The sequence below is a fragment of the Lissotriton vulgaris genome, chromosome 5, assembly GCF_964263255.1.
Source record: "Lissotriton vulgaris chromosome 5, aLisVul1.2, whole genome shotgun sequence".
Taxonomy (NCBI): Eukaryota; Metazoa; Chordata; class Amphibia; order Caudata; family Salamandridae; genus Lissotriton; species Lissotriton vulgaris.
Window position 1 is genome coordinate 699221033 of NC_141693.1, and position 144179 is coordinate 699365211.

Consider the following 144179-nt stretch of genomic DNA (forward strand, 5'->3'; position numbering starts at 1 on the left):
TGCGCCAATAGTGTAGCACCATCCGCTGCTGTGCTGATCACTTGATTGGCAACAAGCGACCCTTCCGTGATGACCTCCTCAAAGTCCTTTTGATCCTCTTTTGGCAATTTCTCTTTGAAGCAGTACAAAGAGTCCCACAAGGTCCTGTCATAGCGACCTAATAAGGCTGCTGCACTGGAGACCTTTAATGATGAAGTTGCAGAACCGCAAACCTTACATCGCCAAGAGTCCTGGGACCTACTTTCTTTATCGGAGAGTACTGATGAAGACGCAGCCACAGCATGAGTTTTCTTCGCTGCCGCGAATATAACAGAGTCCGCAGGCGGATCTGTCTTCAAGAAGACAGTGTCTGTGGAGGCCGGCTTGTATTTCTTTTGAATTCTAGCCGGTGCGGCCTTGATCGTAGCTGGCGTTAGGAAAATGTCCATCACGGGTTCCAAAAGCCCAGGAACGAGAGGAAGTAATGGATGAGAGGCTGTTCTCTGATGCAGAGTCTCAAAGATCACTGTTGTTGCTACCTGAGGGGTAGACGTCTCGATGTTCAGCTTCTGAGCCTCTCTCTGAAGTACATCATGGTAGGTGTTGATGTCATCTATCGGAGACACTCTAGATAAAGGGCTGTCCGATAGGGTAGGAGAATAATCCCTCTTCGAGGATCGAGAGGAAGAAGACTACGTCAGCGACCTTCTTCTTTTGCAATGAGAACTATGTCTTCGTTCCCGTGATCTGCCAGTTCAATCCTCACGTCTGTGAGAATGCGATCTGGCATATTACTGCATCCGCTGTGTTGCTACTGTATCTTTATTTCAATGACGCTGGGGAAGGAGCCATCTTGGAAACAAGTGCACAGCAGAGGAAGCCTCCCTGTGCTGTGATGGAGACCTATGACTTGGTCTGCTTGAACGCCTTTCTGGAGAGGCAGATGGTGAAGGCCTCGTTGAAGGATGTCTGGAGGAATGAGAGGAAGAATGGTGTGATGCTGATTCTGTTACCAGAACCACCGATTCTTCTCTAGACCTCACTGAAGTAGGCTTCTACATCGGGCGTGCGCCTCTCGACATTGACCTGGACCTCCTTTGCGACGTCGATCTCCGGTCTGTTGGTGAACCCAGTCTTGACAATGCTTCTCTGTTCCTCGACGTCGAATCTAAGTTGGGGGATTAAGTCCCCTTGCATACTGGTGTCCCTGGGAGCCAACTAGCACACCAGAAACCTCCAGTATGCGCCAGGGGGGTGCATTACAGAGAAGTGTAAAAAGGCGCGTGGCCTCATTACACCTCTCAGCAGCGCCTTGAGACCCTCCGGGTGAGTAGCGCGCTATACAAATGCTTTGATTGAATGATTGATTGACCTCTCTGCAACACAGCCCCCTGGTGCGTTTGCAGAGGGGGAACTAATTCCCCTTGCATACTAGAGGTCCCTGGGGGCCAACTAGCCCACCAGGAAACTCCAGTATGCACCAGGGGGCTGCGTTGCACAGAGGTGTAATGAGGCGAAGCCCCTTTTTACACCTCTCTGCAACGCAGCCTCCTGGCGCTTTTTCAGAGGGGGAACTAATTACCCCATCCCCCAGGGCCTGCCTCCAAATCTTTTTTTTTTTTAATTGTGACGGGAAGGGGGCAGCGTGGCCCCCTCCCGAGGCTAATTCCAGCCCCGGCGACCCCCTCCCCCGGGGCATGTGCAACTTCGTTTTTAATTATTTTTTTTTAAAACTGGAGGGGGGCTGCAGCCCCCTCCTATGCCCCGTTTAGGCCCCGGGGACCCCATCCCTTGGGGCCTTACATTTTAAAAAAAAAAAATTTTGAGGGAGGGTGCACCGGGGATCTCATCCCCCAGGGCCTGGCCCTCCTCGTTGTGGGCTTGGGGACCCCCCACGGTCCCTGCCGGCTCCCCTCATCCTGCTGGAGCCAGCATTGCTTTTATGTATGGGGAGCAGCTAACATGCTGCTCCCCGTACAGAAAAGCAATCAGCTTTGATTTGTGAAAGAGAGCAGAAAAATCAAAGCAGTTTGCTGTGGTAGGGCGGGAGCTGGCCCTGGGGGGTGGCAGTCCCCAGGGACATCAAGGGCTCCAGGAGGGGGGGCCACGCGGCCCCCCTCCCAACATCAACAAAGCCCCGGGGATGGTGGTCCGTCACGTACCCCCCTATTTGCATATTAGTGCCCCGGGGAGGTGGCGGTCCCCGGGGCGTGTAGGGGCGGCTTAAGCCCCCCACACAGGTTTTTTTTATTAAAAATAAAGACCCAGGGGTAGTGGTTCCTGGGGCTGCGGGGGGGGCATGAGCCCCCGCATACTTTTGAACAAAGCCCCGGGGGTGGTGGTCCCCGGGGCTGCGGTGAGCCGTGTGTCCTCCCACTACAATAATAACTTTGACCCGGGGGGGTGGCGGTCCCCGGGGCAGTGTGGGGGGGATTGCCCCCCACACTTTTTTAAATATGCCCCCGGGATTTGGTCCCCCCGGGGGCTAATTTAAAAATAATACCACCTTTTTTTTCACAGGCTACGCGTACGTACGTGTGTCCCGCGATTTAAAAAAAATATATATTTTATTTGGGCCTTGGGGGTCCTTGTGGGACCCCCTGAGCATGCCTAGTGGGTCAGGGTGTGTCTACCATGCTCCCTTTGCATGTTTTGCGCGTTTGTTTTCAGCTTTCTTGTGCCTCGGTTCTACAGAGGCACAAGATTGCTGCCAACACTTCCTGGTTTGGAGTGTTGACAGACAGTTGACATCCAATCCGCATGCAGCTCGTGCTCGGGAAGGTACAGAGTACAGTAAGCTTACCGTAACACCTCCAATATATACTTATGATTTTACTTATGATTTTCTGAGGAACTACTGAACGGATTTACACCATTTAACAAAAAAGGCCCATCTGCGAACAGAACTCTACCTTTTTGCCATGTTTGGTGTAATTCCGTTCAGCCGTTCGGGCTGTAGCCCCGGCTAAAGATCCTATGGAAAATTGCATGGAGAAAACACGTTTTGGGACCACCTTTTTTCTCGGCCCCCGCTTCACGAATCACCTCCAAACTTTCAGGGAAGGAGCGGAGCAGGCCATTTTCTTGGAGAGATTCGCGAAGATTCGTCCACCGGCGCCAAAGTTATTCCAAATAGAATATTGCGGATTGCCTATGGAAACTAGGCTTTAACTGTAACTACTCACTGGCGGCCGCCAGTAGGTAATATATGTATATGTGTATATATATATATATATATATATATATATATATATATATATATATATATATATATTCCGTTTCACAAAACGCTTCAAAAAGCGTACAATGCACTCTTTCTCCAGTCTCAAACACCACTTCTTCAGACTAAAAGATCGTATTTCATATTCTTCATATTTTTATTCCAGCATGACAACAGTGCATGGAACCAACCCAACGAGTTTCACCAAACACTCGGCTTGATCACGGGTGAATTATGTTCCTCAAAAACATAGTTAAATAAAGTTTCACATATCACTTCCTGATGTGAACATAAACGCAGGACTATGATTCGCATCGACAAAGGAGCGGCCATATTGGAACAGTGTCCCACTGGTGAAATTGACAGCAGTTCTATCATACACATCTCTGTTGTCGAAAAAGGAGTAACAAACATCTTGTAATTATACCCTTCCAGGTTAAGTGCATCTTAGTGAATACATGTATTAGCAAGTAATGCTTAAAGATGTAAATATCTGTATCTGTGTCTCACTTTGTGTATAATTGGCTGCATGGGTTAGGGAGTAGCTACATGAGTGTGTATATGGGTTGTTAGTTGGTTTTTTGAATATCAGTGTCTGTATGGTTCGATGGGGAGTATTACTTAGCGCATAGATGCATGAATGAGTGAATCACTGTTTGTATGCGTTTTGAAGACAACATGTGTGTAGGACTGTATGGGTGTGTTAGTGAGTGAATGATTGTCTCAATAGTATCTTTATGAGTAACTACATAAGCTTTAATCTAGTATATGTGAGTATTGATGTATATAAGTGATTATATGTGAGAGTGAGAGATTGGAAGAGTTCCTGTATAAATAAGTATGTGTTTCTATAAGTGATTGTTTAAGAGAGTAAATATGTGTACGTTTCTGTAAAAGTAAGTTTAGTGGTGTGTGTACAGCTGTATATGCAAATGATTGGATGTTTGAGTTTATTTGCATGTGCGAGTATGTGTGTAAGTAACTATGGATGAGTGTCGGTGTGTAACAGGATGTTTAGGTGTATGAGTACATATGATGAGTGAGTACATGTATGAGTGACTATATAGAACTGTTGGTGTCTGAGTGGATGTATAGTCGATGTTGGAATTACTGAATAGGTTGTTGTAAGTGGTATTGGTATCTCCATTGTTTTGAAAATTGTAGTTTCTATTTTTGAATGTGTCTATCAAAGGTTATATTCGGGTGAGAGGAAGTCTGCCACTCTTTCACAAGGATGATGTCATCAGTGATGTCATTTGAGATGTCATCAGTGTTGTCATGAGTGATGTCACCGACGATGTCATGAGTGATGTAATATGTGACGTCATCAGCAGTGCATTGTTTTTTTAATGAATTTGCAAGGTTTTTTTAAATGCTAATTCCCAACTATAACGTGTGTGAAACCTGTTTTTTTCAGTGAATTTCAAAGGTTTTTTAAATGCTAATTCCTAACTATAACATGTGTGAAACCTATGGTTTTTTCAGTGAATTTCAAAGGTTTTGTAAATGATAATTATTAAATGTATTCATTATTATATTTCTTTCTTGTTATACTAATTTCTTAAATTTTTAATATAAATATTTATATTTATTTTTTAAATTATATTTCATATTCTTATTGTAAAATAATAACAAAACTAAATTGCAAAATATATTTTTGATTAATTATTTTTTCAATATATTAAAATTGAATTCTATATAATTCCTTTTTCATTGTTTTATTTAGGTAATCGTACAGTACGCGTACGGTAACAGAATTACACCAAATTTGGCAGAGAGGTAGAGTTCAGTTCGCAGATTGTGCTTTTTGTTAAATGGAATAAATCCGTTCAGTACTTTCTGAGAAAACCCCTATAGACTATGCATGTAGTGTTCTATGCACCGGGAATCTTGTCTTTTATATCTTCAATTCCCCAATCTGTATTCTTGCACTTCCAATAAACACTATCACACTTCTGTTTCAGTATTGTACTGACCATACAGCACTATGTGTTTATCTGTACACTGCTCTAAAAGAATCCATTCACCACATTAAAACACTAATCAGCAGATCTACAATAAGTGGTATATCCCCAGAGATATGCCAGTTACTGCGTACTGTGATATGACCTTTTTCTGGCGTAGGGCTTTATAATGTGATGCACCTTCCAGATGTGTCACATTGTAAATACTACACACCATGGCACATCTTTTGTACCAAAAAAGGAGAGAACTCTGGGTAGTTCTGGAGTTTAGGTGGAAAGCAGCTCTTGTAAGAGCACTCAACACCAGCGAAACACCTCAAATGTCTGTTTTTCTATCAGTCTTTAAGCATAGGATTAGCAAAGTGTCATCCATGCCGAGATAGAAAAAGACATAGTCTTTTGCCATTTCTACAGCAAAGTCTTTAAGCATAGGACTAGCACAGTGCTGTCCTTGCCGAGCTGTAAAATGACAAAAGCCATTTATCACTCCAGGCACAGTATTACAGCTTTGAAATGGTAAAATACCAACTCAAGCCAACCTGAAATGAGTAAAAGCACCCCCTGACACAGTGGTGTTGAGAGTGCTCTAACAAGAACTGCTTTCCACCTAAACTCGAGAACTACCCAGAGTTCTCTCGTTCTTTTTTGCATAATTTATACATCTTTTGCACCACCAGTGCATCACAAAAGTGATGCAACAACTGTGTTAAAAGAGGCACAAGGGGGTTGTAAATCCACCCGTAACACATAGAAATTCATCCAGGCATTTTCACCAGCAGTGCAAATTGTAACATATTGTGCATATGTTACATTCAAGTGCTTCTGAGGTACTGCAGTATACTATAGGTAAACTGCTTATAGATGTATGCTGTAGCAGTTCCTTATAGTTCTGCACTGTCACATTCTCCATACACTAGTAATGTATTCATTTATGAACTACACATTCATTCTGAGAAACTTTTATACACTAACATAGAAATGTAGTTCTTTCTTTGACCAGTGAAGGTAGTTCTAAAAATAACTTTTTTTGTTTTTAGTTTTGTGGTTTTTTCTGTGCTTTGTCAACAAGTCTTTTTTTTAACAAAAAAAATGCAATTGGAACCCAAAAAGTGTCCAACAGGAACAAAAAAATGAAAAAAAAGAACTAATGTTGAGGACACCAATGCTCCTGCTTCCTGCGTCTTATCAGGTTGATAGACTGTTCCCCATAACACAAAAGTTTATCGCAATAAATGCATACAATTTTAACTTCACCAAAGTTAGGATCAATTTGTGGGTGTGGACTGCTTGCTGAAAATGCTGCTACAGCAGTTGATGTGCTTGGTGCAGTAGCAGGTGGAATGTCCTGCAACCTCCGTCTTGCAGCTCGAGCAAAGTTGTTGGGGTGCAAGTTCGTCACGTGTCGCACCATATTTGCTGTGCCAAAGGAGTATCTTTTTAGATGGATCACCCCTTGAGTTGGTTGGCAAATTTTACAGGTTACTTTTGGAGCATTAACCCTTTTTGCCCTTCTGGAAAAGTAAAAAAACTTCCAAATTAGAGCTTCTTTCCTCTTCTTTGGAGGTTCTTCAGGAATTAAATCTCCCTCGGAAGAATGGCTGGAAGAGGAGTCCAATGCTGTTATTATGGTGATCTTCCTTCTATTTGACAAGATTCTCAGAGGAGATGCTTCTTCTTTGAAAGTCAAAGTAGAATGATTAAAATGGGACAGAACTTTCAACGGTTGCAATAGGAAGTGTAATGAACCAATCAAATCTCTTCTTTTAAAGTCACCTGGATTAGTGTACGCTTGTGGTGCGCTTACGATACGAGTACGCATGGCGTTCTACCGCAATTTGTGTAATTGATTTTAAAAGTAATATATACGATTGTTAAGTTTTAAAAAACAATTTTCATAATTATCCAAGATGTCTTCCCTTGGTATGTACATTAAATACATAAATATATGTTTTTAAACAACTAGAAACATTGGCGCTTTTCGCGTACAGGACGCCATACATGATGTCACACGGAAGCTTTGATGCAACGCGTAACGTCAAAGCATATTCGTACAGTATGTGCTGATACGCGCTGAATATGATTAGCAGTACACAATATGGTGCGATCACCCGCTCAGTGATAAATTAGAGCACAGGGCGCACTAACGAGAATGATTAGAAGTGGTCACTTATTGGAGATCCAATTCTGGGCCTGCCTTTGCGCACATGCGCGGTGCACGCCTGCCCACCCTCCCCAGATGCCACCACCTAGCTTGCTTGCTATGACTAAGCCTGGAAGCCAATACATTAGCCAATGGGAGGTCCCCCAGGGCCTTCATTCTTGTAGAGCATGAAAATGCAACCGATGACGACCCTGGGCTTGGCTTGGTCAGCCCCCGCGGTTCCCATATAATGCGGGCACGGATCTGAGCCGCTCTCTTTTGCCTGCCTATGCTGCGGTGACAGACAGACTGTTGTCGTCGATTTTACTACAAACTGTTTGCTCGAGCGGAGGACTCGTGACACTCGATGTGGTGTCACTGCTGCTGCCGCCCAGCCAGACCACCATAGGCGCGGAGGCGGCGACGCCCGCGCGCAGTCCACCCCAGGCCCAGCCAAAGTCCCAGCCTTTGAAGACAAGACAAAAGACGACAGAAGCAAAGGTAAGAGAAGCCGTCATATCAGCCTCTGCTGTAAATTGTACCTGCATGATAGTATTTTTTTTACTGCGTCACGTGGCCCTCCCAGCTCTGTTTTGGTTTATTTGTGCTTTATCCTATTTGCTCCTTCCTAATCCTCCCGTGACTTTTACTATTTATTGCTACCTCACGTGGCCTTCCTAGGCCTCTATTCTTATTGATCGTACTTGGATGATCCTATTATTTAGTTCCTTTTGCGTCATGGGGCACTGCTAGGCCTCTCTTTAATAAATTATGCGTGCATGAATTTCTAGGTGGTATTTTTGAAGTGTGTCACGTGCTTTTGTGTGTGGTCTTAGAAATTTTACGTGCTTGATGGTATTTTTTTCTATGTCATGTGGCCCTCCCAGCTCTGTTTTGCTTTATTTTTGTGAGGTATATGCTTTGTGGTTCATAGTATTTGCTGCCTCCTAATTCTCCCATGACTTTTAATATTTATCACTGCCTCACGTGGCCTTCCCAGGCCTCTATTCTTATTGATCGTACTTGTATGATCCTATTTAATTATTTTTGCGTCACGCGGTCCTCCTAGGCCTTTCTTTAATAAATTATGCGTGCATGAATTTCTATGACGTATTATTAAAGTGTCACGTGCTTTCGAGTCTGTTCTAATAAATTTTACATGCTTGATGGGTTTTTTTCTGCGTCACGTGGCCCACCCAGCTGTGTTTTGCTTTACTTTTGTGGGGTACATGCTTTGTTATTTATTGTATTTGTTCCCTCCTAATTCTCCCATGGCTTTTAATAATTATTACTGCCTCACGTGCCCTTTCCAGGCCTTTTTTTCTTTTTGATCGTAAATGGTTAATCGTAATATTTATTTCCTTCTGCGTCACGGGGCCCTCCTAGGCCTTTCTTTAATAAATTATGCGTGCATGAATTTCTGGGTTGTATTTTTGAAGTGTGTCACGTGCTTTCATCTCAGTTCTTATCAATTTTATGTGCTTGATGGTATTTTTTTTTCTGCGTCACGTGGCCCTCCCAGCTCTGTTTTGCTTCATTTTTTTGGGCCACGTGCATTGTGCTTCATCGTATTTGCTCCCTCCTAATACTCGTATGACTTTTAATATTTATCACTGCCTCACGTGGCCTTCCTATGCCTGTATTTTTATGGATCATAATATTTTTTTCCTTTTGCATCACGGGGCCCATGCGTGTACATGAATTTCTATGTCGTATTTTTGAAGGGTGTCACGTGCTTTCGTCTCTGTTCTTTTAAATAAACGTGTTTTATGGTATTTTTTCTGCGTCACGTGACCCTCCCAGATCTGTTTTGCTTTATTTTTTGTGGTGTAGCGTTCTAATCTAGGACCCTGATCGATACTGTGACCTTATGCCCCTATTCGGCTATAAATCCATTTATTCCCTATATTGGCATAACCGTTCAAGTGCAATATTCAGAAACTCGTCTCTGGCCTCACACGAACAGAGCCACATTTCAGAATCGCTTTCTCTGCCACTTCCTTTGCAACCAATTAGTGCAATGACATAGCAGAAGTTACTATCTGAGATTTCTAGATTAACACTCCGAGTTCTTCAACAAGATAAAAACTCAGCGACCTGGAAATACCCGCTTGCTGTGTTTTGATTAGTAATAGAACTCTAATGAGCACTGATAGACGATCACTTACTAGTGACATCTTTATTGACGTCTAATGTCCAAAAACTTACGTCAAACAAGGCACCTTTCAGGTATAAATATTACCAACGTTGCCTTAAGCAAACGCTGATGTTGCTGAAACAGCTGAAGTTGCTGCTGTTTACGCTAATGCCATCGCTGATGCTGCTAGCTGACTCGCTGCTGCTGAAGTAGCTGTCATGCTGATGATACCATAGCTGCTATCGCTACTGCTATCGCTTCTAACTAGCGAACGATGGTGTGGTGAACTTAGGAGCTGAACAGCCGTCCCCTGCAAGAGCCCAGCAGATGCAAGCTGCCCGCGGACGCTGCCCCGCCTCCTCGACGCGCTGAGAAGAGACGCTGTCTTTCTCCTGCAGAGAAATCCAGCTCCGGCGTTTCTAGTCTACCTTTGCGGGTGACTGGGATATTGACCCCCTGAAGGAGATACCAGACCTCCATCATTCTATTCCAGAGATATGGTGTTGACTAAACCCTTAGAGAGAATTCTTGAAGCAAACCTTGGCAAAACCAAGTTAACTTAATGCAACTTACTTACTCCCCTCCCAAGTATTAGGCTTAGGTCAGGTACACTGGGGTAGGCGTAGTTAGAAGCACCAGTTGAGTATTTTAGCCTAATGTATATATGAATGTATATATGTTTTATTCATTTTAAACCATTGTATGGCTAAGAAACCATATCAATGCTTTTACAGTATTATTTCGCAATACTTATCTTACTGTACGTACTTTTTATAATAACAAGTCTTGCAATTGTGGCAATTCATTTCTCTTGTACGAGAAGAAAGACTGTTCAATAAATGTTACCCTTTATTGAAAACGCCCGTCTCCCTATTCTCTACATATTGTGAAAGTAAACAGCACAACCACTGACTGAGTAAAATAACTGTCTATTGTTTCACACGACCCTAGAGATTGACTCTTGATCTGAGGAGCAAAGTTGTCATGTTGCACGGTTGTTGGAAAACTGAATCCCTTCTTGGCTGTGCCAGGGAAGCTAATCACTTCCTATTCAGTCAAGAAAGTTTCCAGTGACCTCTGAGCTAGTTGGTAACAAACCCAATTAAGTTTAGCATAGTCAGTAGAGGCCTGGAAGATCCGCACTTCTACGTCGATACTACTGTTTATGTTATTCCAATGCGCAGGTCCTATTGGGAAAATAGGAACTACACTACATGGTGCCCAACGTTTGGTAAGGCGATAAACTAACGCAAGACGTTAGAGTAACTCAGTCGTGCATATTTCACACAGACCCCTTTCTCCCGTAAATACTCCAATAGACGTCTGGAGTGGGTGAAAGGTTAAAATCCGCCCGAACTCAGTAGAAAGAGATTCCTATGTAAAGCTCTGGTTTATTCAACATTGAAGGATACAGTGTTCCAAAATATTGTGCACCTAATCTTTGTCTCCTTGGAGACCTGCTCTGCAAACCTTGCATTTATACAATGCCAGGAGAAAACGGAACCACTGGGGCCGCAGCAGATGCGACTCAGCAGGGTCCCGACACTACTGAACCGGATGCAATAATCATCCCGGTACACTTAAGAAAATCTATAACTTTAAAACTTGTAAAAAAAGAATTGACACCACAAGGTGGTACAGTAATTTTCGTGATAGAGGCACACGAATATCGGCAGACAGAGGTATTCTATTCATGGATAAACTTTCCAGCGGCAAACGCTAGAACAAAAGAGTTTCACTATTACAAAATAGAGAAACCTCCGGATGAGTACACTCCTTTCGAGGAGACTGAAATCCCACTAAAATTCCAAGAGCACTTGCTCTGGTTTAATGGCGCCCTAAAACATAATGATCATATTACCAGGCTCGGTCCACTAGGTAGACCAGGAGCAACGAGGCCGGTTCTAGCCAGCTACACACCACATCCGGACATTGCAAAAATGTCAAAAGAAGAGCTGTTAGTACAGCTAAAAACACTTATAAAAATACATAGGAAATTAGTCAAATATGTAATGCGGACTGCAACAGTCCAACCAGCTGTTAATGTACCACAGCTGACACCTCATCAGGGGAACACTAATAAAATTACACCACAGAACATACAATCATGTCCTGGTAAAACACCCGTAAAACGGGAACAAATTCCTTTCTGGTTAGCACAGAAAATAACTCGAATAGAGGCAGTATTTCCGGATACTACCCCTATCGAGAAACACAGAATCTTGACCATCTGCCTTCCTATGGGAATCGCACCACACGTGGAGGACTGTGACACTTGGGGTACAGTCTTTGCTTCCATTTACACAAAAACACATCGTGTTCCGTCTATGGCTGTAATACGGGATGTACTAAGACAGATTCAAAATGAATATGGTCCAGAACCTGCTTTAACTCTTGGCATGAAATTACTGAAAGACTTCAAGCAGGTCTCGGCTATATTATTAGCCAATTTAAAGGGAGGAGCAGCATCTGTGGAGATCCGCCAGAAGTTGAAGGAAACAGATATAACAGATCAGCCAATTGAGCTCGCCAAAATCATAGAGAAATGCTATGAAGAATTAGGTAGAGACAGCTTGGGTGGGAAACCAGTAAAGCCCCAACTGCTCGAAAACCCTGAAAAATTATTTATTAAAAATAATTTAAATACTCCTACAAAGAGCTGGGATGGAAATAAACAATCCACTCCCAAGGAAAAAGTTTTCCAGTCCAGAGGAAGGTCTCCTCGACGGAGGGAAAGAACTCCGACTCGAGAACACCAGTCTCCCCAAAGGGAGCCCTCTGAGAAAAGATATAACCTTAGAAATAGGGATCATCTGAAAAAACCTGATAGATATCAAAGTATTGATGCACGTCCCTCTCAATCTTTTTCGCAGAAATCGGAAAGAAGAGGACGGTCAGACCCAGGAGAGCACACCAAGTCCAAAGACAAGGAACCTGCTCAGAGTAAAAAATCTCAATTTCCGAAAAAGAAGGTAGCCACTATTAGAGTAATCAACCATGCCGAGAATACTGAGGACACAGTTGAAAAACGGGGAGTGGGCACAGACAATGTTGGACAGTGCAGCAGAAATCACTATAGCCCGCAAGATCTTGATGAGTCATCAGGAGACAGTGGACACAAATGAATATATTCAGGTTGAAACTGCTGACACCAGACTTAGCGAGCCCCATAAGATACACGAAATAACATTGCGTATTGAGGGTGATAAGACTAGGAAAATAAAGGGTCTATTTTGGGATAAACTCTCAAACGGCTATGATATTCTGTTAGCTGAAAAAGATTGGCCCCCAGAGTTTGTCAGTGAGTGCCCTCGTGGCGAAGAAATGATTATGCCTGCCTTCTCGAATCACATTCCGATTCACAAAAAATATAATTATGCAAGTAAATGGGCAGTAGCCCAGGCACCGGCATTATATAAAAATCATGTAGAATGGGATGAGGACTCACCTCCTCACAAAATCCAATTAAAAAGTGAACCAACTGCCCAAAGGCAGTATCCCATTAAGCAAGAAGCTAAAAAACAAGTCAGGGAGATCTTAGAACAACTTGAATACCAGGGGGTGATTGAAACATGCACCTCTCAAATGAACAATCCTTTGTTTCCTATCTCCAAGCCAGACAATTCATATCGTCTAGTTTTGGACTACAGACACCTTAATGCATGTTGCAAAACTTTTGCAGTACAAAACTCGCATAGTGCAGCCCTAATGAACAACATAGTTAGGAAAAAATACAAAACGACATTAGACATAGCTAATGGTTTCTTTTGTCAAAACATTGCACCAGAAAGCAGGTATTTGACCGCTTTCTCCGTAATGGGGTCTCAGAAAAATTTCTGTCGACTCCCACAGGGGTTCAAGAACAGCCCAGGACTATTCTCAGCTAGAGTAACAGAGTTACTACAAATATATGATGATGAGGCATTATCTTACGTAGATGATATCTATCTCACAGACGACAACTTGGATACTCACTTGAAAAGAGTGAACACCATTATACTTGGGTTCGCAGCAGAGGGTTACAAGTTCAACTTTAAAAAGTCTCGAATTGCCCATCTGACAGTATTATTTTTGGGATACGAATTATCAAGTGAAGGAAAAAGCCTAGCGGACAACTTCTTAGAGAAGTGCGCTGTACTCCAAGTTCCAAAAACGCTGAAGAATTTACAATCCATACTAGGTTTTCTGAATTTCGGAAGAACATACATTCTAAATTACGCAGAGAGGGTTAAAACTCTCTACGAACTAATTAAACCTGATTTTAAACAAATCAATTGGACTCAAAAACACACAGAAATTTTGAGATCACTGCAAACAGACATGTTAGCAAAAACAAAATTAGATACACGTGACAACACACGCGATCTTGTAATCCAAGTCATCCCAGGAGGATGCGGATTCACGTACCTGACCTCTAATGAGGGAAAAAAGGTACCAATTTCAATTAAATCTCACTTGTACACACAAGCAGAAAAAACATTCAGTCACACAGAAAGAACTGTGAAAGCAGCGCAAATTGCATTAGCAAATGAACGAGAACTAGCACACGGCAAAAGGATTAATATCCTCACAGCGGAATCCGCCTTTGAGGCGCTATTCAACCCAGTAAACCTGCCTACAGTGTCACTGGATCCAAATTGGATACAGTATGTAGATTCTCTAGGAGCGGAAAATGTGAAATACTATTTCGCCCCGCAATTCGAAGAACTGAATGATTTAGAATATGAATATCCTCTGCCAATCGAACTTCTGCCTCTCCCACAGTACGCCTGTATAATCTATACAGATAGATTTGTACAGCATTTCAACGTAGAGAGAAAATCCTACGATGCAGCCTGTGCGATTGTTAAAGGTCGTTGGCTGTGCGGTAAATTCAGACCGAAAGTAACAAAAACTGAATCAGTAAAGTACTTTTCGGCTCAGAGAGCTGAAATCAGATGTTTAAAGATGGCGCTTGAAAATGCAGAACGTGAATTCCCCACACTAATCATGTGCGATTCTCGTTTTTGCGTCAACTCTTACAATAATAAACTGCAGAGTTGGATTGAAAACGATTACAAAGATGACACAGGTGCCACAATAAAGCATAAATTGCTCTGGAAACAGGTAGCTCTTTTACAGAAAGAACTACAAAAGACTCACGTGATACACGCACAGTCTTCAACGTGATGGCGTTCATGTTGCAGGGAATTCATTGGCTAACACAGCCACAGCGGAAGCAACTAAACCGGCTTCCGTAGCCACAAAAAAAGCGTACAGAAAAATACATAGACGGGGAAACCATGCTGGCAGTAAAAACGACCGTAAAAGGCGACTGTGCAGCACTACCCGTGAACTATCCACTCAATTATGCATACGTAATCGATGCAAACTCCGTTCCTTTTGCTCGAATCCCTGGAGTGGGGGATAGGGTAATTCCAAACATGAACAGGAGAATATTTTTAATAGCAGGCGCACACATGGGATTGGGACCTAGACACCAAACAATCAGGGCCTCCCTGACTGAATTACAATCAGTATACTGGTGGCCTGGAATGAGTGTACAACACCAAATATATGCAAACAACTGTGAAAACTGCAACAGGGATCGCAGTAGTGAACTATGCTACCGGCTACCAATCAGAAACAGCGTAACGCTGTCTACACCCCATCCTGCGTCCTATTATTCATTAAGGCTAAACACACTTAAAAAATGTGGCCTCCAGCGCTCGGCTGACGCCAGAACGGTTATACGAAAGATCTGCGAGTCTTTATCGGCACATACGCAATTTCCACGTTCCATTCTGACCGGGGTCCTGCTTTCAGCTCTCGAGCTTATAGGGAGGCCATGGCCAGCATGAGAATTGGGTTGCGGTATTCTTGTCCGTCACACCCCGAAGGGAATAGTGTGGTTGAAAGAAAAAACCGGGACATAAAGCGATCTATAACAGCAAAGGTATTAGGTTCGGGTGCTGGGTGGGTCAAACATCTAATAAGTGTCCAAATCAGTCTTAATAACTTGCCAAGAAATTCTCTAAAAGGTTTCAGCCCATACGAACTATTGTTCGGAACTAGAATGAGAGTTCAGGACTTAGATAGTCAAGTATCAGTGGTACAAGATAAAAAAACAGACTTTGACATCAAAGATCGTTTGGCTGTTTTACAGGACTTGAATGAAACAAGAAAATCCTTAAGCAACATAAAGTTAAAGCAACAGCCAGCTACCACTGACGAGGCACCACAAGCAACAGCCCCAGCAAGGCCTGTCTGGATTCCAAAGATTGGGGATCTAGTCAGAGAAAAAATAGCGGTGAAGAAGGAATTTGGGCCTTCTTACAGAAAAGCAGTACCTTTCTTGGCAGTCACCGGAACAAGATCAGTAGTACTACCGTCCCTTGCTGGTAAAAAGGAGAACAGAGTTGTATCAATCGACCTGGTAAAACCACAAGCATGTGGCCTATAATCAACAGTAGGCCCAGTGGACTCCCAAGAAACAACAGAATACCCAAACTTGCAACAATCCAAGAGGTTCAAACTGAAAGACTAATCACATTCGATCAGCCTGCAGTGCACAGAGAAGGACTATGCAATAATGCCATGGAACTCGTGCCTCTTGAGACACAGATTGAAACAGTTTGTCAAGAAACACCAGTCTACAATAATGTGGCATCAGAAAGTGCTACCGAAAGACAGATTGAAAGAACAATCCCAACCATTGAAAGAACTGCCTCTGGTTATTTCATCGACTTTGACAACTTTTCCGAGGATCAAAGCAACCCCAAAGTGATGCCAGAAACAAAAAAAGACTTTTAAGGAAAAAGCAACGGAACTCTCATCAACTGAAGGAAATCTACCTTATTTCCCCTTGGTTAGAGTTCTGGTTCGGTCTAGGTGTATTTTTCCTCCTGCTTTGGCTCATCATGGTACTTTGTTTGGGAAAATTCATTGAGGGAAAATATAGTACAATGGACACAGCAAGTCAGAACATCAACCTAGTCCTCAAACCACACAGATCATCCCACGTGAAGAAAAGAGAACTGTCAACAGTAAATGTCACAACCATTCTAATACCCGGTGGGGTAGTATGGGAGAAAACTGACTATGAGATCTATGGTCCGGTCGAAATCCTGAAGTATCCTCATCAACTGAAGGTTTCTTTAAGTGACTTTGTAAAACATAGTACATTCTCTGATGATTGGGACTTTAACAGTATTAATGACATGATGTCTGATTTAGTAATGTCAGCTAGATTCACAGAACATGATTATTTACAAGGTTCGTCTAGTTATGAACAGTTGTTCTGTTATACACATTATGGCGATCATTATTTGCATAAATCTGCACAGCCTAGAAATGTTTTTAAGTATAATCAATGGGAACATTGTGCTACACCACCTAAAAGCAGTTCTAAAACATTCTTTGAGAAATTCAAGTACTTCTCAGGGTTTAACACCAGTGATGCAGAAACGTTTTATTACAAACTGTTAGATAAAACAGGAATGAAAACAATGCTGACAAACACTAAATTAATATATTCAGAAGCATTTTATGAAAAAATGATTTGGTTTTGATTATTTGAAAAATCACATTGAAACAAAAACCATTTGGGGTACGAAAGATTGGCAGGTACAAGGCCTAGAAGCACTATTCAGAACCTGCATGATACCAGAACAAATGATGTTTTTAAATGACACAATTCACCAAACATCCTGTCTTGGCCTAGCTAAGATCAAAGACCTAAACAAACCGTCTATTCCAAAGCCAATACCTGATAATGCAACGACAGATATTGAGATGGACGTAATAAAATTTTTACATTTTAACAGAACACATCCTGATTGGAAAAAGTGGTTAATCTGGCCTACTGACACAAACAAGTGTCAAGATAGATTCCTGAATAAAACACAGGGGTTAAAAATGACCAGACAAGACCCTAGATACTCCCAGAGACAACATCCAGGGATAGTAACAACATACAGTGTAGGGAAACTCTGCCTCGAATGGCTAGGATCATCCACACTGGCTGAAATTAAGCAACACTTATCTTTACTAAAAGATGATGCTGATTTGCGCGATTTTATTATGGGACCACGCAAACAGCGTCAAAAACGTTTCATAGCGGCCAGCATCTATGCTGCATACAACGAGGCTTGGAAAGTCACACAAATTGAAACAGCAGAGAAAATACGAGAAATTGATCGTATTAATTTGGAAAAATCACTTTCTGTGGTGGACAATGGGTTAATGACTCTGTCCTCCAGAATATATTCGTTGGACAATATTGTATCTTCTGCATTTGACATAATAGACAGAGACTTGCTAATGTTACAGCATGGCCAGTCGCAATTTAATCAACACAACGTCATTATTTTCCATTTTTATCCTTACTGATAAACAAATCAGCTTGGCACAGAAAGGAGCAGACTATACAATCCTGAGCATCGAAAAACTTGAGAGATTACCATTGACAATGTCAGTAAGTCCTGTCATTGAATGGATAATACACGGAATTATCACTATTCCGATAACAACTTTCCGATTTAAAAAGTGCCTTGAATACATACCTACTGGCCAGTATGACGATTGGGTAAAGGATATGTTAAATCAGCATGGAAATTACCATACACACATTCATGCTATAGTGACAGCGACAAAAATGTATTTCTTAGTGGTGAAAACTGTAAACGTTCACGAAGCGGTATACTTTTGTGTCAGGGTATTAATTTACACGGAGCCTGTGAAGGTAATTCTAACAACCTTTCATGCCACCAGTTTGTCACACCTGCAACGCAGATAGAGCCCTTCTTTATGCAACTCGCGAATGGGAGTTACATTCTAAGAACGGATCACAGATGTTATGGCCTTGTGCCAGGGAAAAGTTATCTCGTAAGCGTAACTTCCATGGTCAAATGCTGTATGCAAGCATTGTTCCCGAGCAGGCGTGGAGACATAGAGACTCCCATCTGGCCTAGTCTGAATCTCTATTCTATACAAATTGATACTTTAAGCAAAATGAAGTCTGTGCATTTGCAGACAACAGTGCCCATAACGTCATCAAAAGAGACGTATGATCTCCTAGTTGCAAGGACAGCTACGGAGGTTCATGACCTTTTATCAACAAATTGCCCCGTGCATTTCGTAGAAATGTTGAGCCAACTCCTTAACATGTCTAGTGCCACAGGCATCCCAGGCATATTTAAGACTATTTTTACGGGACTGCTAACACCATTTCAAGCAATTCTGGGAATCGTTCCAAATTTTGTCCACTCTGTTTTTGGCGGCATACCCCTATATTTGGGACTTGTAGCAGGGATTTTATTTTTGACCCTCCTGCTTCGTTATGGCAAGCCACAGCTCAGACATGACTCCTATGGCAATAGAAGAAACAATCCTAGCAGTACGCTACCGGGACAGAATAACTAGAGTCCTTGGATTGGCCAGGCTGAGAGATCTAAACATGACCTGGTTCCTTTCATTCAGACCGATATGGCAAAATTGCATCTTACCTGTACTACGATGTATGCTATGCGAAGATGAGTGCGTGTTGGACACCTGTCTCACTTCCATCAGCAGTACCAATGGATATCGATACTTTGCTAAGTCCGATAACGGCTCACGCATTGTGTTGTCCCCGCGGCTAACAATCCTGATGACGGCATTCGTTGAGACTCCTGTGCTACGACTAGGTGGTAACAGTGGAGCGAGTGACAAAAGCAACATCACCCAGGTACGACCTTCTGTGAGCATTGCTGATCCCGACTTTGATGACAGCAATCATTCTCACACCTGCCAAGTTACAGCACTATCAAATTTGGTCGAACTGTCACCTGATTTTGTAGACCAATTCTTTGAGAGCCTGTCTGATATGATGTTCTCATCCGAACAGAAACAATAACTTTAGAGAAGCATTCCGACACACAGCGTTCCCATGAACTCTGAATTCGGCCTTCAGTTTTGAACAACAAAAACTGCTAAAAGCGTTGGAACTCTCTTTCCCGTTCAGGCATTAATTCTTTTGAATTGAACATTTTTAATATTCACCCTTTTTTTGGCACGAAAAATTCTTTGCTTAAAGTAAAACTATTCATAGAGAACAGAAGCTTCAACTTCTATTTCTAAATACCTCTAGAGACATAATAACTTTACACCAGCCTCTAGCACATTTTATTGCAATGCATTTATATGTGATGAAATTATCTCGCCCTTCTTCTGTTTCAGAGATATTTCATGTGTAATTCTTTTTGCATAATCGTTCATTGATTTCATATGCTATAATTTTTAAATGATTTCTATGCTTCAAAAACGTACAGTACCTAAATTTTCACGTATTACAAATACGCCTATTTCGAATGCATATATGCATTTTAGGGTGGGCAATGTTACACATGCATCTTATTGCTCTAGTTTTAGTAATTTGATGGACATGAATTCGTGGAGTGGGTGTAGCGTTCTAATCTAGGACCCTGATCGATACTGTGACCTTATGCCCCTATTCGGCTAAAATCCATTTATTCCCTATATTGGCATAACCGTTCCAGTGCAATATTCAGAAACTCGTCTCTGGCCTCACACGAACAGAGTCACATTTTAGAATCGCTTTCTCTGCCACTTCCTTTGCAACCAATTAGTGCAATGACATAGCAGAAGTTACTATCTGAGATTCCTAGATTAACACTCCGAGTTCTTCAACAAGATAAAAACTCAGCGACCTGGAAATCCCCGCTTGCTGTGTTTTGATTAGTAATAGAACTCTAATGAGTACTGATAGACGATCACTTCCTAGTGACATCTTTATTGACGTCTTATGTCCAAAAACTTACGTCAAACAAGGCACCTTTCAGGTATAAATATTACCAACGTTGCCTTAAGCAAACGCTGATGTTGCTGAAACAGCTGAAGTTGCTGCTGTTTACACTAATGCCATCGCTGATGCTGCTAGCTGACTCGCTGCTGCTAAAGTAGCTGTCATGCTGATGATACCATAGCTGCTATCGCTGCTAACTAGCGAACGATGGTGTGGTGAACTTAGGAGCTGAACAGCCGTCCCCTGCAAGAGCCCAGCAGATGCAAGCTGCCTGCGGACGCTGCCCTTCCTCCTCCTCCTCGACGCGCTGAGAAGAGACGCTGTCTTTCTCCTGCAGAGAAATCCAGCTCCGGCGTTTCTAGTCTACCCTTGCGGGTGACTGGGATATCGACCCCCTGAAGGAGATACCAGACCTCCATCATTCTATTCCAGAGGTATGGTGTTGACTAAACCCTTAGAGAGAATTCTTGAAGCAAACCTTGGCAAAACCAACTTAACTTAATGCGACTTACTTACTCCCCTCCCAAGTATTAGGCTTAGGTCAGGTACACTGGGGTAGGCGTAGTTAGAAGCACCAGTTGAGTATTTTAGCCTAATGTATATATGAATGTATATATGTTTTATTCATTTTAAACCATTGTATGGCTAAGAAACCATATCAATGCTTTTACAGTAATATTTCGCAATACTTATCTTACTGTACGTACTTTTTATAATAACAAGTCTTGCAATTGTGGCAATTCATTTCTCTTGTACGAGAAGAAAGACTGTTCAATAAATGTTACCCTTTATTGAAAACGCCCGTCTCTCTATTCTCTACATATTGTGAAAGTAAACTGCACAACCACTGACTGAGTAAAATAACTGTCTATTGTTTCACACGACCCTAGAGATTGACTCTTGATCTGAGGAGCAAAGTTGTCATGTTGCACGGTTGTTGGAAAACTGAATCCCTTCTTGGCTGTGCCAGGGAAGCTGATCACTTCCTATTCAGTCAAGAAAGTTTCCAGTGACCTCTGAGCTAGTTGGTAACAAACCCAATTAAGTTTAGCTTAGTCAGTAGAGGCCTGGAAGATCCGCACGTCTACGTCAATACTACTGTTTATGTTATTCCAATGCGCAGGGCCTATTGGGAAAATAGGAACTACACTACAGTGGGGTACATGCTTTCTGCTTTATCGTATTTGCTCCCTGACTTTTAATATATATCACTGCCTCAAGTCGCCTTCCCAGGCCTCTATTCTTATTGATCGTACTTGTATGATTCTAAAATTTAATTCCTTCTGCGTAACGGGGCCCACCTTAGCCTTTCTTTAATAAATCATGCGTACATGAATTTCTGGGTCGTATTTTTGAAGTGTCACGTGCTTTTGTGCCTCTTCTTATTCATTTTACGTGCTTGATAGTATTTTTTTCTGCATCACGTGGCACTCCCAGATATGTTTTGCTTTATTTTTTGTGGGGTACATGCTTTGTGGTTCATTGTATTTGCTCTCTCCTAATTCTCCCATGACTTTTAATATTTATTACTGCCGTACGTGTCCTTTCCAGGCCTCTATTCTTTTTGATCGTATATGGTTAATCGTAATATGTATTTCCTTCTGCATCACGGGGCCCTCCTAGGCCTTTCTTTAATAAATTATGCGTGCATGAATTTATGGGTCGTATTTTTGAAGTGTGTCACGTGCCTTCGTCTGTTCTTATAAATTTTACGTGCTTGATGGTATTTTTTTCTGCGTCACGTGGCCCTCCCAGCTCGGTTTTGCTTTATTTTAGTGCGCCAAGTGCTTTGTGCTTCATCATATTTGCTCCCTCCTAATTCTCCTATGACTTTTAATATTTATTACTGCCTCACGCGACCTTCCTAGGCCTGTATTTTTATTGATCATAATATTTTTTTCCTTTGGCATCACAGGGCCCTCCTAGGCCTTTCTTTAATAAAATGTGCGTTCATGAATTTCTATGTCGTATTTTTGAAGTGTGTCACGTGCTTTTGTCTGTTCTTTTACATTTTACGTGATTGGTGGTATTTTTTTCTGCGTCACGTGGCCCTCCCAGCTCCGTTTTGCTTTATTTTTGTGGGGTACATGCTTTGTGGTTCATCGTATTTGCTCCCTCCTAATTCTCCCATGAATTTGAATATTTATTAGAGCCTCACATGGCCGTCCCAGGCCAGTTTTCTTATATATTGTGCTTTCATGAATATATATGTTGCATTTTTGTGCTATGCCACGTGCTTTGCGTTTTAACGTATGTACTCTCTCCTAATCATCATATTTGCTCCCTTTTAATCCTCCGCGGACTTTTAATATTTCTTGCTTCTTCACGTGACCTATAGTTGTTTTTTTTAATGTGGTCTAGTTGGCCTACGAAAGTATTGCCTCCTCAGACTAGCATAGTTTTAAATTGATGATAATTGCTGGATTTTTAACCTTGGCACTACGGTGTTGTACTGGCCCTTTATTTGGCTTAGGTTCCCTAACCATTTTTCCCTCTATCGTACATCTTTTTATGACATGCTTTCGCCAAAATAGATGTTTTGGACACTTCATGATCAGTCTTTAAGTGCAATTGCTGCCTTTTTTGAAAGTGTAATGGTAATTGTCCATGATTAAAATGTTAGTCTTGATAGTTATGTATACCAGGGCTGCTCATGTAAATGCTACTAGTGGGCCTGCAGCAGTAATTGTGCCATCCACACAAGTAACCCTAAATATAAAAGTCAAGCCTGTCACTGCAGTGCCTGAGCGCCCTTTGTTAAACTTCCATGTTTTCAAACTGCATCCATTTGACAGGCCTTACCAGTGTCTTTGTATGGACTGTACTCTGTATCCCTCGCTTAAACTTTGTGAGCATACTGAGCTGTGAAGACAGGGTGACAGTTCTTTTACTAATTGTATATTCACACACCTTTATAGTCATTTATTTCTTTACTCTTGAATGTGAGAATGTAAAATGTGTTCTTTACATCTATAATGCTTTCTTTTAACGTTTGTTCCCTGTTTATCTTCATTTTCCATAGAGATGGATGCCACTAAGTACCAAGAGCTTTTGGAAAATATAAACCGTAATGTGTTTCCTGATGGTTTCAGTAAATTGCAGATGCATGGATTGCGTAGATTGTCTAAAAAATTCTCTGTTGACTGTAATATAATTTTTTCAGTATTGGCACATAATTTCAAGGTCTAGATTAATGATGTTCTAATGGCTGGTGTAATTCTCTCCTATATAGGTGAAAAGTGAATAGGTCGAAAAACAGTTTGAGATTATGTATTTCTGCACACAACATATTTCACAAACTACATTAATGTAAGAAAGGTATTTCTGATGAACTTTTTGTGTTTGAGAAAGATTTGTGGTAGGTTGTTAAACTAATTTGTTCTTTAAGAAATGTTACTTTTTCAAAACTTTTCAAAATTAATTTGCATGAAGCATGACGAGTGATAATTCACCAGCACCTGTTCCATCTCAAGGACCTGTTCCATCTCCAGGACCTGTTCCATCTTCATCACCTGTTCCATCTTTAGCACCTGTATCAGGTACACTATGTTATCCATCTGCAGCATCTAGTCAATCTATATTTCTGAAAAAAGTTTTGAATGTGTAGCAGAAACCAGTAAAAAGCCATTGGAAGCAATAGTTTAGGGCTTTAAAATATACGACAGTTTTTTTAGTCACTTAAAACAGACCAATGGATAGTTGATCAACTAAGTTTCAACTTCATGTAAATTGTGTATACTATGGCTAATGGCGTATGATGTACATGTTGGTTCCTCTTTAGAAGGTCATGTCCTTTCATATATTTTTACAGGTAATCGATACCTTCCTCTCAAAAATATGTTTCTCATGACCAAATGTATGTATATTTTCATTCCTAATACAGTTACTTATATTTAAGTAATTTCTCATCAGTGTGTAGTGAAATTCTCTGCTCTGAAACCTATGATTGCTTTAACATTCAGGTTCGACTTTTGCTCAACATATACATATGTTAGTATGTTTTCAGTTTGCAGAATGCTACCCAACTCAGCAGCCAGATGCCCAGATTTTTACTAATGTAATATTTCTGGGGAATTATCGACAGAAAATTGCAATGGACCTAAAGGAGTCATCACGTTTGACTTTAACATTTCAATGATAAATAAGATCTCACACTCAAGTGTTGTCCTGAACATTGTATTTTTCTGCATTTTGTTTTTTCATAGAAGATCTTTTATAAAGACATATCATTACTTTTTAACATAGTATAGTAAGATATTGTCATTATAGTTGTGAATTTTCAATAATGTTTGTAGTGAAGCCATTTGAATATGTTTGCAACAGTTGTAACTGTCTCTATTCCAGAATCTGAAAACACCTAGACACATGCATGATATATTGCAAAAGAAGTTTTTAATTGTTAGCATTGCTGTCATAATGTGCTAATGTACATCTTTTTTTACATTTAGAGTCTGTTGAAAAGTATTGTGGTGTCTGCAACCAAGATACTTCATTAATATATGTACAAAAGGTAATGGTAAATACCCCCAATGAGTGTAGATGCTGAAGATCAAAATTAAGTGATATAAGTCCATGGTGTGTTTAGAACACACTAAGTCTCCAGATCACATTTTTCTGATGCAGGGTGTATATTAGTATGACTCGGATAACTGAGGCATTTGCAAGGGTCTTTTCAGAGTTACGTCCGCCATGTGGGAAAGCTGGCTATGCACCCTTACTACTTATGGATTAATTACCACTTTACCACTCAGTGTTCAGAGGTCACTATGTTTACTATGTAAATACATATAACGTTTTCATTTCAAAAAGCTAATGGCCTTTAAATGTAAATGTAGTATACTTGTAAAGCGCACAGCTCCCCATCATCGGGGCATACCGGCGCTATATAACGCTGTGGAACCCTTCCTGGCTCTCCCTGTGAGATGCCCCTCCTGGACACCCCCAAGGTGAAGCCAGGCGTCCCATTGTTCTAGGGGCCGTTGTGGAGATTAAGCAAGCTATTGCCCAGAGTTGCAGCGTGGGACCCCATGATTAGAGTAGGCCCTGAGGCGAGAATTATCAAGTCCGCAGACAATGAGCCCAAGACCCTGCTGCGTCGGGAATTGAACCCTGGTCCCGGGCCAGACCTCTGCATCAGGGTCTGCCGCTCTAACCATTGAGCCACACTTCTCCACTGCAATGTTATTAACAAGTTACTTTTCACTATCTTCCCAACAGGCCTAATGCTTCGAATGCAGCAGATGGGTCCATCTTGAATTTATAAAACCAAATGTAACATCCTGCTTACCTTTTACTGGTTACAAATGTACAAAATATATGTTTTAAAGTAAAAATGTGATCGCATGCAAGATGTCTAATTAGATGTTTTGCATACTCCTGCAATCTAGTATTGTGTTCGGATTATCATAAGAAGTAATGTTGAGACACTTCCTTCAGCTGTCACGATTAGCACAATCCTTTTAGAGTTGGACCAGACTTCCTCTAACATTCCTACTTAATTTTCTTTTTCAAATCGAGCAACTATTTTGTTAAGGTGTTGAAATATAAATTTAAATCTTCCTCCTTTTTGAAGGTCAACAAGCAATATCGCTCCTCCACACATTATTGTTCAATGGTAGTCTAAAAAGTAGTGGAAATTCCACTATCACTAAGGTAGACATCTGACAATAGAATCTATTATATAGTTACACCACTATTTCATGGTCATAATCCAAAAGGTGTGCTTAGAGTCAACAAAAAGAACAATTATGCACATTTTATGCTGGACAGTATTGCTTCTAAACACCCTTTCACTGCTTGCTTTCTTCCATACCTTCAAAAAAGATTTCATGGATTTACATGCATAGTCTTTCAGGTCGGTATATCTCTAATGTAAAACAAGCGTACCTGTTTTTCTTTTCTTTCGTCACTGACATATATAAACTCATCAGTCACTCCTATGGCAAGCTTTTACAATCCTGAATGCTGAATGCTGGGTTTTGTGTGAGAGGATGCCGATGCATAACCATGCTAAGTTTTCTTTAGCTGCATGGGCACATGTAGTGTAATCTGTCCAACACTTTGAAATGCTACCCTCCCACTGTCCTAAAGGCGAATGTAGAATTCAACCGTTCTTCATATAATAGAATTGGACGTCACTAAGTACAAAGTATTTCTGTATTATGGAAGCCCTAATGTGTCCCTTAAAGATTCCAGCGAAGTCCAGACATATACTAACTGAAACACACCAACTATTAGTATCCTGTAAAATATGCAAAACAACTCTTTCAAGGTATGATCAATCCAAAAAATACTCCTTTGGCACAGCAAATATAGTGCAACATGTAAACAATTTGCACCCCAACAACTTTGATTGAGCTGCAACACAGAGATTGCAGTACAACCCACTTGCTGCTGCACCAAGCACATAAATTGCTGCAACAGCATCTTCAGCAAACAGCCCATACTCACTTATTGATCTTGATAAACTTACATTTCTATGCATTTATTGCTATGAACTTTTGTGTTACGTGAAACAGTCTATCAACCTCATCAAAAACAAGAAACAGGAGCATCGCTGTCCTCAACATTAGTTATTAGACATTCATCACGCGTGTTTGTTGTAAGAACTACCCTGTCTGAAGGCAGTGGGAAATGTGCACACTTGCTGCCTTACTTGGCTGGGTTTATCAATTATTCTTGATTTTCATATTCGGATTCAAAGTCAAGCCCCTTTATCGAACATTTTTGTTGTAGCTACTACCCTGTCCGAAGGCAGTGGGAAATTTGCACACTTGTTGCCTTTCTTTGCAGGAGTTATCAACTATTGTTCAATTTCATATTCCTATTCAAAGTGCAGGCCGTTTATCGAGCCTTGTTGTTGTATCAACTACCCCGGCCGAAGGCAGTGGGAAATTTGCACACTTGCTACCTTTCTTGGCTGGGGTTATCAATTATTGTTCAATTTGATATTCTGATTCAAAGTCATGACCCTTTATTGAGCCTTTTTGTTGTAGCTACTACTCCGGCCGAAGCCAATGGGAAATTTGCACACTTGCTACCTTTCTTGGCTGGGGTTATCAATTGTTCAATTTGATATTCTGATTCAAAGTCAAGGCCCTTTATAGAGCCTCTTTGTTGTAACTACTTTCCCGGCTAAAGGCAGTGGGTAATTTGCACACTTGCAACCTTACTTATTTTTTACGTTTTTCATCTTCCACTCAATCAACACATCCTCTACAAGTAAGTAAGCTTCTTTGCCATATTCAGACACTTTTCCAATTCTTATATCTTGTAGAATAGTTCCATAATCAGCATCATTTGCTTGTCGCATATTTGTAATAAGTCCCTTATATTCCAAATATGACCAAATATTAACATTTCCAATTCTACCCAAAGAGTTTCTGGTATCTTCATGCACAAGTGTTTTAAATACTGGTTGTCCTTTTACAGGAGTAACTTTTAGTAGATGTCCAAATCTCGAAGAATCATTTGGGTGAGTCTAGGTCTTGCTGCAACTCGAAATCGAGCACTTAAATTTGTTAAAGAAATTGAATATTTAGCAGAAAAAGAGCCACAAAGTACAGATATTATGAAAACAAATATATTGGAAACTTATTATTGAAATAGAAATCATCATCTGGACAACATTTCATATTCTGATTCAAACTCGTAGCCCTTTATTGAGCCTTTTTGTTGTCGCTTCTACCCCAGCCGAAGGCAGTGGGAAATTTGCACACTTGCTGCCTTTCTTGGCTGGGGTTATCAATTATTCTTCTTGTAATACAAATTCAAACTGCAGGCCCTTTATTGAGCCTTCTTGGTAACTATTACCCGGGAATGGCAGTGGGTAATTTGCGCACTTGCAGCCTTTCTAATTTTTTACATTATTCATCTTCCACTCAATCAACACATCATATACACGTACACACACCTACTTGCTGCCTTTCTTGGCTATGGTTACCCATTATTCTTCTATTTCATATCTGTATTTAAAGTGCAGACCCTTTATCGAGCCTTCTTGTTGTAGCTACTACCCCGGCCGAAGGCAGTAGAAAATTTCCAAACTTGCTGCCTTTCTTGGCTGGGGTTATCAATTCTTCTTGTAATTCAAATTCAAAATGCAGGCCCTTTATTCAGCCTTCTTGGTAGCTACTTCCCGTGAATGGCAGTTTGTTAATTTCTCCAAGAAAATGGCCTGCTCGGCTCCGCTCCTTCCCTTAAAGTTTGGGGGTGATTCATCAAGTGGGGGCCGAACGTCGACCTGACGACGGCGGGGGACTTCTATTCCTCGACGTCGATCATCGCTGAGTTGACGATGGCGGAGGGCTTTTGCTCCTCGAAGCCAATCGTCGTCGGATTAACGACGGCGGAAGATCACGATTCTTCGACGATTCATGGATAAATGACCCACCAGTGGTAGATTTTTCAGCGCCGAGCCATACGCTGAAGTAGAAGGGAGAAGGACCTTGCTTCTGGAAGGAGATCTTGTTCTCTTGGAGCCCTTCTTCACCGGTGACCTGCCTCTGGAAGATTTTTCTGCCAGCCCATAAAGGTGGATCCTTTTACTGTCCTTTAAAGTCCTTCTGGACAGGGTCTGTCAATAAGGGCAAGCCTTAGGGTCATGGTCCTTAGGCAAACAAAGAATACAGACCTCATGAGAGTCTGACCTGGCCTTTTTACCACAAGAAAGGCAGGGATCAAAAAGAGATGGCATTTTGAGAGTAAAAAATGCCCCAAACTGCCCAAAAAAGACAGAATTTTACTTCAATAGATGGAAGACGTCGCAGTAAGTAACGAATTTCCAAAAAAGTGAAGATTATTTCTGACTAAAATCAGAAAAAAGTGGAGCTGTGTAATCAGGATCCTTCCTGAAGGAGCCGGAAAGAACAAACTACCTAACTGTTACTCCTGAGGCATGATGGGAAGCTGCGGGTCATGACTGCCTTAAAGGCACGATGCCAGTTTATCTCTATGTTGCTAGGAGTTAGCATTTCAGCCTTTTTATGCTATGTTTTTGCAATGCAGCCTGGGAGCTGTATATGCTTTCAGTCCTGAGAGTTTGTGATGATTGCTAAGCTTTAAAACAGTATATATATATATATATATATAAGCAGCCCGTCCCGACCTTGTCCGGGAGCAACAGGCTTCTCCGACCCCCGCCAGCCCCGACATTGACCAGCAGCCCAGGCCCCCGCCCGGCCCGTCCGTCGCCTGCCCCGACCCCCGCCTGCCCAGACATGGGTCCCCTTACCTCAGCCACCGCTCCTCCCGCCTGTCCGCTGCTGATATACTGCTTTAAATAGGTCTGTTCTTTTTTGCAGAGGTGTACAGCTGACCAATCCGTTCTACAGAGTGTACATTGGCTGGGAAAGCTTACATCATAGCTAATCTTTTTGGCCTAGAGGTGTGTTAATGATTGCCGTTTCACCATAAAAACATGGGATCATTCTTTTTTCTCCTGCAGCCCGGGCCCCCAGCCAGCCCGACCCCTGCCCAGCCCATCCCCCGACATGGGTCCCCTTACCTCAGCCGCCGCTCCTCCCGCCTGTCCGCTGCACGCACCGTTGCTGGCCTGTCCGCTGCTCCTCACGTCACCGCTCCACCCCTGCGCCATGTCCGCCTCTCCCTTACCTCAACCGCCGCTCTTCCAGCCTGTCCGCTGCTCGCACCGCCGCTGGCCTGTCCGCTGCTCCTCACGTCACCACTCCTCCCCGCGCCATGTCCGCCGCTCCTCGCCGCGCTCCTGGAGGCCGCTCCTCCCCACGCTCCTGACGTGAGCATGCACATCGCCGTCGGCGCTACTTCGGAGGGACTACTTTTTTTTACTGTAAATTATTTAAATAACGTTTTTTTCTAAAAATTTATATAGCCTATAACCATCTACAGACCATGACGATTCCAACGGTGTATCTGGTGTGTGGATTGGCGCTGTGGTTCCCGAGTTCACCCGCCTCAAATGCTGAAAGTTCTTCCTTTATTATAGTAGTATAGATATATATATATATATATATATATATGTACGGAGATGCATATATGTGGGGCACATATAGGATTGTGTTTCAGGGATCCCGCGCATGGGCGGGAAAATTCTAGTTCTTATTACTATTGATGAGGATCCCCTGGAAGAGAAGCTATCAATATCTTTGCAGCTTTACATGGATGAAGGCCTGACGCCTTGCCACAGATGGGCCTGTCGGTGATGTAGAGAGTCCTGAAGGATGAGTGTCTACTAATGGAAGCCACAGCAGTCCTTGGAAATCAATTGACATAGGATCTCAGATTAACCTGTACTAATTTTACCTAGTTCTGGGCTCTTCGCGGTCTTCAGAGTAGAAAGAAATGGCAACTTGGCGCAAGCTTTTTTCATAGTCAAGGTGGCCAAGACAGGATAGGACACAGGAGATGGTGGCCTGATGTTTCTACACGAAACAAATGCAAGTAGTTGCACAATACATTCTGCATGCCGTAGAAGGCATTTCTTGCACCCTGGTTCACTCGGGGGACCAGGATTAGCGTAAGTCCATTAACACATGCAAGTTTCTCACTTTGGTTTAGATCAAGTGTTGTATACTGCGTTCATAGGGTCACAGGATCATAGGCTGTCATGTCTTTCATGCCATATTAAAATCTCTCCGGATTTGATAGAGTGACGTTTAAGGAGATTTCAAGCATTAATTGGTCAATGACTAGGACGGTGAACTGGTGAGGGATCTCTAAAAGCGCCCTTGTTAAGAGTGGTCTGTAGATCAACAGAAACACAAAATGAAAAATGCAATTGGTAGGGATTAGCAGTGGATTAAGAGTGATTAACATGATGCCTTCCTCTACAGTGGTTTGTAATGATTAATTGAAAATGACGGTAAACATAACCCACTTTCCTTCTATACGTTACGTTAAGTAAAATTTGGAAACACACTGTTTAAATATTGGCTTACTTAGCTACAATGCAAAAATGATTATGATGATGGCAAAATAGTTCACATTTATGACTGCCTTATAAATGTATTATCATTAAAGTGTTTAACAGTCTCTCTTCCAAATGGTAAGCAATTAGTTCCTCACAACTTACATAGACAAAAGGCATATTTTATGGTTAGTAATGAGAGCTGCTGTAGACGTTTGACTGAAACACTTACTCAGATTTCACCTAGTGTAAGCTGTCTAGGGCAAGTACCCGATCCCATGGGCACTACTTTCTAAACAGTGTACTGAAGAAAATTACAACAGTTCCCAAAATGTATGTTGTCTGAGTGCCAGCTCTAGCACCTATTACTGATGAAAAACAAAGAGCAAATATGTTTACAATTTTCTTTATACTAGAAGAATGTAGCATGATTTCATTAAAAGGGTGGGTAAAATACTGATCCATGGACAATTGTGGCTATCAAACAACGTGATTCTTTATTGTTCCTTATTTCCCGAATTAGAGCCATAAAAACATTGTGTTTTTTTAGGCCTGGACTAATCGCCAATGACATGCTGGCGAAAGGTGCACTTCACGTCACTGCAAGGCTGGCGTCAAATTCTTTCATGATTGTCCAATAACCACTTTGACAAAAAAAGATTCTAGGAGTTCATTTCACAATAACTGTTCAGAGAATAAGAAGGCAATTAAAAATAGCAAACAGAATCCCCCATAATAAGGTATTTGGCACTGAAGGCATACAGAGGACACTTTTTATTGTAAAAGCAACAACATGAATTAGAAAAGAGATTAATTTGTTGGGAAAGCAGGCTTTTCAGCGTATGCCAATCTCTCTGTTCGTCAAGATTACTCTAGCAGACCTGGAAGCGGACACTCCGCCATACTTTCATCCACTTGAAGCTCTGAGGTATAAAGCAAAGACCAACTTGCTCCCTGCTTTCTGCATCTTTCTGAAAAGTTGATGTGCGGCGGATTTTTGGAAAAATATATTTGTCTTGATCATCCTACTTCCTTTAAACGCCCAACGAGTGAAGGTCGGGATGCATTTACGGATTTCCATCACTTCTTAAGATATCAAAGGTTTGAGCATGGATATGGCTGTTCTAGCTTTTCAGTGGATGCCACTGCTAGACTTCATCAAATAGGTCCATTAACTCGTATATCTTTAAAGCAAGGCCAGCTTGTCATTTACCTGAATTATTCAGGTTAAACACCTTCTTTGCATACAGTTAAGCATAAACACATCACACCACTGTTACAGAATTCTATTTCAAAGCGTACAGAAACTACAGCAGCTTCAAGGCAAAGCATCAATATGCAGCATTCACTAACTCCCAGGTACTCCGAAGCATACTCTAGGGGCTTGCCACTGACTGTTTTCAAAGTTTGGGATTTTTATTGCGGATTCCTTCTGTAATGACAAAACTCAATTTCAATATAAATCACTAATATGAATTGATAAATATAATGATTTGAACAGAAGTATCTCAACCTTTGCCTTCTTTAATATCTTCTGTAAAATGCCTCAAGTTACGAAAAGAAGCTCTAAATAGCAGCGGAGCCAAAAACAGTGAGGTGACACTGGTCCCCAGGTTGGTCCTTTTTTTCCAGTTTGTTGTAAGTGTGAATGTATTACTCACGTGGGAGCTCTGGGAAAATAACATTGTCCGTGTAATTAGACCCAGTACAATGCGGGTGGGCAGAAATCTATAACTCACTAAGAGCATTGCCAAGACAGGTCCCAAATCGTATTGTGTAACTGCCCCATGGAACACAACATGCACAGTGAGGGATTGCACACTGGTCATCAAACACGTGCAGACAGTGTTTTTCCTCTAAGGACAAGGCTAGGAGTGAATTGTTCAAAATGCGTAACTAGTAATGAAACAGGGTAAAAATTGTATAGTACAAACATCCAGCATATACGAAGGCACTTGGAATTGGTGTGCAAAATGGTATGTGCTGTGGTAATCAGATAATTTGATGGACATCTAACAAGGTGGGATATGTATGACCTATTTACTGTTCTGTACATGCTATCCAATTCTGGTCCATGAGTCTAGCCACCATGGTTTTAAAATTAGTGCTAATCCACCTGTCATTAAGTCCTAAATATAGCCAATCGGGTTTTTGCATTTACAGTCATGCAAAAAGAATACACAATCATCCTGTAAATCCCCGCCCCCCAAACAAACCACACACCCATACTGAAAATGTGTGGTTTCAGCAGGTGCACACATACATTGTAGCACAGTCATGCCTACAGAGATATCAGACCAACCAGTGTCCCCACAGGAAGAGACCTGTTACCGCTGACTGAGGTGCGAGACTACATAGATGAAGCCCACTAGTAAAAGGCCCCGCACACCCAACATCATGATGAGGAAGAGAAGAACGATGGACATCACTGGCTCTACCACCTGGTTGCCGAGGTTCCAGCGGGGAAATCCCATGGTGACTAGCTGCTGGTTGATATCCGAGAAAGGGGAGCGCCCCTCAGGCCTCGCGCCACCTGCATGCTGCTGCTGTGGGGGAGGAGGACCGGGGTTCTGGGCAGCATTGAAAAAGCCCTAGGAGTTTAAAAATAAGCAAAGTCATCAATATGAATATCATTTTCAAACATACCCATGCAAATCAAAGAAAAAAGTAAATAGTAATATTTAGTAGTCATTTGAGACTCCGTGAAATACAAAATTGAAATTAGTGGTTGAACGTTCTTGGAGGATGCAAGAACATGCGCAGGTGCACAAAAAAGGTGCAGCTGTATTATGGTAAAGCAACACAGATGTCACCAAAAACGCAGAGGTCATTAAAGAGCAAAAAATAAATAACAGCTAAAAGGTCAAGATTGAAACAGGTTTTAAATACAGCTAAATTACATTAGTAGAATAACAGTTCTTCAAACCACAGGGCCAGAGCAGGCAAGCAACAGAAGTCATCCAAATAGCAAGCAACGGATGCAAGAAGGTTGGTTATTGAGTGCTAAGTGGTTATATTCCATACTCTACGGTTTCTAATGAAAATACACGTTAGGTCCACATTCTGGACTAAACCTCTGGATATTGGTGAAGTACTGTTACTATTTTTCGTTTTGCATAACATATATATTAATCTGCACATTATACAAATATGTAAAGTGGGATTTTCACAAAGTCATCCATAGTCACTGTAGACCTCAGTTCCATCGACTAATGCTAACATGAAAATGTACCATTGGCAGCTGTGTTTTCCATCTCGCTCCCGTTTCAAGAGCTAACCTGCATAGCTTGAGTTAATTACATTATAACACAATGTTTTGGTTTCTGTGAGAATTGTTTATCAATATGTGTTTCACTGAAGCAGAATAATGAAGAGGGCTGTCCACTTGCCCCCTGCCCCACCACCCCACTGATATACTGTGAATTGTTCACTCCTGATTGGTTTCCTCTCCCCGAGAACCGTGGGTAGAGCTGCAACTTGCCGAGAATTGATTTTAATTTGTGAGTGGCTAAGCAAGTTAGATTTAGAAGTCACTTTCCAATCTCTCCAGACTAGTGACTTATCTTTGCTACTGCTCAGAGATGAATTCCTGATCAATTTCATTCTCATTTATCAGTCTGAATCTTTATCGATTCTGCCTTTTAGAGGCTTTATATGCTGACGACGTCTTCTGCTTGACTTCTCTCACAAATTTCCTGATTTACTTTCAGCCCAGCATGTTAGGGAATTTACCTTCAGGGGAAACTGAAATTAGCTTGATTTGCATATGACAACTTTAAAAAGTTTGCCTATGTATTTGCTATTTTGAATTGCTTTGAATTATACGGACCCATGTATTTTTCATGATAAATATTTTATGACTCATTAGAATGATTTGAGTTTATATATTTGCCAATCTGCTAATAAACCTTCATGGTGTGCAAATCTAGCATGCTCGATCACCCTTATGGGGTCGAATGTGCTTCACTGCAAAGGATGTATTGTTGAACTGATGTTAAACCTCAGCCTAGGACTAAAAGGTCCTGTTATATGACCATTAGGGTCATTGTCGACATTGCTAAGTTAGCATGAGCTTTGCTGCCATGATGCTGCTTTTTTGCACGTTACTACATGACTTCATTTTGCAGGACTCTGTTTATGCCTTTTACATGAGAACTGTCTGCTTTTCACGTTCTCTGCTAAGTTCCTGGAGTTTAGTTCGAACACGATGTGTAAGGTCAATAAACAATGCCCCTTGTTATTCTATTGTGGTCAGTCCCTAGCACCTAGACAAAACATGCTAAACACAGCTGTGCTGCTGGAGACATGTACTATGATATTACAGGGATGCATGTTGTTTTACCACACACTTGGAGAGAGCCCTTTCCATGGAGAAGAGCTATGCTGTTTCTATGGTGTAAACCTTACATCTAGGCTTTAAGGTCTGCTGACAAAGCCCAGAGATCTTTTATTTAAGAAACTTCTTCCAGTCAAGGGGAGAGTGGTTAGGCCCGATAGTCCTTTTTCCACTGTTTTTATATAATGACATCCCCCTTCGTACTCTATGGAATTGCAACAATGCTAATTGTTCTGAGTTGATGCATTCTGCTGCTAGTAGTGGCCCGTATACTGTATTATAGAGCACAATAGTTAAAATAAACCTTTCGAACTATTACAGTGACTCTGCCAATTGTTACTTTGGATAAAGTCGAGTGAGCGAGCGAAAGGGTATATCTTGCTACCACGATTCCTTAGAGAGTCAGGAGTGTTTTGTTCTGGGTTTTGTTCTAGGTTGTCTAATCATTTGTAGCTTCGTGATTTTGAAGGAGAACAAATGACTCACTATAGCTCGTCGGTTCTGGGATTTTGGGTACTAAGGTGGTAGGTTGGCACACCCCTATTCAATCAGGTCCTGTTTTCCCGCGCATAGTTCTGTGTAGGTGCAGAATCCCCCCAACATGGTGCTGCCAACGTTTGTTCTGGTTCTTATCTGCAAGATTCGTAAGTAGTGCTTGTGCTTGTCCACAAACCCCTCACTTCTGTGACGGTGTTACCTCCTATTTTGATAGATGATAGGTTTTTCAAGCTTCAATTTGAAACGGTCTATTGTTTTCTTTTAACCCTTTGTTGAGCTGTCACGCATCGGTTGTTATTCTCTCTTATTCATTATGGCAGTTGCCATAACAGCTCATAACCGTTCACCGCTCAGGGCTTATTCACAACAATATGGAGTACTTGATGCGGGTGTTGCGCTTATCTTTGTTGTAGAGGTGTATCAAGCTTTCCGCTTTGTGTTTTATTCTTGGGTCACCTTTCCGGCAGTCAATGGAACAGACAATTTGTTTCACCAGTATACTGCCATAGCGACTCTGCGGAAATATAGACCATATAGTACTCTTGAGGTTCTGTTCTCAGCTTGGCAACACCAAATTTGGTTTAATGGCACCCTTCCTCACCCTATAACGCCGGTCTGTTTATAAATGAAAACAGTAGGAAATGGGTGGCGGGCCGGGACGGATGTCGGGCGGATTGCCATTGCCATGCGGGCAGTGGCGATCCGCCCGAGATCCTAATGACCCTCTTAGTTCCCCGAATTAGCTGAATGTAATACTTGGGGTAAGGTGTTTGCCGCGGTATATTCAAAGTGTTTCGGTACCCCCTCCATGACGGTACTCCCTTCCGTGATAAAACGTGTTCAAGAGGAACATGGAGCCGAGGCGGCTCTGGAATTCTGGTGTTCGAAGTGGTTGCTGATATGATCATTGCTAATGTTAAGGGTGATGCTGTAAGCCTGGAGGCTATAGAAGACGCAGACAAGCAGAGCAAATACTGAAGATTATTGCAAAGGCTTATAAGACCATAGGCCCCAATAGTCTGGCAATTACGTTTTTTCTCAAACGCAGACGCACTCTAAAGTGCAGCAGAAAGCCCGGTCTGATAAAGATGGGTGCCCATTCTTTCCTAAAAAGAACTGGAAAAATAAACAAGCATTTACAATGCAATGGTCTCGGCATTATTAAAGGTAGAGCTATTGGCATTGCTCATGAGATTTATTTATTTTTAAACATAAATAAATGGTTTTGTCATTTACAATGGCAATAGGAGAGCATTAGAGTAGTAGTATTCGCGGACACAGAGCCACACACACAGAAAGCCCCACACACAGAGCCCCACACATGCAGACACACACACACACACACACACAGAGCCCCACAGACACACACACACAGAGCCCCACACACACACGCACACAGCGAGCCACACACAGAGCCCCCCCCACACACGCACAGAGACCCCCCACACACACAGAGCCCCCACACACACACACACAGAGCCCCCCACACACACAGAGCCTCCCCCCCACACACACAGAGCCCCACACACACACAAAGCCCCCCACACACGCACAGAGCCCCCCCACACACGCACAGAGCCCCCCCACACACGCACAGAGCCCCCCACACACAGAGCCCCCCCTACACACACAGAGCCTCCCCCACACACACAGAGCCCCCCCCCACACACACAGAGCCCCACACACACACAGAGCCCCCCCCACACACAGAGCCCCCCCACACACACACACAGAGCCACGCACACACACACACAGACAGACAGAGCCACGCACACACAGACAGAGCCACGCACACACAGACAGAGCCACGCACACACAGACAGAGCCACGCACACAGACAGAGCCACGCACACACAGACAGAGCCACGCACATAGACAGAGCCACGCACACACAGAGAGCCACGCACACACAGAGACAGAGCCACACACACACACAGAGCCACGCACACACAGAGACAGAGCCACGCACACACACAGAGCCTCGCACACACAGACAGAGCCTCGCACACACAGACAGAGCCTCGCGCACACAGACAGAGCCTCGCGCACACAGACAGAGCCTTGCGCACACAGACAGAGCCTTGCGCACACAGACAGAGCCACGCACACACACAGACAGAGCCACGCACACACACAGACAGAGCCACGCACATATACACAGAGCCAAGCACACACACAGACAGAGCCACGCACACACACAGACAGAGCCACGCACACACACAGACAGAGCCACGCAAACACACAGACAGATCCACTGACACACACACACACAGACAGAGCCACACACACAGAGCCACAGAGACAGAGCCACGCACACACACAGAGCCACGCACACACACAGAGATTGCCACGCACACACACAGATTGCCACGCACACACACAGATTGCCACGCACACACACAGATTGCCACGCACACACACAGACAGAGTCACCTACACACAGTAACAGAAAAACCGGGATGACAAGCAGGGAACAGAGGCACAGAAAAACCGGGGGAACAGAGGCACATAAAAACCGGGGGAACAGAGGCACAGAAAAAACGGGGCAGAACAGAAGCAGAGAAAAACCGGGATGACATGCAGGAAACAGGAGTAAGAAGCAGACTAAAGAGCTTCATGGAAGAAGTAAGACAAAGGGAGTGGGCACACCAGGAGTAAGATGCAGACTATAGAGCTCTCTACTAACTGACAGCACAAGGATGATTATTGCATCTTTTCTGTACTTCATCTGTTTTTCAAGTTTGAAAGCCAGCATATTTTTGTATGATCCTATAGTAACTACCAAACCTAAAACAACAAGAGCTTCAGATTAGTCCATGGTATGCATGTAACATCATCCAAGACACTCTGGTCTAAAAAAACCTATACTCAAATGCCACAGAGGCCCGACTACCACCATGTTTAGAAAGCATGCATTCACACATTCACACATACACCCACGCACACACACAGCCGTCCATGCAGTTATGCAGACACACACACACCATGGTTAGAAAACACGCATTCACACAGACACCCATGGACACACACCCAGCCGTCCATGCGTTTATGCAGACTCACGTCATGGTAAGAAAGCATGCATTCACACATGTGCACACACGTACAGCGGCACGCAGGCATGCATGCACTTACACACACACATCCATCCGTTTCTGCATACACACACCATGGTAAGAGAGCATGCATTCACACATGCACCCACACATACAGCGGCACGCACGCACTTACACACACAATTCCATCCGTTTCTACATACACACATACCATAAGCATGCATTCACACAGACACCCATGAACACACACATACTGCGGCACGCACGCATTTACACACACACACACATCCATCCGTTTCTGCATACACACACACTATGGTAAGCATTGCATTCACACATGCACCCAAGCACACACACATACAGCGGAACGCAGGCACGCACTTACACAGACACATCCATCCGTTTATGCATACACACAAACCATGGTAAGCATGCATTCTCACAGACACCCATGAACACACACATACAGCGGCACGCACGCATTTACACACACACACATCCATCCGTTTCTGCATACACACACACTATGGTAAGCATGCATTCACACATGCACCCATGCACACACACATACAGTGGAACGCAGGCACGCACGGACTTACACAGACACATCCATCCATTTCTGCATACACACAAACCATGGTAAGCATGCATTCTCACAGACACCCATGAACACACACATACAGCGGCACGCTGGTAAACACGGCGCAGACATGGCTGCTCCCTCTGACTCACGCTGTGAATAAAAGCCAATGGGAGGTTAGGCAGATCGAGGCGGGGCTTCTGGGCACTTCTGATCTCCTTGTATTTCCTGTAAGTAAATGGCACGCAGGCACGCACACACACACTTACACACACACATCAATTTGTTTCTGCATACACACACACCATGGTAAGCATGCATTCACACAGACACCCATGAACACACACACATACAGCGGCACACACACACTTACACACACACATCCATCCGTTTCTGCATACACACACACCATGGTAAGCATGCATTCACACATGCACCCATGCACACACACATACGCAGGCACGCACGCACTTACACACACACACATCCATCCGTTTCTGCATACACACACACCATGGTAAGCACACATTCAACCAGACACCCATGCACACACATATACAGTGGCACGCTGGTAAACACGGCGCAGACATGGATTCTCCCTCTGACTCACGCTGTGAATGAAAGCCAAGGGGAGGTTTGGCAGCTCCAGGCAGAGCTTCTGGGCACTTCTGATCTCCATGTATTTCCTGTAAGTAAATGGCACCCAGGCACGCACGCACTTACACACACACATACATCCGTTTCTGCATACACACACACACACCATGGTAAGCATGCATTCACACAGACACCGATGCACACACACAAACAGCGGCACGCTGGTAAACAAGGCGCAGACATGGCTGCTCCCTCTGACTCACGCTGTGAATGAAAGCCAAGGGGAGGTTTGGAAGCTCGAGGCGGGGCTTCTGGGCACTTCTGATCTCCGTGTATTTCCTGTAAGTAAATGGCACGCAGGCACACACGCACGCACTTACACACACACATCCATCCTTTTCTGCATACACTCACACCATGGTAAGCATGCATTCACACAAACACCCATGCACACACACATACAGCGGCACGCTGGTAAACACGGCGCAGACATGGCTGCTCCCTCTGACTCACGCTGTGAATGAAAGCCAAGGGGAGGTTTGGCAGCTGAGGAGGGGCTTCTGAGAACTTCTGATCTCTGTGTATTTCCTGTAAGTAAATAAACGCACTCATCCTTCTTAGACAGCAGCCAGCGCCCCAGGCGGGAATCCAGGTGCCTGGCAGCTGTGGTGTGAGGCGAGACACCCGCACCCCCGTGCCCTCTCTAGCAAAGGGTCAGGCTTCACAGCTCTAGCAGCAGGGCTTGTTCCTGCCTGACTGATGCTGTGTGAGATCCAAGTGTCTCTCCATTCTCGCTTGCGCCGGTGGCGAGAACAGGAAGTCCCAGGTGATGAGAAAACGAAAGAGACCCCAGGCGGAGGCACACCGTGAAACGGAGTGCACAGGCACACAGGTACCGTGCAGCGGGTAGGGAGGTAGGAGCCGCTGCCTCAAACCGGGTTTGGACCCTACTATTCCAACAACAATAGTATAGTCTCTACTTATTGGAATCTCACATCTTAGGCCTACCTTTGGAGTAAGTTTTTCGATTCCTCATCACATTCGGGAGTTTCTGGGTGTCACGACTGTCGCATGTTCCCAGTCATGCATAAGAGTTTGCACATGCACAGATGTAGCGGGGGTACCTTTGAACTTCATTGAATACATTGCAGAGGGCCATTCACGCTTGCAACAACTTGTTAACTTGAATTTTTCCTCCATGGATGCAAGGGCCGGACGCGGTCGGGCAGAAATGGCTGCCACAAAGCTCTGAAATTTTCGGAATCGGGGGCGTGTTTTTTGGTGAGTGACGGATGACGTCACAGATAGAAAGAACCTAAAAAACACGCCCCCGAATACGAAAAAGACGGGGCTTAAAAGGAGTGACGCCCCTCTTCTCCAATGGCTGGCCATCATTTACGAGGCCAGCCAATGGAGAAGAGGGGCGGTTTCAAGCCCCCTACACTAAGAAACATAAAATCTCAGCTCTGCCCACTGCTTACGCAGTGCGACGGAGTCCTCGACCTAAAAAGACCTCTGCATGATAAACCAATGCAATGTGCGTTTTCCAGAGACAGGATGTGTCCTAGAAGTTAAAGGGTACATGGCAGAGTTAATATAATGGTTACAGATCCGTGGTGCGTTAAATTATGAGTGTCAATTACATTTACAACCATAGTAGTAGACACATAGCTGGTTCATACAGATATTAAGCTTTCTTAGATCGCTATAGGAATAGTTATATCCAAGGAGCCTCCCTATACCACATCACTTTTGGTTTGTTTTAATTCTTCTTTTTTTTCTTAACAGTATAGCAGACAGTAATAAAAGATACGCATATCTCAAAATGACAAACAGTTGATTACCATACTTTCTGCATATGTGGTATCAGCACCAGTTTATACTGCCTATTTTACACTTGCAAAACCAAAAAAAAACCTGTGTGTGTGTCAAAGTAGTGACAGTTACAGCATGAAATCAAAGTAATGCTAATACACTTGTGACTTTTAATTAAGAAATGCATATTAATTTAAGGTTCAAGTCCACAGGAACAATACAGGAAATATCGGAGTCTAAAAAGGTTTAGGGCGGATTCTAATTCAATAGTTTCCTCCACTTATATACATTTAAGTCTCGTTCAAATGTGCAAAGAATATGAAAACCGGCAAAAGAAATATTCCTGGTTTATGCAGATGTTCCCTTTCCATATCTCTAGCCTACAACCTCAGCCAGTGAATGGTCTATGTATTACAACCATAATTAGAATTTCCGACTTTTGGAGCCTCTTCTCTCACATGGCATTTACAGAATATTTACCTGGGAAGCAGTGTTGTTCCTGTGCTGAGAGTTGCCCCTGACACGGGGGTCATCGTCTTGTACAATTTCGCCATTGGCTAAAATCTGGACCATCGTCCGAGGTGCAATACTTTGCTTCAAAGCTGCAGTAAAACCCAAAGATCAACAAATGTGATAATGGCTCAGAATTTTAATTGAAACATTTGCGCTTTCTTTTTCATTACCCAACAAACACTGGGACCATGAAGGAGGATAATTATTTAGTTCCTTTATGTCATTTGTCTCATATCCTTTTCCATGGTTTTTGCGCTAGGCAATGAGTAGTAGAAATTAAAATAATTAATTCTTAATAGTTACCTATTGGTAACCTAAACATAACTTGATACAGTTGCTTCTGTTGAGGTAAACTGAGTCACTTGAGTATTTTAATCCAGAAGCATGATACTCAGTATCTGCACCTGTATCTTATGCACACTGCCAAATTCACCTAATCGCATACATAGCATGGAATGCATAAAAGGCATATCATTTGACAATAGACATCCTTGGAGAAGGAGGATTTTCTTTCAATAATGAATTTAGTTGGATGTTTAATTATCCTTTTCACTTTCAGTGTATGAGTTTTTATTACTATAGATAAAACCACAACAAGGCGACCAATGATTTTCACTAACTCAAAAAAATATCTTTGTTGCTTATGAAACTCTAATTCTTTTTAAATCTATGTTAAACATCTCTACCTGTTCTATTTCATAATCTTTCAAATAAATGAGTGCCTTGGCCAAAAGTCACAAACTGAATGAAGGAAAAGCAGCATCCTTGAAACCCCAATTGAATATTGATATATCAGATTTTAGTTAAAATCTTTTTTAAGACCTAAATCCAGCCTCTATCATAGTAGCAGGCGGGACCTTTCAGTTCCAGTATTTTCATTATAAGTCAACAATCTATAACAAATATATACAATTAATACCACTGAAGAATAGTGCATTAACAATGCCATACAAATTAAAAAAGGAAAATAGTGGATTTCTTATATATATATATATATTTTTTATCTATGGCTCTTTAGCACAAAAGGTAAATACATTTCAACATTACTTTTGCCCTTCAACCCACTTGTTTATTTAATTAAAGTTTTTTTCCCTTTTCTGCTTATCTGGTCTTCTGCGTTGAATTCCTGCCCAAGGCCTAAATATTTTCCCTCCTTCAAGTTGTAGTAGACAATGAAGACAGATTAGCACAGGCTCATTTTTACTTATTTAATCATAATTTATATAATTTATTAATTTGTGGTAACATACATGGAATTTGGTTCATGGTCTAGTGTAATTTTGTACAAATTCATCAGTTAAATGTGCTTTATAATGCGACAGATTATTCATAAAATACAATTTTCATTATAAACAATGCGTCAGATATTTCTTTTATTCTCTTCCATCAGATAAGCACACATTCTGATATCAAGTGGTTGACTGAGTGAGACATAACTGTCTTCTCTGTAGGACTTGCTGGCCTTTATGGAAAGGATTGAGGCTAGACAATTCCATTATAAATCCATTTAAATCAACTGAAACATAATTTGTTCAGAAAAAAAGGAGAAAACTGTTCTGTTATGTTATCACTATTTGTAAAGCACGACAATTACCCGGAGTTGTCCTGGCGCTGAACCACTAATTCTCTGAGAACATACCCAAAAGACCAGGATTAGAAAGAGAAAAGGCAGGTTTTCAGTCCTCTCCAAAAGGTGAGGTGGTCTGGGGCCTTTCAAAAAACTAGTGGGAAGCTCATTTGAAGCTTTAGCTGCGCATACCATAAAATGTCTCCCACCCCATGTGGATTTTTTTACGAGTGGCACAGTTAGCAGCTTGGCTCCTCCGGAGCGCAGAGTTCTTCCGGGTACATTCCACTGCAATTTCTGTTTCAAGACATCGAGGCCTATTACGTGAAGTGCCTTGAACACAGTACTAAGAGTTTTAAACAGCACTTTATTCTTGACTGGCAGCCAGTGCAGTTTTCTCAGTTCCTTAGAGATGGAGGCGTATTTGGGAGTACCCGTAATCAGCATTGCAGCTGCATTTCATAGCAGTTGCAATTTGTTAGCAAAACGTTCCTGTATATTTAAATACAGGTTACTGCAGTAGTCGAGCCTGGACATAATAGGAGCAGTGACTACGGTCCGCTGATAAGTTGTAGGCAGAAATGGCAGTATTTTCTTAATCATTCTAATAAGAAAGTAAACAGTAGATGCTACTGCATTACTTTGGTCCCCGAAGTTGAGTTTTTCGTCGATAATGACTCCTAGGTTCTTCACCTTCCCAACAGGAGTTTGAAGTGTCCCCATGTCTTCTGGCCACCCCCTTGGAGCCCAGAAGTTAGGATCATTACCGAACAGGATGGCCTCGGTCTTGCCAGAATTCAATTTCAGGCAATTTTGTGACATCCAGCTCCCGATTGCTGCCATGCAATCATGTAACCTAGCCTCATTTCCTGTTGTCTGATCAGGCCGTAAAGCCACCACAATTTGCGTGTCGTCAGCGTACGAAGTCAGGCTGAAGCCAAATGACCAGATCATGGTAGCCAGTGAGGAGACAAACATTAAAAGGAGTAGGGCTGAGGGAGGACCCCTGGAGTACTCCACATGGCAGCGAGAAAGGTTTGGAATTAAAATTACCCAGTGCCACATTTTAGATCTGTCTGACAAAAAAGATCTAAGGAGATCATAAACTTTGACCTGAATACCACAAGCAGACAAACGGTCCATCAGAACATCATGATGAACCGTATAAAAAAAAAAAGGCTGCGGACAGGTCCAGCATAATCAGAGCTGCTTTGCCTCCCCTGTCTACCGCCTCTCTTATCTCTTCCATAGACTTTATCAGGGCGGATTCTGTGCTATGCCCTTCTCTGAACCCCCAATTGAGTTGGGTCCAGAGCCTTGGTTCCAGCTAAAATGGTACTAAGCTGTGAGTTCATGGTTTTCTCAACCAGTTTTGCAGGGAATGGGAGGCGAGATATGGGTCGGAAGATATCTGGCTCCTTTGGGTCAAGGTTGGGCTTTTTCAATAAAGGCAATATCGAGGCTAATTTCTAAGGCCTAGGGAAGTGCCAGGATTCAAACATTGTATTGAACAAAGGGGTGAGTACTAAGGCTGCAGGCACCTGTGCGTGTTTAATTATTGACTCAGAAGAGAACAAGGAGGACCCTACCCACATGGGAACCAGGGCATTAAATGATATCAAAGAACAACAGCTCATGTGGGCTAGTACTGAAAATATATCATTAACTATATAGCTAAATAGCAATTCAAAACGCACGACAAGGGCTATCAGGGATGTCAAAAAAGGTTACACCACCAATTTGAGAGAATACTCAATACTGTTTATAAACCAAATCACAAATCACAAGATTGTACAATTATATACAGCCTGTCACAATCATGTGAACACAAAAAGAGAAAAGGTGCACAGTGTCCCAAGTGTACATGTGAAACCAAAAAAGTTAAATACATAAACAACATATATTAATTACATACACAAAGGTTTCTCATAAAATAACAGGTAGACAGGAAAATGACCAAAATATTGATAGTGAATAAATCGTAGTGTCTATATATGATCCTAGGCACTAATTGTTGGTTCAATTCCTTATGGCGTCGACGGCGTTTCGACCTTTAGGAATATGGGTCTCATCAGGACAGGACAATGGGGGACATCTACAATTAAAGAAGGCGGAGTGGGAGTGAGTATGATGTTTGACATTTATTATATATACACAGAATATCAACAAGGGACTGAGGTACCTGAATGATAGCTTGTTATCTCACCATACGTGATAAAAATTGTAAATGACTTACAGGTAGCCTAGCCGGGTACTGTTGTCATATATAGAGAAAATTAAAAGGTGAACATGAGTTAGAGAACAGGTTTACTCATTACGACACTGGCATTTACTATAGACGGTAGGGGCAGACACAGTACTCACCACTGTAGTGGTCAAGACATTTTCAAGGGCGTGATGCTTTCAATGCGTAGAGGACGAGGACTGTGAAAGGCAAGTTAGAAGGGGTACAATAATAATATGTACATAATGCCGAAGTCGATCTAATGACACGGTCTAGTGAAGTAATTTTACCTTATAAATTCGAAAGGGCGCCTGATAGCGCACGATATGTCCACATCATTGGACTGGCTAAGTAGAGAATTACGGACAGGACGGAGCCTGTTAAAAAAGAAGAAAGCATCACGCCCTTGAAAATTTCTTGACCACTACAGTGGTGAGTACTGTGTCTGCCCCTACCGTCTATAGTAAATGCCAGTGTCGTAATGAGTAAACCTGTTCTCTAACTCATGTTCACCTTTTAATTTTCTCTATATATGACAACAGTACCCGGCTGGGCTACCTGTAAGTCATTTACAAATTTTATCACGTATGGTGAGATAACAAGCTATCATTCAGGTACCTCAGTCCCTTGTTGATATACAGTATATATATAATAAATGTCACACATCATACTCACTCCCACTCCGCATTCTTTAATTGTAGATGTCCCCCATTGTCCTGTCCTGATGAGACCCATATTCCTAAGGGTCTAAACGCAGTTGACGCCATAAGGAATTGAACCAACAATTAGTGCCTAGGATCATATATAGACACTACGATTTATTCACTATCAATATTTTGTTCATTTTCCTTTCTACCTGTTATTTTATGAGAAACCTTTGTGTATGTAATTAATATATGTTGTTTATGTATTCAACTTTTTTGGTTTCACATGTACACTTGGGACACTGTGCACCTTTTCTCTTTTTGTGTTCACATGATTATGTGACAAGCTGTATATAATTGTACAATCTTGTGATTTGTGATTTGGTTTATAAACACTACTGAATATTCTCTCAAATTGGTGGTGTAACCTTTTTTGACATCCCGATAGCCCTTGTTGTGCGTTTTGAATTGCTATTTAGCTATATAGTTAATGATATATTTTCAGTACTAGCCCACATGAGCCGTTGTTCTTTGATATGTTTAATTATTGAGACTGGACAGGGGTCATAAGGGGTGGCTGGTCGGGCGGAGAGGAACAGCTTCTCAGTGTCTGTTGTGGACAGCAGCCCAAATTTATTGAAAACCGTTGAGAGATCAGAAATTGACTGCCTTCCCTCCAGCCGCACCCCTCCTTCCTCCGGATTAGGGTGACTAAAGTTCAAAAAGATTGCTTCTACTTTGTTCAGAAAGAATTTGGCGATATCATCGCAAAGTTCCTGACTTGCCTCAACTTTTGTCATGGTGGGGGAGGCCAGACTTGAGACAGTTTTAAAAAGTTCTTTAGTAGAATTGTTTGCATAATTAATTCGCTCTGTAAAGAAGTTTTTCTTTGCTTCAAATAGGAGTTGTTTGTAAATAGCCAGACTTTGGCTATACTTTTTTTTCTCCTCTTCCATATAATCTTTTCTCCAGCTTCGATCAAGAAGCTTACAAGAATGTTTTTGTCTCCGCAAATCTTCTGAATACCAGGGGGCTGTGGGATGTGTCCTTCTAGGTTGTAGCGTTTTAGCTGGAGCTAGTGTTTTACAGGCTGACTCCAACCAGAATGCATAATGAGTGACTGCCTCTTCTGGATCAGATTATAACTGACCAACAGAGGCCATGAATGCAGCCTTTAAGTCTGTGCTCTTAATTGTGTTCCAGGCTCTGCTTTGAATCTGGATCTTAGGGCCTTTCTCTGCCCTATTATGGTTAGCTAGGAGAATCTCATATTGAACTCCCACATGGTCTGTCCAGGTCAAAGGCAGTGTGCCCGTAAACCGCAGGTTCGGGTGGTTTGAGAAGATTCCATCTAGAGTGATTCCTGCCAAGTGTGTGGGGCTTGTCACCTGCTGAATCAGGTCAGCACTCTTCATCAAGTCTGTGAGGGCCACTAAATTCACTGATGTTTTTTCTCGTTTAAACTAACCAGGTATAATAAAAATGATAGGCGGTGATGAGGTATGCTGGCGGAATTTGCAATATAAAAGTTTAATTAAGGAGGTAAGCATCACAACGGTAGTAGTAATAAAATCATTTAACAAACACAATAGTAAGGTTCAAATTCAGTGTTGAAACTGAAAAAAGCTGGTGAACACTATTTTTGCGGTTGGCAAGCTCTGGCAATCTGTTGCCTCTCGCTCACACTCCCTCCCACTCTCTTCCTCCCTACCATCATTGCTGCACTTAATCTCTCCAGTGCTGTACCCACACCACCACCTCCCTCCCTCTCTGCTTTAGCATTCCTCATGTTGTTTCCCTTACATTGTCATGCATACTTTTAGCATGGCTTCCGTTTAACGAGTACCACACTTTGTTTTTGTTTCTCACCCATCCACAAAGCAAAGAAAGGGTGCAGTACCACAGGCTGTTACTAGGAGTCCCTGTGAAATTATAAACATATCTTTGTTAACAACATAAAGCACTGCACCCACAGGGACACCTAGTAATAACCAGTGCCACTGCACCCTTTCCTTGCTTTGTGCATCTTGTTTTTCTTACTTGCATTTGGCCTTGTGGTTCGGCGATAGTTCGCGCATTTAGAATAAAAATAATAGAATAAAATAAGCGGTTTACAATGCAATTGCTTGAGCATTGCTGAAAGTTTGAGCTATTGGTTTTGCATTACTATTAGCAACGCCAATAACTCGAACTTTCAGCAATGCGCGACCTATTGCATTGCAAATATTTGTTAAAAAATGGTAACAAATAGATTTGATGCGACCTCCCATATGCACATCAGTTCTGGACCAGCTCTAACACAAACAGTCCAGTCCGAACTGGCAAATCAGGTCTCTCCATAAGGGAACGTAAGCAACCCCAGATCGGTTTCAATCTAATTAGCCTCGTCACTGAGGGATATCTTTAATCTTTTTGAACAGTGAATATAGGCTCCCTGTCCGGACACACGTGTCACTAATAAAGTGTGGTCTGATAGAATGTTTTACTCGATGTTTAATTTTTGCACAGACAAAAAACACATAAAAAGTGTTATGGACAGCATTACCATGGGAAGACTTTCATGGTATAAAATTGTTTTGCTGTCTGCTTCTCTATCACCCTGGTCCAATGATCCATTCTGAACCCTGCATCTCTGGTTCAGACTTTCACAGAATGAAGAACCACATGACTGCCTCACTGTGACCTTCCACTTGAACAAGCCCTATACTGATCTTGCTGATGCATCAATACCACATTGTGATCTTGTATATTATGTTCATGTTTTTTCCCTTAAAAATGACAGCAACTCTCTAATGGCCAGATACACAATCTTCTCTCTCTGTATGAGGTAGCGGATAGGAACGTCTACCTCGAGTACGCGCTGTTCAGGTCGCCGAGTTAATTGCTCTCGCAGGCCCTTGTACTCTTCCTGCTCAGAAAAAAAATGATATCACACTCACATACTCAAAGGATGCTTTCAAAGTGGCCCATGATTTTGGGCTCCTCTCGATGCAATGGTTGTTCATGTATGTGTAAACCCAATTAATAATGGTACACATGATATAGGTTTACTTAAAGCACTCTTATCACCTTAATAGATTTTGCTCCGAGTTCTATTCTTAAAACGCTGTTTTGTAGGAGTGTGCCTCAGAGGCAGAGAAACTGGCTTGAATGAAACAATTGCAAGAGACCCCAATTGCGTGTGGAAGAACAGCTCCAGGAGAGCGGGTGCACCAACATTTATCTCCCTAATATCAGTTGAATGTATCACCATGTTGCCCACAACAGCAGAGACGGCATGTTTTGTGGTGCAAAAACCTTGAGGTTTGCTCCATTTTTAAGTCTTGCCCGAGAGACCGCGTGCTGCTGCTTGCAAAAATGTTGTTAGCTTAATGGAGGCTCATCACATTGCTTGTCTTCAACGTCACTCTTATTTCCGTGACTTTGTTTGCTTAACCAATGCTCGTTATATTTCCTCTTTGTGCGTTTGTCCATCCCGTGGCGCATGGCCAAAGTACTACTTTCGGTCCCACTTAGAGTGCTTAGTTACTTGCTCTAGGGCTCGGCTGGCCTAATGTTTTCTTTTGGAGGAAGCACTCCATTATAATGTAACTGTTTGTAGGTCGTCTGTTTCTATCACACTTCATCTCCTGCCTCAAACAGACTTACTTTCACCGAAAGTTTATTTTCAACCTGCGAATGTACACTAAGTTTTTTTCTGAATTTTGTTGTAAGGCAGACATGTCCTAATGTATTGCCATTGTATCCTCCCTCCCTCCCGCCCTCCTTCTTCTGACCTCTCCGTATTTGTGCTATGTTTATCCACTCACAGTCTCCTATCCCCGGTTCCTTTGCCACCTCCACCTTCCCACACTTCTTCCTTCCGTCTGTCCGTGTTGCCTTTGGCCTGCTCTCACTGTTTGACCCTATGGCTTCTGAACCCCTCCATTCCTTCGATCCCCTGTCTCTGGCATTAGATAACTCTCGTTATAACTCCATCCTTCTTATTGCTTCAATCACGCTGCACCATAGTTGAGAACGTTTATTTTTGAAGTGCACGTCACTTCAGGCATAATATTGTTTTGTGCTGCACTCTCTTCTTCCGCCAATGTATGTATTTCAGATATAAAATTATTTTGTGTTACTCTCTCTCCGTCCATTCACGTCAGCTTTCTCCCTCCCATCTTCTGTCCATGTGGTTTTGCACCCCTCGCTCTCTCACCCTCAGTCCCTGTGAGTTTGACCCTTCTGTCAGTTACCATACCGTGCCAAACCATACCATACAATAAGAAACCAAACCATTCCATTCAATGGCAAGCCATACCCATGTCATACTATGTTATGACGGGACGCGCACGGACAGTGTGCGGGCGAAGCCCGGGCCAAGGGCTGGCCGTTCTGCGCCTGTTCCGAGACCAGAGGAGGCCAGGCAGGGCCCTCCCCCTTGGTTCCTTGATTTTCCACGCCAGTAGAATGTATTTTGATCTGCTTCAGTCTGAGTAGGAAGTGTTGAAGTAATGCACCAGCATGCTCTAGAGTAAACTAGGAGGAGGGGTAAGTGTGGCTCTGACATCTCCCGCACCCCTGCACATGACAAAATGATACAGCGGGCTATGACTGCTATTAGTAATGAAATTGATCACACAGAAAGGAGGTTGTCTTTTACTGCAGCAGGAGGGCCGAGTGGTAGCAACAACTCCTTATCCCCTGAATACCCCACTGGTCCTTTGTTTGCCTCCAAAGAACATACTCTTCTGGCCGCTTTCTCCCCTATTAAAGAGGCTCACTCTTTTGACGCGTGTCGGGACTTTTGAGAGCCCACACATCAGGAAGGAGGCCAAACTTCTCAAGCGTTCTTCTAGGTCAAATGGGAACAAAAGGACTTGGCGGCGGGTCCAGTCAACTCTGTGTACAAAGGTGTCTACAGCTATTACAAAGGTGGCTCCTACTAGAGTATCAGTGGAGTATCAAGTGGATAAGGGGTATCTGGGGGTCCATGCAATGATGCTGAAGTGGTTTCGGCCAAGATGATGGATCTTGTAAGGGTGGAAGTGCTTGGTCGCAATAGAACAAGCAATACAGGAGTTTAACAAGAGGTTAAATGCATAACAGGTCAGTCACTGCCCAGCTATGGTAGAAACAATTGCTACAGGGAATCGAGGCACGTTGCCCCCTATCATACTGGGTCCATCGCCTAACCCAATGCGATACTACCTTCTGAGCCATTGTCGGGTTTTCCCCAACAAAGATTTGAGTACCGGGTCAACCATTGCCAATCTTATGCCTTGCGAGGGTACTGCTGCTGGTATCTCCAATGTCCAAAATAATGGGCCATTTTCCAATGCCAACCAAGGGAGAGGCCCTGGAGTAATCAAGAAAGAAGAGGGATCTGAAGTAGAAAAGCAGCCAATAGGACGACTACCCGCCTCTCGCCCTTATGTAATTATTTTGGCTGGGGTGCCCCCCTTGAAGAAAGGACAAAAGGAGACGCATGTGGAGTTACTTAAAAAGACTTAACTGGTTGGGTCGGTACAGAAATTTTCCACCTTAATTGGCTACTAAGATCTTATTGACAAGGAGGGTGTGATGGATAGGGACAGGACCAGTGGACAGATCTGATCATTGTCAACTTTAGCAATCCACATTTGGCAACAAGTTTACTTTTTGGGCATTTGAGCATGTGGCTGGAAGTTAGTAATATTGCATTACTGCCTTTGGTATACTTTTATAAGCTGGTACTCCAAGTTGCCAGGGCTCCCACACAGGTACACACCCAGTTCAATGGAGGCTTGGTTCTCGAATTGTGACAGATTTATGCATTATGGAATCTCCACTTACAACCGGTTCGAGGATCTAGCAGATATAGATTGGCATAACAGGGGAAGGATTGGTCCTTTTCAGAGGATTGTAGGAGACAGAGATAGAAGGAACTGGGGAAGGGCTTCAGGTTCCTTGGGGGGCTCCCACGACACGCAGGACCATTTTGGGGGTATTTAGTTGGAATGCAGCAGGGATTAGATTTCTGCTGGATAATGATCAGGATGTTGATCTATGCAAGTCATGTGGGGTATGGTATCTCCAGGAGCCCTTGGATACTAAGAGGATCTCTTTTATGGATGGTTATACAGTGTTCTGGGTCAATGCAGTAGCTTCCCAACATAGTAGATCAAGGAGAGGCCTTGCGAAATTTGTGAGCTTATGGCTGGGTTGTGAAATGGAGTTAGTTTTTGATTCATGGAATGTACTGGGGGATCCCTAATACTTCCCACATAGGGTTAGAGTTATGGTAATTAACATTTATAATTCTCCCTCGTCCAAAGTTAAGTTGGGAAAAGAGTTAAGAAATGTTGGGGATGTGACCCTTTTAGGATGGACATTTCTTCCTTTTATTATAGTAGCAAGTGACTTTAATATACATCCTTTCTCAAAAGTGGGTCTCAGCAGAGAGCAGACACTCAATTAATGGTGTCTGAACAGGTTACCTTTTCCCATACTCATCAGGGAGATATTTTAAATGATATGTTAGCCGAATTCGATCTCATTTATCTCTTAACCAAAGAAGGCAGGCTCCTTTAACTCAGTCCCCACATTTATGGGTAGAGGTAGTAACTTGAATAATGATTTTATCTTTGTGTCTGCTTGTCTTGGCCGATCCCACATTAGGTTCTTGGTCGTATGGAACGTTATTAGTGATCATAACCCTCTTCTAGCCAATTTCAGATGGAATGGTTTTAAGGAAAAGATGACCCTAATTTATAAACAAACTCTTAACTAAAAATTCTAGTAGACAAATAGGATGCGGTAAAATCATTCCCGGTGACTTTTTGAAGAATTTAGTAAGGTGTAGTTCAGATTTAGTGTGCCTACAAGTTGATTCCCCATAACAAGTTATAGTGGACTTTTTTTCAAATATATGTAAAGAGGTGAAGATTGGCTTTAATAGAAACAGTAAAAAAAATCAGTCAGCTGTGGCCCTAAACGGTTCGACAAGAACTGCACCAAGACACTCAAAGCTCTAAAGTTGTCCCTTCAACAGAAACCAATGTCAAAAGAAGCTGTTAAGGAGGCTAAAAGACTCAAGCCAAGTCAAGTCAAGTCAAGTCAAAGATGCTTTATTCGGTATGTAAAGATACAACCATATAGCAACAGACATAATAAACAAGACAACATACATATGTATCAATTTTTTGGGGCATACTTCCACTAAAATATGTACAAATTGTGTCAAAGTAAGACTCTATAGGCCGGCACATAGTAACAAAATAAGTGCACTTAAAAAGTGAAGCATGAGAAGAGCTTAAAGAGGCCAGTAACGCAACAGATGGCTCAGCTTTTTGGCAAGTTGGCAACCTGCTGCTTTTTAATGAGTTGGCAGCCCCAGATATGGGCCAGACATTCCCAGTCCAGAAATGGATAAATCATTTCTCATTCATTTCTGTACGTCCAGGTGACCTACCTCATACAGAATTTCGGGAATCTGATCCTAAATTATATATATATATTTTTTAATTTCAACAGATTTAATTAGAAGAGTTTTACAAGTACAGTACAGGTAGATTGAAGGTTTTTCAGCCGGTAAATCGCCCAGCCCGGAATGGGTGCCCAGGGATCTCTTAGAATCATGCATTGACCATTGGACCCCAATATTCACTTTGCATCTTAATACTGTGGCACACAGCTTTATTCCAAACTTGTGGAAGCAATCAGTAATTATTCAGGTATTCAAAAAAGGGAATCAAGTGGACCCAACGTACTACTTACCAATTCTCGTTGATAGAGGCAGAAGTGAAAGTGTTGGGCTAGGATTTGCTCACTCGGCTTGTGGACTGGGCTGATTGTAATGAAATACTGTCTGAAATTCAATATTGTTTTAAAGAGGGCTGAGAAACAGTCTAACAAAACTTGAATCTGTACCTTTTAATAACTAAATATACAGTTGTTAAAGAAGAGAGCATACAGCTGGCCTTTATGTACCTCATCACAGCTTTTGACACCGTGGTTAGATCAACACTGTGGGCTGTGCTGATGAACATGGGGGTGGAAGAGTCTGTCGTTGCTTTTTTGCATAACTTGCATTCGAGGTTAGAAGCCTCTGGTAGATACGGTCCTTCAGGTAAATGTACCATGCACATTAAATTAGGGAGAAGGGTCCGGTAGGGCTGTATATGGGCCAGATGCTGTTCATTCTGTAAATAAGACTTTAGAACATTTTTTATTACAAGGTCCTGCTTAGATTTGCCGAAGGTAGGGCACACAGTGGTTTAAATTTGCTGTACACAGACAATTCTGTCCTAATTGCACGTACTGATAACAGATGACTGTTTTTTGGGAGAAATTTTATGATTTTATGAACTCTCTAGGTTTAAAAATCAACTATACCAAATCTTACTCAATGATTTTGGCCCTAAAAACGCAAAATCTCAGCCACATTGTATCAAGGACCATCTCATCGCTAAAGTGATACATTTTGTTACCTTGGCATTCTGATAGACCATGAACTGCTTTGGGGACCCTTGATAAGAACACATGGTCAATCTTATAACCGAGTTTCCCACAGCATTGATGCTCTTGCAAAACGTTTAGGTCATAGTCATTTGAAGTTGGTGTTACAACTTTATAAAGCGAAATGTGTCCCAACAGTGACATACGGAGCAGAGATCTGGGGGGTTTTGTTCCCAGATCCAAATTGCTGAAAATAATTTTTTTAGGACAATATTACGGTTACTCCACAGTGTCCCCTCAGAGATTGCACAGGATGAATTGGGTGTGGGTTTTATAGCAGATTTTATTCGAATCCGCCGTGTACTTTAGTGGTTTTCAGTCTGGATAAAAGGAAATTTCGAGCTGAACAGAAAGATCTTAATGGAGTGCTTGAGCTTAGATTATTTTGTACTTCTACCTTGGCTGCAGTAAAGAAAAAACAATTTGTGCAAACTGGTTAAACCACAATTTTTGTGATCCCGAGTTGATCTCTAAAGCAGATATCACGTGGGCTAAGTGGGCTTGCAGGTACTCAGGCAAGAGAAAGGGCAAGAGTCTCAATGTCTAAATACGTATGAGCGCATTATGCGTTGGTTAAACTATTGAGTAATATGGAAGTATCATTGGATCAAAAGGCTTGAGCCACCCTGCTGCTAATTGTGGAAACAAATTATAATGGAAATAGGATAAAAGTCTTCGATTCTGAACCGGCATATCCAGTGTTAAATACACTGGATATGCCGATTCAGAATCTAAGACTTTTATCCCATTTCCATTTTAAATTGTTTCCACAATTATCAGCAGTCTTCTGATCCTCTGCATTGTTCATTTGATAGGACTACAGCACAAGACATTTGACATATTTCCTATTTTTGTGGCTTAAGTGAGCGAGATTACAAGATAATTATATACGTCCTCTTTTACCTCTCACTTTTAAACAAGCAAGGCCACTTTATTGCATTTGCAATTTTCAGAGAATCCTAATGTATGCTGCTATTTGTCACGGTTTTTATCAGGGCTATTTTATGTTCATTCTTGAATGCAATTGTTTTAATTTTTTATGAAATGGTTTTAAACATGTTTATTTTCTGTTTTATTGTACTTTTGTGATCTGCTACTTTTGTGATTTGCTATGTCAAATAAAGTTACTTTGATGACAGGCCATCTGTTAGAAATTGGGCTGTTGGTAGACTGTGGGTGTAACCCTAAGTCAAACAGCAGCCACAGTCCTAGTTAGCGTAAGTGTCAGGCAACCCTAAATTAATCTTTGCTCACCCTCTGGGAGCTTGGCAGGAAGTGATCATGCTTAAATTAAAGGAAGTGTATAAAAAATGTGTGTAACACTTCAAACAGTAAACAGTGAAAACACCACACAAAAAGATACCACACCGGGTTGAAAAACAGAACCCAATTTAATAAATAAAACAAAACCAAAATGACAAAAATTCAATAAGTAGAACTTGAGATATGAATTTAGGAGGAATAAACTGTAAAATAGCGGTTAGGAGCAATAAGTGCTTATTTGGGATATCGGGTTGTGTCGGACCGGGACAAAGTCAAAAGCTCAGGCCAAACCTGAGGGTTACCATTGCCTCTGTAGTGGCTAGGGCCCTCCTTGTTATTTTTACCAGGGTCATTTTTTTAAAGGAGGTAGTATCAGATGGAGGTACAAAAGCCATGTATGCATACTTAAAACACGTGTGGACTGAATGTGGAGTGACTTAGAAGGTCACTACCCCATACCATCTGCAGACAAATGGGCTTGTTGAAAGGTCTAACAAGACCCTTAAAAGGTACGATTGGTGGACTCCCTGAAAACCTCAGAAGGAGATATGTCTTGCTACCATACCTGCTTTTTGCTAACAGAGAGGTACCACAAAAGGGAGTAGGGTTTTCCCCCTGTTGAACTTTTTTAGTCACATGATAGTTGGGCCATTGTGTCTTGCGAAGGAAGGATGAGAGAGACCGCTGAAAGAGCCTAAGCAGGATATTGTGGATTATGTGATTTGACTTCTTTCAAGGATGGCTGAGTATACGAAACAAAGCAAAAACCTTGAGGCCAGGCAAGAGCTCCAGACGCTCTAGCAGGACCAAAAGGCTGCCATGGTGAAGTTCCAAACAAGGCAGAAGTTATGGGTTTTTGTAGCCTGTGGCTCCTAGGGCCCTCCAGGACAAATGGACTGGGCCCTACCATACACTTGAGAGAAAAGGGGAGCTCGCCTTCCTGGTGGACCTTGGCACATGCAGGAACCCCAAAAAGGGTCATATATGTAAACTGCCTTAATCCCCATCATGACAGGGCTAAAGTAACCATGCTGGTGGTCACAGAGAAGGATCACGAAGCAGAGAGTGAACTTCTTCCAGACCTCCTTTCAGACAATACTAAAGATGGGTCGGTTGAAGGAGTGGTCTTGTCAGACACCCTCACAGCCCAACAGCAGACTGATTGCAAGCAATTCCTAAACCAGTTTGCTGAGCTCGTCTCCTTCACCCCTGGTCAGACTAACTGGTGTACACATGATGTCACTGGTGACAGCCTACCTGTCAAAAATAAAATCTACAGGCAATCTGATCATGTCAAAGATAGCATCAAGGCTGAAGTAAGCAAGAGGCTGGAATTGGGTGTCATTAAACGCTCTGAGAGTCCCAGAGCCAGCACAGTTGTTTTAGTACCAAAACCTCACTCCCATGGTGGAAAGAAAGAAATTAGGCTTTGTGTGGACTACAGGGGCCTCAATGTTGTGATAGAAACTGATGCACATCCAATTCCTAGGGCTGAAGAGCTAATTACCAGGTTAGGGGCAGCCAAATATCGCATTACTTTTGATCTAGCATCAGGTTACTGACAGGTCTGACCCCCGGAGCTACAGAAATATAAGCATTCACAAACCCAGTTGGGCACCATCAGTTTATTCTGATGCCCTTTGGACTAAAGAATGCCCCTACCACCTACCAAAGGCTAATGAACAAAGTCCTTGGTGGGCTTGAATCCTTTAGTGCAGCATATCATGGTAACATTGCTGTCTTTCGCTCCATCTGGCAGGATCAACTGATCCGCTTTGGAGAGTTCCTGAGGATTCTGCAGAGTGCAGGCATCACTATCAAGGGAAGCAGGTGCCAGATAGGGCAAGGCACAGTTGTATACTTGGGCCACCTCGTAGGTGAAAGGCCAAGTTCAACCCCTACAACCCAAGTTCCAGACCATTCTAGACTGGGTAGCTCCAACCACCCAGACTCAAGTAAGGGCATTCCTTGGCCTGACTGGGTAGTACAGGAGGTTTGTGAAGGGATATGGGTCCATTGTGGCCCCTCTCACAGAACTGACCTCCAAGGAGATGCCCAAAAAGGTTAACTGGACTGTGAGCTGTCAAAAGGCTTTAGATACCCTGAAAGAAGCAATGTGCTCAGCACCCATTCTGAAAGCTCCAGATTATACCAAGCAGACCATAGGTTATACTTGCTTGGTTTTCATTTCCTACTTCAAACTGACCACAGGCCTCTCATACGACCCATGCAAATGAAAGGTGAAATCCCCAAACTGTTAAGGTGGTCCTTATCTCTACAGGGAAAGGATTTACAGTGGAATACAGACATGGGACTGACCATGCCAATGCAGATGGCCTTTCCAGGTTCTTCTACTTAGAAGATGAAGAGTCTCTAGGAAAAAGGTTAGCCTCATCCTCTTTTGTTTAGGGAGGGAGGGGACATGTAGGAAAGTGCCTATTTTAACATGGATAGCCCCCACTTTTTGCCTGGTGCATGATGTGATTTCAAATGGAAGTACACTGGACCCTGCTAACCATGTTCATTCTGCCAGATCTCTTTACCAAAACTGTACCATGATTGGCACAACTTCAGCAACCCCTATAAGTCTAAAGTAAATGGTACACCTGCTACCTAAGGCATTGGTACTGAAGAGGGTCCACTTGGGCTAGAGCACAAATTGTGCCGGACTAGTGACCTCTCACCAATATCATGCAAACTGTCATTGCAGGCTGCGTGTCTTGTTGCAGAGAAAGCTTGTGCGCCATCCCACAGACACTACATGAGGTACAGATAAGCCACCCTTACTGCAGGCCTTACTGCCCTAAGGCATAGTGCACTATATTCCATGTATGGACATATCTGCATGAGCAGATATAGACCCTGCAATAGCTAAGTCCATTCTTGGATGTTGTAAGTGGCCAAGGAAGCCATAGAGAGTACATGGTTTGGATACTTGTCATTACAAGTTTCCTAGCTCCATGATGGTTCCACTTTATCTCAAGATGTTTGGTACAAAACATCTTGTCTTAATAAATCCTCACTGATGCCGGTGTTGGATTTATTAATAAATGCACACACGGGACACCTCAGAGTAAGCATGTTGTGTAAGTTAGAAGAAATTAAGAGAATCCACATGAGGTGAGAGAAAGGTACTTTATTCCAGACATCCACTCTCGTAGAATGACAGTTGATTCAACATTCTATTGTGAGCTACAGGTTGGAGATTCCATTAGTAAATAACAGGATGAGAGGGGGTAGGAAGGGACCATAATAAGGGGGAAGGCCAAGATGTAAAACAATTAATAATTAAAGTATTTATATAAGAAGATTACAACGCATGTAAAACGCATGTAAAACTCACGGGCCGCATGAGCACCCACAGAGAATATCTTTTCTGCCCAACCAATATAATGGCATGTAAAAATCATTTTAATAAACATTTGGTAGCTTAATTTTTACAATTTCCAATTACCGTAAAATCTAATGTAATACACACTTTTCTATTCTTTTTTACCCTGCTAAAATAGGGGGTGAGCATTATATTCAAGCTGAAAAAAATTGTATTTTGTGCCAGAAGAGGAGCGGGTGATCGCCGGCGTCTGTGTCACTGAGGGGAGAGGGTGGTGGGGGTACAAGTGAGCTGATGCGAGGAGGAGCGGGAGATTGCCAGAGTTGTCACTGAGGGAAGCAGGAGGAAGGAGCTCAGATGGGTGGGAGCAGGAGCTTGCATGGCTTCCTGAGGGAGGAGCGGGAGCCTGAAATTGAATATCAGAGGAGTTGGGAAAGCGGATGTTTGCCTGCCAATGGGAGCCTGAACTTGAATATCAGAAGAGGCGGGAGAGCGGTAAGAGAAGCTGTGCAATAGGAGCACCTACATGGGACCTACCAGATAAAACAAATTCAAGAAAGTAAGTGGTGGAAACTAAAGAGGGGAGGAGAAAAGAGAGTGGGAGCGATGAATGCATTATACATAATCATTAATAACAAACCACAATGTTCGACAAGGACCGATAACTATAGTCGTGTTGCATCTATGTTGTGACTTTACGCACAGGCGCACCATTTCCCCCCACTAATACTAGCAGCAAATATTTTAGCAGACAATAATAATACATACCACAGCCCAAGTCTTGTACTTGCTTGCTTGGCGCGCCTAACAGAAAATATTTCAATTTCAGTGAACAAGAAAAAAAGGCTTATTTATGTTAATTAACTTGTGCAGTTATTCGGTGTCTGGTATGTTAAAGTTCAAGAAAAAATATAGATTTTTATTAAAAGTGTTATTATTTTGTGTTAATGATTACTCATTTACTTCATCCCTTTGTATTTACTATGTCTTTATCGAAACCAAGGGGTAGTAACACTAAACGAAAAATTGTTGTTGAACATTGAAATTTCTAAGAAAAGTGGGAATTGAAGTATTTTTGCTGTGAAGGAAAAGAGAAATTAATCTGCTTGAAATTTAATAATGCTATTAATGTAATAAAGTTATGTAACAAACGTCACCATGAAAAACATAAATCAAAATATGATAATTACGAAGTTTTAAGGAGACAAGAGAAGTCGAAAGAGCTCAAGTTGAGACTGAAAAAACAACAGTTCATGCTTACTAAAGTATCACAAGAAAGTAAATCAGTGGTGCGTGCAAGCTACGTCTTTTTGGAGTAGATTTGATCAAGAAATGTCCAATTACCCCTTGCATGCTCATGACGGCCCCCGGCCGTCAAGGCGTCACGGTGGGTGTGTGCGGAGAACGGCCGGGGGCCGTCTGAATCCCGCCCACTTTTAAAACCGCCCGCACAGCGCGAAAATGTGCGGCCCATGCAAGGGGTTAAAGCTGCAAAAATTGTTTGTCCTGGAAGTGTGAAGGCTTTTCAAGCAATCTCTTTGTCTTGCAATATAGTTGCGGAAAGAGTTACTCATTTAGCTGGCAATTTAAGTGATTAGATCAAAGCACAATGATCTAGTTTTGAAGCTTTTTCCATGGTCTGTGATGAGAGTATGGACACAGGGAGGGTAGTTGAATTAGCGGTGTTTCTTTGTGCTTGCGACATGGATTTTAACATATTAGAGGAATTATTGGAACTTTTACTGATACGTGGCGCTACTACAGGACAAGATATATTTTCTGTGAACCCAATCTACCTCTATCAACATCTGTAGCTACAGATGGAGCTCCTTCAATGACCGGAAAAACCAACAGTTTAGTGGCATTACTGTGAAAAATGCAAAGTGAAATTTATGACGGATCCAAACTTCATCATACGCATTGCATTAAACATCAAGAAGTATTATGCATGAAGGTAATAAACATGGAAAATGTGTTGACATCTATCAAAACAAGCATTTGCAATGCAAATTGGTCTAGCATTTGTGAGAGATAGAGGTATTGGTGTTGGTGTTGTAAATGAGAATGTGTTTTACCAATGTGTTTTGGATTGGAGTGGATGTATGTGGAGTAGAATTATGTGGATTGGAATGGTTAGTTTGGGAATCGTATGTGGTGGAATTGTCTAGTATGGATTTGTGTAGTGGAATTATGTGTACTTGAATTATGTGGAGTGGGATTGTGGGTTAGAGTAATTATGTGGAATGGCATTTTGTGTGGTGGAATGGTATGTTGTGGAGTTTAATTATGTGGTGTGTTGAATTATGTTTTTTTCAAACAACAGCGGTCCAATATATTCATAAATAAAGAAAACAATAAATATAGACAAAATACGTTCTATATTCTGAGTGACATGTCCAGCCGGACAGAGGTCTTTAAGTTTACTAAATACACAATTCAATTCAGACAGAATACCTTCTACTGATCACCTGTGTGGTACACAAGCCTGTGCCCAACACTAACAGGTCTTAATACAGAAGGTAGGTTTACAGACAGGGAAAGGCTTTTAAGGCAGACAAACGTTTTCTGTGTAATAAATGCAGTTATAAAGAAAAATCAAGGAAACACCATTACATCACATAGCGATCACTTTTTGTATAAGGTGTTACAGAAGTCGACGGCGTTTCGGTCCCCCTGTTAGTTATAGGGACCATCATCAGGACATTAGAATAATGCCTTAACTTTGTTAGCCTCTAATTACCTAAGGGAAAGATAGGAAAAATGAATCACATTTATTTGAAGAAAACTAACACAATTTGAGGAGGGTGACTTTTGGTGAAAGTGAACCAGTATTGTGAAAAAGGCACTCAATAAAAGCGGTCATGACCGTGACAGTGATCGGCGTCGGAATTGCTTGGCTAGACGCTCGAGTTGGTGTGGTGGAGCTCAAGATGAACGTATACAGAGCATACTACCGTGTGTGACTTCCGAATAATGGGTTCCGAAACGGAGAAAGGGGTGAACTAATTATGATTTAAATCATGCTTGCGAAGGGATACGTACGGAGCACGTGGAGGAATTAAAGTCGGAGCATGCCGAGAACGTATACATGCTGATCAGATGCATGAGTAAGTGTCGCTAGACTGGTGGCTGAGCTCAGGACTAACGAACGTATACATGCTTACCAGGTGCCTGGCAGTGAGCCCAGTAGTACAGAGCATACTAACATGTGTGACTTCCGAATAATGGGTTCCGAAACTGAGGAGGGGGTGGACCAATTATGATTCAGATCATGTTTGCGAAGTGATACGCAAGGTGCACGCCGAAGAATTATAGTCGGAGCATGCCGAGATTGGTACGTGCCGAAGAGAGCAGGATTCCATAGAGGAGCTTACCCGGGCAATCGTATTAGGCCGGCAAGAGGGGGTACCAGGAATACAGTACCGCACCCTAAAAAGGGAAATAGGTGGTTAAGAAGAGGGTGGGTTCGGAGCGAATGATTCGGAGTCAAAAAAGCACGAGTGAAATCTTACCAAGGTGGGTTACTATGCGCGTCGCGGTATATAAACCAGTTCCAACGGAGCCAGGATACTGCCTGTTAGAAAATAGCGACCATAAGTATTGTGGGATCAGTATCTAACCAAACCCGAGGGCAGTGGGCTGTTGCAGCACTTACCGGATTAGTCGGAGCTCAGTAGTTGCCTGGCGTGCTCGGCGAAGAGACGTGTGGCGTTAAAAGTACGGTGAAGCTGATTGTGTTATAACTCCGGCACGCCCTTCACCCAAACGAGGGACAAGCACCTTGGGGGCCATGCTGGGAGAGGCAAGGTTTTACCAATGTGAAGAGTGCAGCGCAGGGTGAATGGGGATAGTGACAATAAAATAACATCGAGAAGGTCCAGCGGTGCAAAGGAAAACCCAATTTATGACATTAAAAGTGAAATAGGAGGCAATCAAAAACAGAACATTTAAAAGGGTATAAAATTCAGATAGAACACATCAATTAGGATTTAGATGAGGGCAGTCCACTCCTCTTGGACGTTCAGACCAGAGTTCAGACTGTCCGTTTTCAATATCCAACGCAACTCCTCTCTGTTGAGCATCCGGGTGAGGTCACCACCACTGGGTGGGATGATGACTTGTGAGATCACTGTCCAACGAATGTCATTTTCTGTGTGTCCTTTATTAGCAAAATGTTCCACCAAAGGAGCATTCGATGTTTTACAACGAATCCGGCTTCGATGTTGAGAAATTCGAAGCTTTATTTTCTGCTTGGTCTGGCCCACATAAATTAGGTTGCATGGACAAAGGATGGCATAAATGATATTGCAACTATCACAGTTGGTAAAAGTTCTCAATTCATGTTTAGGATCTTTGTATACAAATTCTTTGGAGTCAATTGAAAAATCACATACCACACATGAACCGCATTTGGAATGACCAATGAGAGGGGGTAGTGACCAAAGATCGTGAAGGGTGGTATTCTTTACACTACTAGTCGGTAAGGCTGCTCCGACTAGATGATTTTTCAGATGTTTATTTTTCTTAAATGCAAAGAGGGGGGATTTCCAATCAAGAGACCCAGAGTTCAATATATGACAATTTCTTTTGATGATCTTTTTAACTCGGTTAGAGACAGTGGAAAAGGTAGTGAAACACACTGTAACATCGGAGGTTTGTTTCTGCTTAGGCTCAAGAAGTGTTTCACGGGAGCAGTACCAGGGCCTTTTCATTGCGTTTTTGATTAGGCGCCTTGGGTAGCCTCTGGTTTTGAGCTTGTTAAGCAATATATTTGCTTCACTGAAGTAGTCCTCTTTTTTAAAACAATTTCTCCCGAGCCTAAGAAATTGAGAGTATGGAAGACTGTCCCTTAAGGCCCTAGGGTGACAGCTATCATAGCTCAGCAGGGTGTTCCTTTCAGTCGGTTTGCGGAAAAGGGACGTATATAGTAAGCCCTCATGGTGTTGAATTGTAAGTTCAAGGAAGGGAATGCTAGTCTTGCTATGGGTCAAGGTGAAAGTGAGGCCGTTACAATTATTATTGAGCCAATGTAGGAGTCCCGGGAAATCCTCAGTAGACCCACCCCAAATGAAGAAAATGTCATCTATATAACGTTTCCATGTGAGCAATCCCTGATGGAATGGATTGCTGTCAGAAAGGATGGTATTGTATTCCAGCCAATCCATGTAGAGGATCGCAAGAGTGGGAGCAAAAATTGCTCCCATAGATGTTCCACGCACCTGCTGGTAGTATTGTGAGTCATACATAAAGAAATTCTGAGTAAGACAGATCTCTAAGAGTTGGACTATAAATAGAGTGGGGACCCTATGTGGACGTGCTCTTGTGTCTAGAATTCTTTCCATAACGAGGAGTGAGTCTCTCTGAGGGATGTTAGTATAAAGAGACTCCACGTCTAATGTGCATAGAGTCTCATTTTCAGGATGGTAGGGATGATTTTCAAAGAATTAATCATATGCATGCTATCTCTGATGTAGCATTTGGTAGCTGGCACAAAGTCCCTCAAAAAGAAGTTGACATAATGGCCCAATGGCTCAAGAACCGATCCACAGCCAGAGACAATGGGCCTTCCAGGAGGATCAACCAATCTCTTGTGGATCTTGGGCAGTGTGTAAATAACCGGGGTTCTGGGGTTAGTGATGTTAAGAAAGTTGTGTTCATGTTTACTTAGGAAACCATTGTCCAATGCTTCTGTGGTTAGTTGTTTCACCATGGTTTGTATGTCTTTGGTGGGGTTGTATGGGAGTTTGCAATAGTGGTCCATATTAGAGACCTGGCGTAAAAGTTCATTTTTATAGTTCCCAATGTCTTATAGTACTATGCCCCCGCCCTTATCCGCTGGTTTGATAATCATATTAGTATTGTTTTTAAGACTGGAAATGGCAGTTTTTTCTTCCAGTGAGATATTGTAAGGTATGAATGAGTGTGTTTTTTCTAGTTCGGATATTTCTTTTAAGATAACCATCTCAAATGTCACAATCTCTTTGGGGATCAGGTTGGCAGAGGGGGAGAAAGTGGAGGGAGGTCTGAATCGGGTAACCACTGGTTTAGGTTCTGAAGGGTTAAGTTCAAAGAAGGCCCTTAATCGCAATTTCCGAAAGAAGCCCATTAACTCCGATTGAAGATTCAGAAAGTCAGGGTAAGTGGTAGGGACAAAGGATAACCCCTTACTTAAGATGGAAGATTCCTGACTTGAAAGAGTGTGGTTGGATATATTGAAGATGGGGATAATATCCAAATTGTTTCCTACCATCGCCGAGCACGCCAGGCAACTACTGAACTCCGACTAATCCGGTAAGTGCTGCAACAGCCCACTGCCCTCGGGTTTGGTTAGATTCTGATCCCACGATACTTATGGTCGCTATTTTCTAACAGGCAGTATCCTGGTGCCGTTGGAACTGGTTTATATGCCGCGACGCGCATAGTAACCCACCTTGGTAAGATTTCACTCGTGTTTTTTTTACTCCGAATCACTCGCTCCGAACCCACCCCCTTCTTAACCACCTATTTCCCTTTTTAGGGCTGCGGTACTCTATTCCTGGTACCCCCTCTTGCCGGCCTAATACGATTGCCCGGGTAAGCTACTCTATGGAATCTTGCTCTCCTCGGCACGTACCAATCTCGGCATGCTCCGACTATAATTCTTCGGCGTGCACCTTGCGTATCACTTCGCAAACATGATCTGAATCATAATTAGTTCACCCCCTCCTCTGTTTCAGAACCCATTATTCGGAAGTCACACACGTTAGTATGCTCTGTACCACTGGGCTCACTGCCAGGCACCTGTTAAGCATGTATACCTTCGTTAGTCTTGAGCTCAGCCACCAGTCTAGCGACACTTACTCATGCATCTGATCAGCATGTATACGTTCTCGGCATGCTCCGACTTTAATTCCTCCGCGTGCACCGTACATATCACTTCGCAAGCATGATTTAAATCATAATTAGTTCACCCCTTTCTCCGTTTCGGAACCCATTATTCGGAAGTCACACACGGTATTATGCTCTGTATACGTTCATCTTGAGCTCCACCACACCAACTCGAGCGTCTAGCCAAGCAATTCCGACGCCGATCACCGTCACGGTCATGACCGCTTTTATTGAGTGCCTTTTTCACAATACTGGTTCACTTTCAACAAAAGTCACCCTCCTCAAATTATGTTAGTTTTCTTCAAATAAATGTGATTCCTTTTTCCTATCTTTCCCTTAGGTAATTAGAGGCTAACAAAGTTAAGGCATTATCTAATGTCCTGATGATGGTCCCTATAACTAACAGGGGGACCGAAACGCCGTCGACTTCTGTAACACCTTATACAAAACGTGATTGCTATGTGATGTAATGGTGTTTCCTTGATTTTTCTTTATAACTGCATTTATTACACAGAAAACGTTTGTCTGCCTTAAAAGCCTTTCCCTGTCTGTAAACCTACCTTCTGTATTAAGACCTGTTAGTGTTGGGCACAGGCTTGTGTACCACACAGGTGATCAGTAGAAGGTATTCTGTCTGAATTGAATTGTGTATTTAGTAAACTTAAAGACCTCTGTCCGGCTGGACATGTCACTCAGAATATAGAACGGATTTTGTCTATATTTATTGTTTTCTTTATTTATGAATGCATGGGACCGCTGTTGTTTGAAAAAGTTAGTTCCCCGAGGTCCCTTGTTGACTTAATTGGGGCCCCTTGTTGTTATAAATATATATGTGTTGAATTATGTGGCATGATGTGGAATTTTGTGTTGTGGATTGGATGTATGTAGTTGTGTTGTTGAGTTGAAATATGTTGTTTGTTGTGGAATTATGTGTTATGGAATGGAAATGTGTAGAGTTAAATTGTGTGGTGTGGAAGTGTGTGGCGCGGAGTGACATTTGTGTTAATACATTTTACAGGGGGCCTGAACAATGCATATTTTGTAGGGGATATTCTTCTAGTAGGAAACATGTTGGAGTTAGTCTCAAACCAATAAGGAGAGAGTTTGAACTCCTCAGCTAGCAGCCAAGAACAGTACCAGATGGTGCTAATGGATGGGAGGGAGAGGAATGAAAAAAAACAGGTGTGAGAAGGAAGGGGCTAGTTGGAAAAGGCCTTCAAATCGCAATGCTATCCTACAGGGGTAAGAAGGGGAAGTGGAGAAAAATTGAAAATGTTTGTCCTAGTTTGGGAGGCCTCACAGTTTTGTGCTTTTTGCAACAGCAGTATTTTAAATCCTTGTCAGTATTATAAATATACCTTTTCCCTAGTTTCTTAGCAGCTGTGGGTGCAACAAAGGGCACATGACTGTGCGAACACAGATATGCCACTTTCGGTTTATGCTGACATCATTGAAGGGAAGCATAGTCATTTTTGTTCAGGATAGAACGACATTTATATCCAACTGCCCAGGGAAGGTCCTGGCAAAAATGTGCTGGTTGACTTAATTCACACGTGATGGAAAGCAGGAAGAATGTTCCTGAACATGGTCTAAAAAAAAAAAAACAATTTGTCACCGAACAAGCTAACTTTCTAATTAGGCTTTTATGTCCAACTTAGAAGCGTGTTAGTAAAGAAAAAACATCTTCTATCCTAATCCTCTGTTTCCATAGAAACACTTTGAGCAGTAGAATGCATTTCGGAGAACTAATGCGGCATGTCTCCTACACGCAGCGAAGAAGGCATAAGTAACTGTACCATTTGCGAGTCTATGTAAGTAAGTAAGTGAGTACGTTGATATTTTAAAGATACATGTAACAAAACCAGTACTCAGGGAAGCAAGCAGAGGCAGGGGTCAGGGAAGCAAGCACAGCCAGGGGGCAGGGAAGCAAGCACAGCCAGGGGGCAGGGAAGCAAGCACAGCCAAGGGGCAGGGAAGCAAGCACAGCCAAGGGGCAGGGAAGCAAGCATAGCCAAGGGGCAGGGAAGCAAGCGCAGCCAAGGGGCAGGGAAGCAAGCACAGCCAAGGGGCAGGGAAGCAAGCATAGCCAAGGGGCAGGGAAGCAAGCACAGCCAGGGGGCAGGGGAGCAAGCACAGCCAGGGGGCAGGGGAGCAAGCACAGCCAGGGGGCAGGGGAGCAAGCACAGCCAGGGGGCAGCTGCCAGCAGAGGTTTGTTTGGCCAGAGATCTCCCGCTCTGGCTCTGTGAAAGGCCTAATATCTGGCAGAAGATCTACTTCTTCATCTCATGGAACTCAAAAGGTTTGTCTTCCATACAGCGAACCTACCCAGACATCCAACTGCATCAATGCTAAGTACTACAACTAAGGCTACCTCATCCGCCCAGAACCTCAAGATTCATAAAAGCTGTCCAACATGTTCTTGCTTTAGATCGTCAATCCGAGCACACAAGTGGATAAACCACAAATGACACCCTATCTATCTCAGAATGATCACTTTGACACACAAGCTCCAGCTGCCAACAACCTGGTCACTGTGTTCAACAATAAACCCTTCTTCATGCCAAAATCACAAGCCTTGAAACAGCATACATGGAAAATCACAAACCTTGTGTCCACAACACTGTCCGTAATTAATGTAAACTGGAGTTGCCAAGCTATTTGGACAGAAGCACATGTCCCGTAGTAGACAATATTACTCAAACAGAAGAATAAGTTTTATAATTGTGTTCCTGATTGACACTTCTGCTAGCCGAACTTGTTATTGGCTTGTCAGGGAAGGTGCACATCATCAAACAGATCAAGATTTGTGGAGTTATGAGAGAGAGAGAGAGAGAGAGAGAGAGAGAGAGAGAGAGAGAGAGAGAGTCAGTCTCTTTAGCTCTCTCTCGGAGTTTTGGTGTGTATGTGTGTGGCTGTTTTTTTTCATATGATTGCTGTTCGAATAATGAGGGTGAGAGGAATGTGAGGGAAACAGTTCGAGAAAAAATGGATGAATCATAGCAGAAATTTAGGACACAAGAAATGTATGGCAACGGAGGACCGACCACATTGTGTGGCAGGATGAACTAAATTACGTGGCATGCCACTGGCAGCATCATGTGTGGCACTTTTCTTTTTTTATAGTAACTTTAAATCTGTGATTAAGAAACAAAGTTTTTGGTTATGATCTGCAAATTAAGCCCTTGGGGGTTAATGCTGTGCTCAATCTGGCCCCTTATTTTTTTTTATGACGCAGGAATGTCCACAACAAAATGTTCCTGTTGTGGTCGGCCAATCAGGCTGACTTTTCCCCTTTAAATTAGACAATTCCGAGCATATCTGGACAAAAAGAATTCTCAAAAACAGCAGAAAAGATTTTCACAAAATCTCAAAAAGCACACTAAGTAAAGGTCTAACATTGTGTCAAATCGGGATCAGCCATTTTTTCTGTACCAGAGTGAAGTTTCCTATTGAAATCAGCATGGGAAATAGCACTTTTTTAATCCCCCTCACCCCGGCTCCCACTTGACTGTTTAGCAGGAAACTTTCCATTAAAGAGCCAGAGGTGGGTGAACTTTTTTTGTGCGCATTTGTGAAAGGGTGGCTAAGTTATTAGAAAAAACAGAAAAAACTCTTCCTATAGAAACTAACCTGACTAATTGCACAGTGGCAACTGCCACTATGTATGTATTTATGAGCAAGCAAGCAGATGTGCAGGGCCCCCCTCTTACTCCCATACACAGCATGGCCTACTACTGGACATAGGCACTAGCGAGCCGACTGGACTATGGAAACACCCTTTACGCAGGTACTACCGCAAAACTCCAGAAGAAACTCCAACGAATCCAAAACGCCTCAGCCAGACTCATATTAGACATCCCACGCAACGAACACATCTCTGGCCACCTTAAAGACCTCCACTGGCTTCCCGTCAATAAGAGAATCACTTTCAGACTGCTTACCCACGCACACAAATCACTCTACGACACCGGTCCAGAAGGCCTCAACTCACGACTGTCCTTCTACACCCCCTCCCGCCAACTACGTTCTTCCAACCAAGCCCTCGCCACTGTACCCCGCATCAACAAGACCACCATGGGAGGCAGATCCTTTTCATACCTAGCTGCTAGAACATGGAACTCACTCCCCGCATACCTTCGCCTTACCCAGAACCACCTAGCATTCAGAAAGCAACTTAAAACTTGGATATTTGACAAGTAATCCCCCCCCTTCCTAAGCGCCTTGAAACCCTCTGGGTATGTAGTGCGCTATACAAATTCTTTGACTTGACTTGACTTGACTATCTTCTCACATCCGGGCTGCAGGTATGCTGTCACTGCAGCACTTCCCTCCTGAGGTTCCGTGACAATTGTAAGTGGTGTTTTTGATTCGAACGAATATGGTCGAGTCTGGTATCTATGAACCGCAAATGACGAGTTTAGTGGGTGTACGCGTTTTCGCTGCGCTAGCCTAAACCGTTTGTTTGTTTCATGGGTTTTTTCATCTGAACCCATGGGTTCCATCTTAGATACGGCATCCATTTTGTTTCTTGCCCTCAAGTAGCCAGCGAACGGACGCTGTCCGCTTCGCAACCCTGGGATTCCCAAACTCTTGCGGAAGACACGTGTTTCTTTGAAGGTGTCTTTATGATGAAGGGGATAACACTAAGGCAGATGGCCCCACTCGAGGCTCATCTTGCCGTGCCGGTCTATTGTCTCAGTTGTGCATTCATTAGGCACGTCCCCTTTGATGCCTGCAACTCGTGTTTTCTGATACCACCCCTTTTATACCCTCTTCGATCTGTTCACTGTCCTCGTCTTCCTCTGCACCGGTTTCTGTCTCTTCCTTGATTCGTTTACTGCCGAACGGAATGTACTAATGGTGGGAAGATGTACTTTTACAGTTGGAAACTACCAAATGCTACTGTAATTATGTTCCGGGCCCTTAATACATGAAAGCGACCCCCTATGACCTTTACGATGGGAACCAGGTTGTAATCCTTTGTGCACCATGCTATCCTATGTCCAAAAACTGTATAAGAAGAGCGACCCACAGATACAATTTAAAGCAGACTCCCCGAACTTGCACATGTTGTACTTCCTGTGACTTCTGTGTTCCCTGCAGTAATAAACCTCGAATCTTTGACGCCGAAGGAAGTGTCCCGTGTCTCTGTCGTTTGTACGCCGGAACAGGTTACCCACGAAGGTTTTAGGTGTTATCCCTGGCACCGCTGGGTCTTAGGAAAACCCAGTCCTTCAGTTGGTGCCCCACGTGGGGCTGCATCAGCGGTACCGGTCCAAAGCCCGACGATCGTGAGGAACTTTGTGTGAAATCTCCGAGGGAAGGTGCACCCCGCTTCATCGATCCTGTTGTCGAAACAAGTGGCCCGACGACTTCTCCTGCGAAGATCCCCGCCTCCTGACGGCTGCGACGGACTGCTGCCCTGACTGTAGACCTGTTTTGGCGCCTGGCGTAGACCTTGGTACAGCGAGACGATTGACGGGCCTTCCTGGTGACGCCATTGATCTTTGAGTTAAGTATTTGTGGGTCGCTCCCAGACTCCTTTGTTGTGGGTGCTTAGTTGTTGCATGATTCCATTGCATTTGTGGTTCTTGGTATTTTGTTCTTCGTTGTGATATTTGACGTCTGCAGTCGCCAAAAGCCGAGGGTTTTTGCTCTTTGCAGGGACATTGTAATCCTATAACCCTTGACGTTTGTGAAACTCGGTTAGCGTGCACGATGCCTGGCCGTAGTACTTTGTTCAGTTGCTTTAGAGGTTGTGGTGCGGATTCCCGACTGGAGGACTAGTGTCCGATACCTCCGGTTGGAACTCCTACTTACAAATTGTACAGTCGACATGGCTTGGGTCCAATTGCATTCAATGAGTGTTGGGTTCGTTACACTAAAAAAGACGGTGTCCTTAGTTGGCCACCTCATGGTAGTTTTGAGGCCCCGATTTTAGATAATCTCGAAGCTAAATTGTTCCAAAGAAAATCAAGACCGGCCATGTTTGATTCCTTTCGGTTGTGGCGTAAAGAAGCCAAGCAGAAAGAAATCAAGCAGCTTAAACGTAATAAGAGAGAAGGGATCGTTACCACGGTAAGAAATGCAGAGCAGTTCCAGCGAGATAAGGAGGAAAAGGAAGTTTTCGATAGATTGCAGCGTATGACTGTGGATAAGTGTTATCCCGTTTTACCGACGGGTACGGATAAGAAGGAGGAAGTAGTAGAGGACCCTTTGTTGTCCTATCTTTTGAAGTCACCACCTCCGTATGCGCAGGATACCGCAGTTCCTGTGGTTCCTCCTGCTCCTGTTCCTGTTCTCCAACTTGTTCCTGCTCCCTTACCTGCTCCCGTCCCCACTGCTCCCCCGTCTATACTTCCTCATACTCCTGTTCCCGCTACCTCTATTGTTTTGGTTACTCCTGCTGTCCCTTCTGTCACTGACACTTCTCTTGTTACCCCGTTGAGTTACTCTTCTACCCCATCTGCTCGACGTCGCGTCCCTTCTGTTGCTGCTAACTTCTTCACTTCTCTTGGACCGATTCTTGAGTCCGCTGGTTCTGATGCTCCCCAAAGACGAAGTCAGCTTCCTGGTGGTAGGGAACGTGACTCGCTATATAATATGGCGATGAGTTGGATTAGATACCCCCTTAGGAACCCTCCACGTGTGATGCTTGATACGTTTTCTCAATTCAATGAACCGACACAGAGGTTCGTGTTTGAGGAAATGTGCACGCTTTTACGTGACCAGATATCAGCTGATGCGACTGACGATGTCCTGGCTGCTCTAACTAATCTTCAGCTTCAGTTTGTGAGCGGAATAATTGTGGGTAGCAATGTTCGACGTGCCGTCGAGCAGTTGCTATCTTTTCGTCCTTCTATAATGCCTCGGGCATTGTTTTTAGAAGACATTGAGGAACCGCCAGCAGCGCCTGGTCAGTATCCCATGCGCGAGGTTCCACCAGTATGGATGCCAGGTAACCCTGGTGGTAATCCTGCAGTCTTGCCGCACTTTCAGAGAGAGTGTGGATACATCTTCCGTGGAAACGGTCAGAAGTTTTGCAGGTGAAGCAATCTTTGCCTGACCCTCTCAAAAATCCTGCAGGGTACTATAAAGAATTGTCGCAGCTAGTGGATGCTACGATAATGAATCTTGCCGATATCGATATGCTATTTGGCAATGTCGTACCGCAACCGGTATGGGCAAAGATTCGTCAGGAAGACCATGCGGCGGAATTAGGCGGTGACTGGGCTGCACTTCTTGCTGCGGATGCCTTGCAAGTTGGCGGGGCTAAGCCCGAACAGATGATTGCTAATCTCCCTCAGAGAATAATAACTCTTATGAAAATGCTTATGCCAGCTATGAAGGTGAATTGGGACAAGTTGTCCGCTTGTAAACAAAAGAAGGATGAGAGTGTCTCTGATTTCTTTACAAGATTTGAGGAGGCATTCATTGATCATAGTGGTCAAGATATGGGTACCGAGGGAGGTCAGAGATTGTTTGTGGACAAGTTTGTGCCGAATTTGTTGCCGGACCTAAGCAATTCAGAGAGTGCGTGGGCCGTTTCCACTTCTGCTCAGATATTGGCTACGGCCCAATAATATGAGAATAGAGAGAAAGAGGAAAATGATCGCGCCGATAAAAAGACGAAAGAGCTCAAAACGAAGGTATTGTTGCAACAAGCGTATCCTCCACGTTCGAATCAGAATGACTCGCAACAGCGGAATCGATCGCAGTCTCAGTCGAATAGGTCGCAATCACGAAATGACTCCTCTTTGCAGAGGTCTACGTTGGGGTACAATCAGTGTGCTTATTGTAGAGGAGAGGGTCATTTGAAATTCGATTGTCCAGTTTTGCGTGACTGAAATAGTGGTAATTCATCTAGAGGAGGTCGTAGTGGTCCTCAACAGGCCTCGCGTGGTAGAGGTCGCGGTGCTCAAAATGATCGTTCTAATAATTCTTCTGATTCTAATAATTGTTTTGATCAGCGCGGATTGTCGCAAGGCAGATCTGCACAGTACAATGTGGACGATTATTACGTCGATCAGGGCACTGACGACGGTAATTACTAGGACGGCCATAGACAAGGAGAGGGAGTAGTATCAGTTCCGGTTGATCAGAGAGGGCCTTACGTCGCAGTTGCCCCCTCGGGCGTCGTTGAGCCTTTTCTGTTGGACACTGGTGCAGCGAAAAGTTCCATTATGCATTCGAAACTCCCTGGCGCACCTTTGTCTGGCTTAACAAATGTTTGCGTTGGATTCTCTGGCGCCCCTGTTAGCAATCCGGTTTCGTGCCCTTTGCCCCTTGCAATTGGGCCTCGTGAGCTGAAAGCTCCTTTGATTTTGACTACTGGTTGTGGTGAAAATCTTTTGGTCCTGGATTTGCTGAAACGTCTGTATGCGACTTTGTATTGTTCTCCTGCGGGAGTGAAGCTTACATTGGGTGAGAAAGTTATCTCTCCTATGTACTTGTCCATCGACAAGCTTCCACCGGAATGGAGTTCTCTTCCTGCATCTTTGTGGGCAACAGGTCCCAATGACGTGGGCCTGCTTGACATCTCCCCTTATGTTGTCCACTTGAAATCTAATGTGCGTTTGCCGCGTATTCCCCAGTATCGTATCTCCCTTGATGGTGAGCGAGCACTGTTAGCGATCATCTACGATTTGATTGAGAAAGATGTTATCGAGGAGACTCGGGGAAACGTGTGCAATAGCCCTGTGTTGCCCATTCTGAAACGCACTGATCCATCAAAGCCTCCTGTTTATCGTTTTGTCATCGATTTACGGGAGGTGAATAAAATTGTGATTCCTCAGTTCCCTGTGGTGCCCGACATAACGGCTCTACTGACTCTGATTCCGGCCTCTGCATCTTGGTTCTCAGTGATCGATCTGAAGAATGCTTTCTTCAGCATTCCGATTGCTGAGGAGAGTAGGGACCTTTCCGGTTTCTCTCTTGGTGGCCGCAGCTTTAGGTTTAAACGCGCTCCTCGGGGCTACTGTGAGAGTCCATCGATATACAGCCAAGCCTTGAAGAGCCAACTTGATGCGTTTGTGTTACCGGCCGGTGCGGCCTTGATCCAAAATGTCGATGACTTATTGGTGGCTGCGGACACTCAGGACATTTGCAAAATTGCTACGGTGTCGTTGTTGCAGCATCTCTGTGACTTACATCACAAGGTGTCACCTTCTAAACTGCAATATTGTTGCCAAGAAGTAACCTATCTAGGTCACTTATTGTCAAAGGAGGGAAGAAGGTTGACCCCAGAGAGAATTGCAGCGATTGCTCGAATGACTGTGCCAACAACTCAGAGAGATGTGCGTGCCTTTTTAGGTATTACGTCATACTGCAGGCAATGGATCCCGAATTTTTCATTGCTAGCGAAACCATTGGTGGCTCTTACGTGCAAGGATGTTCCAACTCCTTTACCATGGACGGAAGAATGTCAGAAAAGTTTTTCTGAATTGCGTGATGCGTTGTGTTCGGCTCCTGTGTTAGGTACCCCTGACTACAGTAAGCCGTTTACACTATACGTTCACGAGAGGGAAGGTTGTGCGTTGAGTGTCTTGACGCAACAATTCGGTGGTAAGCAGCGTCCATGTGCATATTTTTCCTCGACCTTGGACCCAGTAGCTAGAGCATTGCCGAGTTGCTTGAGGGCAACAGCGGCAGCTGCGGTGTCCATCCGACAATCTGCAGGATTGGTCATGGATAATATGCTTACGGTGATGGTTCCGCATGCAGTTGACACTCTCTTGAATCATACGAAAACCCAACACCTGACGAGTGCAAGGTTGTCTGGGTATGAGTTGACGCTTTTGGCAAGTCACATTCAAATAAAACGCTGTAATGTCCTGAACCCGGCGACTTTATTGCCAATCAGTATGGAATCAGACGAAGTAGCACCTCATGACTGCTACTTACGAACTGAGGAGGAAACAAAAGGTCGTGTGGATCTGAAAAATACTCCATTGGAAGACCCCGATGGTACCCTGTATGTGGATGGGTCGTGTTTTAAGTTGCCGAATGGTGATGTGACGACTGCGTATGCTGTGGTGACGTTGAGTACGGTTGTGGAGACTGCGAGACTGAATCAGAATTCTGCGCAGGCGGCAGAGCTGATTGCCTTGACTAGAGCGTGTGTGTTGTCGAAAGGGAAACGGGTGAATGTGTTTACGGACAGCCAGTATGCATTTGGTGTTGCTCACAGCTTCGGACGATTGTGGAGAGAGAGAGGTTTCATGACGTCGCATGGTACGAAGATTCAGCATGAACAGCTTGTGAATGATCTTTTGGATGCACTTACATTGCCCGAGCAGGTGGCGATTATTAAATGTAGTGCACACCGTAAGGTGATGGATGATGTTTGTCGTGGCAATGCGTTCGCTGATGAGATTGCTAAGGAGACTGCCAGGAACCTTAGCACTAGAATGTATGTGACGAGTTCGGTTAGGTGGCCTGCAGAAACTGGTATGTGTGAGGACACTATCGAGAGTGTGAAAGCGATTCAGAAAGAGGCCATTGAGTCTGAAAAGACGAAGTGGAAAGAGAGTATGGGAAAGTTGGATGCGAATGGCTGTTGGATCGATTTGTCGGAGAATAAGAGGTGGATGTTGCCAGATGCGTATGTGCTAGCTGTTGTGACGATGGCACACGGCTTGGCACATATTAGTGCGAAAGGCATCTGCAAGTTGTTGTCTCCTGTATGGAAGAATGATGGTATTACTAAGTGTGCTGAGAGATTGGTTAAGAATTGTATATGTATGATGTACAATCCTGGTAAGGGAACTCCTACACCCCCTGGCCATTTTGCTCCTCCTTCATGTCCCTTTGAGGTGATTCAGCTAGACTTCATCCATATGGAGCGATGCAATAACTTAAAGTACGCTTTAGTTGTGGTTTGCGCATTCTCCCGATGGATCGAAGCCTACCCTCTTAAAGACAACACTGCCCTGTCCACTGCAAAAATCCTGCTGAAGGAATACTTTCCTCAGTATGGAATGCCACGGATTGTATGGTCCGATAACGGAAGTGAGTTTGTGGGGAGTGTGATGAAGAATGTGTGCAAGGGCCTTGGAATTACACAGAAATTTCACAGCGCCAATCATCCCCAGTCAGCAGGTTTGGTTGAAGGGTATAATGGCACCCTTAAATTGAAACTAGCAAAGATTCAGGCTACGACTGGTCTCTCGTGGCCTGACGCTTTGCCCTTAGCTCTTCTGTCGACCAGGGCGACTGTACACTCCCGAGTAGGGCTTAGCCCCTATGAGATTGTGTTCGGCCGCCCTGCCGTTTCAAATGCCCATAGCAACTCGCATCCACCTCGCAGCTTTCTGCGTGCACTGCTAGGTCTGCTGCAATCATAGTCGTTTGAGGCATGGGCAACGTGGACTCAGACCTAGGGCCCCAGTCATTCAGGGGGAACCCAGATAAAGCTAGCTTTGTTCTGCGGGGAGTCTTGCCCTGATGACACTGAATAATTCTAAAACAGATTATTTTAAATGCTGTGGACATGAAAGAGCTGAAATTCAAAATTGTCCCGGACAGGGGCCCATAAAATGACTTTGGCCCAGGGTCCCCGAAATCCTTAAGATGTCCCTGGTTGCAATAATGCGCTACTCTTACATATAGTTAGGCTAGTATTTTCAGAAGTGCGCGCCCCTACCTGGAAGTACGAGGCTGAGTCTACGTCAGCAGACCAGCACGCATTCTGCAAAATTGTGAATGGGCAGATAGGCAGAAGTGCCCGCCTTCCCCACCCTCACACCTCAGCTTGCCTATGCATGCAGGGCCTGCCACTGACGTAAGCCCCACCCAAGTTCAGCTCCGCTTGCAGCTTCAGATATCCCCCTCCAATGCTGTCCGGACCTGCTCCTGGGGGTACCGCTGAGGACATGCACGCACATCCGCTCCAGTCATCGACGCACTGTGCTGGGCGCTCTGCTAAGGGCACGGCCGCTCTCGGACCCTGGGTGTGCAGTCGGCCGGCTACGACGGATGTGCACAGGTCTCACAGCTCGGGGTGACACCGCAGCACGGTTGCTAAAGCTCTCCTAATGCGACCCACCCCCGTATTTTGTTGGACGGTCGGTACACAAGCAGACATCCCCACCGCCTCATTTCTCGCCAAGACAGATGTTGAGGCCCGGGCCGCCCCATCTTATCTCATGCCAAGACAGATGTTGCGGGCTGGGGTTACATAGCCCCCCCCCTCCCTCGGGCTAATTTCTCTCTTCTGCAGTAAAACATACAATGTTTGGAACACTCCTGCAGCTATGCACCCCACACTGACATCCAAACATGTAATGCTCGGTATGCTCCTGCACATGTAGTGCTCAGAATGGTCATGCAGTTATGCACCCTAAACCACCCCCACATCCAAACATGTTGTGCTGGACCGGCTTCTGAAGATGTATCCACAACGTTCGGCCCTACTGCTGCAGATATGCAACCCCCCCCACCCCACACTCACAACATGTAGTGCTCGGTATTGTGCAGCCGCTCTCAACGTGTAATGCACAGAGCTGCTGCAGATACGCCCAATGCTCTAACCTGGAAGACTCTGCCTTGTGCAGGCACTTTGCACCCCACCCCTCAGCTGATACGAGAACATGCAATGATGGGTCTGACAAGATATGCTCCCGGGCAGATTCTACGGATGGGCACTGCCCTGTGCCATATTGAGTTTCTCGAGTGTGCAGGCTGTAAATGTGCACTGACACCTCCCCCCCATCCAGCTGTAGCGTGTGCTGACGGGCCTGCTGTCGCAGACGCCCCCGGTCCCAACCCGCACTGACTCCTGCAAGCATCGCTGAGCCTGCTGCAGAGCGGCCACAGATGTGCACTCTCTCCACTGCCTAGGCTGGCCACCGCACGCACCGCTAGCTATGCTCTGCAGATATGAACCTCCACAGGAATCCTCTAAGTGCACTGCTCAGCCTGCGGCTACAGATGTGCATACACACTACTATCTAGGTCAGCTACCGCAGTCACTTCTTGCACTACCGCAGATGAAACACAACAGACATTCTGTGCGTGCTCAGCTGAGCCTGCGGCCACATATGTGCGTACACACTACTACCTAGGCCAGCAACCGCACGCACTGCGTGTACTAGGATATCGCCGTCCCATATCCTCTACGTGCACAGCTGGGCCCGCGGCCACAGATGTGCAGTCTCTCCACTGCCTAGGCCAGCTTGCACTACCGCAGACATGGACCACACATTCATTCTCTACGTGCACAGCTAAGCCTGCAGCTACACCACAGCCTAGGCCAGTAACCGCACGCACTGCTAGCTATGCTCTGCAGATACAAACCACAGGCCTCCTCTAAGTGCACAGCGTAGCCTGCGGCTACAGATGTGCAGACACTACTACATACGCCAGCTACCGCACGCACTGCTGTACTACCGCAGATTCCCACCACCCCACATGAGCTCTGCGTCTACTGGCTTTGCCTTGTAGATATGAACCGCCACAGACCTATGCTGGAAGCTGGGCCTGCTGCTACAGATGTGCACATTCGCCACTGCCGAGGCCAGCTACTGCACGAACAGCTGGCTATACTTCTGCCGTAATGCACCACCCCACACCCCTTGTACGTGGACAGCTGGGCCTGCTGCGAGAGCGGGACGAATGAGAGCTGCGGGCGGAGGGGGGGGGGAGCGGGACGAAGAAGAGCTGCGGGCTGAGGCGGGGGGAGCGGGACGAAGGAGAGCTGTGGGCGGAGGGAGGGGGGAGCGGGACGAAGGAGAGCTGCGGGCGGAGGGAGGGGGGGAGCGGGACGAAGGAGAGCTGCGGGCTTAGGGAGGGGGGAGCGGGACGAAGGAGAGCTGCGGAGGGAGGTGGGGGAGCAGGACGAAGGAGAGCTGCGGGCGGAGGGAGGGGTGGAGCGGGACGAAGGAGAGCTGCGGGCGGAGGGAGGGTGGAGCGGGACGAAGGAGAGCTGCGGGCGGAGGGAAGGGGGGGCAGAGCAGGACGAAGGAGAGCTGAGGGCAGAGGGAAGGGGGGACGAGCAGAGCAGCTCTGGAAACCACCACCGTCTTTCTCCGAGGCAAAGCAGAAATGACTCGGAGAAAGCATGGTAATTTTCGCATTCGGGGGCATGTGTTTTTAGGTTTGAGTGACGGATGACGTCACAGGTAGAAAGAACCTAAAAATACACGCCCCCGAATCCGAAAGAGACGGGGCTTTATTGGAGTGACTCCATTCTCCTCCAATTGCTGGCCTCCGTTTAGGAAGCCAGCCAATGGAGGCGAATGGAGAATAGAGGCGGGTTCAAAGCCCCTAACTCCAAAACATTAATTCTTCGGGACTCCGCCCCTCACTGCTTCGCAGTGAGAAGCGACAGGTCCCTCGACCTAAAAAGGAATATGCCTGGTACCTGCGTGGCTGCCAGTGAAGCAGGGGGAGGAGCGTGGGTGGGTCCATCGCAAGCTCTGTGAAGAGAAATGTGGGATGGACAACAAAAGCAATAACTAAGTGAAATTGCCTGAGCTGAAACAAGCTGCCAAAGGAGGGACAAATCAGTGAAATAGACCAATGGAAATCCAGCATTTATAAATTCCACGAGAAAGAACCAACGGCAATACGCAGAAAAACATTTTAAGCCTTAGAACGAAGTTCGAAACAAGGTTTGAAGATTTTAAATCGTTGGAAGACCAGCATTCTTTGAATTCCTCAATATAGAATCAGTACTTAATCATATGCAAATGGAGGTGATTGAGATCCAGTGCGATTCAGATGTGAATGCAAAATTTAGTGAAAATACTCAAACATATGCATAAGACATGATTTCCATGTTTGAAAGTACTTATCGGTGCGAGCAGTTATTTACACTTTTGAAAGTAAAGAAATCTCCTGTCAGATCCAGAATTACTGACATTCACCAAGGGTCAGTTTTGAAAGTAATCATGCCAACAAGATTTCACCTCAAGTAGGAAAGATAGTAGCAGACAAGTGTCAGGAAAAAAGATTAATTTTATCATTTTTCTTGTTCTTTTTTTACACTGTACTTTTTTAAATAAACCTAAGTTTCTATGAAAATTGAATGTTTGTTTTTTTGCTACCCACAAAAACGTAAACTTTGTTTATTTGTCTAGTGTTAGCCTTTGAGTTTGACATGCTTGCCTTAGAGGGGCCCCTGAAAACCTACCAAACACTAGTGTAGTCCCTGACTAGTCTTAGCCAGCCTGCCACCACTAGACCAGTTTCTGACCTCATGGGGTGAGAGCCAGGGTTCTCAGAGGTCTATAACAAAGTCTGCTCTGGGCGGGGGCCCTTCACACACTTTCCCCCAGTCAAAATGGCATTCTGGGGCAGGAAGCTTCAAAGGCCACCTTTGCGATGCAACCAAGTTATCTCCTGAAAGTGGAGGAAGCCAACCCCACCTGTCCTACTCCACATTTGGCAGGAGGACAGGTGGGAAAATTAGATTAGGAGGTGTTCCCACATTCAGCTAGCACTACCCCTAAGGTGGGGCAGGTGATGGGAACACTTCTATTACAGTTGCCCCATCTTGAGTTGGCAGTAATGAACCTATCAGGGCTATTTTAGCGCACCTTCCCACAGGAAGTGGTCACTTAGAGTGAGTAGATACCGTAAAGGTAAGTAGCCCATTGGGTATTATCTGTCTCTCCCTGTAACAGCCCCATTTTTACTATTTAAGTTGCAGAACTGGACCCTGAACTTAGATTTGACGGATACAAAGAAGGCTCTGCCAAAGAAAAGCTGCTGACCTGAGAATCGAAGACCTGCTGCAGAATTTTGGCGCAAAACCCTTCCTGCGGATGCTAGCACTCAACCAAGGTTGTGTGCTGTCTTGTCCTGCAAATGTGAGACCTCCAAGAACCCAGGAGCACCTCCAGCCCTTCCCCAATCGCCAGAGAACTCCTTTGGGGTAGGGGGAACTATTCACCTGCAGTCAGCAGGCATCAAACCTGCAGAGTCCGGGTTACAGACTTGCTGCTTCGTGGCAACTCAGATGCAACATCCAAACTTAAAGAGGTACATAACATAACGTGTGTATTTGTAAAGCACACGTTCACCCCAAAGGGGCATATTTGTACTGAATAACATATGTTTATTGTTACTTAACTCAATGGTATTCATTTTATCCACCTTAAAGGATGAGAGGCTGAGTGGACCCGCTGGGATTTGAACCCGAGACCATGAGGTCAAACACAGGCCCAAGGATGCATTAGTTCACTAAGCCACTAGACCCAGCATCCTCAGCTCCGGGGGGTCAGATCTCTCTCCCTACTGAGTTTGGAGACACCAGGACCTGAGAGCTGTGCTGTACCAATACCTGGGGTACCAGAATCTCTGCAACCTACACCAAGACGAAGAGTCCAATCCAGACTCCAACTGCCCAGGAAGCAAGCACCCGTCGAGACCCCAGAGACCCACCTCATTAGTGGCCCAGCTGTTCCGGAATTGTTCCTGCACCCTGCCTGCCCATGATCGCAAAGACATATTGACACAGGCCACCTAGTTGACCTATATGCACTGCACCCAGCCTGGGTACCAAGACCCAGCTCTGCTCCCGAGGCCCTTGCAATCTGCTCCCTTGAGGAGGACGCCTGGACTTACCTTTAAGTCCCATTGTGCAATGTGTTTTCTGGTGGCCCTCTTCTCCGTAGCACCTGCTACCAACGACTTCTGCACCCTGATCCTGACCAAACCCGGGATGCTCCAGACAAACCACTGGCAGAACCGTGAATCTGGCATTGCTACTTACCTAGTTCCAGAAGGTGAATCTCGAGATCCAACTGTACAATTTTATAAGCATTTTCCTATTTTCTCCCATAAACATATATGGTGCGTAATTATGCACAAGAGTGTGTTGTTTTGCTAACTTTGAAAATTAACTTAATAAAAGTACTTACCTTACAACAAAGTTCTTGGTCTGAAAAATATATGAAAATTGATGTTATTTTTACAGTCTTGTATTTATTCTTGAATGTGCGTCTCATTTATTGGTTCTATGAGTACAACAAATGCTTAGCACCACCCTCTGATAAGCCGAACTTTTCGCCCACACCACCACAAATAGAACGTTAGAATCATCCACCTTTTCCTTCGCTTACCAGTCTGGAATCCACTAGACTCTCTGCACAATGTACTTTGTTTTAGTGCACTCCATAGAGAGCCACCTTCCTAGACTATTCAATGGCATACCATACCATACATACCATGAAGGTTCACACCATAGTATAAAATTACAGGCCAAACCAGACCATGCCACACAATGACATGCCATACACTACCAGACCATGCAATGACAGGCCATACTATACCATACGACCGGCAATACCCATTCGGATCATGTGTCACTTTTCAGGGCTCGAAAAATCTAAAAAAATGGTACTAGTCCTGCAGGACTAGTACCTTTAAAAATGTCCTCGACCTAACTGCAACCTACTTGACCTCCGTTTGTGAAAGCGGAGCAAATGTGACAAGATAAGGCATCTTTATTGCTCATTAACTTTGTGAGCAATAAAAAATGCCTTTAAAACTTGTTATCTTGTCACATTTGCTCCGTTTTCACAGACAGAGGACAAAAGTTGGTTTGTTTTCCTACTCGCCAGAAAGGGCGAGTAGGACCTAAAAACAGCTCGACCTTGTTAAATTTAGCTCGACTATGCGAGCAGTCGAGTGGAACTTTCGAGCCCTGCTTACTTGTATTGTTTTAGCTGTTATGCAGATATATCACTTAATTTTGCCCTCTTTCCCTCTGTCCACATTGCCTTTACCTGCTCCCTCCCTCTCACCTACCATCTGTGTGCCTTTGCTACCTCCCTGCCACCCTTCTCTCTGTATACGTTGCATTTGAGCCCTCCCACCCTGTGGCTTTTGACCCCTCTATACCTTTCTCCGTTTTAGTAACTGTTTCAAACATGCTAAACCATAGTAGACAAAGTTTATTAGAAGTGCACATTACTTAAATGTTTCTGACTTTTGTTGCTTTAGTTGTATTGAAGATATGTTTTTTCTTCCCTGCTCTCCCACTTTCCATGCTACCTTTACCCAACATCTCCCCAGCACTTTATGTCCAGTACAATACAGGGATGAAGACATGCTGTGCAGTGTCTGTGTGCGTTATACACATGCGTTGGGGATATGTATGCTTGAGAATTGTACAATGCATGGAAGATTCTGGGTTTTATTTTGAAAGACCCAGAGCTAACTGGAGGAACATGAGGAGGTAGAGGAATTCCGCTTGATGGATTTGTGGATTGCTGCATTTTTGTGACAGCGGGAAGAGACACACTAGAGTAAGATAAAGCCAGACTCTTCAGTATAATTCAAAGGGTGCTTTTTGATTCACAGAAAGGCCACTGGGAAGGAGCCTGGGCACATCTTAGAAAGAAAATGGGGTTGATAAGAGAATCATACAGAGTAGGGCTGAGTCCCTGGTGCAACCTTTTGATACACATATCCCTTGCAAACCTCAAACTTTGACTCAGTGAGGGAAACTTCCAGAATCTGCAGTAATCCACAAAATTCCTACCACCCAGCGTTGCCACAATTCTGCCGAAAAAAACGCTGTGCAACTTGCGTGGCTGGACCTAGAGCCTGCAGAAAGAACAGGTCAAACCAAGGTCAATGGGATCCCTTGCGTGGGGACTTCCATTGACCTTCGTATGATCAGTTCCTGTTGCAACACCCAAAGGAATCAGTCAGTCAGTCAAATTCACTTTATTTGGTTAATTAAAAACATAAAAGTATACTACATAATGCATTGCAAAGTATTTTACAGAAAAATCTAGTTAACATAATCATCACAATTTATCAAAAATACAATTAATTCATTGGTATACAGAATAAAAAGGGGAAGATTTCACACGAGTCCTAACACATGATGAACATAATTAGCAAGACTTCCTTTCTTCTTAATCCTGATAGCCGCAATTAAAAAACTAGCTATTTTAAAATGTTCCCATGTGTTATTTAACATTTGCAAATAAATAAAAGCCTGTTTTGCATGAGTAAAACCTTTGCCTTTTAAAATCGGTATTATAAAACGATTACGGATGTGCAAAAAATATTCACAAAACAACACAAAATGCAGAGAATCCTGAGTAGAGAAATTGTCATAGGCACATACATCTAAGTCCTCCAGCTTTTTCCATCCCTTTGGCTCGGCAAAAAGCAAATGTAGTTGGTTTAATCTAAATCGAACCAATAGGAAACAATGGTGCTGGTTAGACACAATGGTTAAGTATGTCTCAATCGTTAATGATGTACATATCAACTGATGAGCCCGAAGAGACGGTTTGCTTAACTCCTGCTGCTCTCTATCACTGAGATACCTGAACATACATATTTTCAACCCACAATTTATCGGCTTTTGACAATTTCTCCGGGGACTAGTGTTCTTGATTATTTGGCTATTTGCACTTCTGTATGAGTAGAACCTTATCGATCACTTATAACGCATCTTAGACAACGTTTATACTTAGCTAGTTTTCGGTTCAAAACTGTGCACTTTATTAATATTTTCCTAAGCAGGTAACATTTGTTAGAACGTTACCGCCCTGTGAGGACGCTTCTAGGCAAAACACTTGCTTTTTAGCACCATATTCTCCTTTCCCTGTCGCTCATCCTTGGTCCCTATTTTACGACAGACTAAAGTTAGGCAATATAAACTAGCCCTGAAAAGTTTACAGAAATTAGATACCCCAACAATCTGTTTTGTTGTTACAAATTCAATGAAAAAAAAGTCATTGCAATCAGACAAAGATATAAATCTGGCGAATGTATATCATGAGTTTTTACTGTGTAATTTTAAACATTTTTTATACTGTATTTTTAAAACGTTTTGTATATTTTACTGTGATGTGTTTTGATGTTTTATGTTTCTTTTATAAGCTGCCCTATAGCCAAATAAAGATATATTGAACTGAGCTGAACACTCTCAGTATTACTAGAGTACCGAGTACCACTAAGCAAATCAAAGATAAATGAACAGTGTCCATTGCGCAGTGGGGACTGAAGTTATTGAAATAAGAAGTTGTTTACAGGTGGTGATTCGAGGGAAATCCAAAGGCCCCTCACCAGCACCCTTCAGGACTCCACAGGATCGACAGCAAGATAAATCAAATAGAACAGATTAACACTTTGAATGTAGTTAAACAGTTCAAACAGTTCAAGCCCGTCTGGAATGCAGACATGGTGGGAGGGAGGCCCTTTGCTCTTTTCAAAGTGCATCGATAAAACAATTACATAATTATTAAGTACTTGGGTAATACAGTTCACCCAACCAAGCCCTTCATATCGCATCTGCGGGGCTCGAAAGTGGATCATTAGGGAGCCGTAACTAGTTTAATGACAAATGCTTCTCGTGAGCACCCATTTAAAGCAGATCATGATTTGTCTCCGTCACGTTCCCGATTAAAGACATCCGACACTTCGTCCATACCAGTCCTGTCGGAAAGCCTGTGGTGAGTTGAGCGGTTCTGGCCCGGATGCAAAGTCTCTGGGGATTATACACACGAGGCTGCACTCCACGTATGTAATTTTTCAGTGTTCCTCCCACGTTCTGTGCGATTCCGATTTCCCCATTGAGTCTTTCTTAGAGTCTAGGATGGTAGCTAGGAGTATGGATCACAAAATTCCGAGGTGTGACCCTGAATGGTTACAATTATTGTTGCCTGGTCTACTAGGCAGAATTTTATCATATCTTTCCACATCCTATGATGTAGAGTAGGACCTTTCTTCCCTTTGAAGGCCGCGCCATGAGAGGAGTCCACGGCAACATGGACAACCAGGCCCTCAATGTGGAAAGGGCCACCTTTCTGTTTTATCGCCTGTAGGGTGATAAAGGTGTGTTTGTGCCTCAGAAGACGATGCTAAGGCTCTGCGGTTGTTCGCTGATCTTAAAGAGTTATTTTGAGTCTATGTGCTCTCTGAAATTCCAGTGTCCCTGGGAATGTCACATACAGCAGTTTAGGTAGGGATGCCATCAGAAACGCAATCATGTAATTCCCCTACATCTATTTATCCTTTGCAATCAGGCCAGGTCTGTGCTACAGTACAGTAGAGACTGTATAGTATATATTAGTGGATATGCATGATGTCTGATCGTAAAGATTTGATATCCATCACCATTATTGAGTATCAAATGAAGTGATTTTGGAGCTCATGGTTGTGACTTTTTAGGATTATGGCCAATGCATTGCCCGCCATTGAACTGGTTTTCTTCCCACTTGACAGTGCCTTGGAGAAGGACAGTTGTCTAGATGTTTTTAAGACAGACGTGTATGCTAAATTGCAATAGCAGTAAGCAGGAGATTATACGATGTTGACAGAGTCCTCGCCACACTGTGGGGGACGCTAGTCTTACCAGATCAGGGACAGTAGTCTCGGCAAGTATTCTGTTGTCCCTGCAATCAAAGCTTACAATCTATAGATCTACCAGTCTGTGCATTCAAATCTCCTGCAAGCAGGATCTCCAATTTACAGGCACTAAAATTTAAGTCAACCTATTTGTCTTCTGTTCAACTTCCACAACAAGTCTGTTCTCACAGGTGTCGGTACAGCTGCCCCAATATCAGACTATGCAAGTTCCTGGCACCGACATTCTGAGAGCTTCTACTAATATGGATGACCACTTGCCACTGATAAAAATCTTCGACCAATAGTGCAAATGTCTGGCAGACATTATTCAATTTCTGCATTGCAATTATGAACATTCAACTGTTTTGGGGCGTCTTTTATGACTGAGAGCACCATGCTGGTGGATATGCCCAATGGAGAATGTGTATGTGTTCATACGTTGGCTGGGTTGGTTGGCGAGGGATGGGCCTGCTGATGGAGCAATTAAAGGAGCCGCCATCTTGGACTGTGGCAAAAAAACTCCCTCAAACCATGCTTCTTTCTGGTTCACTCTCCTAGGCCTTACTTGCTTTTTATCAACAATAGTTGATTGAAAGTCCCCTTATTGCGATTTGTACCACCTGGGCTTTTTGGGTTGACCTATACCAACTGTTATGTTCTCTTCTTGTTTCAATGTTTGTCAGTTGTGCTTTTCTTTTACCAGTTAACCATTCTCTCTAGCTCGCCCTCATCACACTAATTCCCTCCCTATCTAGATCAGCTTCTCCCTGAGAAATACGGAAGTGCCTGTGGTAGTCATGGGAATTACTCCTATTACTGATGTGCCAGCATACGTTGATGTTATTAACCCCTTTTTCCGGCATCAAATTGGCTGTTAGATCTGGCAAAAAAAAACATAAAAAAGACGTGCAAAGTTTCCTTTGCACAAGGTATTCTGAAGCAAATCACTGAAGCTTTTCAAGTAGTTAATGTTTCAAGGTTTCACTTGCAAGTGGAGATGTACTAGCTTATTCTTTGACTACCACCCCTGAATTAAGACACACTTTGCATGCTGGGATTTTTAAGTGCATACTTAAAATGTTATAAGTGAACATACAGACCCCAGAATGAGGTGGCAGGAGATGTTCCACATGACATGGGGCTACTAAAAAAACACAGCCAGTCCCCTTACTGAACGCATACAACAGGCAGTATTTTAGCTTTAGCATCAGCCTAAGAATGCCTACACATGGGCGGCAATCAACCTACACTGCACCTCAACTAACCAGTACAATCACTCATGTAATACAAAAAAAAAAAGGATAGTTTCAATGAGTCCTGGAGCACAGGTCCAGTAGATTCTAACCAACAGAGTAAATGAGTAAGGGAAAAGGTCAGTAGACATGCTCTCCCATTGTGATGCACCCTACAGAGACAGCTCAAACATACACCAACTCCACATGGGTTTGGAATGTAGGTCCAAGAGCTTAGCGCACCCAGACTCAACCACAGGGAAACCAAAAACAGGCCAGGGCTGGTCTAAGGCACTGCACCATTCACAGAGGACCTCGTTGACAAACCCACACTATCAGAAGGCTCTGTATTGAAAAGCAATATCATCCCATGTAACTGGAAATTGTGTCTTTAAAAAAAACACACACCCTACAATTTTTCAGGTGAGGGGCATGGAACAAGGAGGTGGTCAGTCACTCAACAAAGATTGCGAGGCAATCAAGAATGGTGTTAACCATGAGTAAATACTGAATACATATGCATTAGAAAAAGATATGTGCTCTAATTTTCTCTAAAACAATATGCATTTATGACCTTATGGAGTGTATATAGTTGCATAATTGCAGACCCCAACTATGTGGTCTGATACAGGCCACAACCTTCAGACAAGCATTTGCAATGCAATAGGTCTCGCATTTGTGAGAGTTTGAGCTATTGGCATTGTAAATGACAATGCCTTTTATTTACGTGTTGATTTTTAAAACATAAATAAAAGGCATTGCCATTTACAATGCCAATACCTTAACACCTTGGCTGATTGACTTATTCCCCTGCTGTGCTGGGCCATAATGGAAATGGGTGTGGTCATGACAAGCTCAGCATCAGCACACGAGCACTGTGCCTCATGACGAGCTGAGCTCGTCATGAGCACCGAAGGGGTAAAACTCTCACAAATGCGAGACCTATTGCATTGCAAATGCTTGTTTCTAGATACTTACGGATCCCAGTTAATGGTTACTGATTAACGGTCTCAAAACTATGAAACGCCAAGTATGAACAGTGAGTAGGAATTGAATTAAAATATTTATGGCCAGTAACATGTGGTAAAGAATGTGAACAACTACGGTGAACCTTTACGAGTGTAAGGGTATAGACTTGAGCACACCTGTAGGCAAAATCAATTGCTGCGAAAAAAAGTCTTCAAAAATAGTGTAATGGATATTCTGATTTTTAATTCAATCAGTAGAATTGGTCATATTCCACCATATGATTCAAAATTCTGTTGATGAATGACTTCAAGTGGTAACAATACAGTCACTGGCGTCAAAATGTATTCTATTCATAATTTCGTAGGATAAACCCCAATGCATTTCAAACCATAGGCTCTTCTTCAGGGGGCACCAAACCACCCAACACCTCCAACCCCACTGAGAACTATAATAATTGGATCACCAACTTACTCGATCTGGTGCTCCCCCTCAAAACCACCGAACCCAAACGCAGCAATACAACTGCCCCGTGGTATACGGTACTACTGATCTATGGGAATCGAAACGTAACTGCAAAAAATTGGAGAGGAAATGGCACCTGGACTACTCACCCACAAAAAAACGGACCTATAGAACTGCAATTAAAACCTACAAAGCCTGCATTAAACTAGCACGGGCAACCTATTTTGAGGAAAAATGGCCAAATCAGCCTCTAAACCCAAGGAAATATACCGCATTGCGAAATCCCTCCTTCAAATACCTGAGGCACCCAAAGAATACGTGGATGTCGATGCCCACTGCGACAACCTAGCAGAGTTTTTTCTCCGCAAAATCGAAACAATCAGCACCTCTTTCTCCCACCATACCCCTTTGACCAGTAATTCCCCAGACCCTGCCCCCCTCCCCCAGTCACACTTGAGCACTTTCCTCCTCTAGATCCTACCAACTTAGAGTTAATCATGCATCAGGTTAAGTCTGGCTCACCAAAAGACCCCGCGCCCCCGCGCATTTTTCTCCCAGTCTTCCATCACATCTCACCCACCATTCTGGATCTACTCAACACCTCCCTCTACACTGGTACTGTCCCACCCTCCTGGAAGCAAGCCATGGTCAAAGCCATTTTAAAAAATCCAAACTTAGATCAGAATAACCCCTCTAACTATCGACCCAACTCCCTACTGCCCTGGCTTAGCAAACTCCTAGAAAAATATGTCAACACCGTACTGACAAACTTTTTTAAGTCAATCCATTTGGGTCGAAATGTCGACACTTCCTCTTGTGTTCAGCCTCTTCCCTGATTTATCATTTGTGATTTTATTTGAGGCATGATTGTTTAAATTAATTGATGAATTAATTGTTCCATTGTGTTAATTTATCATTATTTCTGGTGTATCCTGGTCTTAGTGACCCATGTTTTAATTTCTATACTTGCACAATCCCAGCACTGCCCTTCCCTACTCCATTCTTTTAGGGGCATTATATGTGATTTACTATGTATTTATTTTTATGAATGAATCTTTTATGATACACGTTAAGATTAAAAACAATGCTGTTATAATTCATCTTTGTATGTACCTATTTGTTGTTACGATTGAGTTAATTGTGTGTCTATCTGGGACTGCTTTGTTTGTATCAATATTTCGCCCAGGTCCCAGTGACTTTTTGGGTTAACCCGTGTTTTTGTAGCACTTTAACAAACCAGAGTAGCTTTCAGCGGCTCTGTCTCAAGCATGACCTCTTGCAGCGCTGGGCCGCCTTAGGGTAGCCACCGTTCTTTACAAATTGTCTTTTCATTTTATTCATTCATGTATCGTGAACAGAATGTTAAAAACGCGACTGAACGAGTTTACACATTTTTTCTTTTTTGTTGTAAAGAATGTTAACACATTTTCACTGAAACATATACCAGGCACAGGGACTCCGCAAGTCTGCTGCATAAGCATGCTACATTTCCACTCAGTGCTGGAAGGGGCAGGGACATAACAGTTATTAAAGTCCAGATTTTAACCTTCTATGCTATCAGATTGGTTGAGTGAATTTCAGAATTCCATAGAGGGTGTTAACCTTCTTTATCAGTCAGTCAACACTAGATGACTCAGTAAACACCAAAGAAAACAATTTCTGAATAAACAAAACTATGTTTGTAGCATTGAAGGACGAATATGTTTGTACTTAATTCACCGGAAAATCAATGAATTGAGCAGATTGTAGCATTTACGTCAGTAATACCTTTCTCTCTATTTAATACTGGAGCAACCCTTGTTGGTAAATGTATAATATTAGATTGTATGCCTATTGAGATGCAGCTATCTGCGGGCATTCAATTTCAAGTTTGAAATGCATGTGTTGAAGCAGCAATCGGCTAATGCTTTGCTCAAATACATGTGGCTATAAGGATGAACGCAACTCATATAGAATACATCAGTGTTGATACAATCCTCAGTGGTTGGCCATAATGTCCTAACCCGGCTGTTAGTGCTAGTCTGTCGGCACTTAGTAACTATAGTTGGGTTTTGACTTCAGAAGTAGTTTGTTGCAGTTGACCTCATGGTAAGGTAACACAAGCAGATACATTTAAGATGGCAAGCACTGCACTTCGAACCACCAGCCCCAGCATCCAAAGTTAACAAGTAAGGAAAATGTAAGATGAGCTGGGAAGAGATAAGGTCGGCCACTAGGGAGGGGGAGGGAGGGACAAATGGAGAGAGAGAGGAAGTGTTGCGATCTGGGATGAACACAAACAAATAAAGCAGGGCCATAAAAAAGCAGCAGGGCCCGCAGACCGAGCCCCGGCTGAGGTAGAGGGAAGGAATGCCCAAGGCAGTAGTGAGAACACGCTTCTGTATGCATTTAAGATATCAAAATAGTTTCTGTATCCATTCAACAAATCCAAAACAGATCTCCTCTGTGCGCTTTGAAGAATATAGAACGTGAATGTGGTTCTTGTAAAACTTAGTTAACCAAAGGCATCCGCTGTATAAGGAGCTGCACGCACAAACCTTCCGGGCTGGGAGCAGCCTATTAACATCAATGATAGCTGACAGGGTAAGTCTCGCACATGTGATTGGTTTTGTGCAGGGGCCACGGATACATCACATCACCATTGAAAACTGGTCAGTAATGCATTAAGCGCCTGGGAAGCATTTTGCCACAAGTACGCGGCATTAGATAAAGTAGTGAAAAACACATTTTGCACGAGGTACAATTTGTATTAAGGGAGAGCTGCATGTACATGGGAGGTGCACTGTCAGGTGTGCGGCTCTTGAACAAGTCAGCTCATGATCCACACACAAGTAAAAGTCATACTTTAGAAAGCCACAGGAGTTGGAATTGCCTAAATTTAAACACGCAGCTATAACTAGCACCATAAAAGAAGAAATAGACCTGGCCTTCAGAGCCAATGTGCAAAAGTGATTCACTACACAGAAAAAAACAGGTAACAAAGAGCAACATGGAAGAGGTATACATTAGGGAGGGTAAAAGAAATAAGCAATCAAGCTGTATTCCAAACAGTGAGCGGCAGGATAATAGGGGGCAGAGGAGAGGAAGGGGAATTCAACCCCAGAAAAAAATAACTAAACCCACTAAAATCCGTGCCAACGCCAAACGCAAAAACGTTACCTCCTCTGAAAAAAAAAAACACATGAAACACGGCGTTGTGCTGATTAAACAAATGGCATCCATGCCGATCAAACAAAAGCCATGTGGGCTCCAAAAGCATAACATCATAAACAGTTTGCTTGCACATGCATACACACGCTACCTTCTTGCTAGAAAATGCAAATGCTGCCGGCTGAGCACGTTTCACTCGAAAAGCACAGAAACACCACATTCGGAAACACATGAGCAGAGAAGTTAAAACAAGTATTGCTCTTGATACATGCACAATTGTCACTATAACTATAACGTTTGCTTTTGTAACATGCTGACTTGTAATTGTTCCTCATGTATTACTACTGTTCCTATTGTGAAGCGCTCTGACACCTTCAGGTAAAGTCTGCGCTATATAAAAACGCATTAAATAAAATAAAAATAAATAAAAACCATGCTTTCTGGGTGGGTTCTCTTCGCGTATGTGTATTCCACAGAATAGTTGTATCTCTGCTTGCTTGATCTACTGTTTTATGGAAACATCTCCCGTCTGGTAACGTCCCAGCAAAGAAAAAAGATGAAATGATGAGCCTTTCAAGCATCGAAGCACATGAGGGGAGACTTTTGTTCCTACAGTGATCTGACATTAGTTGTGTGCGTTGCACATCCCACCCAGTTCCAAGCTGCTTCCTGGATGGACGCGCTGGGTTTTGAAAGACTTAATCGGTTTTATATTTACGACCAGGGAGTATGTGGCAGTAGGTAACACTCCCAGCGAGCCACATGGAGAGATTGTGCATTAAGGAGTAGATAGGTCACTTGGCAAGTTTGCTGACCTTTGAAATCTGGGACCTGGGTTGGGCCAAAACATGCTGGTAAATCAGTTTACCTCGCTGTTGAAAGGTGCTGCCTTAAAGCATGGAAAGCTTTCTTTGAGCGGAAAGCCCTTGGTGGCAACACAGGTCCAGTAGCAGATGAGCTGTCCTATTTTAGGTAAGCTTCAGGCATTGGATCAAATAATCGGACATATGCAAGTGACTGAATAATCCGAACCGGAAGAAATGACTGCAGAAACCACAGCTGGTTTGTAAGCAAAATCTATAAAAGGAAAACTTGTCTATTCAGGGATAGTCGAAAGAGAGAGTAAGGGGAACAGTGGCAGATAAAACCATTCAAATAAAGTCTTCCACAGGAAAAAATAAGAAATTGGGAAACAAGTATAAAAGTAGAGAATAACTGTGTGTAATGAAGAGGTCATACTCCCAGAGCAGTTCTGCTGACGGATTTTGGTTAGGAAAAAACCAGCAATAAAAAAGGGTGTGATTGATCACATTAAATCTTGCCCCGAGGTTCCTGATGGGTATGGGCGTGAGTGCTGGTGGTTTGAATGCAAAGGTGCTGGTTTTAAGCGAGTAGTGGGAAGGAAGCAGTACAGGGTGCGTGATCACTTTTGCGGCCGCTTTGATGTCTTCAGTGGCCACGCGGCTCACTGAGAACATCAAAGCAGTCGCGAAAGTGCTGCCAAAGGCTGCAGGCTGACAAATGGTGCGCGCGACCGGTGCACATGCTCTGTACCCAATCCACCTGCAGCCTTTGGGGGCCCTTTCAAAAGCCCCTTACTTAATATCTTGCCAAAGCATCGCTTACGCGTTAGCTTAGGCGAGACCTAAAAATGTAGACCGCTTCTAAAAAGTGCAAGTTTGGCCATTCTCTTCGCTTCCTACCCTGAACACTGTACATTTCCACCTAAACTCAATCTACAAAGCACCCCACCTAGGCCAAGCCCTACCCAGACTTCATCTGCAAAGCACCACTCAGACACCTGCTGCAAAGCCCAGGAAGGCCCTTTTTACAGGCACCATTCAGACATGCTTCACAAAGCCCCATTCGCTCAAACACCACTGTACAAGATACTATTTGTGACCCCCTCCTCAAAACCACATCCAGAACTCCCATGAAAAGCTGCAACTATAAATTTCTTAAGGATGTATCTCGTTTAAAGCCAAAGCCAGCTTGTATCTTCAGACTATCAGGTAATGATCAGACGTATTTATATTGCAATGGAGTGTACCAGTAACTTCCACCAGAGGTTCAATACTTTTAACAAACGCATTCGGAGTAGTCAATAGTTACTCTGGGATTGTGCATGCCTGTGCTTTTACAGAAATGTCAATTTACCTGCATATTGCAGGTGCCCACCCCACACTTGAAGGCAAACACTCACATCTGGAGAATAATCTTTCCACTAGCAGTTACACTGGAATCTCAAAAGATTGCTCATGGCTGATCTGGCTAGGACGAGGATTTACAGTTTGCCTGCATAGTCCCGATTTAGAGGAGGGTTTTGGTTCACTGGATCACCAGTAAATGGACAGGAAAGGCAGAACCGGCCCTTCCTCACAGATTGCAAGTTTAGGACGAGTACAGGCAGGAGGTCAGGTGCTTGTGGACTTACAGCTGTGACCAGACTTAACTGTTCAGCTGATAGCGTAAATGTTTGCAAAAAGATAGGCTATCCTGCCCTGTATTACCAAAATCATTTGGTGTGTATAATCTAACAGAGAAACTGCAGACCACCAGCTGTGTGCAGTGCTAAGGCGAGATATACAGGGTACAGAACTGCTGAGGAAAGAGTCGCTGAACAGTGAAAGAGGGGAGACCTTAAGCGCTGTGGTGGAAAGTGGGCTTTAGCAGATGGAAAGAAGAGCTACCCTAATGGAGGAAGAGAGGTGATTGTGAAGGGATATAAGAAGCAACATTTATGTTAGAAGAAATGTAGTTAATAGCAAAACGTGGAAGAGAGGTGTGGGAAGGGCGCTCAGAGGAAGGAAATAATAAATGGGTGAAGAAACAGGACATCATATGAAAGAGGGGCAGGTGTGTCACTATGAAGAAGGGAGATAACGCATAAGGAACGCATAAGAATGGCAAAAGAAGTTAGGGTGAATTAAGGGAGCTAGAGTGAAGTGAAGACTTATAGGGAGTTTAGGAGAAGAAAGGCCACGACACAGAATTGGGAAGACGTTGGGAGACAGAAGAGGAGAGGGCCACACAAAGGCAGAAGTTAGACCTAATGAAAGCATGGGAAATTAATTCCAATGTCTATGGATTAGTACTTAAAAGACAGACATATTGGATGAGCACTAGCCTCTCTCCCTGGGCCCTGGTGCTATCACTCAATCAGAAGTTTGTAATGCAGGGCTTCTTTCCCGGGAGGGTCTCATGGGGCAGGGGGAGGGAGACTGCAGACCCTTCTGGGCACTGGTTTAATTCGAAGAGCCAGGTCTTGAGGTCGTTCCTGAATTGGGACAGCGATGGGGATTGCCTGTGGTGTTCCACGTCTTGGCGGCTAGGTAGGAGAGGGATCTTCCTCCTGTTCTGGTGGGATGGTGGTGAGTGAAAGTTGTGTGGAGCTGAGGTTTCAGTTGGATGTGTGGAATGAGAGGCAGTGGTTTAGGTATGCTGGTTGAGCGTTGTGAAGGGCCATGTACGCGTGGGTGAAGAGCTGGAAGGTTATTCTTTTGTCGACTGGAAGCCAGTGGAGTACACACAAGTGTTGTGTGATGTGGCTGCAGTGGGGATGTTTAGGACTAGTCTGGCTGCTGCGTTTTGAACGTTCAGGAGTTTCCGGAGGAGTTTCTGGGTGATGCTGGCGTAGAGTGCGTTGCCGTAGTCGAGTCTGCTGATGAGGGCGTGGGTGACCGTCTTCATGGATTCAGTGAGGATCCATCTGAATGTTTTTCAGAGCCGGCGGAGCGCATTGAAACATGACGAAGAGACAGCGTTGATCTGGCGGTTCACAGTGAGCGCAGAGTACATTATGGTGCAGCGGGTGTTCCCAGTGCAGCGAGTCACCAGGCGTTGTTCAAAGCGGAGGGGGTGGATCCCAGGAAGAGGACTTCTGTCTTGTCTGAGTTGAGCTTGAGGCAGCTGTCTCCCATGCAGGTTGCAACAGTTTTCATCCCTTTGTGGAAGCTGTTCTTGGCAACTGTAGGTTCGTTGGTGAGGGAGAGGATAAGCGGGGTGTTGTTGGCTGGTGGTACTGGACTTGCTGAAATAATATAGGTATAGCCCTAGAAGCAGAGTCAAGAGGAGTTAAAAAGGGTGGGGATAAAAGGAGATGAAAGCTAACGCAAAGAAAGGCGAGTGTAGTATTCGCTGAATCAGATTTGGTAGAGGAAAAGAATATGCAGATGTGAATGTAGAGAGCTGAGCTGAGTCACAACACTCGACCTCATACCCTCTCCCCACTATGCTTAAGCAGCACTGTTAATCCTGTAGCTCATAACAGCCGATAGACTATGGTTCTTAATGGTTCTGACTAGACCAGTCTCAGCACTACTTTGGACTGGGCTTATATAAGACACGAATGTAAGGGGTTGGGTGAGTAGGAAGCCCTACTCTGTATTCCCAAAGGCCTCCAGTTTGTTGTATTTCTGTAGCATATCTTCACAGTCTCAATTTCCTCTAAAGAGCAGATGTAAAACTTTTTTTCTTTTTTATTTCGTTTTTAATTCTTTATCTAAACACAATACTGCTATTGGCAGCTCAAAATTGGGGCTATAATATTGACATGAGGTTCACAGAGATGATTCAAAATCACATTTGCTCATTAAAGACGCATACTACAGGCTATATCCTGCTCCTTATATAAGAATGGGTACATTATACATGTGCACTGCGGCTCCAATCTTGAGGACTTGTCCACATATGATAACATAATATTTTTTTTGATTTCAAATCCTTTTTATTGAGAATCCAAACAATATAATATAAAAAGATACAAAAAAATGCAAAAGATACAAAGGATACAAAAATATATAAAATTGCTAAAATACAATAGATCACAATTAAGCACAAAAGTTAATATAAGGCGTAAGGATGGTACACTGAGCAATGGGAGATAGAAAATAATGCATAGGTGGATACATACTATACTGTAAATAAGATGATAATATGCTCAAGATACCGTAATACGTAAAAGGTACAAGAAATGATTCCTAGATGAACAAATGACATTTGGCAGCAATGTTCTTACCATCCATACATAATATATTGGAGCCGAGGAGCACAGATGGTGGGAAAGGGTGAGGAGGGGGAGGAGGGGACTAGGCAGCAGCAATATGACAATAAACAGCATGCCCAGAAGAGAGCAGCAGCGAGCTCACAATACAGGTGAAAATAAGCAATTTGTTGTCACAGGCATAGTGCGAGGTATTTAGCCTAAGGCGGATCGTAACAAAGCTCTAATGAGTCTAGTAGGCTCCATAGTTTGGTATGAGGTTTTTGCCAAGGGGATGAATGGAGGACATCATTGTCAGCACCCCTCAGGGACGCCAGCCATTCCTGCCAAATTTTGAAAGAAACGTCGGAAGCACTCTTCCATTTACTAAGCACAACTTTGCATGCAAGAGTAATCATGAGGTCTAGAAGGTGTCTGTCGTGATCTCTTGTTATGTTCGGGTCAATTGCCCCAAAAAGAACATAGCTGATATCCCTAGGCCTATAGTGGAAGGTACGTTGGATGGAATTATAGATCTCATCCCAGAACTTTTGTAATAGAGGGCAGTGGAAAAGCATGTGTGCTAGGTCACCCACTCCTGACTTGCAGTTCCAACAAAGGGGGCTATCTATAAGTTTAAGTTTGAAGAGTTTTCCTAGTGTCCAGTATGACCTGTTTATCAACATAAATTTGGTTTGTGAGAGTATCTGGGATATTTTGTTGTAGAAGGGCGTGAGGTGGATTTTATCCCAGTCAAAGGCCATATTGGAAGAGTTGGGTTCGTTTTCCCAATCCCGTTCACACTTCCTGTGTGCTTTCTGAGGCATAGGGGACAGGATCTTGTATACCTTTGAAACCATATGGCCCTTTGACATTAGCTGGATTAATTTATTACAGAGTGTAGGGTTTTGTGGTGAGATGTCTCTAGCAGTTACAAGTGCTTTGAGGCGTAGGAATTTGTAAAAGTCAGGTGGTTGGAGATCAAGCCGTGTTTGTAAGGTGGCAAAAGGTAAAGGTGTGGTTGCTTCATAAATATCTTGTAATAGGTTCACTCCCTTCTTGGACCAGGTTTCCCAGAAAAGGAGTTGGCCTTCATCTTTTAAAGTTGGGTTAAACCAGAACGATGTTAAGTTGGATTTGGAAAACTTTATTTTTGCCTTGCAGTGTCTCTCTAGATTGAGGCGAGCCCTTTTAGTGTTGAGGAATATGTACTTAGAATGAGGGAAGGCTGTGGCGTCCATAGTCATTATGGCAGGGAGCGGTAAGTTATTGATGATAGATTTTTCAACTTCAATCCATACAGGAGAATATTCTTGATAGCTGTGGAACCAGTTAGCACCCTGCTTGCATAAATATGCCGTTTGGTGGCATCTAAAGTTTGGTAAGCCTACGCCTCCTCTATCTTTTGGCAGTTGAAGTTTACGTAGAGATATTCTTCGTTTCCTATTTTGCCACAGAAAAACGTTTAAAGTCTTATATAGTTTGGTGAGGAAGTCCTCAGACAATAACATGGGCAACATGCTAATTAAGTAATTGACGAGTGGCATGATCATCACTTTCAGAGTTTCCACTCTACTCCACCAGGACAAGAATTTGGGGGACCAGCCGTCCAATAGTGAGGAGATCTTTTAATATAAGGCAAGCTCGTTAATTTTAAGAGTACTGATTAAGTCCTTCTTGAATTCAATGCCAAGGTATTTAAAGCTCTTTGCCTGCCAGCACAATCCGGAGTCACCCAGGATGCTTTTATCGCCTATGTTGTTAAGCAGTTTTACCTCTGTCTTGTCCTTATTAAGTTTATATCCTGACACTTCGGCAAACCCCGCAATAGAGAACATCAAGGCCGGAACTGCTAATTCCGCGTTCTCGAAGACCACCAAAATGTCGTCGGCGTAAGCCGAAATTTTGACTGTGACACCCCCGAAACTTATGCCTTTAATTAGGTTGTTGTTCCGTAGAGAGTACAAGAAGGGCTCGATCGCTAGTAGGAACAGCGAGGGGGAGAGGGGACAGCCTTGTCTTGTACCTTGTTGCAGCTCGAATGAGCTTGAAAGGCATCCACCCGCCGTTACTCTTGCTGAGGGGTTAGAGTATAAGACCATCACCATGCGGATGTAATCGGTCCCCTGATCAAATTTATGTAGGGATACTTCCAAGTTAGCCCAGTCAACCTTATCAAAGGCCTTTTCGGCATCTAAGGTCACTGCTACCGTGGGAGAGTTAGTCAATTTTGCTATTTCTATATTGTGTGTAAGGGTTCGCGTGTTATCACTGGATAATCTATTTTTGAGGAACCCTACTTGCGATGTGTGAACCAGTTGGGGCAGCACTTTCTGGATCCTTTTTGGCCAAAATCATGGCATAAATCTTACAGTCGAGATTGATCAGGCTTATCGGCCTGTAGTTTTTCAGAGACGTGGGGTCCTTACCCTCTTTTGGGAGAACAGCAATAATGGCCTCTGCAGGTGTGCCGTGAATTTGTCCACTTGTGGCAAACTGCTCATATAAATCCTTAAGTGGTTCCGTTAGGACAGTTGAAAAGCTTTTGTAGAACATTGCACTAAATCTGTCCGGCCCCAGGGCTTTCCCAATTTTGAGGGACTTAATGGCCTGGCTGATGTCTTCCAGGGATATGGGTCGGTTTAGTTCGACTTGGTCGTTTAACGGGAGAGAGGTGAGTTTGCATTTATCTAGGTAATGCCCCAACTTGGACCCATCAATGTTTTTGGTCTTACTGTATAGATCATTGTAGAAATCCTTAAAGATTTCCGCAATTTTGTTGGGGTCTGAGTGTGGTATCCCTAGTTTGTCAACAATACTCTTGATGGAAGTTTGTAGCAGCTTGAATTTCAGGTAAGAAGCAAGACTCTTACCTGCTTTATTGGTGTGGCACAGTCTGAAGCTTTTCTGGCGTTGAAGCCAGATTCCTGCCCTCTCACTGATTAACTTGTTGTATTCGTACTTTTTGTTCATTAAATCGTTGAGGACTAAGGTATCTTTAGAGATTATATGTTGTTGTTCTAGTGCTGCTATTTCTTCTTCCAGCCGTGAAAGGGCAGAATTGGCATCCCTATTCATGGCAGCTCTTATCTTAATTAACACCCCTCTAACTGTTCATTTAGGGCCTCACATCTTGTAAGGTCTGTGGTATTCCCTTTTTTGTTATGAGTAACATAGTCATTTATGGCTGTTTCTATTGCCGCCCTATTTTCCGCTTTCTTTAATACGCATTGTTAAATCTCCACAAAGTCGACTTCTTAACCCCGTTGTGGACTGCTAACGACATTGTGATACATGAGTGGTCAGAAACTACACGTGGTTCAATGGAGGTGACTTCAATGTCTGCAATGGAGTGAGCCGATGTGAGTAGATAGTCTATGCGTGAGTATGAGCTATGTGGTGGGGAGTAAAATGTATCATCTCTGCCCGTTGGATTCATCAATCTCCACGCTTCTACCAGATTGAAGCGCTTACAAAGATTAAGGAGTGCTTTGTGGGAGTTGGTTGGTCGGAAGGGGCAACGTGAATCCCTGTCTAGGACAGGATCCATAGGGAGGTTCAAGTCACCACCCAAAATGTGTGTCACGGTGTCAGGTATCGTATCAATGTGGGTGCAAAGTTCCTGCCAGAAACCTTGATCGTCCTTATTAGGCGCATAGACGTTGGTAACATAAAATTCTCTACCGTCCTTTGACAGTTTAGTTGAGACCCATCTACCTTTAATGTAAGCAATGCTCAGTAGGACATCAATGTTAGCTCTTTTGGCAATGAGTGTAAGAACCCCATTCTTTTTTCCCCAAGGCATCAGATCTAATTGCCTCACTATACCATTTGTTTTTCATTGAATTAAATTGTAGCGAATCAATTTTAGTCTCCTGTAATAGTATGATGTAACCCTTCTGTTTATGAAAGTAGTCTAAGATTTTCCTCTTTTTGATGGGATGGTTAATTCCCTTAATGTTAAGCGATACTATCTTGATAGCCTGTCTATTTGTTGCCATGAGAAAGGAATGGGAATGATATGTCGAACCTCATTTTATATAGAAAGTGACAACCGTTGGTTGTTGTGTTCGTAACAAAGGTAGGCTCAAAACACCACAATATGAATATATAAGTGTACATGTACCCACTATGAACACTATGAGCACCGTCTGCACTCCTGAGTTGTTGAACTTTGCTGCCGGGACACAGAAAGAAAGGGAGAAGTGGAAGCAAAAATAAAGCTGAGGACAAGGGGAAAATAAAAAATACTAATGTAACCAAGAACCCCACCCAACCCACCCACACCCCCCACCCAGAAAGTACATTAAGGACATGGCGACCAAGGAGAAGTAACCAAACCAGTCTCACTCCTCCGTGGCGATTACGTTTTAACCTGCTTACATAAGCAAAAAGATGCAACTTGAACGTGACCAGGTAATAGGGACATGGGCACGTTGAAACATTGGAACATTAGAACATGATTACAATAGTTGCTAATACGAAAGCTGGTTGCTAGTCCTGTTAAAACTTGATATCAGAATTGCCCGACAACTATATGCTTTAGTTCTTAACTCTACTTCGATAGAGATAATAAGATGTCCTATCCTAAAGTAGTGCTGTTGGGCTCTGGTGAGATTGTTTAGTGCACCTGGTGTAGGTCCTGATGCATTATTAACCCCTTCAATGCTGTTGACGGCCCCAGCCGTCATGCATCACGGTGGGCGTGTGCTGATGACGACTAGGGGCCGTCATGAACCCGCCCACTACGGAAAACGCCGCACAGGCGCAGAATCGCTGACGCGCCCAAGGGGTTAAACACGACTTACTAGCTATGTAAACGATTTTGAAGCAATGCGCCTATGACATGTTCCTGATGTAAAACTGTTCTAACTCTCAGTCACTACTATTAAGACAACAGTTACCCGGCCTAAGAGAGACCTCCCAGTTCTAAACACAAAGTCAGTGTGCTGACGAAAACTGTCTTGTTACTTAACAGTGGAGGTATACAAGAGGGAGAAATAAAATAGAAATTGTGCCTACTAGCTCAATGTGCTTAAAAAACACCATTTGCAATGTAATTACCCAAAGACTCCTTTAAGTAAGAAACCCTCAAATGACACACCACCTGTAAAGGTGTCTTCATATCATACTTAAGCCTTATTGGTTATGAAAACATTTTCATTAAAAAAAACATAATACATTTCCATATAAGTGGTGTTTAAGACATTTAATTTCCGATCAGTTTTACGGTCCTAATAAGCCTCAGAACACACTGTTTTTTTTTTACAATGCACAACCCCAGCTCCACGAAACCCCACGACAATTGTGCTCACGGCACTGGGTAGTTATCACCTTCATGTTAGCCTTGAAAAGTTGACATGTTTTACAAACATTGCCAGTCCTGAAAAACTATTCGTGAAATTTCCACTCAACTTCCCACAACCCCCGAGTCCTATCCAGTACCTTCCAAGCCATGGCCAAAGCTTATCTCTCCATGGCCAACTAGAAACCCACAAAAAAAACACTACACATCAAAGCCTCATGCCTGCCCCATCCATACTGCGAATCGCTGCATATTAACACATTGGCATGATCTTTTTACTTCAAATCAGATTTTAAAAATGTTTGGAGAAACCTGCAAAAAGTATTTTAAAGTGTTTTATCAGGACAATGGGCAACCCTTATTATTGAGAATCAATTCGCATGACTGTGTACTCAAATCAGGAACCCCTGCTAGACTAATAGAAAAGGTGGGGTACGAGCCATGCGCACATAAATCAGAGGTTTAAGGCTCTTTCCGTATTTTACAGGATTCCTCAGCAAGACGTCCCAACATTAAATAACATTGTTTTCATCCCTCTCATCAGGCTGTTTTCCCTTATCTATTCTTCTGAACAAAAAATGCATGCGCATGACTTTTTAATGTCATGTTTTGTTAGCCACCCCACTTCCAAAGTAGGCAACTCTTTTCACTACTGCTGCTTTCAGCAGGAGATACATTAACCACGTGCGCGGCTCCAAAACAAATTACCTCCAGCTTTTCTAGGTGAATTCAAAACTCTGTTGCGTCACTTGGTTCTTTTATCCTCTGTCTTCCCTTCTCTTTCGTTTTTCGCTGGTTTGTTTTTTTGCGGAGTACTCTGTACCACGTCATTACAGGAAGAGGAAATGAACCAAGAATCTTACTAGCTAGAGCGTCTTTCCAGTAGAGGCGCGCCTTCTCTTGCTCACGACCCCCTCTGGTGGCAATGTAAAAAACATGCATCTATTAAGCCGCGTCGTTGAATGATTGTGCTGTTCGCTTCCAGGCTACTGTTTTCCACACATATGGGCGATATTTTCCCCTCTTTTGCGGGAAAAACCTCTCCAGGCGGATGGGCCAAATTTAGGCTATGATGTGCACGGTGTGCGCAAAATATTGAAATTTGGCGCCGCCCAAATCATTCATTTAAGTGTAGGCAGGCTACATACACACTGCCTACCTCTAACACCAGCGTAACAGCAGCCAATCATTGTTAGCGCTAAAGCACTACCTTGCTGAGTCATCTCTGTTACGAATGGCAGAGCACGAAGCACAGGAGGCAGTGGGAGCTGTGAGTTGCATAGCTGCTAAGTTTTGAGACTACTCACATATCCATGTGTGTCTGGTTATGTGTGACATTTTTATTCGATACGTGTGGAAAGGCGGGATTTTTGATCTTCTATCTGATTACTCTAGATCTAAATCCCCGCTTAGGTCGACTGAATCTTTGTTGCCTGTCTTAGAGTAAAAAGCAATCTACTACCAGGTTAATCAAATCAATAATTGGCACGACTCTGAAGAACCACTTACCACGAATCAGTTTTAAAGATTTATTATAAAGCCAAAGTTAACTGGAGATACAAACATCTCAATAAAAGGTTCATCAAGTATACGGGCACCAAAACAAGCATGAATTCTCTGAATGATCTTAAGCGACAGAAAAATATCACTAAGACTAGCTTGAAAATCAACAGGTTTACAAGAATTGACACAAGTTGTAATTTAAGCGTCATTTACAACAAACGAAAATTCAGGTTAGACTGTCCCTACACTAGACTAAGTGACATCCCTACTTAACAAACCCTTTAGCTAAAAAGGTGTCAGCAGTGGTGACTTCCAAAGAAGTTCACTCACTTTCCCTTAGTCTCTGATGTAATTCTGTGCATTGCAGTCGTGCCCTCTCTGCCTACCCATCCACTCTCTAAGGGTCCTCAGGCCATCTGCTCTAACTCCACCCCAGGGTGCTGTCCCTAATACAAAATCACAAGCATTGTCGAAACGCCCCTCAGAGACGCCCCTCAAGTACACATCTCACATGGTTTTGATTCTGGTTTCTTCCATACTGATACTCCTCTGGGCCTCTTGTTAGCGTTGACCTTGCTTCCCAGGCTTCTCCGCTCGCCGGTACCCCCCATTACATTCTTGGAACCTCCTCCAGGCCTGTGCCTGTCTCCCCGGACAGAGCTCTATTCATCACTCTCTTGATTGGAACCCCCTCACACCTGCAAACAGACACCCATGAATAGGGCCCCAAATTCCAACCTCCAGTTATCTGTTTTAGGTCATAAAACTTCGAACGTAGATGACAATTTATGCTTAACGAGACTCGATTCTAGCTAACACGTGCAGATCAAAGAAGCAACTTTATCTTTCCAGGCCTACTAAATTACTTTGCAAGAGGCCTGCACTCTGTGAACCTTTATTTCTTAAAACTAATACTATTCTGCTTAATACACTCTGATTATATGAAAACACTTCTACGAACATGATTTCTAACGCATGATCAATAATATTCTAAAATAACAGTAAAAGTAATAATCCATCGAATGTGAACTGCAAAAGCATGTTTTCGTTTTTCATACATTGCCATGAGGCCTGCATTTCTACGTTTAGCAACATTACATTTTCTTCTGCAACAGTCACATAACATGGAGTCTTAACAGCACTCTAACATTTCTAAACATTACTACATTAGCTTCACACTCTATAATATGCACTCTTCTTTGATTAAACACTCATAAGTATATGTATTTCTATGTATTTTCGACACTTCTACGTGCTTTAACTATTTCATGCATCTAACTAGTAAATATGGTGCACTTATACATTTTTCTAAAATTTCGCTCTCTCAGTTCCCCCCTTTGATGACCTTCAGGGGTCATCACTATCACAACACCATCATTGAATCGAATCAGACAGAGCTCGTTGCAAGGCTCCCTCGCTTTATCATTTCTAGAGCCCTCAGACTCCTGTACTGATTGTCCTGCATCGCAGCTAGTCTCTGCTCCTGTTCTCTCATGGATCTTTCTAACTTATTTGCTCTGTACCATTTGTACAACCTCACTAGTCCCCACAATATGATCACACAGATCACTATTATGATGATAGGTTTTAGAATATACTATACAAAGCTCTTCCCTAAGTTGGCGAGCCAACCTCCAACTTTACCCATTCCGTGACCCACTTTTTCCCACACATTTACTTTTGACAGATCCTCAGATTCTTGGTGTATCTCAGTTATATTTCGTATGTACTTCTCAAGAGGTTTTGAATTGTCTGGAATGTAAGTGCAGCATTCCTGGACCTTCAAAGCCTTACAGACTCCGCCCTCTTTGGCTAACAGAACGTCTAGAGCAAGTCGGTTTTGAAGAACCATTGCCCTTATCGATTGCATCTCTCCTTCCACCAGCATTAAAGATCTAGCAGTACTGGCAGATAATCTATCTACAACTGTTGCTAATCTCCTGATCTTGACATCATTCAGTATTAATCCTAGAAGAGGGAACATAGCACCGAATACGTCTCCAACTACCTCCGCATCGCCTACATCCCTTCTCCCTCTGGCTTGAGTTCTTCCCTCAATGATCTCTAAATCCTTAGCATGATATATTTTGGGGAAAACAATTGCCAAATAGCATGAACCGTACCAATTATCTGGCAGTTTCACGTAGGCATTTCTTCCACAAACAAAATACACATTTGGGATCACTTGCATCCCCTTTAAGAAATCCTTCGAGTAGTATTCTAATTGGAAGGCATGTTCACAACTTACTTCTCCCACAAATACATTTTCATAGTAGGTCTGGCCTCTATATATACATAGCTTCCCTTTTTGTGTTCGATCTAAAGCTATTGGACCGCTACTACCCTTTCTTTTGTGTGATTCTCCTCCTCAGTCCAATCTGTTTTCCATTGGCCAGAAGCCTTTAGAATCTTCTGCCTCCTGTATCGATCATCCACCTGCCCTATAAACCTTTTCTCAATTTCTGATACTTTGCAGGTCAAATTATTTCTTCGGGCATGTGAAGTATCTAAAGTTCTCCAAGGAATGAAAAATTTCCCTAATCGATCCTCACTTTTATAATAGTCCCACTTATTCAGGTGCTTATAGTTCGGGACTTCTGGTAATACTGCATCAAAATTTGAAAAATAATATTCAAAGCTATCTCGTCCATAAAATACACTAAGCAACAAACTACATGTAATCCCATAAGTCAATGGAAGATGATGATACCTAATACCTTCATCTACAGAGGCTGGTAACTGCATGCAAACATAACAGTCCTTCGCTTCCATAACATGAATGTATTCATACAACAGTTTGGCATAAGCGTTCGACTTGAAGTTTCCCTGTGACTCATCCACATGTAATCTACGAGCTTCTGCTGCTAGTAAAGCCTTCTCCTGTATTGCATTGTCCTCCTTTTTACTAGCAGTAGTAGGTTTTGATGTTACCACAACCTTTGCTTCTGTAGCTTTCGTCTCGTTCTCATGTCCCAATATATATGATACAGTGACTACTAAAACTATGAGGAGAATAACTCCAGCTAAAAGTGTACCTATTATGCATTTCGCTTTGCGGTTCGAGTTGCCGGCCTCCATGTTCTTCAGACGGTGTAGCTTTTAGTCTCTTTTCCAAAACAAAGTCCTTTCTTTTATCTCCTCAACAGTCTCTTTCTGTTCATTCAGTCTTCCTTGAATTACACCTTGGGAAGCTGGCAATCTCTCTTTGAAATCAGTCTTTTGGACCGCAACAACAGACAACCCTAGCCCTTCTCCGTCAACTAAATGGAAAAGTCCCTAAATGTTCTCTTCTTCCTCTTGGCGCTAGGTTATCTTCTCAATCTTGTTTATTTACAAAGTCCTTAGGTGTCTACTATGGTGCGCGTTCCAGCGGCTCTAATAGCGTATTCTAATATTTCTAGGCGAAGAATGGTCTCCTCGAGTGCTGATACTGTTGTACCAAATGTCGGAAATTCTACTCTGTTTAAAACTAGTTCTCTTATTCGGCTCAGGTAAGGAGGGTTGGGGATGGTAAGTGTCAGTAACCCTTCAGCTTCAACTCCCGGCACCAACAACGCTACTTCCACCTTGATGATGGGGTCAGTGCTGATCACTGTCACCTCCCTCACCCTCCCGGATTTCTGTGCACACGACATCTGCTGCTAGGTAGGTCCACTCAGGAGTGGCGTATCTTCTGCAGGGTACACGCACCCTTCTTGATCTTCTTGGACCCTCCGCTTCTGAGTTCTGTGCACCTTCATCCAGGTCTGAGTCTTCGGATATGGGAGCAAGGGTTCTCTCTGGAGTTGACTTTAGGCTCGGCCTCCTTCTCCTTTCAGGCCACCTGGTCTCTCCTCGTCTTGTTCTCCTGCCTCTTGTCCTCACACCCGACTCTAGATCACTTGCAGCTTGATCAAGATCTGTTTCGTACTCACAGCTGCTTTCTCCTTCTGTGGCAACGTCAGTTTCACTGTCGTCTTGCCCTTCTTCCACTTGGTCTGACACGCTCCCAGCTTCCTCCGACACCCCCACAGCTTGGCTGGTCCCCTCTATCGATTCTTCGTCCACAGCTGGATTTTCATCCGAGAGAGGAGCTGTTTCTTCCAGGGGTGCTGGAACTCTCCGCGTATGGGAGGCGTGAATCCAATTGGGCAGCCCTCCGACCTTAACAGCAGTATTCGATGTTAAGATGATCTGGTAGGGTCCTCGCCAACGCACGTCTAGGCAATTCTTTCTGATGTGCTTCTTCACCACGACCCAATCACCAGGGCACAGGTCGTGGCACAGGTCTTCAGATGATTGGATTTCAGCAGGCTGCACCTGAAGAGACACAGAATGAATGGCATCAGAAAGTCCCTTGCAATAATCCAGGATCAGATCATCTGTGATATTCAACAAAGCTGCAGTTGGAACTGATGGCAGTCTCATAGCCCTCCCCATTAACACCTCATGAGGAGAGAGACCGGTTCTCCTGTCTGGTGTGCTACGTATGCTCATAAGTACTAATGGCAGTGCATCAGGCCAGCTCAGAGATGTCGATGAGCACACTTTAGCAATTTGGGACTTTATCGTCCCATTGATCTGCTCCACAATTCCTGAAGCTTCTGGTCGGTAGCTACAGTGCAGCTTCTGATCGATATTCAATGCTGAGCAGAGCATCTTCACAATTTCGCTGTTGAAATGTGTTCCCCTATCTGATTCCAAAGAGGCCAGCACCCCGAAGCGCGGTATTAACTCCCTAAGCAATAACTTTGCTACTGTGAGTGTGTCACACCTGCGTGTAGGGTAAGCCTCGACCCATCTGGAAAATATGCAGACAACCACCAGAACGTATCGGAGGCGGTTACATCTTGGCATTTCGATGAAGTCTAGTTGCATCCGATTGAACGGACCCCCAGACCTCCCTATGTGACTCAAAGTGACTGGTGTTCTCTCTCCTACGTTCAAATGTTGGCAGGTTACACATCGCTGGCACACTGCTTCTGCGGCTACTCTAAACTTGGGGTTATACCATGTTTGTCTAAATACCCGAAGCATAGCATCTCTGCCTAGGTGTACTGGACCATGTATTTGTCTTGCCATAGGGCTCACTAACTCATTTGGTAATACAGCCCTTCCATCTGCTGAAACCCAAAAATCCATTTCACTTTTTACACAGCCTGCAGTTTCCCATGTCTTTTTCTCAAAATCTGTTGCATTCTCTTGTATGCCCTTTAAGTCGTCCCAGGTGTCTACAGTTTCTAACATCATGGTTAACTCTGTCTTTTCCTGTGTCCCTCCTACTTCTACCTCTGTAAAGGAATATCCTTGCTCTGCACAATAACGTGCAACCTCGTCTGCGTATCTATTTCCCTGAGACACAAAATCAGTACCTCTGGTATGGGCTGAACATTTAACAACAGCAATAGCTGCCGGACCTTGCAACGCTTCTAACAACAATCGTACAAATTCCCCATTTCGAATAGGTGATCCTGAAGAAGTCATGTAACCTCTTTGAGACCACAATTGCCCATAGTCATGAACTACCCCGAAACCATATTGGCTGTTGGTGTAAATGGTGACTCGAATCTTGCTGTCTGCTATACAGGTACGGGTCAATGCAATGATTTCAGCTACCTGAGCGGAGTGTACTCCTTCCAGGAAAGCGGCTTCCACAACTCCAGTAATGGTACAAACAGCATAAGCTGCTCTCAACTGACCAATATTGTCTCTTACACATGAGCCATCAACAAAGAAAATTTCGTCAGGGTCGGTCAATGGCTCATCTACAATATCTGGTCTCGGTTTGGTGCATAGTTCAGTCACATCAAGGCAATCGTGATCTTCACATTCTTCATCTTCTATATCATTTGGAAGTGGCATCAAAGTAGCAGGATTCAAAACAGAGCATCTCTTAAGGGTCACGTTCTCCGCAGCAAGAATGACTTGCTCGTAGCGCGTGAGCCTATTATTTGTCAGATGCTGTGTCTTGGTCCTGGTCATTAACAGTTCCACAGAATAAGGTACATACACCACTAACTGGTGTCCCATTACGATACTTTCGCACCTCTCAATGCTGACACCCGTTGCAGCAACGGATTTGAGACATCCGGGCAACGCTGCGGCTACTGGATCTAAAGTAGCCGAGAAGTACGCAACTGGTCTACGGGCATTTCCATGAATTTGGGCTAAAACCGACAAAGCACAACCTTCTCTTTCGCAGCAGTAAAGTAAGAATGGTTTTTCGTAATCCGGCATTCCGAGAGCAGGAGCACGACACAAGTCCTCTCTCAGCTGCAAGAATGCCATCAAACAGTCCTTGTCCCATGATACCGGATCACTCACCTCCTTGTGCGTCAGTTTTTGTAAGGGTTTTGCTTTCAGGGAAAAGTTAGCTATCCACTGTCGGCAATACCCAACCATTCCTAGAAACATCCTGACCTCTCTTTGTGTCGTTGGCGAATTCATTTTCATGATCGCCTCTATCCTGTCTGGTGACACTTTCTGTTTCCCTTTTTCAATCCTGTGACCCAAGTACTGTACTTCCGTCAGGCAGTACTGTAACTTGCTCGGTGACACCTTGTGTCCGTTCTCAGCTAAATGGTTCAGAAAGGTGATGGTGTCTACCTTACAAGCTTCCTCTGTTTCTGACGCGACAAGTAGGTCGTCTATGTACTGGACCAGAACCGAGTTCTGTGGCAGTACTAGACTTTCAAGATTTTTCTTCAGCAGCTGGTTGAAAATCGATGGGCTTTCTGTATACCCCTGTGGGATACGACACCATGTTAATACGCGATTTTCCAGCTTAAAAGCGAAAAGAAATTGGCTCTCCTCATCTAGTGGGTTTGAAAAGAAGGCTTGGCAAAGGTCTATCACTGTGAACCATTCAGCTTGGAATGGTATCTGAAACAATATCACTGATGGATTCGGTACCACTGGACAACATGAAACAACTATATTATTAATCTTTCGGAGGTCCTGCACTATTCTGAATTTCCCACTAGGTTTTTGCGAACCCATAATCGGGGAGTTACATGGACTACCCACGATTTCTTTCAGTATTCCCTGCTTAATCATGGAGTCAATCACGGGCTTTATCCCTGCAATCGTCTACGGGGTCAATTTGTATTGTGGCGTTCTTGGATATTCGACATTTGGTTTTACCATGATTTTCACTGGCTCCACTCCTTTGATCAGTCCTATCTCTTCCCCAGTGAAATCCCACACTTCAGATGACACCGTATCTCTTAGGTCCCATGGAAGCTCATCCAATGTCAGAGTAGGATACAACTCCACACATACCCTTGAGTTCGCAACCTTAAAGTCGTCATCGTCATCGTTAGTCTGTACTTCCACTCCCTGAGGTGTGCAATATATCGTACAATTTAGTTTGCACAATAAGTCTCTTCCCAACAGACACACAGGGCTAGAGTCACAGATCACAAACTGGTGCTCATCACTGTATTTCCCTATTTTCACTAATACTGGCTCCGTCAAAGGACTAGTTATTCTTCTATTTGAGACTCCTACCACTTGAATGGTTTCCCCCGACATTGGCAGGTCCGGAACCACAGCTGATCTTAGAGTGGATCGAGTGGCTCCCGTGTCCACCAAGAAGGTCGTAGGACACCCTGCTACTTCAGCCTCTACATACGGTCCCCTTTGGTCCACCTCTAGAACTGCCCCGAGGGTACAGTCCTCCATTTTACTCACGCGCTGTCCAGTCAACGGATCAACGTAATAACACTCCTCTCCTCCTACAAAAAGTGGCATCTGCCTATAGGTCTTTCCCCCTGTCGCTATTCTGGGTGGTTGAGGGAACTGGGCTCGAGGAGCTGAAGTCCCCCCTTTGACCACCTTTCCCTTGGGTATTGTTGTCCCTCTCACTGTGCTGCTCTGAGCCTCCTCTTCCTCTATTTCTAGTTCTCCATTTTCAGGGTTATAGGGACACTCGCGTTTCCAATGTCCCACCTGGTGACACTGGTGACATTTTGTCGTCTTTTTCAAGGTAGCCAGGTCTACTCTAGGTCTAGGATTTTCCTCATTGTCCCTATTCTGATTATTCGACCTCCTTCCCAGGGTCCCTGTTCCTTGTTGTTGCTGTCCACCCTTTCCAGCTGACTGCATCTGAACCAACATCAGCTTCTCCTTAAGTTTTTTTGCTCATCACTACAGTATCTTGCATATCTCAGAATTTCATCTAACGGTTTATTTTGCCAACAGATTAAATGTTGCTGTATCATCAAGCAAATATCAGGTCTCAATCCCAAAACGAATTTTGACACAAACTGTCCTATATCCTTGGGATCCATTACATCTAGTCCACTGTATTGTTTGAATGTTTTCAGTAATCTCTCATAGTATTAATGGACTGTCTCCTTGGGTTCCTGCCTAGTTCGGTCTATCTTCACCCAATCAATGTCCTGCGGTGGCACCTTGTCTTTCAGCCATGTTATTACCCTTTCGTACTTCTCCATGACTCTTTCAGACGGTCCATTGGTCTGAGCATCCCTCTCTGGTTCAGATGTGGGCCATTCTACACTAACCTTACATGCAGTCCATAAGTCCCCTGGGACTACAATATCAAATAGGGTGTTCAAATCAATCCACAGTACTTTAGAGATTTTTACAAACCTCTCTACCTGCTTATACCACTCCACGGGGTTCTCTCTCAATTTAGGAAAGGAATTGGTAAATGCAGCTAAATCTCCCCTACTCCATGGCACATGCACATAGCTCCCATTCGCTATTTCTCGCAAAGGGTAAGCTTCCATTCTCTGTAGCCCTCCCTCTGGGGACATCACAACTGTGCTCCGTCTAACGGTTCCTTTCTTGGACCACCTTTCTTCCCACTTATCCAGATCCCTCTATGTCCTTATCCCTGTAATCAGTTCTCTGATGTGTGTTTTTAATCCGATTGTTCTCCTCTCTTCGAGGTCCCGATCTGAATAATGCAACCTATGGTTACCCTGTAATGCCTTTGTTCTCGACAAGTCTACCATGTACTTGTCTGCTAATTCAGATAATTTCTCATGTACTGCTCTCGCCTTCCGAGTAATATCCTTTGCTATAAACAGTACCTCATCTTGCTCATACATGTCAATCCTCTCCAAAGGCAACGTACCATCTATTATTTCATCTAGATCTGATTTTAAACTGGTTACATCTAGCCTTTTTGCCTTTATCTCAGCCCTCAGTGTGTCATTCTTAGAGGGTCCATTTACATCTCTCCCATCCCAGCTCCGAGCCCTACGCCTGGGCTCAGGCGAGTTATGGGGAGTCCTCCCATGTTCCCATCCTTCGAGGTCCCATGCAGTTCCATCCCCTCTTGGCATGTGATGAAATGATACTCTATTTCCCACAGTCCCACTTTGTCTGTTCTGCTCAGTCTCCCTGAATGCATGATAGGACCTTCCATTGTCCTCCCTGCTTTCACAATTCCCTTGCTGCCTAGTATCACTCAACACATGGTAAGACCCTTCACAACTCCCCATGTTCCCGCGATCCCAGTGTTGTCTATTATCGCCAGGTGCATGGTGAGTGCACTTAAAGCTATCTCGGTACTCTTGTGTCTTTCGGTCTCCCTCGCTGTGAATGAGACGAGACACCCTTCCACATTCTGCACTTCTATGCTCTTGGTCCTGTCCATTTCCATTAAGGGAATGACATGTAGCCCCTCTATTCTCCTGACTTTTGCCGTCGCACTCCTGGCCGCTTTCGCTAGCCCCACAGTGACACAGTGTTCCGTCACCTTGACTTCCCCATTCGGCTTCCGCTCCTGACCTATTACTCTGGGTTCCCACACTAGCGTTCCACTCTCTCAAGTCAGCCCTCAATTCCTTAAAGGACTTCGGCCGTGGTCCCCTCAGGTCCATCGGTCCTCTCAGACCCCCCTGATCTATTATGGGATCCCCTGTTTGATTTAATGGGGTGCTCCAATCTCTTGGTCCTGACAACTGCCTTTGAGAATTAATCATGTTGTTCCTGTTCTCCATTTCTGCTCTCTCCCTGTCCAACCGTGCCTGTTCCTCTTCCCGTGCTTTCTCTGGGTCATAAATCGATACTATAGGACCTATAGTAACAGGTACTTGGAGAGCGTCTGGCAATTGGTAGGACTTAGCACGCTCCATTTCTGGTACCCTTTGTACCACGAACCTTCCGACTACCCTCTGTACTGGACTAGGCTGAGATACTTCTTCACCCTTGGCGTATTCTCTATCTGCTATAGGAGGTGGTCTATACTCCCCTGTACCAGCCCCTTCCCCCCTTTGGAGCTCGGCACCTTCCATCTCTCTATTGTACGGAGGCGGTCTGTCCATCAACAACCTATTTATCAGACTGTCCTCTGTCTCGCTCTCGTCATCCTCCTCTGGTGGTTTCTTGTCTCCTGTGACTTCTATCCCTGGGTACAGTTTATCTACTTCGATTCTCTGCACTCTCTACTTTTTAGCTTCCTCATCCCATTTGGCATCCTGCACTGCTCTTACCGATCGTCTCACTCTTTCTTGACGCCTGTTCAGGTTCCGGTCGTACGCCGCCCTAAACCACGCATTAAGGGCTTCAAACTGTGTTGGTCTGGGCAGAGGTCTCGTTGCGGTCATAACTGCTTTTAACTGGTGTAATGCTTCTAATCTAAACGTTCCGTATTTCGGGAACGTCAATTCCTCATTCCCCTCTGTAATCTTACTCCACTCAGAAATCCACAGTATAGTATGCAGCCCAACATTCGTAGCCATATAATGAGCTGGTGTACCCTCCGGCGGGGCCTCTTCCCCGTCAACCGATTCTCTCTTTTCTCTCTTAAAGATCGCTCTCAAGCGCTTAAAACACTTCATGATCAAATCTATAGTTTTCTACTTCGCTGCGTTTGTTTTACTTCCTGATGACAATCCACCAATCCTAGCGCGGCTTTCTCTAACTGGCCTATCACAGCGCGGCTCTTGACAGCCTGCCTATCCCAGCGCGGTCTTACAGCAACCGGCCTATCACAGCGCGGCTCTCTCTGACGTCACTCGTCTCCCCTTCGCAGCAGTTCCCCTCCTTTCTCAGCTCGTATTCCGGTCATGCATGCGTCCCATTCATACTCTGAAAAATGATTACTTCCGACCAAGCGATCACTTTTCTTGACTGTACGCCCACAATCTAACTATAATTGTCACCTCAACCGACGAAATGTCTTTCCGTAACGTCCAGACAATCGCCTTACTGATAGGTTACTCACACACAGTAACTTCCGACCAGCGTCCGTTACTCATACACTCACTCTTGCATTCCCCCTATCACGGTCCTGCGGGCGATCAATGGTACCGCATGACCCCCTTCACAACGGTTGACAATTACTCTGGATGTCCGATACACCTGAACCACTTAAGCTCTCCTCTGAACTTAAGATTTTCACCAGGTTGCGCGCGCTCACAACCTTGCCTCAGTCACACTACAGGCATTCAACTCCGCATGACATTACAACACAAATACAACACAAAACACCGCAATCTGACAGCGCATGACCCTTTATACTCACTCTCGACCGACTCTGCTGCTTTTCTCTCCCGCACCGTCAGCACCTTCTTCGGCAGGTGATTCTTCTGCTGGTCATCTCTCGATCTCTAGGGGCCTCGGGGGTAATCTTAACCTAGTCTAGATCACCTTCCTCAAGAAGGCAACCATCCTATATTGCTACCAACTGGAAAGGCGGGATTTTTGATCTCCTATCTGATTACTCTAGATCTAAATCCCCGCTTAGGTCGACTGAATCTTTGTTGCCTGTCTAGAGTAAAAAGCAATCTACTACCAGGTTAATCAAATCAATAATTGGCACGACTCTGAAGAACCACTTACCACAAATCAGTTTTAAAGATTTATTATAAAGCCAAAGTTAACTGGAGATACAAACATCTCAACAAAAGGTTCATCAAGTATACGGGCACCAAAACAAACATGAATTCTCTGAATGATCTTAAGCGACAGAAAAATATCACTAAGACTAGCTCGAAAATCAACAGGTTTACAAGAATTGACACAAGTTGTAATTTAAGCGTCATTTACAACAAAAGAAAATTCAGGTTAGACTGTCCCTACACTAGACTAAGTGACATCCCTACTTAACAAACCCTTTAGCTAAAAAGGTGTCAGCAGTAGCGACTTCCAAAGAAGTTCACTCACTTTCCCTTAGTCTCTGATGTAATTTTGTGCATTGCAGTCGTGCCCTCTCTGCCTACCCATCCACTCTCTAAGGGTCCTCAGGCCATCTGCTCTAACTCCACCCCAGGGTGCTGTCCCTAATACAAAATCACAAGCATTGTCGAAACGCCCCTCAGAGACGCCCCTCACGTACACATCTCACGTGGTTTCGATTCTGGTTTCTTCCATACTGATACTCCTCTGGGCCTCTTGTTAGCGTTGACCTTGCTTCCCAGGCTTCTTCTCCGCTCGCCGGTACCCCACATTACATTCTTGGAACCTCCTCCAGGCCTGTGCCTGTCTCCCCGGACAGAGCTCTATTCATCACTCTCTTGATTGGAACCCCCTCACACCTGCAAACAGACACCCATGAATAGAGCCCCAAATTCCAACCTCCAGTTATATGTTTTAGGTCATAAAACTTCGAACGTAGATGACAATTTATTCTTAACGAGACTCGATTCTAGCTAACACGTGCAGATCAAAGAAGCAACTTTATCTTTCCAGGCCTACTAAATTACTTTGCAAGAGGCCTGCACTCTGTGAACCTTTATTTCTTAAAACTAATACGATTCTACTTAATACACTCTGATTATATGAAAACACTTCTACGAACATGATTTATAACGCATGATCAATAATATTTTAAAATAACAGTAAAAGTAATAATCCATCGAATGTTAACTGCAAAAGCATGTTTTCATTTTTCATACATTGCCATGAGGCCTGCATTTCTAGGTTTAGCAGCATTACATTTTCTTCTGCAACAGTCACATAACATGGAGTCTTAACAGCACTCTAACATTTCTAAACATTACTACATTAGCTTCACACTCTATAATATGCACTCTTCTTTGATTAAACACTCATAAGTATATGTATTTTTTTAAAATTTTCGACACTTCTACGTGCTTTAACTATTTCATGCATCTAACTAGTAAAATGGTGCCCTTATACATTTTTCTAAAATTTCGCTCTCTCACGTGTGACACTAACATTACAGTGATACTAAATAGAGAACAGATAATTGAATAGAGACCAGTAAAGCTCGTGACCTGAGCTACATTCCACAAATTAGTCCATATTGTGGAATATACAAACTGTCAAAACTGCCCAATGTTCCTAACGTGCTTATGCAAGGTCCGTAACTTGCTTCCATTTGTTATAAGGATCACCATGTAAACATGTTAGGCACCTTAATAACTAATAATACATTTTTTATGCTCACAACTATAGTTTAATAAGCTTGTATGTTTTTTCCAGGAACTTATTTCAGTTAAAACAGGTGGACTGTTAAATCATAACAGCCCATCATACATAGTACATGGTAATCTCGGACACAAAAAAAACAATCTGGAACCCGGCTCCTCTTTTCAAGGAATTGGCATCCAGTACAACAGGTTACAAAGCGGGATTTTTAAATAAGGCAATGTTAACATGGAAAACAAACAGCAAAAGTATAGGACTACTCACTGGTTACCTGCCCTCTAACAGCTTTTGGTATACAGGTGGCATTTGGTTTACAGGCAAAGGCCAACAGCGGCCCTTCCTTCTTCACCTTCTCAGTTGCATGGTGTAGTTCCAGGCCTCAGATAAGGCGGGCTTACTCACCACCCACCTGATGTATTTGAAAAAGGGCCGGTTTCTTCTTGTTTTTACTTGATTATATCCTGTATCCTGTCTCCATATTAAGAGTACCAGAGAGTTGCTCTAGGCCCCAGTATTTTAACTTTGCGACAAAAAAGCAATAACCGGTACCTTGTGTCATGTCTTCAATGACTATACGCTGAGACAGGTCAGTGGTAATATGCTTGTTTATTTGGCTTCGCTGCTGTGCCCACATGCATGTCTGTTCTCCTTGCCCTCGTGTCCAGTAATGCCCTCCCCACTCCCTGACCGGATGTGGTGTCCGGTTCCTGTCCCCTCCCCATGCTGGGGTGCAGGGTCCTAGCACCCCTTGACCCAGGTCACTACATCTCCCCCTTTGTCTCAAGAAAGAAACAACAAGAGAAGGGAAACGAAAGAGAGAGAGAGAGAGAGATTTTTATAGAGAAGGAAAAAGAAAGAGAGAGAAACAGAAAGAAGATGTAGAGATATTTACACATCCCCATCACTACATTTCTTCAATCAGTCTTTTTGGCCTTTTGCTCACTCTTCTTGAACAAGTCCCCTCCATTCCTTTCTGTGATCCCTCTTCTTGTCCTTCACTGTTGTCCGTTCTTCCTTTGTTTTCCATCGCTCCATTTTTCTCCTGTGAGCCGATGTTCTCTACTGCCATGTCCTCTCTGTCTTCATCCATGTTCTGCAGTCCTTTGAAGTGAGAACTGTTCCTTGTTATTCGGTAGTGGCCGACTCCGTCGTAATCATTGGCCCCTTGACATTTGTTATCACTAGCGGGTCCTTTGAGAACGGGCTGTCAGACTTTCACTGTTGCCGCTGACGCACCACCCCTGAGTTACCCTTGCTTGAGGTGCGACGGAGTGGCATGTCACCTGGCATCTTCATACGCTTTCATATTCTCTTTTGCCTCTCGGTCTTTGACCACAATGCTGCTGTGGTCTGGCGGCATCTTTGCTTCCAACTGTGGTAACCTCGTCCTGCTTATCCTCCCCAGCACTAATTCAGCGGGACATCGTCCTGTGGAGCTTTGAGGGTTTTTTTTAATAATCTCGTAGTATTTGCCAGGGTGCTTGTCCTATGGAGATCTGTGCCAGTTTCACTCTTTGGACAGCCATCTTTATGTTCCCCATGACCTCTCCACCCTGCCCTTAGCTTGTGGTCCCAGAGGCGTTACCTTCCTGTGATGAATGCCTAGTTAGGTCATGAATTTGCAGAACTCCTCCCCTGAGAACAGAGGACCATGTCTGTCTTTAATGTTTCTGGGGAGCCTCAGACTACAAATATGCCATCCAGTATTTGCAGTGTTGTGGTTGCTGATGTCGATGGGATCTGGCGCTCTAGGGGAAATCTTGAGTATTCATCACTGATCACAAGCAAATAGTTGCCCGTGTCCAACGGCCCATAGAAGTCTGCTGCCAATGTTTTCCATACTGCCCTTGGAAGTTCCGACATTTGTAACGGTTCAGGCTTTGCTGGCTGTCCGGTTGTTTGGCAGATGTGACAGTTTAGGACGGTGTCCTCCGCCATTTTATCTAGGCCAGGGAGTCATACTTTCTCCCGTAACATTTTTTTTGTTGCAAATCCTGCTTCGGGGAGACTCATGTGCCAAATTAACAGTCTGTCGACGTACTGCATTTGGTATTACTATCCTTGTTCCTCGCATTATTATTCAGTTTTCAGTCTCCGATAGTTCTTCATGTATCTTTTTGAGCACAAATTTCCCCTCTATGTTAACTCCTTCTCCGATGGTGCGGGTGATGTTGAAATGTCTCCATCTCTGCTGTCTTGTAGTTACTTTATCCACTTGCATTGTGGCATCCCTCGCTGTTTCCTGCTCTAGTTTCGCTATTGTTATTGGCGCCGGATTGATCTGTCTTAGCACAAAGTTGAGATATTCTTCAGCCATTGATGTATTCACTGGTGCCTGCGGTAAGGGGTGCCGTGACATCTAGTCAGCCGGGTTGTGTTCTTTGCCTGGCTTGTGCACGATCTTGAAGTCGTAGATCCGTCAATCGTATACCCCAGCGCTCAATGCGAGGCGGCATCTTTACAGTCGGATTGCCATATATCGTCACCAGGGCCTGATGGTCAGTTACGATGGTGAATGGTTTCCCATAGATGAGCATGTGATAGTGTTCAGACGCCCATAACACTGCTAGACTTTCCTTTTCTGGTTGGGAATATCCCTTTTCAATGTCAGACAGACTTTTGCTTGCTTATGCCACAATTTTTCTTGGTGAGTCTCTACCTGGCAGATGTTGTGCTAGTATTGCTCCTAGTCCACCGGGCTGGCGTCCACAGTCAATTCAGTGCATAGAAATGGATCAAAATAGGCAAGATGATCCACAGCCATCACCGCATGTCTGATCGCCTCAAATTCCTGACTGCATTCCTGTGACCAGATGAACTTCTGACCCTGCTTTGTTAAGCCCGAAGCGGTGTACTCACCGTGGCAAAGCCTTTTATGTAGCGAGCACAGTAGCTAGCAAGCCAAAGAAATTACCTCACTTCTGAGACATCTGTTGGAGGACTTGCCTTTCTCAATGTCTCTACCTTGCTGGAGTCTGGCCTCATGCCTTTCTTGGAGAAGATGTGTCCGAAGAATACCAGTTCACTTCTGCCCAGCTTGCACTTGCCTGCGTTCAGTGTCAATTCAATTTCAATGTCAATACTTTATTCGATTTTCACATGTTAAAAATCATAAAAGTAATTCATATTGAGGTGCCGGGTTTTTAGGAACCCGGTGGTGCCAGGGGATAACACCCGAAGACCTCTGAGTTCTCCCTCTTCCGGACCACAGAAACACAGAGTCTTCTAGGTGAAGTCAGAGATCGAGTTTTATTGGCTGCAACCAAGTAACAAGTGTCCTAGAAGTACAACAGCACGGGATGTAAGTTCTGAGGAGACTGTTCGTTTTTACAGAACTAGCCTTCTCCTTTTATACAAAATATTACACTTCAGGCAAGAATTCTTTGTTTTATGATGCAACCATATACATATTTGTACAACAAAGAGTAAGCAAAGTCATGACGGCCAGCCTACAATTTCGTGTGTCCAGTTCGTGATAGATTACCCAGCTCGACCCAGAACTACCATCAGATATCGATGAAACCCCAATAAAATCGGGCACCTCCTCATCGTAAAACCGTCCATAAACAAGAAACATGGACAGGTGAATGTGTGTGGATAACATGGTTTGTATGTAGTGAATGGTTTCTGGCATGTCGTGCCTTGATGCTATCTTACTCGGCCACTGGACGAGGGACTGCCCGAACAGGTTTTGGCTGGAGGCAGTGGAGTCAGCTCGGCCAGGTCATGGGGAAGTCAGCTAAGGTGGACGTGTCCTTTCAGATCAAACTCGGCCTTAATCAATTGACTATATGAGGGCAAGCCACAAGATGGATGCCGTTCACAAAATGGAGTCCGAGGGTTCGGGACGGAAACCAGGATTTAAGGGTGATAGCATCACTCAATCACGACGCAAATGCATAGGGATAATGTCCTAGTCATTACCGGTCTGTGGACACCAAATTCGTCAGGGTACGATGATATTTTGCGACACGAGTGTTGGGCCTCGGTACCATATTATAGCAAGGTCCAGAATTTCAGAACCACAGACCCTCCTTTTGCCCTCATATAGGCAATAACTCATGCTAATCTGAGTCCAAATCTGTATTCATGAAGTCATGGAGATGCTGCTGTAGCATCATCCTGTTGCTCAATTCGTCCCTAGACACAGGCTTCCTTACACATGATGTAGCACAGAGGCCACATATTGCAGGAGCGCACTGCACAAACAGGCAGAACAGGAACAGAATGGCTAGGATCATCCCAACGAATATCAGTGTCTTCCATCCCCAGGCAGATATCAGTTCCCAGAACCACCCTAGCAAGGACCAATCTCCTTTGTCCACATGAATGGAATCAGAGGTCTTGTGCAGTTTGGAGATGGCCTGGTACACTGTCGGAGCATTATCAGGGATGAAAATGCAGCAACTGGATTGGATCACTCTACATACCCCGCCACGGTCTGCAAGTATGACATCTAGGGCAACCCTATTTTGGAGAGTCATAAGTCGGTCCGACTGGAGCTCAGCAGTCAAGTTACTGAGGGCACCGGCCGTTTCAATCACGGCGGACTCAACTACCCTCGTTAATTGGCGAATGTTCCTGCTGTTCACCATAGGCCCCCAAAACGGCAGAAAACCCTTTGCAAAGTCTCCAAACTCTTGACCCACAGTGTCGTCTTGACTCACGACGCCCCTAACTGTCCTTGTCCGATGGTAATCTGCCTCGGCCGTGTAGGTGGGTGGCAGCAGGAACGAGATAAAACATGTGCCCGAGAAGTCAGGGGGCAACCATGTATATGCTCTATCGTGGCAGACGAAATAGGTACCCTTAGCCGCTAAGAATGAAGGGGAGGTCTGAGACTGCAAAACGTAAGTCTCAGTACAGACACTCTTCCCGAACTGGGCTCTAGGGTTGTTGCCATTTCCCTGCAGACATAGGTGACCTTGATGGGGTACTATCCAGATTGGGGAGGATTTCTTTGCTTTCTGACTCTCAGCCAAGGAAATTCCATACTTAGTTATATTCCATCTGCTGTATGGTATAAGTTCATCTTTGGGAGTCGTTCTAACCGTGTCGATATCCCTACTCATATTTCTGATTCCTGCCATTAGTGCCTTGTTGCTTGAATTTTTCCCTGGAACATATGGTTCGAGGGCGAACAGGAACATGGTCTGGAAAGCCCATAGAGAACCATAATAACTAAATGGCAGGACAAAATACGGAATACCCTTATCTGTTGTGTGTGGCATAAGTCCACATACCCAACAGTTCGTGGTGTTCACTACAGATTGGTGCTGGTGTAGGAGTTGGACGAATTAATTATTTACAAATTCTAACCTTCTGGCAGACTCGTGTTCAGGTAGAGGGTGGAAAGAATGCGGGGAAACAGTAGGAGGAGGTGTGGGCTGAGTGTTGTGCACGAATGGAACTCGAAAGATGAACAGAGCATAGCCAATTAAAAACATTATTATGCTACACAACATAAAAATGCAAATTACTAAAAATCGTTTTCTTGTCATCACAGCGCAAACTCTCTTTTCAAAGTTCATAGATCTAACAGGTCTCTCTACCCTTGGAAACTCCATCCTCTAGTTGCTGCCCGCGGTGGGAGATTGATTCTGCTCAGGGGTGCTTCTGTTCAGTCCAGGGTAATTCCCTTAGACCAACTAGAACCGTGACCTAAACGTCTCCAGCTGCACTTCCCAAGACTGTCAACCGCGTCCCTAGCAGCAGAACCGGATGGCGGTTCGAAAATCAAAAATGAGCAAGTTCCCTGGGCGAGAGAGCTGTACAATCAAAAATAGTTCTTGGAGGAAAAAGAACCTTATTAGTTTATTTTTATTAGTTTGTTTTTCTTGGCCTCAGATTATACCGTTGTTTCCCAGGAATGGTGTGGTCTTCAAACAATGTTTCAGGTTCTGTAGTGTCCAACTGCATTGACGGTGGCACAAATCCTTGCAGAACTCGGTTGCTCTCCTTTTCTGTACCAGTTCCTTTTAAACGTGCATCACTGAAGGGCACGAAACGTGGCACAGACTCGGTCTCTGAGTCGGCGACGCCGTCCTGGACCCACCGGTCATAGGGAAGGGGCAGCGGGACCCGTTTGCAGTGGGCGCCGTGCACCCAATCCTTCTTTCCTTCCACCCGAACGGCTGATCTCGTGGAAAGAAGGACGAGGTGTGGGCCGGTCCACCTGGGCTGTTCGTTCTTCGTGCGCTGAAAATTCCGCACCAGTACCCAGGTTCCAGGTTCAATGGTGTGGCCTGGATCATCAGACGCTGGCGGAGAGGAACTGTGAACCTGTTGGTGTAAAACACACAATTTAGTTGTCAATTCGTGCAAATAGTCAAGCAGTACAGGGTGCTCTATCTCACTTAGTTTCTTGAGCCTTGGCACACCCCAGATGTTGGCTGGGCGGCCAAACACAATCTCGTGAGGGCTAAGTCCTAACCTAGAATGGACAGTCGTTCTGGTAGACAGGAGTGCTAAAGGCAGGGCGTCAGGCCATTTAAGACCTGTGCTGGCTTGGATCTTGGCTAGTTTCAGCTTTAACGTGCCATTGTAGCATTCTACTAATCCAGCTGATTGGGGGTGATTTGCAGCGTGGAACTTCTGGTGTATGCCTAGACATTCACACACTCTCTTCATCACTCGTCCCACGAATTCACTTCCATTATCACTCCAGAAGGTTCTAGGCATACCAAATCTAGGGAAGAATTCCTTGGCAAGGGCTTTGGCTGTGGACAGGGCAGTATTGTCCTTAGGGGGATACCCTTCCACCCACCTGGAGAAGGAGCAAACGACGACAAGCACGTATTTCAGATTGTTGCACCGTTCCATGTGGATGAAATTGAGCTGCAAAACCTCGAACGGATACGTTGGAGGCGCAAAATGACCAGCTGGAGTTGGAGTTCCCCTACAGGGATTGTATTTCAAACACACCATACAGTTCTTGACCATGTTCTCTGCACATTTTGGGATGCCACTATTCTATCATACTGGGGCCAACAACTTACAGATTCCTTTCGCACTGATGTGAGCCATCCCATGGGCCATTGTCACCACTGCAAGTACATACGTGTCGGGTAACAGCCATCTTTGATGCTCTGACAATTCGGCCCAACAACCATTCGCATCCAATCTACCCTTGCTTTCTCTCCATTCACTCACCTCTTTCTCAGTGGCCTCGGATTGTATAGACCTTACACTTTCAATAGTGTCCTCACACATACCCACATCAGTAATCCATCTCGCAGGACCTACAACATACATTCGACTCATTGTGTTCCTTGCAGTCTCTTTCGCAACTTCATCCGCAAATGCATTCCCACGACCAACATCATCTTGAATTTTTCTATGTGCACTGCATTTCACAATCGCAACTTGTAGTGGCAAGGTCAGTGACTCGAGAAGCTCGTGAACTAGCTGACCATGCTGTATTTTCGCACCGTGCGACGTCAAGAACCCACGTTCACGCCACAATCATCCAAAACTATGAGCCACACCAAAAGCGTATTGGCTGTCTGTGTACACATTCACTTGTTTTCCTTTTGCCAACACACACGCTCTTGTAAGTGCAATTAACTCTGCTGCTTGCGCAGTAGGGGATACGTGCAGTTTCTACTATTGTGTGCAATGTTGTCACAGCGTATGCTGCAGTCGTATCACCATTTGGCAACTTGAAGCATGAACTATCAACCCATAAAGCATCATTACATTCAGGAAAGGGAGTGTCCAATAAGTCTACTTTCCCTTTTGTCTCTTCTTCTGTCCTAAAACAGCAATCATGCATTTCGACCTCATCTGTCTCTGTTGGAATGGGCAATAACGTAGCTGGGTTGAGTGTATCGCACCTCTTTATGTGAATGTGACTCGCTAACAGTGTCAGCTCATAACTTGACAGTTGAGCACTAGTTAAGTGCTGTGTCTTCGTTCTGTTTAGCAAAATGTCTACTGCATGTGGGACCATAACGATCAGTGTATTATTCATTACTAACCCAGCAGACTGTCGAATACAGACAGCTGCTGCAGCAGTGGCCCTCAAGCAACTTGGTAATGCCTTAGCTACAGGATCTAGAGTTGCTGAGAAATACGCGCATGGACGCTGTTTGTCCCCAAAGGATTGTGTCAGGACAGATAATGCACAACCTTCCTTCTCATGAACGTATAATGTGAAAGGTTTACTGTAGTCGGGGTTGCCCAACACGGAAGCCGAACATAATGCATCACGCAACTCGTGAAAACTCTTCTGACAATCTTCAGACCAGGGCATAGGATTGGGTGTATCTTTACAGATTAGTGCCAGCAAAGGTTTAGCCAACAGTGAGAAGTTCGGTATCCATTGTCTGCAATATGATGTAATGCCTAAGAAAGCACGCACTTCTCTCTGTGTCCTTGGGACACTCAATCTTGCAATTGCCTGTATTCTCTCTGGGGTCAGTCTCCTTCCCTCTTTCGATAAGATGTGACCTAAGTAGGTCACTTCTTGTCGACAAAATTGCAATTTCGAAAGAGAGACTTTGTGCTTCATGTCACATAGATGATGCAGCAATGACAATGGGGCTTCCTTGCAAATCTCTTCAGTATCTGCAGCGACTAGCAAATCGTCTACATACTGAATGAGAGTCGCACTATCAGGTAGAACAATCGTGTCAAGTTGTGATTTCAGAGCTTGACTGAATATAGATGGACTTTCACAGTAGCCCTGAGGAGCGCGTTTGAAGCGGAAGCTTCGTCCTCCTAAATTGAAGCCAAAAATATCTCTGCTCCCCTCGGCAATCGGGATGCTGAAGAAAGCGTTCTTCAAATCAATCACCGAAAACCAAGTGGCTGAAGCTGGAACCATTGTCAATAGGGCAGTAATGTCGGGAACATCTGAAAACTGTGGCACAACGATCTTGTTCACTTCTCTGAGATCGATCACAAATCTGTACACAGGTGGCTGCGAAGGATCAGTACGCTTTAAAACAGGCAAAATAGGACTGTTACAAATGTTGCCTGTTGTCTCTTCAATGACGTCTTTCTCAATCAGATCGTAAATGATCGCTAACAACGCCTTTTCACATTCGCTGGAGATCTTGTATTGGGGAATACGTGGCAACCTAACATTAGCTCTCAAAGTTATGACATATAGCGCTATCTCCAAAAGACCCACATCATTAGAGCCAGTAGCCCAAAGTATGTCCGGAAGAGATAACAACTCTGTTGGAATACTTTCCCTTGACAAATACATTGGGGAGATCACCTTCTTACCTAGGGTAAGTTGTACTCCCGAAGGAGAACAGTACAAGGTCGCATATAATCTCTTAAACAAATCCAAACCTAACAAGTTTTCGCCACAACCTGTTGTAAGAATGAGGGGTGCTTCTAACTCACACGGGCCAACAGAAAGGGGCATAGGGCAAGAAATCGGGTTTCTAACAGGGGCGCCAGAGAAACCTACTGAAACATTCATTTCGCCAGACAAAGGTGCGCCAGGAAGTTTGGAGTGCATAATAGAACTTTTTGTAGCACCAGTATCCAGCAGAAAATGTTCTGACACTCCTGATGTAATCACCTCAACGTAAGGTCCATTCTGATCTACCGGAACTGAAACAACTCCCTCTCTTTGTCCATGGCTGTCCTAGCAATTATTACCCTCATTCTCGTTTTCTGCGTAATAGTCATCAGCATAGTACTGAGCTGACCTGGAAGACGCATTATTCTGTTGATCAAAGCTGTTCATGGAATTCTGAGGCGGAAAAGAAGTAGTATTCTGGGGAAAATTTCCACGGCCCCTACCCCTAGGAGCCTGTTGAACACCTCTACCTCTTGCACCAGAAACACCATTTAAACGTCGCGATAAAGCTGGACAGCTATTCTTGAAATGACCCTCTTCCTTGCAATACGCACACTGATTCGGACCATACGGTAAACGCTATTAAGAAGACTCATTTCTTTGTGAGTTTCTCGAATACTGCTGAGGTTGCTGATAATCGGGCTGACTATTATTACGAGGTGGATAAGCTTGCTGGAGAAGGACTTTAGTTTTCAAATCTTTAGTCTTTTTGTCTGCCTTATCTAGCTCGTCTTTGCGCCTATTTTCGTAGTACTGGGCTGTGGCTAAAATCTGCGCTGACGTGGAAACAGCCCAAGCACTCTCTGAATCTTTCAATTTATTACATAGTTCAGGAAGCAGATTATGTACGAATTTGTCTACAAACAATCTTTGGCCACCTTCGGTAGCCATATCCTGACCACTATGGTCGACGAAAGTCTCCTCAAATCTCGTGAAAAAGTCAGACACATTTTCATCTTTCTTCTGCTTGCACGCAGACAACTTGTTCCAATTTACACGTAATTCAGGCATTAAAGTTTTCATATACGTGATAATTCTACCAGGAAGTTCAGCTACCAAAGGCTCGGTTTTAGAACCACCAACTTGTCTAGCATCAGCAACAGTAATATTAGCCCATGTGTCACCTAGTTCTTGATCATGATCTGTATGACGAATCTTACTCCATAAAGGCTGTGGAACAACATTCCCAAACAACATGTCTACATCTGCTAAATTCATTATACATGAGCTGGCAGTCTGTGATAACTCCTTATAATACCCTGCAGGATTTTTACGAGGATCAGGCAATGTCTGCTTGAGTGCTAAAACTTCGGATCTTTTCCAGGGGACATGTACCCATACACGCTGGAAATGCAGCAGAATTGCTGGATTCGCATTCGCATCACCTTCCCTCCAAACTGGAGGAATCTCTCTCATGGGGTACTGTCGCGCCTTTTTCCTACCTGACATGTCATCCTCATACAGTGATCTAGAGACGTTTCCCTTACTCCTATAAGATAACAACAAATCTATTGCTCGTTCAACATAGGCACCTACAATCATGCCTTCGTAGAACTTGAAACGCATACGGAATAATTCCTTCATTTTGCGTTTCGGATCATTTGTCTTCAAATCGTCGCAAAGGTATACACACATCTCTTCAAATACATATCTCTGAGTGGGTGCGTCCCATTGACGGAAAACTTCCATAACAGACTGAACATCATACTTTACAGTATCAGTAACCCATTTACGGGCTAACTCATTCAGTACTTCTCTTTCCTGATAATCAGGCAGTTGACTATGCAACTGTCTACGTCCTGTTTTAGGGGTCGTCTTAGTCGACCCAAAGAAAGGTGAGAACAGACCAGTGACAGTACTTGCCACTCTCTGTCGAACAGAAGGAGAAGCTTGCGGAGAGGCAGATGTGCCAGAAAAGACAGGCTGATGTAAAGAGGAAGTCGAGGCAATGGCAGAGGAAGTCGAGGCAGTGGCAGAAGTAGCATCATGATAAACAGTTGGAGCAGTAGGCAAAGTCGCAGAGACAGTAGATGGAGTATGTAGCAAAGGCGGCGGCCCTTGAGAGGGCTGCGCCGGAGAAGTAGGAACCAGCTGAAGAGGAGCTGGTGCTTGTGTAAGAACTGGAGTTTGTGCGCCGGGGCGCGGTATAACAAAACGCTTCGGGGGTGCAGTAGCATCTAGTGCATATGGGGGTGGTGAACTCAGTAAATGGGACATTAATGGATCCTTCTCTGATGTCTCTTTTGAACCTTGTCCTTCATGGGGCAACATTGGGTAGCATTTATCTACTGCTAACTTCTTGCTTCTGAGCATTTGTTCACTTTCTTGCTCTTCCTCATTATCCCTGTATGCAATGGCAGCTTGCACCATTGACATACCTCTTTCATTTTTCTTAGCTAATTTTATTTCCTTCTGTTTGGCTTTTTGCGCCATAAGCGAAAAGAGTCAAACATCGCCGGCCGGGCTTTCTTCTTAAACAGTTTGACCTCGAGGTTATCTAAGATTTCTGTGTCAAAGCTACCATAGTGGGGCCATTTTAAAACACCATCCTTTCTGGTGTATTTTATCCATACTTCATTATATGTGATAGGGCCTACTCCGTGCTTCACATAAAGTTCATGTGTTGGAGTTCCAACCGGAGGAACCGGACACGAATCCTCTAATCCGGAGTCCTTACTACAACCAAGACAAAACAAGTTTCCAAGTCTGCTAAGACCAGGCATCTTCGCTCACTAGTCTAGCTTCACACTTCAAAGGATTATCGAATACGATATTTTCGTGAATACACGAATCCCTTGGTTTTGGCGCTTGCAAGTTCCAAACAAGGTGTATCTCAAGGATACCAAAACTAAGAATCAAACTAAGGACTGGGAGACGCTCCACTTATACTTAACTGAAGTATTGAGGATCGATGACGTCACTAGAAGACTCGTCTATCGTTTCGCTCTACCAAGGATCACTGGGTCCAAAACAGGGCAGGAGTCCTTCGTAGCCGTCGGGACGCAGGGAACCTCGCAGCAAAGACCTTCGGAACCACGTCGACATACAGGGGTCGCTGAAGTGGCTGGCCGTCCTCTGGAATTTTCACACGAAGCTCCTCACGAACATCTGGCTTGGACCGTCACCGCTTGATACCGCCCCATGTTGGGTGCCAACTGAGCTGCCGGGTTTTTAGGAACCCGGTGGTGCCAGGGGATAACACCCGAACACCTCTGAGTTCTCCCTGTTCCGGACCACAGAAACACAGAGTCTTCTAGGTGAAGTCAGAGATCGAGTTTTATTGGCTGCAACCAAGTAACAAGTGTCCTAGAAGTACAACAGCACAGGATGTAAGTTCTCAGGAGACTGTTCGTTTTTACAGAACTAGCCTTCTCCTTTTATACAAAATATTACACTTCAGGCAAGAATTCTTTGTTTTATGATGCAACCATATACATATTTGTACAACAAAGAGTAAGCAAAGTCATGACGGCCAGCCTACAATTTCGTGTGTCCAGTTCGTGATAGATTACCCAGCTCGACCCAGAACTACCATCAGATATCGATGAAACCCCAATAAAATCGGGCACCTCTTCATCGTAAAACCGGCCATAAACAAGAAACATGGACAGGTGTATGTGTGTGGATAACATGGTTTGTATGTAGTGAATGGTTTATGGCATGTCGTGCCTTGATGCTATCTTACTCGGCCACTGGGCGAGGGACTGCCCGAACAGGTTTTGGCTGGAGGCAGTGGAGTCAGCTCCGCCAGGTCATGGGGAAGTCAGCTAAGGTGGACGTGTCCTTTCAGATCAAACTCAGCCTTAATCAATTGACTATATGAGGGCAATCCACAAGATGGATGGCGTTCACAAAATGGAGTCCGAGGGTTCGGGACGGAAACCATGATTTAAGGGTGATAGCATCACTCAATCACGACGCAAATGCATAGGGATAATGTCCTAGTCATTACCGGTCTGTAGACACCAAATTCGTCAGGGTACGATGATATTTTGCGACATGAGTGTTGGGCCTCGGTACCATATTGTAACAGGGTCCAGAATTTCAGAACCACAATATAAAACATATGTCTTTACAAGCATTCATAATATATGGTTTAAAAAAGTATTAAATCAGTTGGAGTAGTTCAATCGAATAATTAATAGTTCATTATAAGTTCCGTCGTTTTAAAACACTTTTTAAGAACATCGTCATAGTCAGTATACATAGAGGGTTTCCTAATTGTTGCAAATTCAGATACGCTGGCCTACACTGCCGCCAGGCCCCACCTCTAAGGTATTGTTTTAACCATCTCAAGCGTTCTTTACTATACAATTTGCATAGCAAAACCAGGTGGAAGGTGGTCTGGGCGGATACATTGTCACATGGGCAGGCAGCCAGAGTTCTGTTCCAGTCATTTTTAGCTGGGTATGAGACTAAATGGTGAAAGATATTGAACCTGAATCTAGTCAGGACAAAACGTTCAAACCCCAGTCACAATGTTTAGATATGGTTGTATTTTGTAAGTAGTCAACAACAGCTGATGATCGAGCACTGATTTTTTGATGACCTCACTTCCAAACCTTAGTATGTTAAAGTGCTCCATACATAATTTTTTCAGGACTTTTTGGGGGATTTCCCCAATTAGTTCGGGGTTGTTATACCATTCTGGCCTGTCAATGTCCGTTAAAACTCTCCTCACGTACTCAAGCCATTTGATGCGTTTTGCATTGTCAAGGTTCATAACATCCTTTATTATTTCTCGATTTAGTCCCAATTCTGGCGTCGCCCATACTCTCCGCCAGAGCAGAATTGGCTGGGTTTTAATCAAATCTGTCAAATGTTCCATTCCAATTTCCGCGTGACAGTTGTAGACTGATATGCTCTTCGGGAGGGACAGAAGGTATCTTAGAAAATTATTTTCTACAGTTTGGAGCGATGTCACGTCCTGGTACCCCCATATCCCTGCTCCATACAGGGCAATACTTCTGCATTTTGCCACGTATATGTTGAGCATGATTTCGGGTTGTTTTTTGCCCAGTTTACTTGCAAAATGCTTAACAGCCGCAATTGATCATTTGAGGGCTAATGTTCTATTTTTCACCTCAGGGCCCCAAGCCCCTGAAGCCTCGATTGTAACTCCCAGGTATGGAAATGTTTTTGTGGCTTGCAATTGAAGTCCTGTTACATTGAGTTGGTTACATCTGGCTCCACCTTTGCCACAGCACATCACGAAGGATTTTTTGGCGTTAAGTTTAAGGCCCCTTGCCTCCATATACTCTACATATTTGTTTAGGGCTTTTTGGGCACCGACCTTCGTTCTCGCCATTAACACGGCGTCGTCCGCATACAAAAGGGAGATGATCTGTCTGCTTCCAGCCTTTGGTGAATCAATGTTGCTGGCTCCCAATTCCTTCTCTAGACTGTTGGTATAAAAAGAGAAAAGGAATGGGGCCAGCACGCAGCCTTGTCTCACCCCCTTCTGTATGCGGAAAGACCCGGTACATCCCCCCCCCCAACCCAAACCTTACTTTGGCAGTAGCGTTTGAATATAGTTGTCTCAAGAAGAGAACGATGGCTGGGTCCACTTTCATCTCCTCTAATGTTTTCCATAGCTTATTGTGTACTACGCAATCAAACGCAGAAGAGAGATCGACGAAGATAGCATAAAAACGACCCTCTTTTGCTCTCATATACTTCCCTTGTAATAAGACGAAATTTAAAACTTGTTCAACTGTGCCCATCACTTGCCGAAAGCCATATTGTACGGGCGTCAGAATATCTTTTTCCTCTGCCCATGACTGTAGTTTAGTCAAAACCACTCTACCTGCAATTTTCACTAATGAATCTAGGAGAGATATGGGTCTATAATTTGATGGACTTTCCCTGTCACCCTTTTTATATATTGGGATTATTAGTGATTCTGCCCATGTTTTAATAAAACCTTTAGACCAACAAGCGCCCAGTACCCGCAAACAAATTGGTGCCCATAGGTCAGTGTTCATCTTATAGAGATCGCTAGGGATCCCATCTGGTCCCGGGGCTTTATTATTCTGGGTGGAATTTATAGCCATTACCACCTCGTCTAAGTTAAACTCAATTGGGATGGGAGGATGGTTATTCACTAATTTAGATTCCTCTTGGGTGTTACAGTATACGTTCGAGAAAAAGTCCACCCACGATTTTTCATCGATGGCTATCTCCATCCTAGCTGCCACTTTGTTGTTAAAGAATGGTAAATTAACTACCTGCCAAAATAATTTTGGATCTCTGCTCTCCGCAGCTTTCACTAGGTCTTGCCAAGCTTTTTCCTTAATTTCCTTCTTTCTTTGGTGCCTAGCTAAATTATATGCCTTTCTAATTACAACATGGTCCCTTGTTGTTTCGCTTAGGGCCATTTTGAGGGCCTTGTGTGTCTTAGTGCATTGGGTGTCGAACCAGCCCTTAGGGGTTTTACTTTTTTTAGAGTTAGTCCTGGTCAACACATCCTGTATGATGCTAGTGATGTTACTAAATGCCTCCAAGATTTCATCATTTGTAGGCTTTTCCTCTAGGCATACCAAAGGAGAGGGCAGAGCACCTTCCACAATTTCCTGTTGGATTTTTACCGGGTCTACCATGCTCCATTTTAGGGCAATGCCATTTTGCCGTGCTACAGCTAGGTTTTGCGTCCATGCCAGGGTCTCAGTTAATGAGGCTGTTTTAGTTCCTGGTGCGCTAACCAGGATTTTAATAGGTAAGTGGTCACTCAAGCCGATGGCGGGGGTCTCATGATTAACCACCCGACCGCAGAACATATTCGGCAAGATGATAAAGTCAATAATTGAGTGAAATCCCCTTGCTAAAAAGGTTGAAGTGAACTTAACCTTCGGGGAGCACAGCCTATTTGCAAACCCAAGATCAAACTTGGCCATAATGTCATTTAAAATTTCCCCTTTATCATTGTGTTGGAAGTGGCTGCTATCCTCATGATCCCCCTCCCCGTATTCCTGAAATCCACATGTTTCACTAGTGTATAGGTTTACAATGAAGTCACCTACCCAGACCCATATTAGGTCTTTCCCTTTCATGGGTTTTACCTCCCTTATTTCTTTTGTCAATTCTTGTAATTCTTCCCTAAAATCAGAGTTCTCAATATTATTGTAAAAGTTAACCACTATTAGTACATTGATGGAGTTTAAATGACTAGTGACCAACTGGAAATAAGGTGAGGTTGATCTAACTGAGCTGATACTAGTGCTTGAACGATTGGACACGTATACACATAGTCCCCCTTTATGCCTACCGTGACTAGATGGTACTGCAGGGACGTGAAAAGTCTTAAATCCATCTATGTGTAATTCAGTTAATACCCAGGTCTCCTGGACACATAGTGTGTCTATATTGTTAATGAACTCCCCCCACGCTGTTTCTTGAACTTTATTAGCAATCCCACTTACGTTCCATGATACTACACTTACATGGCACTCGTGTATGCTTATATCTTTGGTTTTGGGTGTATTTTTACCTTTAGTTATTTTACACAGAATCTTCATTACCGTGTCATCCTTCCTCATACCCCTATCACTTAAGTTTATGTTTCCCTTAGCCCTGGCATCCTTTCCCGTCTTCCTATTTTGCCTAGTCCCAAATTCCCTAGCTCTGGTTGTATTGGTTTTGGTATTAGGGAGCATCTGGCCAAGCGCGGGACTCTCGAACACAGCCTCTTCTTCCCCCCCAAAATGGCTGCCTGATTTGGAGACTGAGATACCGAGTCAGTCATTTAGGTCCAGGCCTGAAAGGGATTCAAAAAGGTTGTGTATCGGGATATTCCAATATTGTATCGGGTTTGTATCGGGTTTGTATCGGGTTTGTGGGATAGTGAACATACTCAAGGGGAAAGACAGGTGTATTGGGACATTGCGGTGGAAAAAAAGATCGAGGAGTGTTTTTATAGTGTCTTGTCAGACTAGGGTGTTGTTTACGATTTAAAAATTGCTGTGGATCGGGGCGACCCCATTTTTGGGGATGAGTGCGGGGTCTCATCAGAGCTTCGGGGTAGAAATAACTCAAATTGCGAGGAGATACACTGCCCTCCTTTCTTCCCGAATACCAATCACAAATGTGGCTGACAACTCTGTGGTCTCTAAAGTTTATTATTACCACGTCTCCCTCTATATCTTTTGGTCTCACCCCTACCCAGCCACACCGTCTAACAGTCACTATATCCCCATTTAAATGAGGTGGGAGAGGTCTATTAATCCGCAGCCAGTGTATGACCTTATTTATGAGAATATGTGGTTTACTTCTCATATACATCATCTGTATGGGTGACATGTAAAGGGCTATGAGCATGTCCAACTACCATTTGAGCGAGGGTACAGGAATATACCTCTTTCGGCCCTTTTCTTATTGAGCCACAGGACTCTGGGTAATGTTTTTTATGCCCTGCCTTCCTTTTGTCCTGGTTGATTATTTTAATAACCATAACAACTGGGATACTATTATTAATTCATTTGCAAGCTGGCGATAGTTTTTTCGCCCCCAATGGGGATTCGAACCTTGAGTGTGGCTTGGCCCACGGGAATTGCATCTCCTGACAGAAAAAATGTGCCTATGAATAATGGCGCGACTGACGCTGTTACGCACCGGGCGCGTCGGAGGAGGCCGATGTTTGACGCAATATTCAGGAGTGTGGTTCATCCCTACTCCACTCGGTCTCTTTTATTTTATTTGGCTTCAAATCCGGATAGTTACTCCGGATTGTCATTGTTCTAAAATAAATTACACTTATCGTAGTAAAAATTGAAGACTATTTGCTACTGCCTCAGTTTTTCTATGTTCCCAGACTGAGGATTCGATCTGCTAATGCGTGGTAACGGGCCCTGTGAACTACAACTCCCGACACTACCAGCGCGCCTACCAGCACTAGCGCGCCCGACGTCACCACGCAGTAGGTGCGTCAGAACATGCCCGACGCCGATTGCGGAAGAGAATCAGGCATAAAAACCTCGCCGGTGCACCGTGTCGGTTCCTCCCTACGATAGAGCTTAGAGGGACGACCGGTGCACCGACGGAGAGGTGAGTCATTGTATGGGTGATGCGTGGACCGGCTATTATTGGCTTTTGGGTCTAAAGACCATTACGACCATTTTTACGCTAAATAATTAACTCGACCAGGTGACGTTCCTGGGAATCTGTGGGTGTGTGACGCGGGTGTGGCGCATGCAGAGGCAGGTTTGACTAAGGATTGTATATAGATGTAGATACATCTTTTATTTGTTGTTTCTTTATAGTGCGGTGCATCCACTACCTGAGCTCGTACCAGGTGAGGTGGGGCTGTTCCTTCCCATCACGTGGGTGAGTGAATTTATACTTGTAAACTCACTTAATTAGTGATTTATGACCGATTCTGACGGTCTAAATGTTGGTCATTATTTTCTTATGACTAGCACATTCTACATAACTTTGTAATCTAGTGCATGTTATGTTGTTTAATTGAATTCCTGACACTGTACCTTTATATATACTATTTCCCTCCTAATTTTTAGGATGAGAAGATGATTACACATACACTCTCAGGTGATATGGTTTACGTTATTTAATTCAGCAGTAGCACTAATGGTCCTGAGGAAGCAGCAGGGGATCTCTAGACCTCAATTGTCTGCAGAAACATGTCGACCTTATATCTTTTTTAGTGGACATTTGTTATACCACTAATTTGCACTGTTTTTATTGATTTAGGAGTGTGAGGGTGTTTATTAAAATTGTTTCCCCGATCACGACCTAATTTTAGAGCCTCCTCTCTTTCTTTTCACAAACTCACTTTTTTCTAAGCACTGCTATTCAGTTCACCACTAGACACGCTATTCTTTTCACATCAGCATCAACACTGGGTTTTTCCTGTGCATGGTGTATTTACCTGCCAGCACATGTTTTTTTACCCCTGATTGTGATTTATATATACATAAGAGATCCCAGATGATGAAGGGCGGTCTCGATGGTGGACTGATGGGAACTCGTTCTAGTTAAAACTACTCCCTTTTTCTTGTATATTTAGGTACATTGTTCATGTTGGACTCTCTGTTAATTTTTAGGTTGGTGTCGATGAGTGCGGGGTCTCATCAGAGCTTCGGGGTAGAAATAACTCAAATTGCGAGGAGATACACTGCCCTCCTTTCTTCCCGAATACCAATCACAAATGTGGCTGACAACTCTGTGGTCTCTAAAGTTTATTATTACCACGTCTCCCTCTATATCTTTTGGTCTCACCCCTACCCAGCCACACCGTCTAACAGTCACTGTATCCCCATTTAAATGAGGTGGGAGAGGTCTATTAATCCGCAGCCAGTGTATGACCTTATTTTTAAGGCTGGTGTTTGGTTCTATGCTGCCCACTGGTACCACGGGAACCCCAGTCAGAATGATAACATAGTTTGATGACTCAGGCGGTAGGTCAACATTTCCCTTGTTCTTTGTTTTAACCCGATTCTGTGGTGATACATTTGTTAGCCTCGGGTCTATGGGAACAGGGCCTTTTAAGAAGACTGGCCTGGCCTTTTCTTTGTGTAGTGCTTGTGTGGTCACTGGTCTAAGACTTTTATTATTATTATGCGAGGGGATTTTTTTAGGATAATCCTGTCGAGGGGTCAGTGTATTCTGTGCAGGTTGTGATTTTGATGGACGGGTTTCCTTTGGACTATTTTCTTTTGGGGCTTCCTTAGGCGTATGTGCTGCTAAAATACGATCCATTTTTTCCCCTAACCTTTTAACCCTTTCTACGAGTGGCAACATTAGAGATTTGAGGAGACGTTCAATATCCTCTAGAAGCCCTCTAGATGTCAGTACTTCTGGGAACATGCTTATATCTGCATGTGTCTAGCTTAATACATCTTTCCCTCTATCCTTACTAGTTTTGTTTGAAGAATTCTTTATTGGCAAGGGTGGATTTATACTTTTACTCCCTTTTCTAACCCCAACATTCTCCCTTTTTTTCCTCGGTGGCGAATGACACACTTCTTGGCCTCTTTTTTTCTGTGCCTTTTCTTTGGGTGGACTGACTATTTGCAATGATTGTGTCTCCATTTGTCCTGCCTCCTCCGAGGGTGGGTTCACTGCAGGGGATAAGGGACTTGTATTGGGCTGAGAGACTTGATCCAGCACTATGGGAGAATTCAGATCAATTAAGCAATGAGACATAGATGGTGACCCAGTGGTGTTAATGGCGTTGTTTGACTCATTGACAGTTATATGGGGTGGGCCTTCCTGGAAAATCAGAGGGATGTCATCTATATTAAATAAGTCTGCTTCTGACTCTCCCATAGATGTAATGTTATTCGATGGTTGAGGGATTAATACCTCTTTTTGTACCAGGGCTGGAGGTTTGTGTTTTAAAAGTTCAATGGAGAAACGACGCTCTGCTCGCTTTTCTGCCAGCGCTATCTCCCTGTCTATTTCCCTCGTTGCCCGTGCAAAATACTTGTCTAGGGGCCCTAGTATAGTGACCCCTACCGTAGAAGGTAAAGAAGAGTTCAGCACGTCTGTAGACATTCTAAAGGCCCAGTTTGGTATTAGTATAAGTGAAGAATAATGATAGTTGGGTTCCAATAGCAAATCAGCACGACACTCAGGAGGTTATTGTTATCCTTTGGCGAGTTGTCAACGTACTGATCCGGTTGCAATGGCCGAGTGGGCAAGATGGAAACGTGAGCCGACGTTAGAGGGTTGGGCCCAGCCCAGCCTCCTTCGGCCCCTGACGGCCTCAGACGGCCCGCCCTCTGCCCGGGCTCAGCCCGGCGACGGCCCACGCGTGTCCCGCGTGGCGGTGCAGTCAACGCCCTTTTCAAGCGCCTCCGGGCGCGTTTGTGGGCGTGGCCAGCTGAGGGCTGAGGGCACCTGGGAGATGTAGTTTCACGTTCCCCCCGCACAGTTCCTGCGCCTGATGGACTACGGCGCTTACGGCGGGGGAGAACGGCACCAGGTAGCAACAACAGCGTGTCCTTCAGGCAGCCCCGTCCAGGTAGGGATACAGCAAATTCTAGTGTTCTATGGTCAGGAAAGAGTATGCAGCCTCCTTAGGTTTCGGTACTACGGCAACCCGCCTGCCAGTACAGGCAACGCCCTTTTCAAGCGCCTCCGGGCACGTTTGTGGGCGTGGCCAGCTGAGGGCACCTGGGAGATGTAGTTTCACGTTCCCCCCGCACAGTTCCTGCGCCTGATGGACTACGGCGCTTACGGCGGGGGAGAACGGCACCAGGCAGCAACAACAGCGTGTCCTTCAGGCAGCCCCGTCCAGGCAGGGATACAGCAAATTCTAGTGTTCTATGGTCAGGAAAGAGTATGCAGCCTCTGTAGGTTTCGGTACTACGGCAACCCCAGTGTCAGTCCTGCTTGTTCAAGTTGCAGGCACACTTCATGCAGGGCACTTTCATGTTCTTCATCTGACCGACCAAACACCAGGATGTTGTCAATGTAGTTTAAACTGTTCTTCAGCAGCCTTATTACCTGTCTGATGGTCTCCTGAAATATCTCCGCAGCCGATGATATGCCAAAACTCAGTCGCTTGTATCGAAACAGGCCTATGTGCGTGGAGAACGTGGTAATGTACCTTGACTGCTGGTCAAGTTCCAGTTGATGGTACCCTTTGCACAGGTCCAGCTTCGAGAATCGGCATTGCCCAGTGAGACAGCAGATCATATCATTGAGGTGTGGCCCAGGGTGTCTTTACCTCTCAATTGCTGTATTTGGTACCCTTATGTCCATGCATATGCGAATCTTTGAGGTCTACTTTTCCTGAACCACCACTATTGGAGGCACCCAGGGCATTGTCCCTTCTGCAGGCTCAATGATGTCCTGGGCCAGTAGGCTTTGTATTTCCTCTTGGACCTGTGGTTATAGGTGTATGGGCACTCGGCGGTGGTGCTGAGCTACAGATTTGATCACCTCGTTGATGTGCAGTGTGATTTTTTTTTCCTTTTAGTTTGCCTAGTCCTTGTAGTATGGCCGGATGTTCGTGTTAAATGTTTTGTTTCTCTGACATGTGGTATGTCATTGCTAGGAGACCCATCACCTGTGCCGTGACATTGCTTAGCACGCATGGCGCTGGGATATCACCCCGTAGCACATGTATCTCTTCTTTGCATGACCTGTCCTTGTACGTTAATGTCTCTGTGAATTTCCCCATGTTTTCTACAACAACTTTGTAGGAAGGGGGAGGCTCTAGTTGGCGCAGTGTAACACTAGCGACAAGCAGGGACTCTCTCTTCCTCGTCAGGGCTGAGGGTTACCTTCCAGACAACCTCTGCTTACCCTCTAGGTAGTGTGGCTTAAGCAGTCGTAGGCTAATCTTTGGGGCACATAGGGTTAAACATTTGCAATATTACACCCTCACAACCAACCCACCACACAATGAGACCAAACTGTATTCTGTAAAAATATATATCTTTATATAAATTTCAAGCAGGCTTGTGAATACAGTTATCAGACTTTCAAATAGCGGTTCCAAGTTACTTAGTTCAAGTTGCCACAGTTCTTTCCAGCAATAAGCGTTCTTTAGGGCCTTCTGCCCAGTTCTTGTGGAGCAGGCGGCTTTCAGGGGAGCTGTCCCACGTCGCGTTGCCTTCCCGGGGTCGCTGTTCGTTGCGGCTCTCAGCCGAGCAGTTCACGGGTCATCCGGGGCAGCGGTGTTCGGTGGCGGCAGGGTCCTTCCTTCGGCGTTCTCTCCAACCCGGGAGGCGGCGGCTGTTGTGGTGGCGGCCAGTGGCAGTACGGTCCCCAAGTGCAGGACGTACCCAGCCAAGGGCCGGTTGCAGCTGCGCGCTCACAGCTGGGCTGTCGGGCGGGATACCGACCAGAGGGGGGTTCTCACAGGGCGGCTGTCCGTCTTTGCAGGTGGGCTGACGGCTCGAAGCACAGTCAGCTCGGGAGCTTGGACCGGACGGGTCCTCCTTCGCTTTGCTCTCGGTTCCCGGTGCAGGTGCGGTCACGGTGTTCAGGCCAGCGGCGGCTGGACCTCACTTTGCTCTCGCGGTTGCCTTGGGTCCCGGTCACGGTGTTCGGGAGGATATCGATGCCTTGGATTACGGGGAGCGTGGCAGGCTTGCCCAGCGCTCCCAGACCCCTCTGTCAGTACTGCAGCGATAAGCAGCACACACAGTCGCTTTCTTCAGGGTGTAGCGCCCACTGGTCCTGGGGCGCTGGTCAGGGGGCAAGTTCAGCAGCAAGCCCTTGGAGATCATTTCAGCAGAGTTTGGCACAAAGTCTTGTCAAGCAAAAGTCTTCTCGCAGTCTTTCCTTTTTCCTCTCCTTCGGCAGCAAGGCACCAGACACAGGCAAGAGACAGCACTGTTCCTTGTCCTTCACGGTCCTTCTCGTCGGGCAGAGTTCCTTCTGTAGCCAAACAGGATCTAATATTCAAGGAGCAGGGCTCCTTCTCTTATACTGCATTTCTTTTGGTCTCGCAGGCCAGGGGGGCCTTTGCATAGCCACTTTCAGTCCTTGAGTACTCCGGTGGGTGTACTCCGGCTTTTGCTTTCAGTGTGAGGGGCAGGCGCATCAGACGCCCCACAGGAGGTGGAGCCAGCATTGTGCAGACAGGGGCAGCCAGAGTACCTTGTTGATGGGGCTTCGCCCTTCCTGGGCCAGGTGTCGGCTGAGTCATCAGTCGCTCCCCAGGAGGGTGGAGCCAGCATTGTGGTGGCAGAGCACAGCAAGATCCTGAGTCAAGAGCCACTCCTACCTCCCACTAAGGTGTAATCTGCGCATTCACCACCTGTCATTCCCCCAGCCCTGTCACTCACACGTCCCAGACAGTCAGATACACATACCAGCAGAGGCGGGCTGAAATGGTTAGGCAAGCAAATGCTAACTTTCTAAAAGTAGCATTTGCAAACACAGGATACTAAAATAGACTTTCCTAAAAGAAATATTTTATCATCCTGAGTTCAGGCATACTAAACACGACTCGCTACCATGCTCCTTGAGCCTGCTGGGATTATAGGGTGTAATAATTCCAGCAGCTCAGTCTGGCCTAATGGAAGCAGGTAGCCTTCAATAGTGAAATACGATTTTGGTTGTAAGTCACTACTAGGACATGCCACACACATCAGGGCCTGTCCTACCTTACATCTACAACGCACCCTGCCCGCAGGCCTACCATAGGGGTGACTAATATGTAGTCAAGGGAAGGTTCAGGGGCTGGCAAGTGGGTGCACTTGCCCAGCTAGCGTGACAGTACGAGACCGCACGCGGGTTCTGCAATGGCAGACCCTAGACACATTTTAAGGCTGCTTCTGTGGGTGGCGCAACCAGCGCTGCAGGCCCACTAGCAGTATTGGCATTTACAAGCCCTGGCACTCCTGGTGCACTTTACTAGGGACTAACAGTAAATCCAATGAACCAATCATGGACATCAATCACATGTACACTTTACATAGGGAGAGCATATGCACTTTAGCACTGGTCAGCAGTGGTAAAGTGCCCAGAGTCATTAAACCAAACAAAATAGGTCAGAGAGAGTATTGGAGGAAGGCAAAAAGTTTAGGGATGACCCTGCCAAGAGGCCCAGGTCCAACACAACCCCCTTCCAGCCAAAACGCAGGGTAGACCAATCACCACTGTGATGGGCTTCCCTGCTTGGGGCGATAGAACATGGACCTGGCCCGCAACAGTAGGGGCACATTCCAGTTCTACGCCAATCAGAACCTATTTTAAATCCTCTGTACATACTCTCAGGGTCCACCCAGCTACTCCATGGGGC

General features: G+C 44.0%; 1 protein-coding gene across 2 annotated transcripts; it reads right to left on the reverse strand.

The window, feature by feature from the left end:
- Positions 1 to 31586: 31586 nt before the first annotated feature.
- Positions 31587 to 105141, reverse strand: FAM241B (family with sequence similarity 241 member B). 2 transcript variants are annotated; one of them, XM_086922132.1, is made up of 4 exons: positions 105004 to 105141; positions 42468 to 42589; positions 33550 to 33699; positions 31587 to 32540 (listed from the first exon to the last, which is right to left on the reverse strand). In XM_086922132.1, the coding sequence occupies exons 2-4, from the start codon at positions 42558 to 42560 to the stop codon at positions 32457 to 32459; spliced, it is 327 nt and encodes a 108-aa protein (XP_086778258.1). In that variant the 5' UTR covers positions 42561 to 42589; positions 105004 to 105141; the 3' UTR covers positions 31587 to 32456. The 2 variants fall into 2 exon arrangements, with proteins under 2 accessions (XP_086778258.1, XP_086778257.1); XM_086922131.1 differs by having other exon boundaries at positions 31587 to 33699.
- Positions 105142 to 144179: the final 39038 nt, after the last annotated feature.

What these genes read in the sequence shown, in the direction of transcription:
- FAM241B (XM_086922131.1), bottom strand. Translation starts at nt 42,560, where the DNA reads ATGGTCCAGATTTTAGCCAATGGCGAAATTGTACAAGACGATGACCCC. An exon ending in GGAACAACACTGCTTCCCAG is followed by an intron (nt 33,700 to 42,467) that starts GTAAATATTCTG and finishes TTAAACTCCTAG; the next exon opens with GGCTTTTTCAATGCTGCCCA.